The sequence below is a fragment of the Anolis carolinensis genome, chromosome 3, assembly GCF_035594765.1.
Source record: "Anolis carolinensis isolate JA03-04 chromosome 3, rAnoCar3.1.pri, whole genome shotgun sequence".
Classification (NCBI taxonomy): Eukaryota; Metazoa; Chordata; class Lepidosauria; order Squamata; family Dactyloidae; genus Anolis; species Anolis carolinensis.
In genome coordinates, this window is record NC_085843.1 from 188,863,836 (window position 1) to 189,008,014 (window position 144,179).

General features: G+C 38.5%; 4 protein-coding genes across 13 annotated transcripts; 3 read left to right on the forward strand and 1 right to left on the reverse strand.

Moving 5' to 3' along the window:
- Positions 1-278: 278 nt before the first annotated feature.
- Positions 279-39,951, forward strand: washc2c (WASH complex subunit 2C). Its single transcript, XM_008117731.3, has 28 exons — positions 279-489; positions 4,462-4,626; positions 6,148-6,213; positions 7,578-7,748; positions 8,979-9,072; positions 9,507-9,565; positions 9,898-9,942; positions 11,093-11,191; positions 12,966-13,053; positions 14,674-14,727; positions 15,609-15,718; positions 17,392-17,464; positions 18,733-18,789; positions 19,569-19,721; positions 20,953-21,071; positions 21,754-21,846; positions 22,533-22,640; positions 24,419-24,505; positions 25,233-25,387; positions 27,270-27,390; positions 29,835-29,957; positions 31,915-32,031; positions 32,418-32,540; positions 32,845-32,949; positions 34,560-34,763; positions 35,980-36,537; positions 37,706-37,877; positions 39,356-39,951. The coding sequence occupies exons 1-28, from the start codon at positions 364-366 to the stop codon at positions 39,487-39,489; spliced, it is 3,579 nt and encodes a 1,192-aa protein (XP_008115938.2). The 5' UTR covers positions 279-363; the 3' UTR covers positions 39,490-39,951.
- Positions 39,952-45,006: 5,055 nt separating this feature from the next.
- On the forward strand, positions 45,007-74,388 carry zfand4 (zinc finger AN1-type containing 4). 8 transcript variants are annotated; one of them, XM_016996237.2, is made up of 11 exons: positions 45,009-45,312; positions 48,653-48,717; positions 51,870-52,062; positions 52,658-52,733; positions 52,821-52,888; positions 54,251-54,437; positions 57,749-57,896; positions 59,751-60,917; positions 64,616-64,667; positions 67,626-67,739; positions 71,780-74,388. In XM_016996237.2, the coding sequence occupies exons 3-11, from the start codon at positions 51,879-51,881 to the stop codon at positions 71,965-71,967; spliced, it is 2,184 nt and encodes a 727-aa protein (XP_016851726.1). In that variant the 5' UTR covers positions 45,009-45,312; positions 48,653-48,717; positions 51,870-51,878; the 3' UTR covers positions 71,968-74,388. The 8 variants fall into 8 exon arrangements, 7 of the variants coding, with proteins under 7 accessions (XP_062832041.1, XP_062832040.1, XP_016851726.1 ...); XM_008117729.3 differs by having other exon boundaries at positions 67,629-67,739; XM_003225405.4 differs by having other exon boundaries at positions 45,010-45,312; positions 67,626-67,743.
- A 4,231-nt stretch (positions 74,389-78,619) lies between these two features.
- On the reverse strand, positions 78,620-114,475 carry cfap99 (cilia and flagella associated protein 99). Of its 2 annotated transcripts, XM_008117726.3 has the most exons (16): positions 113,077-114,475; positions 111,543-111,670; positions 108,870-109,014; positions 107,988-108,082; positions 104,396-104,505; positions 102,723-102,891; positions 98,887-98,967; positions 95,524-95,592; positions 94,266-94,325; positions 91,439-91,527; positions 90,024-90,228; positions 88,873-89,014; positions 85,809-85,960; positions 84,762-84,967; positions 81,094-81,274; positions 78,620-78,992 (listed from the first exon to the last, which is right to left on the reverse strand). In XM_008117726.3, exons 2-16 carry the CDS (start codon positions 111,651-111,653, stop codon positions 78,765-78,767), a joined length of 2,043 nt encoding a protein of 680 aa, XP_008115933.1. In that variant the 5' UTR covers positions 111,654-111,670; positions 113,077-114,475; the 3' UTR covers positions 78,620-78,764. The 2 variants fall into 2 exon arrangements, with proteins under 2 accessions (XP_008115933.1, XP_062832042.1); XM_062975972.1 differs by lacking the exons at positions 107,988-108,082; positions 108,870-109,014 and having other exon boundaries at positions 113,077-114,472.
- A 2,970-nt stretch (positions 114,476-117,445) lies between these two features.
- On the forward strand, positions 117,446-138,811 carry mxd4 (MAX dimerization protein 4). Of its 2 annotated transcripts, XM_008117723.3 has the most exons (6): positions 117,450-117,721; positions 118,013-118,100; positions 120,886-120,915; positions 123,193-123,307; positions 131,584-131,743; positions 134,896-138,811. In XM_008117723.3, the coding sequence occupies exons 1-6, from the start codon at positions 117,658-117,660 to the stop codon at positions 135,036-135,038; spliced, it is 600 nt and encodes a 199-aa protein (XP_008115930.2). In that variant the 5' UTR covers positions 117,450-117,657; the 3' UTR covers positions 135,039-138,811. The 2 variants fall into 2 exon arrangements, with proteins under 2 accessions (XP_008115931.2, XP_008115930.2); XM_008117724.3 differs by lacking the exon at positions 120,886-120,915 and having other exon boundaries at positions 117,446-117,721.
- Positions 138,812-144,179: the final 5,368 nt, after the last annotated feature.

Genomic DNA, 144,179 nt, shown 5'->3' on the forward strand with positions numbered 1-144,179 from the left:
CAGCCCGGAAAAATCACAGCAACCCAACTGAGAACTGCTGAATGAAACAGATAGTGTGTGATGGAGGTAGGAAAAAGCATTCATTAAATTCAAAACGGAGTATGCCTGAGCTGTATGATAATCCACTCTTCCAAACACTTGACACGTTCAGTGGGATGAAGCCTTTAACTCGAACGGGGAAAACACAACGTGAATGACAGGGCGGCCTCCTTCCCGGAAGTCGCCCCCCAGTCTAAGCTGGTCCTCGGAGCCGGCGCCTTCAGAGCCGGTCACGTGTCATCAGAGCTCAGAGTCAGCTGACCGCTGGCTGCGCTGTTCTCAGCTGCTGCTGCTGCGGTGCCTCTTCCTCCTCCTCCTCTCGCCATGTCTTCTTCTGCCGCCTCGGTCTTGTCGGAAGCTGAGGCGGCGGCACTGCTATGGGAGCGGGCCTGGTCCCTCGAGGAGGTCCGCGCGGGAAGCCAGGGCTGGTCCTTGGCCGCGGATGCCGGGGTAAGGCCGGGGAGGGAGGCAGGTCCCGAAAGAGCGGAGCCTGGCGCAGCCGGACCACAATTCCCAGAAGCCCTCGCCCGCTCGTCTCATGGCCAGGAATTCTGGGGACTGGAGTCCAAAACACCAAGCTTCTCAGGCCTGGTCTCATTCGTCCCTAGCATTCTCTTTTACCGGAAGTTAGATTCCAAGAGCTTATTATTGGTTGTATTTGAAATCAGTGTTCCCACTGTGTTTGTGAAAATGACGCCACGAGCACTGGGTCCCACCTAGGACCTCATTATAACGATTTGCTTCTTCATTGATTATTATTACAGACAGTAGAGTCTCGCTTATCCAACGTAAACGGACCGGCAGAACGTTGGATAAGCGAATATGTTGGATAATAAGGAGAGATTAAGGAAAAGCCTATTAAACATTAAATTAGGTTATGATTTTACTAATTAAGCACCAAAACATCATGTTATACAACAAATTTGACAGAAAAGGTAGTTCAATACGCAGTAATCATAGAATAGTAGAGTTGGAAGAGACCTCCTGGGCCATCCAGTCCAACCCCCTGCCAAGAAGCAGGAAATCACATTCAAAGCACCCCCGACAGATGGCCATCCAGCCTCAGTTTAAAAGCCTCCAAAGAAGGAGCCTCCACCACATTCCCGGGGCAGAGAGTTCCACTGCTTAACAGTTCTCACAGTGAGGAAGTTCTTCCTGATGTTCAGGTGGAATCTCCTTTCCTGTAGTTTGAAGCCATTGTTCCGCGTCCTAGCCTGCAGGGCAGCAGAAAACAAGCTTGCTCCCTCCTCCCTATGACTTCCCCTCACATATTTGTACATGGCTATCATGTCTCCTATTAGCCTTCTCTTCTGCAGGCTAAACATGCCCAGCTCTTTAAGCCACTCCTCATAGGGCTTGTTCTCCAGACCTTTGATCATTTTAGTTGCCCTCCTCTGGACACATTCCAGCTTATCAACATCTCCCTTCAACTGCAGTGCCCAGAATTGGACACAGATGTTATGTTGTAATTGTTATGTTGTAATTACTGTATTTACGAATTTAGCACCAAAATATCACGATGTATTGAAAACATTGACTACAAAAATGTGTTGGATAAGTGAGTGTTGGATAAGTGAGACTCTACCGTATTTACAAAACCCCAAGATCCCCAAACAAGAGCTTAGGCATATATTTAAAATAAAAGGATGCTCGCCTAAACAAAACGATAATGTTTTCAGAATGTTATCAAGATATGGCTAAAAAGGGTACGAAACCTTAGGCCAGTGCTTCTCAAACTCTGCTCCTCCGGGTGTTTTGGACTTCAGCTCCCAGAAATCCCAGCCATTTTACCAGCTGTTAGGAATTGTGGGAGCTGAAGTCCAAAACACCTGGAGTAGCAGAGTTTAGAGTCCTTCCAGACAGGCCCTATATCCCAGGATCTGATCCCAGGTTTTCCGTTTGTCCCAGATTATCTGGCAGTGGGGACTCATATAATCCAGATTTAAGCAGAAAATCTGGGATATAGGGCCTGTCTGGAAGGACCCTGAGAAACACTGGCTTAAGCCATTGTTGACATCCTGCCATCCACCTTGAGAGGGAAATTTAGGCCCCTTTTGCACATTGCATTTCTATATTCCTCAGTAATGAGATTATACCATCCTCTGCTGGGTAATTCATTTATAAATGGCATTTTTCTTATGTACAGGCAGTCCCTGAGCTACAAACATCTGACTTACAAACAACTTACAGTTAAGAACAGAGTTAAGAAAACAGGAAGTGAGAGAAATCTGCCCCTAGGGAGGGAAATTCACTCCTAAAAGAGTTATCATGGGGAAAAGGTGTCTCCACTGAAGTTTTATCATCAATCCTTGTTTCCACACCAATCCAATTATCACAGGGACAGAGTGAGGTGAAATCTTCTGAACAGGGGCACAGACACCGAAACAACAGGGGTGTTAACCCTTCCCTATGCCATATATGTGTGTGTGGCTGGAGTTACACGTTAAAAATGTACTTGTTCTGACTTACATATCAATTTATCTTAAGAATAAACCTACAGAACCTATCTTGTTCATAACTTGGGGACTTCCTGTACTCCTTTTACATATATATGAGCTAATCTATATATATAAAAGGGTGATGGAATCACGGCACCGGAGAAAACAACTAAACTAAACGCCCCACAACCTTGAAAAGTGGCAGCACAACCTCTGATCCACGCCTCTAGGTTTATACAACAAAAAGAAAAGAAAAATTAAGTCCTAGCCACAGCAATGCATGGCCGGGCACAGCTAGTGAAATATAGTATGTAAAATGCTAATAAATTTTACATTGATATGAATACAATAGTACACTTCAGCATGTGCGACATTTCTACATTAACCAGTGAGGTATGCATAGCAACAACATATGTCAGAATAATAGAACAAAATGCAAAAAGCATAGAAGCATGGAAGGCCCTGAGCATACGATCCTGACAAGTACTTTTCAATTTCTACTCAGTAGTGGATTGCCTTGGGATAGGGACTGTCATTCACCTTAATTTATGCCACTGGCCTGTTATGAGCATAACATGAGTTGCGGAAGGGGGAGAGATGCCTTAAATTCCCTGCAGAAGGAGCAGAGCTTTAGAAAGTTCCTAATAAATTACTATTCCTGTAATGCTGCCATATTCTAATGACATATCAATGTGAGTGGTGTATAGATAAAAATCCAAGGCACTGCTGTTCCATCTATTACTCTAACCTCTCCTCCAATAATATAAAACCGTGAATGCTATATGGATAAAACCAAGGCTATTCTTTGCTTTAATCCTGTCTCTTCCAGTCCCTCCCTCCCTCTCCATAATAATAATAATAATAATAATAATAATAAAAACTTTATTTATATACCGCCCTATCTCCCGGATAGGACTCAGGGCGGTTTACAGTCATAAAAGCAACACAAACATTACATAATAACATAATACACATTATAAACAAAGTAAAATAATACAATTATAACAATAAATCACACTTACATGACCAGATCAAGGGGACGGGAACCATAAATCCAATATATTAAAATGCATCATTTTAGGCTAGGGAAATCTTATGCAATATATTCAGGCTCAGAAATCGGCGGTAGTCCAATATAATTACTCAAAAACCTGCTGACACCACCAGGTCTTCAGTTCCTTACGGAAATTGGATAATGTAGGGGATTGCCTGATCTCTTTTGGCAATGCATTCCAGAGCCGGGGGGGCCACTGCCGAGAAGGCTCGTTCCCTCGTCCCCACCAGCCGCACTTGAGACGGTGGTGGGAGCGCGAGAAGAACCTCCCCGGAAGATCTCAAGGTCCGCACTGGCTCATAGGAGGAAATGCGATCACGGAGATAGGTAGGGCCCGAGCCGTGTATGGCTTTATAGGTCAAAACCTGCACCTTGAATTGGGCCCGGCAGTTTATCGGCAGCCAGTGGAGCTGCTTTAATAGGGGCATTGTGTGCTCCCTATAGCCGGCTCCCGTTAGAAATCTGGCTGCCGATCTTTGAACCAGTTGGAGTTTCCGGGCCGTCTTCAGGGGCAGCCCCACGTAGAGAGCATTGCAGTAATCCAGTCTGGATGTAACTAAGGCATGGACCACCGTGGCCAAGTCAGACTTCTCGAGGTATGGTCGCAGCTGGCGCACAAGTTTTAAATGTGCAAAGGCCCTCCCGGCCACCGCCGACACCTGGGCATCAAGCGCCATAGATGAATCCAGGAGGACCCCCAGACTGCGGACCTGCGCCTTCAGGGGGAGTGCAACCCCGTCGAGCACAGGTTGCCACCCAATACCCCGATTGGTCCCACGACTGACCAGGAGGGCCTCTGTCTTGTCTGGATTAAGCTTCACTTGTTAGCCCTCATCCAGTTCGACACAGTTCGACACATGTGTCATTGAAGACGTTTGCTTTATCTCCTTTGTCTCATAGATGCTCATAGATATTCTTATTTTTCTATAGCTTTTGCATTTTCTGCAAGAATTTTCTCAGCAAACAATCTCTAGGACTCATGAAATCAAGAAGCAACTGGACAGACTGATTCATGAAACAAAAAGTACAGATTGTCGCCTGCACAATGTCTTCAATGGCTTCCTCATGCTTTCAAATACGCAGTTCATTGAAAATGTAAGTATGTTATAATTATGTGCTAGATCATGAAATGAAATAAACTTGTGGTGTGGTATGAACATATGGTATGGACGAAATTGCCCTTAATGAGCACCATCAGTCCAGTTGTCTTGGTCTTGCATCTCCAAAACAATGTTATCTAGGCATGTAACTGTTTGGTGCATTTTGAATTGTTTAATATGAGGTAGTTTTCTCATTTTTTGGTTGCATCAAACCAAATTGGTTGCAGAAGTCAAATGTAAATATGAAACTGAGTAATGGTAGATGCTTTGAGATATCATTTACTAAATTTTACTCTAGTATTTCTTCATTTATTTCACCTTTTATTATTTATCATTGACACCTGGCCCTCACTGTTACAATTCATTAATTTTGACTATAGCACATCTGATTTCAAACTTTTCAACTTTCTGTCACATTTTAATGTGATCAAGAAAAGAACCCAGGACTGGATTTTGGAGATGATACACTGTACCTATAGCAACTAGGATCAGTAGAAGACAGGCCAAGTTTGGCCCAGATCCATCATTGTTCGATTCAGAGTGCTCTCTGGATGTGAGTGAACTAAAATTCCCAAAAATGTGGGTCAGTCCCCCCCCCCCCCAACCCCTCCAGTACTTTCTATTGGTCATGGAGAGTCTGTGTGCCAAGTCTGGTCAAGATCTGTTGTTGGTTGAAGGCACAGAGCTCTCTGGATGTTGGGTGAACTGTAACTCCCAAAATTAGAGATCAACCCCCTTCTGTATTTTCTCTTGGTCATTTGTGCGCCAGGTTTGATCCAGATCTGTCATCAGTGGGAGTAACAGTGCTCTCTGGAAGTGGGAGCTGTCTCAGAAATCACCTATATACATACACTCACTTTTATTATAAACTAGTTTCAATATCCGGCAATGCCTGGTGTAGGACTTTTGTAATGATAAATACTAGAAGTACTCATTTGTTTTTGCATTTTATGAATGGTCACATTAGAAAATGTGTAAGGGTGAGTGAACTATAACTCCCATAATCCTGGGTCAATTCCCCCAAACCTCACCAGTATTCAAAGTCGGCCATGTTCAGTATGCATGCCAAATTTGGTCTTGATTCATGGCTGTTTGGGTTCACAGTTCTCTCTGGATGTAGGTGAAGTGCAATTCCCAAAATTCAAGGTCAATTTCCCACAAATCCCATCAGTATTCAAAGTCAGCCATGTTGGATATGCCCGGATTCATTGTTGGTTAAGTTTCAGTACTGTCTGAATGTGAGTGAACTATAAGTCCCAAATTCTTGGATCAACCCCTTCCAGCATTTTCTGTTGGTCGGGGTAGGTGGTATGTCTATGTGCCAAGCTTGGTCCAGATCCATCAGCGATGGAAGTCTGGATGCTAGAACCATTTTGGAAATCAGTCACCCACAAACCATACATACAAACTTTGACTTTTATTATGTAGATAGATATAAATATTGTGTTTGCTTTGCTTGTCAACAATAACTGCATGTGGTTTTAAAACAATTGAACCTTTGTGTTTATATTTATAGAGAGTGTATGATGATGAAGTGGAGGAACCCATACCTAGAAATGAACAAGGAGACAAACCAGAACAGGCAAGTGAATTGCCTTTAAAAAGTAGCTGTCTGTTGGTGAGATTCATTGTACATGCACTGTGGTGAAAGTGACAAATTAAAGATCCTGAGTTGACAAGACGTTAAGAGGACTATTACTTCTAATGTGTCTTTGAGTCCCTCCATTTTGCATTAAGTCAAAGACAGTTTGAGGACAATTAACATCAACTGTGCATACTTAGAAAGGGATGTTCAGAACTTACGTTTAAAATGTACTACTCTTGTGTTAGTAGTCATCTGCAATAAATCACTATGACCGAGAGGTCATGAGTTTGAAGCCCGGGTTGGGTTAAGCCCCCGACCATTAAATAGCCTGGCTTGCTGTTTACCTAAGCAGCCTGAAAGACAGTTGTATCTGTCAACTAGGAAATGTAGGTACGCTAATTTAACTAATTTACCACATCATAAAACTGCCAGAAGGACACGGAAAGGAATGAGGAAGTAGAGTACTTGGTGTCACTAGTGAACGGTGAAGCAACAGCTCCCCTTGTGGCTGGAATCGCGCATACTCTCATGAAGATAGAAATGTTAAAATGGAAATGTTAAAATTGCCTCTGTGTCTGTCTATACTGCATGTTGTTTCTCTGATGGGATTGAATGTTTGTCATATATATGTTCATTGTAATCTTCCCGGAGTCACCTTTGGAGTGAGAAGGGCGGAATATAAATACTGTAAATAAATAAATAAATAACTGCACGGTGGCAGATAGGAAGGTGCTCCAAATGGTCACCATTACTGCACAGAGAATCATTGGTCGTCCTCTCCCCTCTTCGGAAGAACTTTATAAGTACCGCAGCTTGAAGAAAGCTCAGAGCTTCTTGAAACTCCATCTCACTGAGCAAAAATTTTATTTGAATTATTATCTGGTAGACAATACAGGGTGACAAAGACAAACAGACTGAGAGATAGCTTTTATCCTAGAGCTGTAACTATATTGAACTACCGGTATATGGTTTCACATTGATGTGGCATTGGGGGCTGTGCGGTGGTGGTGGGAGTGCAAAGGGATGAGTGTGTTGTTTTGTGATGTGCACTAGGGAAAGCATTTAATTTTGTTCTACTTATTTATTTATTTAGAATATTTGTGCCCCGCCCTTCTCTACATGCGGACTCAGGGCAACTTACAACATAAAAACATACAAATCCCAACAGTTAAAATTTGTAAACAACAATAAAAACATGGTAAAAACATACATCAATTAAAACAATAAAATTATAATCTGTCACATTGTACAATGACAATAAAGTTATTCTATTGTTGCCCCAAAATCCCAGTTCTTCTATTGTACTTTAGAACAATATAATCAGAAATTAACTGTCGAATGTATCGATATTGCTTTTAAAGGAGAAGACCCGTGAGCAGAAGGAAATTGATTTGATTCCCAAAATCCAAGAAGCTGTGAATTATGGACTGCAGGTTCTTGATAGTGCCTTTGAACAGTTGGACATCAAAGCAGGAAATTCAGACTCCGAAGAAGAGGCAAATGAAAGGGTAGAATTAATACTGGAGCCTAAGGTAACGGTCCTTGTATCTCAGGTTTGAACCTTTCTCTGCACTAAAAAGAGAGCATAGTATAACAGATGATCTTAGATCAGGGATAATTTGTTTTGGAGCTAGTGAGTTAAAGATGAACCTGAATCAAGACAGTGAGCTCTATCCTCAGGCTTCTAAAGTATTCTTGATTTTTTCCCTATCTTCTTAATAACTAAAAGTCTTCTATAATTCACATTATCATTTTCCCATAACCTGGTGATGCCAAGTAATTAGAGTTACATTCTCACGTATAAATCTTGGGTCATTTCATTTCTTTTCATATTTAGTTAATTATTTTTAAAGTTTAGTGTTTATACATGTAATGTCAGAGAAAATCTTGATATCTATTTTAAAACATTTCAAAGCCATACATATGATAGATTGAAATCATTTGAATTTCGCTTTAGAGAAATATTGCTGGCTTGAAAAACTGATATCCTAGTTTCTTCTTGTGTGAGTGGGTGGAAAAAAGTTGATAGCTTGCATGTTGCATTTTGGTAATGTTGGTAAAGGAAGCTCATAAAGCAGCATTTGTTAAAAACACAAAAAGATCCAGTCCAAAGCTTTGTGTGATCCAGCCTTCCCTTGACATAGCGACCAAACAGATGTATACAAACAAACACCCTTATTTTCCTCAGCTGATATTAAGTGTACTGCATCTAAAACTGGAAGCATTACAAGCCATCCAAATACAAGCCATCCATTGTTAATTTTATTGTCTGTGGTTTTGTCTAATCCCTTCTTAAGGCTATCCAAGTTGACAGTCCAAAGCAGGAGTGATTCCTCCGTTCTCTTTCACCCAATGAATTGAAAGTATTTGTCATTTGTTAGCTAACATGTATCTTTTTGGAGGACCCCCTCATCACTTTCTAGTTACCTGAGCCCCCAGCTTGCGAGCAATGGTATACTTGATATAGGCAGATTTAAGATTAATACTCAAGTATTCTTAAATATGGGAATTTCTCAATGTTTAGTATGGGAGAAGTATGGCACAATATATCTCCTGATAACCTTTCATTTATATTTTTTAAAACATACGATATATTACTTATTTCACATAGTCTCGGGTTTTTCTTTAGATTTGCAAATTGTTCAATGCTTATCTCTGAAAAAGAAGTTTGATCTGTGTTGCAGATGTGGTATATGTAAGTTTTCAGGTTTTCAGTTTACCTGGTATACCATAAGGGAAAAAAAATCTCTTCCTTTTTCTAGGATCTTTACATTGAGAGGCCTTTGCCATATTTAATTGGCTCCCAGCTCTTCATGGAGCAAGATGATGTTGGGCTTGGTGATCTCTCCAGTGACGGTACGGCCTATTTTTTTATTACTTAAGTGGAACAAGAGCTTTATGACTGCATATTTAGAACAGATGTAGGCAATCTGGATGCCTTCCTAATACAATTTTACTGATGCTTGAAAATTACTCATGCTGGCTATGCTAGATCTTATAGTAGTTAAAGGTTCAAAACATATAATGGATCCTGGATTGTGTACATTTGTATTAAAAGTAGAAAAAGATAAGTTCGCCTGGTACTGTTTTTTTGCTGTTACTATATAGTCACTAGGTGGAATGTTGGGGGCATTCTATAAATTGTGGGAGCAGGGACTTCGAGTACCAAAGTATCTATTCTACCCATGTTGAACTCTTGATTTGCACAAAGGCACTAGGAATATGATCAGTTAAATAATACATGCATAAGTCTAATCTGAATGCATCTTTTTCTTTCCTGTGTGGAACAGAAGGTTCAGTAGATAGTGATCGTGGGAGCATGATTGACAGTGAAGGAAAAGATGAAGAGGTAAGAAGATAAATCTTTGTCTTGAGTATTTTTGTCTTAGCTTTGAAACAAAGGGGTGTAACACTTCAAGGAAATGGCAGGAATGTATGTGTTACCATGCTGGTGGTCTCCAGACTTTTGTCTTTAGTATAATTTATTTTTTATTTATTGTATCAGAAGTGAACCGACAGTACAGTTGTAATGTATTCAAAAACATGAACAAAGTTAAAATGTATGATTTAGTATGATATAAATGAAGTATTTTATATGTTATTATATAAATAAAGTATTTGGACATTCTTAATTCTGCTTGAATATACTTGAGGTGCTCTTAAGCTGCTTCTATGTTTCAGGAACTGGAAGAATTTGGTGATGCAAGTGAGGATGATCAGAGACTGGTAAGAAATGTACTCAGTCTCCTATTCATTGTACCTTTATTGTAAGCATAGATGACTGTGCAAAAAAAAGAAAGTACTACTACTCAGCTCTAGTACAATCCAATGGGGTCTCTGTACATTTGCAAAAACCCATTATTTTCCACAAGTGTGAAAAACTACAGTTACAGGTGAGCAACCTGTTCATTCATTTGTAAAGTGAGACTATCAAATTTAGGAAAGACAGGTCCCTTCCATACAGCTGAATAAAATCCCACATTTTTTGCTTTGAACTGGAATATATGGCAGTGTGGACTCAGATAACCCAGTTCAAAGCAGATATTGTGGGATTTTCTGCCATGATATTCTGGGTTATATGGCTGTGTGGAAGGGCCCACAGTTACAGCTCTCTCATTTTTCCCAACGTTTTGATGTGTTACAATCTGGAACTGAAATCAATTTAATTGGTATTGATGTACACAAGATAGTAATAAGTATAGGTACCTTTTTCTATTTTGGTGAAAATATTAAGTAAATAAAAACAAATTGTCATTTGTTGGTTGCCTCATTCATCTTATTTGCTGTGTCATGCTTAAATAAGCTCTGGTGGAATCCAGTACCTCCAAAAGTCACATAAATAGTTGAATGGAGTCCATTTGTCTGTAGAATGCCATATGATCTCCAAGGAAGGCCCTAGAGTTTTTTGTAGTGGACATCTAAATAAATAGCATAACAAAAAACAAAGTGCTACTAGAAAGGCCTACGGTAAAGTTGTGTAGAAATACCAGTCATGTTTGGGTTATTCAAAAAACTATCCCAAGCTATGAACATGCCCATAGTGCTATTAAATCCATTATTCCAAAATGGTACATAGCACAGTCATGACTTTGCCTAAAGGAAGGCCATTCCCCAAAACTGAGGCCCTTTCTACACTGCCATATAAAATCTAAGTGGTGGCAATACCAATTAAATCAATTTCAGTGGCAGATTATAATGCAACAAAATGTGAAAAAGTCTAAAGTGGTGGAGGGGAAGGATACTTCTGCAAGGTCACATATTGGGAAGCTACTGCCTGATAAATAATATATAGGAAGTTGGATAAATATCACTAGAGAGAACATTGTTTTCTCAGTGTGCTTGAATATGAGATAAAGAATTTACCATTTCCCCCCAGAAAGTAACATTGATAAGTGATGAAGAAGAAGATCTTTTTGGTGACTCTGAAAAGGGAGAAGAGGATGAAGAGTGTGACTTAGAACAAAATTTGAGGCCGGTAAGGAATTGTTTGAAAATTTATTCAGGAAAATTTTTCCATAGCAGGCATTTTTAATTTGGGGTCCACTGAAAGATTTCAGGGGGTTCATGAACTTGAAGTGAAAAATGTTTTTAATGCCTTTTGTATTGTATTGTTGACGTGATGGCACTGGGTTGCCAATTTGTAAGCCGCCCTGAGTCCCCCAGGGGAGAAGGGTGGGGTAGAAATACCGGACATAAATAATAAATTAAAAAATCATCTTATGGTATCTTGATTTTCTCTGACTTCTAACTGAAATCTAGCATTAGTTCACTGATGAATGTATTAAGTTACAGTAGTATTCATTTCATATCACATTACAGTTGTTTTGAAAAAAACACGTATGCTCACCCGCACTTTGAAATTATGGTAGTTGCTATTTATTTATTTATCATGTGAGAATTGGGGGTAGAGTTATCATATATTTAAAAACACAAAGTTAAAAACTTGGCAATTGTACTAAATGTCCTTTGACCTGAATCTGGCCACTTGAAGTGCCTCTGGTGTCTCTGTAAGAAGGTCCTCCATTGTTCATGTGGCAGGACTCAGACTGCATTGTAGAAAGTGGTCTGTGGTTTGCTCTTCTCCACACTCGCATGTCTTGAACTCCACTTTGTAGCCCCATTTCTTAAGGTTGGCTCTGCACCTCCTGGTGCCAGAGCGCAGTCTGTTCAGCGGCTTCCAAGTCACCCAATCTTCTATGTGCCCAAGGGGGAGTCTCTCATCTGGTATCAGCCATGGATTGAGGTTACGGGTTTTAGCCTGCCACTTTTGGACTCTAGCTTGCTGAGGTGTTCCTGCGAGTATCTCTGTAGATTTTAGAACGCTATTTCTTGATTTAAGGCTTTGGAGTGCTGGCTGATATCCGAACAGAGGATATCTCTCTTCTGAGTCCTGATTCATTCATAGCTTCTGATGAAAAGCACTGTTACCCTTTGAACAAGGAATAGGACCATAGAAGCAGCTACTGAGTAATTCAGTCCTACTTACTTTTGAGAGTTGTTGGGGTTTTTTTTTCAGCGTTTCCAGTCTCTCAAGATTTGCAGAGAGTCTGAGAACTCCATGTAAGACTTATAAATCATTGAGAAAGATGTAGTAGGTCAGCCTTAGAGGTTGCAGCAAATAATCCACAAATGATCAAATCTATGGAAGATAAAAGTGCACAGGACACTACAAAAAAACTGGAAATTAAAGCAAACACTATTTTTGTTACCTTGAGGAACATCTCTCTAGGAAACTCTAGTTCCTCCAGCACAACTCTGTAGTCCCGGGCTGTGGCGCAGGCTGGAAAGCAAGCCAGCTGCAACCAGCTGCAATGAATCACTCTGACCAGGTCATGAGTTCGAGGCCCGCTCGGAGCCTATGTTTGTCTTGTCTTTGTTCTATGTTAAAAGGCATTGAATGTTTGCCTATATGTGTGATGTGATCCGCCCTGAGTCCCCTTCGGGGTGAGAAGGGCGGAATATAAATGCTGTAAATAAATAAATAAATGAATAGTCACCTTCACCGGAAGTTACCAATAAAGTCAGACTGGAGGACCTAGCAATTCCTAGAGAGGTGTTCCAGTAGAATGTGCCCATAGTCAAAGTCATGCCCACAAATGTGGAGGGCTGGTTGTACTTTCAGAGCTCAAAATATGTGTGCTTTTCTGGAAAATAAAGATATTTTTCTAGTACCTTTTGAAAATTGGTTTACGTGAAATTGGAACTACGAACCTTTCTGTGTTTTCTTTCTCCTGTCTTTCTCACTTTAGAAAAACAAAAGGCCTGCATCATTTACAGATGAGCTTGCGGCTCGTATCAAGGGGGCCACACCAACTAAACCAGAGGAAGAGCAATTGTGTAAGTTGTGATTCAGTTTTTTTCATTTTGCAGTAATATTAAGGTCTATGTATATGTCAGAAATTTTTCTTGGTCTATAAATGACCTTTGTCATTTTTGGCATACATCCCGTATGTTAATCAGATGGAACTAAACTTTTCCATTGCACTACGATGAAAAAAACACTACCATAACCTCCTTAACCACAGTTCCAATTGTGGCCAAAGAGATTCTGTTGCAGATCCTTCAACAACAAACCAGGGATGAGCTTGCAGCACTGTCTAGTTTGGAGGAAGTGAGTAAAGCCTTCAAGCAATTAAAAAATAACAAAAACAACAGCAGGGTTAAGGCTAAGCAGTCACCTCTCCACAAAAGTTGACATCAACAACGAAATCATATAGTTGAGTTTCTGAATTTAGATTCTCTGCTTTAAACTTAATCAAATGAATCTACACTGCCATGTAATCCAGTTCAAATCAAATAATTTGGATTCATAAACCCAATTATATGGCAGTGTTGATGGGACCACTATTGGAGCTCAGCAAGTACAGAATTTTTTTAAATGAAAAAGTGTTTGAGAATCAGGGCATTCGTAGAGATGCCAAAATGCTTGTTTATAAAGCTGTTGTTCTCCCAACTCTGTTATACATGGAGCATCTACAAACGTCACTTTCGGCTTCTGGAACGATTCCATCAAATTGCCTCAAAAAATCCTGCAAATCTCTTGGGAAGACAGGAAGACAGATGTCAGCGTTCTGGAAGAAGAAAAAAGACTACCAGCATTGAAGCAATGATCTTCCACTATTAACTTTGCTGGAGCAGCCATGTTGTCCGAATGCCTGATCACCATCTCCCAAAGCAGTTGCTTTATTCTCAGCTCAAGAATGGAAAATAGAATGTTTGTGGACAATAAAAGAGATTTAAAATGAGCTTAAAACTAACCTATTAAAAAGCAGCATAAACTGAGAACTGGGAATCTCTGGCCCTCAAGCACTGTAACTGGAGGTCAGCTGTTGCCAACAGTGCTGTGGATTTTGAAGAGGGTGAAAGGGAGGAATGTGTCAAGAGGAAGGCGTGTCAGGCAAACCCTTGTATAGGCCGCCCTCTATCTAAAAATTGATGCCCTCATTGTGATACTGTGTGTATCCAGATTAGATGTCTTCAGTCACGTATGGACCCACCACCAAGGGCTGTTTGTGCGCTGGAGAGGCATCTAGTAGCAGTGATCTGAAACTGTGTCCCACGCTTTCAAGTGGCAACAATTTCATTCATGGATAGTTCATGGTTGCAGAGATACAGTGATTTCAAATCCAATCCAACTTTATGAAACACATGATATATACCTGTTGTTGATCAAATGTACTTTTCTGAATGTAAATATATATTTAGGTAATACACACAAACACACATATACAAATGTGTGCATGCACATACACATATATATAGGCGATTACATTGTTGCAAATTGATCTCCTAATTATATGTGTGTATCTGTGTCTGTATGCATGTGGGTATGTGTATACATATATTTAGTATGGATGATCAAATGGAGTTTTTTGTTGTTACAAATTGAATGTTTACTCATAGAGTAAAAAAGAGGAAAATTGATTATGTATTATACTTTTCTCCTTAAACTATTAGCATATCCGAAAAGTAAGAAAAATGTGACTGAAAAGGAAGAAGTTCCATCAGATGGTATGTTCTGCATCTTCTTTATGTGTTAAGTTTTTTTTTTTGAGATGATGGAGCAGGAAATTATGGGGACGTTCTTGGTTCCTTTTTAAGTCTGTTTTACATGTTTTAACCTTGGGGAATTGAGCTATAGCTTAAAAGTACCTTTCTCCTTTTATTTATTTCTTTTTAAAGAAAGCATGTGAATAAATTTATTAAGTATTTTTGTAAGTATGCTTAGAAATTATTGTGGAGTGTAAAATCCCAGTTGTCATATCTGAACATCTTATGTTAAACATTTTCATAGATTCATAGAGTTGGGCCCAGGACAGAGCCCTGTGGCACCCCAATGGTCACTTCTCTCCAGGATGAAAAGGAGCCATTGATAAGCACCTTTTGGGTTCGACCAGTCAACCAATTCCCAATCCACCTAACAATAGTATTGTCTAGGCCACATTTTACTACCTTCTTTGTGAAAATGTCAAGGGAAATCTTGTCAAAGGCCTTACTGAAATCAATATATGCTACATCCATAGCATTCCCTTCATCTATCACACTTGTGACTCTCATTCTTTAAAAAAGAGATAAGGTTAGTCTTCCATGACTTGCTTTTGAGCCATTTTGGATTAACCTTCTCTCCTTTTTTGATTCTTTATTCTTATATAAAATACTTTGTCATCCTGTTGTTTTTTCATTTGTGGGGAGAAACGGAGGAGGGGGATGTCTCAATTTTTCCCCAAGATGTTTTCAGGTCTTTCTTATTCTTAATGGAGTGGTTGAGTCTACAGTGCCCTCAGAGCTAGGTTTGCAATATAATTATATAGAGTAGGTGAGGAAGATATGTTGATACAGCTGTATATTTATATCTACGCTTATATAAACATATATATCTATTATATTCATAGATGATGATGATATATTTAAGCCCCCCAAGTTGACTGATGAAGATTTCCTGCCATTTCCATCTAAAGAAGGCCTCTTCGGCAGTGGGCTAGGACTTTTTGACAATGACGAGGTATGTATCTGATGAAGATTCCTGTACAAAAACCCGCCATATCCATCGTCCCCCTGCTTGCTGGTTTGTTGGGCGGCCAGTTCCCAAACAATGCTGCAAAATAGACCCTATACAGAATTAGCAGATACCTCTTAGAACCCCCACTATGCCCTGGAGAAGTTTTCCAAGAATTCTGCCTCCATTGCTGCCCTGTACAAGGTTTCAGTGAATGCATTTGCCATATCTCTGCTAGCCTGGCAGACTCAATGCATCCACTTGCGAGACTTGCAGAGAGTCTGTTAACTGAAATCTGGTCCTAACCAAAGCTATTCAAATATTGTCTAAACGTTAATATTCAGTGTTTCGTTGTTTTCCTGGTCAGAATTCACTGATATTCCAAAATATTATCAAGCTCTGCTGTTGTTTTCACATCAGCCATTTCGAATGCATCTGTAATTTAAATTACTCAACAATGTTTGGCTCCTGCTGGTAACTGGAGACTATCAAATTTAAGACAATCACAATTTAAATACAAAATACGTATTATGTTTTCTCTTACATTCTTCAGAAGGAGTACATAACAGAATATGCAAAGTGGTACAGCTTTAGATCTTTTTTATACAGATTTTAATAACTCATTGATGTTATGCTTGATTATATTGTGGTAGAGAAACATCACCAATACAAACATTTTAATAATAATAACAACAACAACAACAACAACAACTTTATTTTTGTACCCCGCCTCCATCTCCCCGAAGGGACTCAGGGCGGCTTACATGTGGCACAAAGTGCCTAAAACAATACATAAAATAAACACACAGTACAATACAAAATCAAACCACTAGTATATAAAACAACAATTTGAACTCAGAACAGCATTGAGAACATTTTCTCAATGATTAGGTTAAAAAAGAGGCAAGAATAAGATATTCGGAAATTCCTGGTTGTCCTGAGCAACACTACAATGCTCACAAACCTTAGTGATCTAGAATTATGGGAGTTGAATTTCGGAATGTGGTTGATCCTCTCAAAAGGAGGAACTTGACCTAAAGGCAACAATTTAGCTAGTGTCTCCTTTTAGTTAATGCTTGCAAATTTCACACTTAGCATGAAGAAAACTATGTAGGATAAGTGGGGAAATTCATAATTCCTTTCAAAGTTCCAGCGCTATGCCTTTTATTATTTTATTATTTTGGATAGAAATGCCACTTCCTCCTCTGGGATCTCATTACTGTGTTAACCTAATCCTGAAACTAATTCGATGTTCTCTTATTTGGAATTACATGCCAGGAGCAAGGGAAAATTTTCACGTTGTAAGCTGTAGTCAGTTAGAACAACCATATGAAAATGTATTCAGAGGTATGTTGGTTTACACCAAATCCACAAAACATTTGGGTGGAAAGCGCAAAATACATCATGCAAGCTTTCAAGGCTCAGTTGGCTTCTTCATCAGGCAAGAGTTATTTTCAAAATCATATAGGAGAATAGTGGCAATGTTAGAATCTCATCTGATTTTGTATCAAATTTTTTCTATGGTAGTTAAGTTGGCATGGGAGATTTTAAAAAGGCATTGCTACATGAAATCAAATACTGTTCTAATGAATTTGAAAATGTAATTGTAGGCAAATAGAAAAGTGGCTACTTTGTATATCTCACCATTAATATAACTGTTAATCTGTGTTTTCAACCAGAGTGATCTTTTTGCCGAATTGCCAAAGGGGAAAGCCACAGTAGAGAAGGAAACCCGATCCCCTATAAATGATGGTAAGAACTGACTGAATTGTGAATATTTCTAATATCCAATGGGCAGGTATTAACAGGAAGTTCTGGGAATACTGCATACATCATATATCTTCATATTTTGCATACTAGTCACTATGTTTCACACAAATGGGTCTCATCTGCACCTACGCAGAATAGCTTGGAGAACTCCTATAGCTAAGCAGAGTGTTTTGGTGATAATTCCACCTCCCTCTGACCAGACGTTGTTGACATTCCTCTTGTTTGCCTCAGTTTCTTTTCATCATCAAAACATTAACAGTGTGAAGGAACCTCTCTGTGCAAATTCAGAATATTTTTTTCTGTCATTTCCTTCAATTTTTTTCTGTAGCTTCCTTTATTTTTTCTTTATATTTTTCTAGTTTCCTCCTTCTCTTGGTAGTTTTTATTTTATTCTCATTCATGGGTCATGATAACACTCATAGTTTATGGCTTCAGAGTCATAGACTCCTAACATTCTAGAGTTAGAAGAGACTGCAAGGGCCATTAAGTCCAGATGCCTGCAGAAACACACAACCAAAGTACTCCCATCAGATTGCTATCCAACCTCTGTTTAAGTTGGATCTTTAAAAAGTGATTCCGATGTGACAGTAAAATTCCACAGACTGACAGGCATTCTCGTTGCCTGTTCATTCTTTTTATAGTAAATCCAGATGTCCTTGGAAGAAATCTCAATCCAGATCTTCAAAGTACAAATCAGTTTGCATCCTCTGTGATAGAGAGACCGGGATAGATCTCAGAGTCACCCTCCACCTAAATATCTGTCCTTACTTGTCCTCTGGAATTTCAAGTATTAGACACAGAGGAGTCCGATTGCCATGGGTTTATGGCTCAGATAACGGTAGCTTTTCTGAATCTGAGGAGCTTAAGACTGAAACATTTGAGTGGCCCATGCCCCAGCAGGATGTAGTAGAGACCAAGGGGGCATGTCCTTCTTTTGAAGAGTGCAGAAAAGATAAGAGGCTTTATAAGTCCCAGTGTCTGTTGAATAGGAAACATTGACTCATGAAGCAATTGGGACAGAATGTGATTCTATAGTTACAGGTAAACAACATCTTCTTCATGGGTCTCTATGATGCAGACAAATGGGTGACTGACAAGCTAACTCACCTGAAGAATGTTGAGTCAGAGACCCAAGAGAACAAGGCATGGCCAAAGCGTGTCTTGGCCTAGGCTCTTACATTCAAATATTGACTTCATGAGGGGTGGGTGAACATCGTGGCATTCACTTTGCAATTTATGTTCTTTATTAGAGCCATCATCTAAAGCTGTAAGGAAAGTTCCTGCTGGAGCAGTTTCTCTCTTTCCAGGTAATCTCCAACTGACCTAAAACAATTGATATTTTCTCTGTTCAAGTAAAATTATGTCCCCAAAATGCTGTTATGGTTTGCAAAGGATTCCTGGCTTACTCTAGGCAGGGTATCTCTAGTTCAGTAAATCTCTTAAGAAGAGAAGCTTAATATTGCTTTTATTTGAACCAGTGATATTCAAACATAAATATTTCTGTACATGACTAAACCTACATATCCTGAAGGTACCAGATTCTATCTGATCTTGGAAGCAAAGCAGGGTCACAGTTGGTTAGTATTGTTGGAAATGAAGAAGAATCAACATTTGTATATAGGGCATTTAGCGAAAGGGAATCCTGAAGTGCATACCTGCTGTCTGGTTTTTCACCTCTGTTCCCTAGATCAATGTAAACCAATGTGTTTTGCTTTCTGTCTGCATGTAAAAGTCAAATTCCCTTCTTCTCAAAAGTCTTTAGTGCATTATTACCCTTTGTTTGAGAAGGGGATATATGAGGCCTCTTTGCCTAAAGATGCCTTTCATAAACACATTTTAAGTAGCTCACAAGACCTTATGTACCATATAACTTTTTAAAACTGCTTTCAAGTGGACTGGGAGCAAAAAGTGACTCCAAGATCCACCTGAGTTGCCTAACTATGCTTTGGCTTATCCATATTTGTATCTAATGATTACAAAGGTAATTTATAAGTGAAATGGTAATTTGTTGGCTGCAGCAACATCATGTTAAATACTCCAGCTTAATTAAAGAATACCGATAATGACATCTGCCAAATATTTTTAGGTGGAAATGATGTATTTAGCCCCTCATTTCTATTGGGGAAAGAAGATAAGAAATTGATAGAACCAAGTACAGATAAAGCTCAGAAATTTAATGGAAGTGTTGGCCTGTTTGATGATGAAGACTTTGAGTCAACTAATGCAAATTCAATTTCAGGTGAGTTTCTCAATACAATTGCTTTAATTCTTTCTCTGATTTCTCCTATCAGATGGTCTCCGTTTTCTTTAGAATATTGTCTTGCCTTTTCTTAGGTTGTTTGTTTATGCAAAACATGCTGAGGAAATTTTAACAAAAATAATTTCAGTAACCAGATTTATTTTGCAATTCTAATCATATATCTAACATCTCCATATCATTTACTGCTTTACTTCTGTGTCATTAAAGGTGGTTTGACATACAGGCATCTAGCAAGTTAAGATTTTCATAGTACAGAGGTAAACTGATGAGTAAATTTTGTTTACCCTGTTACATATTTGGAAGTAGCTCCTGAGAAGGTTCTTTCCCTTGTCCTCACCAAATGTTCCTGTTACGATAGTGGGATGGAGAGAAAATCTTCCTTTGCTGCTCCAACACAAACTAATAATAATAAAATAATAATAATAAGTTTATTTATACCCCACCTCCATCTCTCCCAAAGGGGACTCGGGGTGGCTCACAGAAATTTCAAATAAATACAATAACAGTATACAATACATCAGTAGACAAAAACATGCACCAATTATAAAATCTAAACATTAACCTATGAAATAAAAACACGCTTAATAAAACATAAAATTAAAACCAGCGGGGTTACAGTAATAGACAAGTTAAAGTGCGCATTATAAGTTGTTAACTCAAGATAACAGATAAAGTGCAGCAGATTTGTTTGAAGTCAGTTTAGGATGGGAGGAGCCCTGAGCTAATTTCAAGTTGACCAGGAGAAGTGCGACCTGTGCAAAAAGGGTCAAGGAGCATAATTATTATGGGGATGGACAGTCTAACCAAAGGCCTGTGTGAAGAGCCAGGTTTTTAGGCTCTTCCGAAACGCAATCAGGGCTGAATTTTGAATAATTTGAATAATTGAATTTTTTGAATAATGGATTGAAGTTATAAGAAAAGAGATTCTTCTTAAATATTAGGAAGACTTTTTTACTGTAAGAGTTGTTTAACATGGAATAAGTTTCCTTGAAGGGTGATGCATTGTGCTTCTTTGGAGGTCTTTAACCAGAGGTTAAATTGACATCTTTCAGATGTGCTTTAGTTGTAGAAATGCAGGGCAGAGAGTTGGACTAGAATGGCCCATCTAGTCTCTTCCGCTTCAAAGATTTTATGATTCTAACTATTTTTTAAAACCCTTTGCTGTAGTTTTGTTCCCGAAATAAATGTTTGTGTTCTGTTTTTTAAACAGCCAAACCCACAACTGGTCTATTTGATGCTGAGCAGGATCTTTTCAAAGAAAAGACTGTCCCCACCAACATTGTAAAGAATGCTAATACAGACAATAAAGAACTTACAGCAGGACACAAGGTAATCAGACTAAAGTTCACTGAAGTTTATTTTTGCAATAAAATTTTGAAATCATTGTGTCATTGAGAATGTCTCCTTTTGAGCATCCAAGTTATCTTGGACGTAAGAGAAGTTAATGTCTAAGAGATGGTTTAATTATGGTTATTAGAAGCGACTCCTTTGGCCTTGGATAAAGATAGAATATACTGCTTAGTTGGAGAATACAAAGTAGCAGTTCAAACGAGATATTTTTTTTATCTTATTTTGGGACTGCCACTACATTCAAGCTGCGCAATTTATCAAACAAACTTCTGATGTTCACTTGGATTCAGCTACAATTTTTGCTCCTTTATCAGCTTCAACTCTGCTAATATTCAAGGTGCATTGCTTTACAAATCAGAATCCAGATGCTTAGAAGGCTAGACCATCCTAGAGGCCCATCACATTGTCCCTGATTATACCCAAGGACTCTGGAAATACACAGTTCATATATTGAATTAGTTTCCACTATTGTAAAAGTTCTAAGGCCTATAAAACAGGAAAATGTCATACTGGAGAGGTGCACCAACTCATTTTCCTTCTCAAAACTTGGCTTTTAATTTCAATGTTTTTTTTACATAATGATCATAATTCTAAATGAATAGCTGATAGCAGCTTTTTCAGAACAAACCTCTTTTCAAATTAACATGTTTATGTTTTTAAGAGTTTGCCATCATCTGCTGAGAACAATAAGCCTTTTACCCAGACACCTTCCAAAGACCAGAAAAGCCTTTTCTCTGATGAGGAAGATTCTGAAGTAAGTTCTTAACTCAACTGCATAGCAAATTCTGAGCGAACATGCCCTAAACATTCCAAATGTTGTGGATTTTACTATGTATTTTTGCCTGTCTTGAGTTTGTAGTTATGATTGACTCAGCATTTAATTATCTGAATAATTTTTGTCCTTAAAGGCAGAATGTATTTTTGAGAAACAGTAAAGATTAGTTTTGTATACCAGGCTCATGAATTTGTTTATGGGTTGAAAGACATGAGAACTTTTCTTTCTAACTAATAAGAACAAAAAGGGATGTTTGGGAAAGTTTTGCTGCATATGTCAAAAACACATTTGGCTTGTTGGAGTCACAAAGGATATCTTCCAGCTTAAATGTCTGCTGCTCTCAGATTCCAGCTATGAACTAAGCACCATGCTGTTCTAAGCAAGGAATGAAAGCAACACAGCCCATCCTCAGATTAGGACTGGTCAGTAGAATGTAATAACTAGCAGTCTCGGCAGAGGAGGTGAAATGACTGCATGACCTTTCTCCTAAGTGTGTCAGGGCTCAATTAAGCCATTAGACAGAAATGATCTGTTGGGCCTTGTGTTCGCTTTTACCTAACATAATCCTTCTCCCCTAACAGATAAGGCAAATTCATGCACTCAGCATTTGAGTCAGAGTATGTAAAGCCTGAATTGGTGAATGCAACTTTTTTTGTATTCAACAGGATTTGTTTTCTTCTCATCAGTCCATAAAAACAAACAACTCACCTTTATCATCAAGCAAAGTGACAGCAAAAACATCTCTGTCCTTATTTGATGAAGAGGATGAAGAGGTAGGTGATTTCTGATAATAACTAGCGCTCTCTGAATAATATATGCAAGCAACAAACAAATATTTATTACGGTTATAGACCAGCATAAGAATGGGGTACAGTCTGACAAAAGCATTATACATTAAAATCATTATAGTTTATGCTAAAAGCTAAAATACAGAGGTATATTAAAGGTTGAAACACATAATACTATTTAAAAGGGGGGAAAGACTAGAGGAAATGAAAAGGGAAGAGAGTCTGGAGGGAAGGGTAAGAGCATTCAGGGAGTATAATGGAGCATAAGGAGGAAGGGGTACAGTCAAGCACAGGTCTAGGGGACTCAGGGGTGGGAACATTAAGTATTTATAATTTCAATTTACCAATAAGTTAGAGTGCTAACTTGTAGAACCAGTCATTACCTGGCAAATTTTAAGCGCTGCCACGCAAAATTTGACAACATTATAGGTTATAACAGAGTTGGTATCTGAAAGCAGCAGGGTGGTGTGAAATGGTCCTGAGCGGCCCGGATGTTTACATAGCAATGGCGAGATGAGTCTAGTTCGAATATCTCTATAAAACAGATACTGGAGGAGCACATATTCAGTTGTTTCTGTATTTCCAGAATCACAAGGGTAGGGGGTCTTCCGATATTGACCCTCGAGTACAGCTGATGGAAGGGCATGACATTGTGCCTGGGTACCTCTAGATTTGTTAAATATGTCTTAGGTGAGGCAAAGTAACTAATGGCTTCCTTGGCGAGGAAGGTTGGGGCATTGGCTAGATACAATTGGTGCTTTGTCTGATATGTTTAATGAGTGCTTTGGCTTGATCATATTCCATACTGAGTAGCAACCCTGGAGGAAAGCCCAGAGATGAGATTTTAGTTGCTACTGTCTGTTTCCATGTTTGTGAACTTGACATACTTAACTGCTGATAGAAGCTTTCCTTCCACTCCTCTCTAGGGGGAATGTCAAGTGTCTCTTGTTAATTTGTCATTCCTACCTCTTTTTGGGAACAATAGCTGCCTTTGAAAGCTTGGATAAACAATTAAAGTTAACATTGAAATCTGGATTAAGCTGGGGCAAAGGCTGCTGAATCAGAGGCACCTGGTGAAATTGCCAACCGTCATAGTGCATGCATCTGAGTCTTTTTCAGTGATATTCATTGCTAATTATTATTATTACTTTATTATTATTATTATTATTATTATTATTATTATTATTATTACTATAAAGAGCCCTGAAGGGACTCAAGGCAGCTTACATGGGGACCAAGCCCATCATAAACAAAGTTTACAAGCTAAGACACATAATAACATATAAGCAATCTAAAACAATTAAAACCATCAGATCTTTGACTTACTACAATGACTACAGACAACAATGGGGAGCCAAATACACTATGTAGTATGCCACTGCTTCCTGATCGTCATGCAGGCCATCCAATGGCTTCTGTGCCTGTGTACAGCAATAAGTGTACATGCGCTCCCCAAAGCAGGATAAACTTTGCTGGAGTGGTGCACCTTTGCTGAGAAGACCTCTTTTGAGAAGACCTTCATACTGAAAATAGAGCGTTTCTGGAAGAATATTTGGTTTCATGAGTTTTTGGCACATTCTCTATGTGCCATTCACCAAAGCAAGTTGATACCACTGAAAAACAGTAAAGCAAAAGCTCAAGAATTTTGCAGTTTTTATACAAAGTATTTCATTGTTGTTTTTTGGAATTTGCATGCTTAAGAGAGGTTTTCTGCTTCAAACTGTGCTTCAAGCAGTGGCTGAGCTTCTTTTTATATCTTTTAGGATCTCTTTGGTTCTGCACCTAAGATGCAAAAATCAAAACCACACCAACAGAAAGCAACCAGTTTACTCTTCAGCAGTGATGAGGAGGTACTATCTACAGAAGTTGGCAAAACAGACTTTATCTATCTCTAGCTATTTGAAACCAACGCCATTTGGTACAAGGTGTTTCAAAATGATGGACTCAATTTCAAAACAATATAGTTCATGACAATGTGTTACAATTACACAGAAAGTTACAAATATGGTAGTTTAATGAGTTATCAAGTTTTGCTAACCATTTTGATCCAGACCCAAATCTAAAAAAACAACTCTGCAAATGGAGAATATCTCAGTAGACCTTATATTATTGGGCCATAATCTTGTGGATTCCTGAGGCTAGGGGCTGTTTGTGTACAGGGAGATATATTTAACAGTAATCATTTGAAACTTCTATGTCTCACACTTTCAAGTGATAAGTGCTTCTTTCATGAGTTATTTGTGATTGCAGGAATATAGTGATTTCAAATCAGGTTCATCTTTTTAAAACTCTTTGAATCTCTATTTTTGTATCTGTCACTTTGAAACACCCTGCAATATCTATATGGGATGTCATTGTGTACACTGAAATGTACGTGCTGTTGGCTTTGAAAATTTGCTGTCTCTTCATAATCAGCTGCCTCCTGGCTCACAGCAACTTTAGCAAAGTCTTCTATAAAATATATACAAATGAATGGCAACTCTTCTAAATTTTGTCTTGTGGTTTGCTTGCTCAAAAGCTTGCACGCTACCTGGATAAAGACAATGCAAAACAACAGCAATACGTTGTTTATTTTAGGACCAATGGAACAATGCTCAAGAGGTCAACCCTGCCTCTGAACTCAGCCAAAAGAAGAAAGCTACACAACCTGCCTATTCAGTCAGTCAAACAACTAAGAAGTGCCTCTTTGAGGAGGAAGGAGAGGAGGATATATTTGCAATAACTGAAGAGAGGTAAAATGTTTGGATGTATCTAGAACTTTCCCTTTCATTCGATTTATCATTTTACTGAAAAGAGCTTGATGCAAAGAGGGCCAATGATTCCATTAGCCCATTTTTATCACAGTACACCAGAATGGAGACAGCAGTTCCTACTTTGCAAGCCTATCAATTACCATTACCCTAAGGACAGAATAATCTTGGGCAGTAATTCTGGATATTAATTCCTATCACCTCCAGGCTAAAGGGGGAAACAGGTAGCACCAGAGTTATTGTGCTTTGTTTAATCCCTGCTGACAGTGATTTGAGGCATGATCCCCTTTATAGCAGGTAACAAGAGTATTTGTGTCTGTCCATCCCATAGAAAGTGACAGAAAATGCAGAAGATAAAATCCTCATTACACAAGACTACAGAAACAGATACAGGAATAATTTAAGATTGCAGATGATGGCTCTGTCTCTCCAAGTATATCATTCTCTCCACAACTCATACTCTAACCAATATGGAGATTTAATCCATATTATTGTTAAGACTGTTGTCTAAGCAGAGACCGAGTACAGGACTAGACCACTATTTTCAAGAGAATGTCTCTGATTCTGTCAGTGCAAGTCTTTATTAGGAAGCTATGGAGGCTGTTATTTGTGGCCTGAACATACTTCAATGTAAAAATGGCAACCCTTAAGTGAGAAAAAAAAATTAAAAACCTGTCCGGTAAATTCCATGAGACAGGAATGGAAAGAGCCTGGAAACATCTGGATAAGAAATGAGTTGAATGAAATTTACTTAAATTAACAAAGTCACATTTGGGATGTATTTCAGCCTGAATCCTATAAATTTCATGGTAAAGAATCAAGATTATTGGCCATCTGATTAATTTTTTCAAATTAAAATCCTGACTGTCACTATGCTCCCAGAGGCCAAATTATTTCATTTTTTAGAACCTTATAGAAAAATCCCATTTAGTCTGCATTTGTTGCATAAACTGGAGCAAATGTAATCAGGATGTCATGTAAATTATGGAGTGAGTTTATTTTCTGCTGCTCCAGAGACTAGAACACAAATCAATGGGTTCAAATTGTATGCAAAGTGATTTAAGGTAAACGTTAGGAAGAATGTTTGCATAAGAGTTGTTTGGGAACGGAATAAATTGTTTCAGAGGTTGGCGGACTCTCCTTTGAAGGTTTTTCAACAGAAGTTGGGTGGCCATATCTCACAAGTGCTGTAGTTCTAAGACTCTAGACTTCTAACTCATGTTGTAATCTGTGTGCAATTTGCTGTGAGTTTTCCGGGTTGTATGACCATGTTCCAGAAACATTCTCTCCTGACATTTCATCTACATCTATGGCAGGCATCCTCAGAGGTTGTAAGGTATATTGGAAACTAAGCAAGGAGAGGTTTATATATATCTGTGGAATGTCCAGAGTGGGAAAAAGAGCTCTTGTCTATTGGAGACAAGTGTGAATGTTGCAATTGGCCACCTTGATTAGCATTGAATGGCCTTGCAACTTCAAAGCCTGGTTGCTTCCTGCCTGGGGGGAATCCTTTTTTGGGAGGTTTCAGCTGGCCCTGATTGTTTAATGTTTGGAATTCCCCTGTATTCTGAGTGTTTTTCTTTATTCACTATCCTGTTTTTAGAGTTTTTTTTAAACTGGTAGCCAGATTTTGTTCATTTTCATGGTTTCCTCCTTTCTGTTGAAATTGTCCACATGCTTGTGGATTTCAGTGGCTTCTTTGTGTAGTCTGACATGATGGTTGTTAGATTGGTCCAGCATTTCTATGTTCTCAAATAATATGCTATGTCCAGATTGCATGCAGTTTAATTTTGTGTCTTCAACAAAACATTCTAATGTGTGATGCAATTACGCTTTTTCTTTCGATTTTCCCTCATTACTACAGTAAAAAAAAATCTCAAAAAGCTGCTCTTCTGTTTGAAGATGGTGATGGTGATAGAGATGGAGATTCTCTCTTCAAGTTTCAGTCCTCACCTCAGTCCTCAGTAATGGAACATGCAGCTCAGGTACACAGTCTCATAAACTGGAAATTCTCCAAACACTTTTTGATAACTTGTAGAGATTTACATGTTTTTCTAATCACATCCTATTGCCATTCAAGTGATGGAGACTTCCTTTGGATTTGCTTTGCCTAATCAGTAAATGTTTCCTCTATACAATATTTGTACCATTCATATAAATACAGTGGCTCAGAGGAGGAGCACTTCACTTATTCCCCTGTAGAAAGCTCTAGGGTTAAATATAAAAAGTGTATCTTTCTTAAAGAAGGAATAAAGTTACTGTAGTTAAATCTTTTTGAGTATTGAATTGCACTAATCAACAAAAAAGTATACCATAGTAAACATTGCTGGCCTTTAAGATGTTATCAGATTCTTAACAGTATATTCAGATAGGTTGCTCCTCACACTAAGAGTTAGAAGACACAACTATTGTATCTTTTTCTCATTAAGAGAATTCCCATAGCAGTGGGGTGGGGGGAACCAGGAAAAGTGGTGGACAAACCAGAGGGTTCTGAATGGAGGTTTTGTTTTGTTTTGTTTTGTGCAAGGAGTGACTTGAGAAACTACAAGTCACTTCTGGTGTGAGAGAATTGGCCGTCTGCAAGGACGTTGCCCAGGGGGTGCCCAGATATTTGATGCTTTACTATCCTGTGGGAGGCTTTTCTCATGTCCCCCAAAGGGGAGCTAGAGCTGACAGATGGGAGCTCACCCCACTTCCGGGATTCAGACCAACCTTTTGGTCAGCAGTCCTGCCAGCACAAAGTTTTAACCCATTGCACCACTTGGGCCTCCATCCTCTGAATGGAGATCAGTAACTATCTGAAACCTGATGGGACGAGTCTCATGATTAGAATCTACATAAGAGTCTCGCTTACCCAATCGTTGCTTATCCAACGTTCTGTATTATCCAACTCAGTCTGCCTCTTGCCCAAATCCACAGCTGTTTCTTTAGGCAGCAATGCGCAGCAGGCCAACACGCCCAACAACAACAAAAGTGCAGCTACACTCCCAAACAAGTGGCAGACCTGCTGTAAAACATGATGTTTTGGTGCTTAATTTGTAAAATCATAATGTAATTTGACATTTAATAGGCTTTTCCTTAATCACTCCTTGTTATCCAACATTTTTGCTTATCCCAACATTCTGCCAGCTCGTTTATGTTGGATAAGTGAGACTCCACTGTAGTAGTAGAGGGATATAAACTGTTTTTGAGGAATAAACCAAACAGGAGAAGTGGAGGAGCAGCATTGTATATCAAGCATATTTGCTCCTGTGTGGAGGTCCATGATCTAAATCCTGGAAAGTATCTGGATAAAAATTAAAGTGGAGAGAAATAACAGAGATGTCATTGTTGGGATCTACTGCAGACCTCCAAGCCAGGCCGAGGACTTAGATGATTCTTTCCTGGGAACAGGTGACAAAGGAGGGATATAATAGTAATGGGAAGTTTTAACTATCCTGATATCTGTTGGAAGACAAACCCTGCCAAGAATATCAGATCAAGCAAATTCCTCACTTTCTTTGCAGACAGTTTCATGGACTGTATAAACATCTGTAGAAACGTTGAATTCCTGTCCACTTTAGATTGCTTGCTTCAGTTTCATTAACTGTCATTATTGCTCTTTGTCCATATTCCTCATTAGGCAAAGTGTGTGGGTGACCTCTGCCTGCATTTAAAATCCTTCAATGCAACACCTCAGACAAAATGTAGGCTTTTGACATACATGATTTTTTTTTTACTTCTTTGCTTACTGAGAAAGCCTGTGAAGCTTTGAATGTCTGCATAATGTCTTTTATCCTTTAGTGTTCTCCAAAAATGGTATAGCTACTGCCATATTTTGGATTTTACCGTATTTTTACTGTACCATCAATATGGCTACTCCTGAATGTACATGCCTATTGTCACATTCCACATTTCAGTTGGAGCCTTACCACCAAGAGTTCTGATTTGGATTTTAATCTGATCAGGGGGTGAGGGATCAATAGATTTGTTTTTAAAAGTCAAACTTTTTTTAAAAAAATACTCGTTTTTTGTTTTCATTTAAAAAGCTAAATATTGCATCTTTTACCTTTTAAGTCCAAAATTCATAACTATTCTCAAGCTTGTGCTAAGACACAAACTATTAGGAGTTCCTGATTTTATCTAGGATTCCAGAGTAATATGTGAACTTAGAAAACTTTCTCTCTTCAAGTCAGATAGGCTCTTTTAGATGCTCTTCCAAGTCTTCTATGTAGCTCATGGCTTGACTCCTATGTTTAAAACATTTTACATTGTGGGATGATCCTTCTGTCCCCGACACCTGTTTAGCCAATCTCTTCTCTCATGTGTGTGCACACACAAAAACTGTGACTTCTCCAGATGTTAAAATCTTCTCTTTTCATTATTGATATTAGGAGGATTTCTAATTTTAAAGTGGAAGACTTCTTATCCTTTATTTCTTGGTCCACAGGAAGATTTTCTGGAAGTACCTCAGAAGAAACTGGCAGAAGAGAAGGCAGAAACTTTGGATGAGCCTGATACATTTCATGATCTTGAACAAAGAGATGTAATAGAAAAGGAACGGAAGGAACAAGTGAGGCAAATTTACTTATTTTACTTTTCATAAAGTTTATTAAAATGCTATTATAATGTTAGGGAGTAAGTTTTGGGGAGTTGGGCCAAGTAGGCTTTGGTTCACATTCTAATTAAACTTGTTTGATGTGTGCAAGGTAAGTGAGTCTCTTATATGAGATGCCACATGCCATTTTCAAGCATTAGTGTGCTGAGGATTATTTTATACCAGTCCAATAATGTTTAAAATATAAAGAACCCATAAATATACTGTTGATAGCATCGGGATAAGAAATTGAAAGATTGAAAATAATAACATTACAAAAAGTCTCCGTCTGTTCTACCATTTGTGCAATGAGATTAATCACATCTAACAAAACCTTTTCAGGTCCTTGGGAAGAAATGAAGTAGTGATGTGCATTTTAAGCAAGATAATTCGAAATGGCCACTGCAGTGTCTGCAGAGAATCTTAGGCACTTAATCCATTGCTTAAAATGAACTTCACCCCTTTGTGTTATCTTAGTCACCCAAAATGGCTCCCCTACTTTGCTACTGAACCCTTTTCAGGCCAAAAAGGAAGATAAGGAAGAAGGGATAGTGGCCTTTCTTTTTTCAGCTTGAGCAAAGGGTGGCAGAGAATGAGTTTCTTGTTGTTGCCTTTGTACTGGGTCCCTACTCCAGCACTGACCTGCATATAACTCGACTCAGATTTTAAAGGGTGATTTTTTGGCATACATGCTTTGGCTTCTACATGAGCATGTATAATATTCCTCTCTTCTGCTTTAGTCAGAACTTACCTAGAATCTGTGTCCAGTTCTGGGCTTCACAATTCAAGAAGGATATTGACAATCTGAATGGTGTCCAGGATAGAGTAACCAAAATGGTACAGGATCTGGAAACTATTACCTATCAGTAACAGGAGCCTGGAGAAGAGAAAGTTAAAGGTTTCACATGATAGCCACGTTTAAATATTGGAAAGGATATGTGATTGAAAATAGAGTAATCTTATTTTCTGCTAATCCAGAGACTTACAATTCATAGAATTAATGTGTTCTGACACTATTTTTTCTGCCATGGCTCAGTTTTATGAATCTGGGATTTGTAGCTTGGTGAGGCACCAGCACTCTTTGGCATACAGAGCTAAACACCTTATTAAACGTCAGCTCCCCTGATTCTAGAGACTAGGACAAAGAAGGATGGATTAAGACTTACAAGAAAAGAGATTCCACTTAAACATTAGGAAGAACTTCATGACAGTAAGAGCTGTTGAATGGAGGAATAAGCTGCCTCTTAAGTGTCATGAAGTCTCCTTCTTTGGAGGTTTTTAAACAGAGGCTGGATGTTCATCTGTTGGGATTCCTTTTGTATTCCCGCATGACGGGAGCTTGGACTGGCCTTTGTGATTTCTAACTCTCTGATTCTATAAGTGTCATGAAAATGTTCATCCTCCAAAAAAGCTAGACAGCAGAGCGGGCCTAAGAGTGTTGAAGTAGCATAGAAGATGCTGAAATTTGTGTGGAGCAGTTTGTTTTTATAGTATTGCTGAACAGGGATTGTTGGAAATTCTGAACAGTTTTTAACAGATAATCAAGATAGTGGTAACACTGGCAGATGCTCATAGATTATAATATTTAATGATAGGGCATGTAGAGGTTGGTCCTTGAAATGCCATATGAAGTGTCAAAGGACAAATCAAAAGGATTTGTCTGGGTGTATGTATGCTTGAGAAATGTGTCATTTTTTGCACCCGTAATCTATTTTTGATGCCCTAGTTGTGTTTTTTCACAAAATAGGTAGGGTTTAAGATTGATGATCGCTTTTGTGATAGCTGAAAGAGAGCCACCTATCATCATTTCCCCCCAATCATTAGGTTATGTGGTTCAAAAATCAGGTGAACTAGTCTTAAATAAATCTTAAATAAAGCACAAATATTTTGTTTTAGATGAGCTGATAACTCATATTTGTTTGTTAACCCTCAGCCCCTTTTGGAGAAAGATACGAGGAGAAAAAATAAAAGTGTATTTAGTTTGCTTGAAGAAGATGAAAGAAGTGAAGATATAAATTCTAATAAGAACACTCAGAAAGAAATAGGAAAGGTGAGTAATAGAAAGTATCCCCAGAGAAACTAACCTCCTTTGTGCTTTCTGTGAATACACACTAATGGGTTATTTAATATTGCAGGAATTCAAGACCTAAGTCTTAAATCATGGGTGGGCAGCTTCTGAAGGTACATAGCCTGTCTTTGCTTTCAGTTTTGAGAAGAGATTTCCATAGGCCTAAAACAGGTTGGGAAATGAAAAAGAAGCCAAGATTCCACCCCCTAAAGTGTGCAATTTTACCAGGAAAACATGATATAATATTTGAGGGATATGCTAGGTGTTCTAGCTGAATACATGCAAAAGGGAAGTTTAACAGAGTTATACCTGTTAAACCTAAAAACGTAAGAATTCTTGTCATGACATGTTGTGTGTTTGTTTTCCAGTCTCCAGAGAATATACTTTGTTCCAAGAGCACTGGTGTTTTCCAGGATGAAGAACTTCTTTTCAGTCATAAACTACAAAAAGACAATGATCCTGACGTTGATCTTTTTGCCAGCAACAAAAGGGTTGGTCATTCCAAAGTAACTTTACCATTTTTGCTTTAAAATTGGTCTTTTGTTGAGCTTTAATTTTTAAGGTAATTAAAAATGTTTGCTAAATCGGGTCAGTATGGGAGGTACCAAACAGAATTTATTGGCAAAAATAATTATTGCAATTTTATTGGTAATGGTTGTGGGGCTTGCTTTTTCTTCGTGGTCTCTGGGAATCACACAAATAGGTATTCTGCACCTGCACAAAGCACCCACAAAACATTTTTTTAAAAAACTGTCCATCAAATAACTGCCTTTGTTCTCCATTTCAAAACTCCAGGTTTCAAAGCCCAGGGTAAAGCTGCCATCTGCAGGAGATATATTTGCGACTGACAGTAATGATGGTGATGATGGTCTTTTCAACTCTTCTGAAGCAAAGCCTTTGGTATTTAACATTTCATTTTAATAAACTTGAGGCAGTGGAGTAGCAATTTAAATAACAGAATACATATCTCTTGCTTTATACAACAACACTAGATATTATCACATAGAGATTATTTAAGAAACCTCAACCCAAAACCACATAACCTTCATTCAATAATTGGAATGAATTATGTAGACTGGGTAGATATACTATTTATACTTTATAGAATAAATAGTGCCACTATTGTGCAAATAGTTCAGCTGTTAAGTTTTGCAGGATTTTGAAATGTTGGTGTCCTTTTTGAAGGAAAAGTTTTAGATCTTAAGATGCAATAATGTCATAACAATTAATAATATTATAATGTAATACTAAATAATAATAATAATAATAATACACTATTATAATGGTATATTTATATTACATGTAATATTACTAATAATATTACAATATAGTGTTATAGTACAATATAGTAATATATAATGCTTATATTGTGCTATATGAATAATATAATATATTGTATGTACATATGACTGTAAGCTGCTTTTAAGTGGTACCTATTTATCTACTCACATTTTGCTTTTGAACTGCTAGGTAGGCAGAAGCTGGACTAAAGGCCAGGAACTCACCCTGATTCAGGCTTCAAACTGTCAACCTTTCAATTGATAAGATTTAACCTGCTGTTTTAGAAGAAAAAAGTTTTTTGTTAGAGAAATTAACATCTTGAATGCCATACTCGTATTGAGAATTAAATCTAAAATATATTACCCAAGTGCAGAAAATTTTGGATTCATCACATCAAGAAATCTAAGCTTAAAGAATTTTCCATAAATAGCTTCAGAATTTGAGAAATCTCCCTGATAATCTACAAGGTTGTACTGATTTCTTAAAATGGGTCCAATAGATTAGCAGAGTGTAGAAGATATTCACTTAGACCTTTTACTTTTATTTTATTTTTTTGCAAGGTAGCAGAAAAGAAAATATTAATAAAGATTGTATCTTCTTTAGAGGAACATAGTAAGGTTTCAGATAATTATCAAAATATCGAACAAGATGAAGCAGGCTTACAGACTACTGATGTTTGTAGATTCTAGCTTTGGAGGACAGGTTATAATATATGGAGCTACACATCCTAACAGAAGAAAAGCATCTCCATTTGTATTAACTATGCATATACATTTTATAATGCAAGCATCAAGAGACCACTGCTTCCATTTACTGTTTATCAAGCTCTTCATAACATTATTTATAACACTGTTTCATGTATCTACATTGATACCTTATCCAGTGAATACTAACTTTTGACTTTCCTTTCCAGCATTGTGACCTAGTCAGGGCCAGTTCAGTGATAGGACTGTCTTTTCTGGGCTGTCATTATTCTTCTGAAATTGTCCTATAAATATGATGTATGTTGATCTGGTTCAGTTGCATTTACTCTAATGAAACTGTATTAAAAATCTATTCCTGCTGAAAGTTAATGTTAAAAATCCTCTTTGATTAGAAAATTAAAACTTACCAGATTTCAAAATATTCTTGCTGACTTAGTTTGGTGTTGTTGTTTTTCATGGACTTTATATTTGTGCTTGCTTGATCTACTGCTGCCGTTGACAGTAATCTCTCATTCCCTTTCCAAGGCAAATTTGGACATCAACCCAACAGTTTTCTTGCCCTCTGGGACTTCGGGCATGAAGCGATTTGCATCCTATCCCAAGACTCCATGTTATGAACCTCATGGCATACAGCATGCCAAAATAGCCTCTGTTGTAAAAGGCAATAATGAAACAGGAGTCAGCTTTGACAGCCCTATGCAAGCAGATACCTTGCAAAATACCAATAAGGTAATTTTTATTATGTAAAATGTTAATACAAATCACCATTACTTAACACATGTCAAATGATGCATAAAGATTGAAGTCATTTTAGTACAATTTAAAATTTTGATCTGGCCTACAAGGGGTCAAAGGTATATGTAAATTCAGAAGAGATAATTTTCTTGCAAAACTAAAGAAGAAACTTAAGAAAACATGGAGAGGTATAAGCTATGAGACCCACACAGTTGTTTCTTTTCCAGTGTTCTAGCAATAAAGGCAAGAAATAATGTGTCTAGATGCCAGCACAGGAACACATAATGAGTTGAATAGCAAGAATTACTAGGTATCTAAACAAGTTACCTAGAAAGATTAATCCACCCATTCTAATTCCATTAGAATGACCATTCAATTACATTATGCAACAAAATTTTTAAAAATAGTTCCTGGTTTGAACGTGTTATTCCCCATTTAATTGTGCGGTATTTACTTTGAAAGTAGTTGTTATACTGTCACAAACTGTTGAATTGGTTAAGACTCTGTGAGACATTTATTGAAAAACTATAGCAAAATGTTCTGCAGGATGTCCCACAAAAACCAAGTTTTTGCAGTTTAATACACTTTTTCCATGTTTCTTATTATAGAATCAATTAGGAAATGACATTTATAACCCAGGAACAAAAATCATGTTACATAATGTTATCTGGGAATGCACAATCTTCCCTCATCCTGTTGCAGCAGTTGTAGCACTAAAGTCAAAGGGGTGGGGGAACTTATCAAACAAAACACATGTTCTAGCTATTTCTGAGGCTCTCCACATAGGTGAAAAGTGACCTACATGTGTCACGGATGACCAACTGAAAAAAACCTCAGTTATCCATAAGCCCTCTGTTCTTTTTGAGACCAAAACATTATATATTGATATGTTTTGACTGTGTTGTGCTCCTGCTTGAGCCATGAGGAGATGCGGGTTACAAATAAAAATTATTATTATTACTACTACTACTACTATTATTATTATTATTATTATTATTATTATTATTATTATTCCTACTACTACTATCAAGAAGAAGATGATGATGACCTTATTTTATAATGTTTTCATTTATCAGAACTATGAAGACAGACACTAATTTTAACATACTGTATTTACTTCATTTCAAAAAATATAATATTGTCATCGTTATGGCTAAATCAAATGCAATGGTGCTTGTTTTTCATCTTGCAACTTAATGTACAATCACAGGGCAGAGTCAAGATGAGTGGGAAACGAAGACCACCTTCCAGAATGGCTAGGAGAATAGCTGCTCAAGAGTCCATCGATAATGAAACGACTGGTGCTGAGTATCCATCTCCACCTCTCTTAAAGGAGAACTCTGTGCCATCAGCTTTAAAGTATCCCTCAGCCAGATTGCTTCCACCAGCCAGAAGCAGCAACCATCTTCATGAGACATATAATACCATAAAATCAACAGGCCACTCTGATGTCTCTGATTTCTTTGATTCAAGTGATGTTTTGGAGCACAATGTAAGTTCTAAAGCAGCCTCCAGACCAAAAGCCACAGTGGAAACAGAAAGCCACATGAGTCATGCTTCAAAAGATGGTGGACAGCTCTCTGTTCCAGTGTCCCTGGATGATGAAGACCTGTTCCAGTCTAAAAAGCCTGTAAAGGAGCTCAGTCCTTCCTCTTTCTTAGAAAATGAAGAAGATCTCTTCACCACTAATAAAAAAACAGTGAAGAGAAAAGATCTAAAACCCACGTCTCAGTCTGGACAGGATCCTCAAGTCCAAGATATTTTTGAGGTAATTTGGAAAGCATTTTTGTCCAGACCTTTCTGCTTATTGTTCTGTATTTTGCTTTTTCTTACAAACTTTTGGGCACATGTGCAGTGGTGGGAAATGATTCAGCTGTGAGCTTTTTAGGCAGAGAGACTATAAAGTATAAAATGAGAAGGTTCTATTAAAATACTTATTTCTTTCTGCTAGTTGAAGCATTTAGTTTTTCTTGCTAATAAGTGTCCAATGTAGATAGCGGGAACTTTCCTAAAATGGATTCATCTTGATACTTTTTATAAATCTGGGTCTGATTCAACAAGTTCATACACATGTCTTCTGTTATCCTTTTTATAAAAAAAATATTTTTTTGTATCTTCATCAAGACACCTGTTTAATTTTAGTGGCCTTCAGCATCAGATGTTTGTTGAGTCATGTTATATGCATTAGATTATTCACCGCATGGTTAGACTACTGTGACCCTCCAGGGCTGTATTTCCTGTTAACCAGCATAGTTAATGTCAACAGATTATGGGAGCTGCATTCAACCAACATCTGGAAGACTAAAATTACCTACTCCTGCTTTATAAAATAATGTAGTGAGCATTAATTACCCACAAAAATTGAAGTACCAGTCTACAGAATCGTTTCTCGTTGAATGGTAGAGTAGACATCACATTTCTTTTCCTCTGAGGTCATAAGGATAGTGCTCCTTGGCGAGATTGTATTCTATGTAAAGGCATTTATTTATACTGCCTGTTATTTTTTTTCCTGTGGTTTTTTATGGTGTGTAGAGTATTTTAAAGTCTTTTTGCACTCTCCAAAATTAAAAATGCATACTTTAAATGCTACTGAAGTAGCAAGGAAATGAATTTCATTTGGTTGGTGTCTACACTGCTGTGTGGACATCTATAAACAAATCGTCCATATCTATTTACACATGCCATTGTTTCCTACTCTGCAGTGAACTTTTACAGAGAAATGTGTGGAGATATTGTGACTCAAAACTACATAATTATGTAGCATAAATGTGTTTTCCATCTGTGTCTTCATATGCAAATTTAAAACTTTAGACATGGAATGCTATTAATTTTAAAATTCAAAATGTTATTCTCAATTATAAGAAATTGAGAGTAGCCAGAATATGGATTACCAAGAACCAGCTAAACTGTCCTAAACTGAATGTCTCTTGTTTAAGGGTGATATATTTGCATCAGAAGCTGTCAAACTACCAGTCAAAACAAAAACATTGCTGGAAGCAAATCTCTTTGATGATGATGTTGACATCTTTGCTGATCTTGCTGTAAAACCAAAAGAAAAGAGTGCCAAAAAGAAGGTGGAAGCTAAATCGATATTTGATGAGGACACAGGTAAGTAGCTAGACTTCCAGTATAGCTGCAAATGCTGCAAGTGGTTGTTTTACATGAGAAAATATGCCATGGTAGGACAAACATATTCATGTTGAGGAGTATCAAAATAGTTTGAAATTTCGTGAGAAAATGAGGAGGCAGGATGTGGATTTTATAAAGATCACAAGTGGTTCTGGAATAGTATTTCTTCATTTTGGCCTCGGTGCATCATACATTGAGTTTTGCGCAAGCAGAGATCCTGTTCAGGACATTCTAGAGCAGTGGTTCTCAACCTGTGGGTCCCCAGATGTTTTGGCCTTCAACTCCCAGAAATCCTAACAGCTGGTAAACTGGTAGGAATTTCTGGGAATTGTAGGCCAAATCACCTGGGGACCCATAGGTTAAGAATTACTGTTCTAGAGCTCTCCAGCTTGGCGGACCCCTTCTTCTCTATCGCACATGCCTCAACCGCCAAGCAGCCTTTTCCTTGGTTTTACTTCATCAACCAACAGAGAAACTTGCTTTTTGTTGTTCTCTAGCAATTCCACATTCATACTTCCATTAGATGCTCTATACATTTCATTTCTTTTTTCTCAGTTCTCTATTCATATCTTATTATCCCTATTGTAAAAAAAACTTTGTTTTATTTTGTTTTCCTTCGCCCTTCAACCACCATCTTATGCCCCTTCTCCCTTTTCAAACTCAGAGTAAATGCAACTCATTGTAATACCAGAAGTCAATGTCCCCCCACTTCTGGTTCAGACCAAGGAACCTCCTCTCAAGAATGGCATTTCGGTTACTAGTTACTTCCTATGTGATGATCACAGATGCCTCCATTAGCCCTGGAATGAACCCAGTCTCCAGATAAATGCCCTAGAACTTCTGCCTTTTAACAAATTAAGTTATTTTAGTTTTATTGATTATTCAATTAAATAACCAATTGAAATTTACATTTTAAAATAATTATTTCTTCATCACAATTTTGGCAGTGCCAGTACACCTGGCAGGTTTGGTTGAAAGGTCTTTTATGAAGTATTAGGAGCAGGGTTAAACAGAGGTCATGCCCAGGTATGACAGGCAGGTCCACCCCAATCCCAGGTGGCAAGGGTTAGGCTTCACTTACCAAATATACTCAAGTAGAAGACAGGTATTTCAGCCCCTTTTAAGGGCTGAAGAAGCTCCACTTGGCTTATATTCGTGTTGGCTTATACTCGAGTATATACGTAATTTATTATTTTACTCTAATTATTATTGTTCTGTTACATTTGTTATTTTACTGTGATATTATTGTTGGTATTACATTCATTATTTTTATTTATTATTATTACATTTATTATTACTTTTTTCTATTTATTATTATTATTGAATAATAAAGTTGTGGCCATTTCCCATCCCAATAAATGCAGTTGTGTTATTGCTTAAGTGGATCTCACTGCTGACTCTGTAAATCAATTTCACACCATTGTCAAATACATGATCTTCATTTTTTCTCTGCTCAGATGATATCTTCTCACCTAGTCAATTCAAGACGACCCAGAAGACACAGTCACTTCAGAAAACTTCAGGAACTAAAAGTGAATTTAAAGCATCAAATACTTTTGATGATCCACTGAATGCATTTGAAGGCCAATGAAGATATGCATTGTATCAGTCTTATCCTCCCCAGTAACTATTCCCTTGCTTTGCAGTAAAACGACCAATATGATAAACTGTGAATATTCCATAATTATTTCCTTACTCACATAGCAAAATATTTTCCTGCATGGCATTTAACCAAGCAAAATATTGTAAAAAGAGTTGTAGCACCTTTTAGTACTCATGTTCTTATTGTGTCATTTATTGTATACAATATATATTTTATTAACAAGAACTAAAAATAAGAAGAAACCAGTGATATTGGCAAACGTATTTGTGAAATCAGTGTCATAATGCCCTCTTTCTTTACTTCCTGCTCTGTGATTTTGTAGTTCTAAAGAAAAAAGAAAACCAAAGAGCAATCCTTTTGCAGCTGAATTTGTCATTGGATAATTAGTGTTTGTTTCTGATTGCCTATCTTCCTTCTGATTACTAATAAACAGGATCAGAATAACAATTATTTACTGGATTGCTGTGAATCTTTTGGGCTGTATGGCTATGTTCCAGAAGCTTTCTCTCCTGCTGTTTCACCCACATCTATGGCAGGCATCCTCAGAGGTTGTGAGGTAACTATATTTAGTTTGTGCGACTGGTCAAAGTCCAAGTGTGCTCAGGTACCACTGTGTTCTGTCCCCTCAACCAGAAAGCTGGCCTCTTAGGCATGCTGAGTTGATAGTGGCTGCTGCTCCTCTCTCAAGGCAAAATAAAAAGGCTTCATGAGGATCCAAATGATCCACTAAACCTGTGAACTCACATGGTGATCTACACCTGTGCCACTATGCATCATTGCCTTCCTGTTCCAGAAAACTATAAACAAATCTCCATTTCTCTTCCCTACTTCCCTTGCTTTTCTTCACACACCTTTTCCCCATTTCATTCCATTCTCTGCCTTCCTTCCCTTTTTTTCTACTCACTTCCTTCTCTTTTTATTTTCCCCATGCTTTTTCGCATACACTTTCCACTTCTTTTTTTCCATTCTGTCTTCCTGTCTTCTTTCTTTTTCTTTCTTCCCTTTTTTGTCCCCATTTGTCTTTCTTTCCTTCCTTCCTCTCATACCTTTCCACCATACATCTTGCCTGCTTTTCTTCCTTTCCTTCCCTTTCTTTCTTTCCTCCTTTTTATCTCAGCTGCCCAACTGCTTTCTCCCTTTTCCATCTCTCTTCCATGTTTGCCCAGCCCTTTGAAAAGGCCTCCTTCACAGTCTCTCCATGGCAATGCTCTGACTCTGAGGGGCTCATACTGTCTCATAAGTACTTTTTTAAACACTTAAAAAGTTGCATTAGGCACTTTCAGAGAAAGAAGTAGACACAAACTCCTGTACTGGGTTTTACAATAACTATTGGTTACATAGATAAAAGGGGATATTGCATCAACATTTACACATATACTCTAACATTCATTCATCAAGCATTCTTTCCATCCTTCTTGTTGAAGCTGATCAGATTCATAATGGTATTCAGAAATGGTCCTTTTATATAATATTTTTTGTTGGTGTGATTCTGAAAATTGTAAATTACTGACAGACAGCTAAAATATGTTGATTCCATCAGTTCCTGGACAGATGTTGACTTTGTTTAATTGGTTTTCCTTATCAATGAGCCTTGTTTGCTTCCTGTAATGTAAGGAACCTTCTAATCATTTCCTTAAGTGATGTTGGTAAATGCAAGGACTTCCCTATTTAAAAAGAGCCATTATCATTGGAAATATAAACCTGTTGTTTTTCCACCAAGAGTTAATCAAGTCAGCAATGTCAACAATTAAAAATTTGTCTCTGGTCATCAACGTCAGCAGTTCAGCAACTTTTAATTACAGTCCATGAATTCTTCACCTCCTGTAATGTAGTTTTCTGGGCTTCAATATTTTAGAATGGTATCTTCAGCCCAATTAGGCCCCATTCATGCACCTTTCATTCAATTGCAAACCATACATCATATAAAATCCACATTTATCAAATCTGTATATTATATTAATATGACACTACAGTGGTTCCCTGGTGATACTCTAGCACATTTTCATGTATTACTGCCCCCTCTGAGATAGCCTATCTATATACTTAGTTTTTGGGGCCTTGCTCCCCCCAAAGGGGCCCATTTTCCATTTGAAACCCCAGGAGTAAATTGGGTAAGGAAGGATATGTGTTCTAAGTTTGGTCCAGATCTATTAAGCCATGTGGAAGCCTTTGTGGTACAAGCCAACCATCATACATACAGTAGAGTCTCGCTTATCCAACATTCTGGATTGTCCAATGCAGTCTGCCTTTTAGCATTCAATGTTTTGTAGTCAATGTTGTCAATACATTGTGATGTTTTGGTGCTAAATTCATAAATACAGTAATTGCTACATAATGTTACAGCGTATTTAACTTTTTTTCTGTCGACTTGTTGTAAAACATGATGTTTTGGTGCTTAATTTGTAAAATCATAATGTAATTTGATGTTTAATAAGTTTTTCCTTAATGCATCCATATTATCCAACATTTTGGCTTATCCAACTTTCTACCAGCCTGTTTATGTTGGATAAGCGAGACTCTACTGTACATACTTTTGACTCATTCACAGGGTTCACAAGGGTCTGGATGTGGGAGACATCCAGGAAAATAGATAGATATTTTAACTGTTATTATATACATACATAAATATAGATTAAAACGTCTCTCATGTCCCCGCATGGAGCTGGAGCTGATAGAGGGAGCTCATCCATGCTCTCCCCGGGTGGGTACCTTGCATTATGACATGGCATATGGTGTATATGGGGCCTGGGCCTCAGAACAAATCTTAACCCAAAGTGTGCTCCTCTGAAATGCAGCCTACAGAACTTGGCATTCCTTAGTAGTCTCCCATCCACTCACTAACCAGGGCAGACCCTCCTTAGGTTTCAAAAGTAGATGGGATCCCCTTGAGGCACTGGTTGGACTTTGCCAGTCAGCCTGGTTAGAGCTTTGAACTATGATTCTGGCTTCGAGTCTCTCACTGGAGCCCTTTCCACACAGCTGCATAAAATCCACATTGAACTGGATTATATGTCAGTGTGGACTCAGATAATCCAAGGCAAATATTGTGGATTATCTGCCTTGATATTCTGGGTTATATGGCTGTGTGGGGGCCCTGGGAGACCTTGGGCAAGTATGGACCCTTCCACATAGCCATATAACCCAGAATATCAAGGCAGATAATTCACAATAATATCTGCTTTGAACTGGATTAGCAGAGTGCACACTAACAGATAATCCAGTTCAATGTGGATTTTATACAGCTATGTGGAAGGGGTCTCTCTCTCTCTCTCAGGCCTCTTCCACACTGCCATATAAAATCCAAATTATCTGCTCTGAACTGGATTATCCGACAGTATAGATTTAGGGCCCTTCCAGACAGGCCCTATATCCCAGTAGCTGATCCTAGGTTTTCTGCTTTAAACTGGATTATATGAATCTGCACTGCCAGATAATATGGAATAAACAGAAAACCTGGGATCAGATCCTGGAGTATAGGGCCTGTCTGGATTGACCGACAGATAATCCAAAGCAGATAATGTGGATTAGGTAACGGTAAAGGTTTCCCCTGACATTAAGTCCAGTCATGTCTGACTCTGGGAGTTGGTGCTCATCTCCATTTCTAAGCCGAAGAGCCGGCGTTGTCCGTAGACACCTCCAAGGTCATGTGGCCGGCATGACTGCATGGAGCGCCGTTATCTTCCCGCCGGAGCGGTACCTATTGATCTACTCACATTGGCATGTTTTCGAACTGCTAGGTTGGCAGGAGCTGGAGCTAACAGCGGCCACTCACGCTGCTCCTGGGGATTGAACCTGGGACCTTTCGGTCTCCAGCTCAGTGCTTTAACGCACTTCGCCACCGGGGCTCCTGATAATCTACATTAGAAGGGGCCCCAGCTTGAGTGGAAGGTAGAGCCCCTCTGAACAAGCCTTGCCAAGAAAGCCCTTGATGGGCTTGTCTCCAAGGTACAAAGCAAGTAACTGGTAGAGGAGTGGAAAAGTCAACAAGTTGTCAAAGGCATTCATGGCCAGAATCACTGGGTTGCTGCGAGTTTTCCAGGCTGTATGGCCATTCTAGGGGGGCCCTGGTGGCACAGTGTGTTAAAGCTGAGCTGCTGAACTTGAGGACCAAAAGGTCGCAAGTTCGAATCCGAGGAGTGGAATGAGCACCCACTGTTAGCCTCAGCTTCTGCCAACCTAGCAGTTTGAAAATAAGAAAATGTGAGTAGATCAATAGGCGGGAAGGAAACGCCGCTCCATGCAGTCATGCCGGCCACATGACCTTGGATGTGTCTACGGACAATGCTGACTCGGACAATGCCGGCTGTTAGCCTCAGCTTCTGCCAACCTAGCAGTTCGAAAATAAGAAAATGTGAGTAGATCAATAGGCGGGAAGGAAACGGTGCTCCATGCAGTCATGCCGGCCACATGACCTTGGATGTGTCTACGGACAATGCCGGCTCTTCAGCTTAGAAATGGAGAGGAACACCAAAACCCAGAGTTGGACATGTCTGGACTTAACATCAGAGGAAACCCATACCTATGGCCATTCTCTCCTGACGTTTCGACCACATCTACAGCAGGCATCCTCTGAGGTTGTGAGGTCTGTTGGAAACTAGGCAAGTGGGGTTTATATATCTGTGGAAGGTCCAGAGTGGGAGAAAGAGCTCATGTCTGCCTGAGGCAAGTGTGAATGTTGCAATTGGCCACCTTGATTAGCATTGAATGGCCTTGCAACCTCAAAGCCTGGCTGATTCCTGCCTGGGGGTCTGGATTAGACAAGAGTTCTTTCTCCCACCCTGGGGATTCCACAGATACAGTAGAGTCTCACTTATCCAACATTCGCTTATCCAATGTTCTGGATTATCCAACGCATTTTCGTAATCAATGTTGTCAATACATCGTGATATTTTGGTGCTAAATTCGTAAATACAGTAATTACTACATAGCATTACTGTGTATTGAACTACATTTTCTGTCAAATTTGTTGTATAACATGATGTTTTGGTGCTTAATTTGTAAAATCATAACCTAATTTGATGTTTAATAGGCTTTTCCTTAATCTCTCCTTATTATCCAACATATGCGCTTATCCAACGTTCTTCCGGCCCGTTTATGTTGGATAAGCGAGACTACTGTATATAAATCCCACTTGCCCAGTTTCCAACAGACCTCGCAACCTCTGAGGATGCCTGCCATAGATGCAGGTGAAACGTCAGGAGAGAATGCTTCTGGAACATGGCCATACAGCAGGGAAAACTCACAGGAAGCCCATGGAAAAGTCATTCGGGGAGAAACACCGCCCCCTCCCCCTGGTCATTCCTGTATCTCCCAGCAGCCCCCGCGGGGTCCAAGCAGGCTTCCGTGGTTGCCATGGGCGACGGCGACACACAACATCCGCCCTTCTCTTTTCTGACCAGCGCAGGTGAGCTTCCCCAAGCCCCGCCCTCCCTCCGTAGGCGCCCGTTGATTGGAGGCCAGCTGGGGAGAGCGAACGGCTCAGTGGCCAGGCAGCTCCGCTTTCGTGACGTCACAAAGGCAGGGGGCGGGTGCGGAGGGAGGAAGCCGTGCTGCGGTTCTGAAGCGGCGGTGGCGGTAGCTTCCTGAGGGCGAAGCTCAACGGCGGGCGCCTCCTTCCTCCTTTCCTTGCCCCGGGCCTTTCCCCCGCAATGAGTGCGGACGCAGCTGCGGCTCTGTGAAGCGAAGGCCGAGGCCTGGAGGCAGCGCTCTGGCGAAGGGCCGCTGAAGAGGAGGAGGAGGAGGCCCCTCCCCCGCCTCTCTCTCTCGCTCTCTTGCGCCCTCTGCCGGCGTCTTTATAGTGCCACTTATGCGGTAACTATGCGCCCAGTTAGAACAAAAATGAAACGGGGGCCTTTGGAGTGACCCAGGCCCCTTCCACCCAGCTGAATAAAATCCCACATTTTCTGCTTTGAACTGAATTACAGTAGAGTCTCACTTATCCAAGCTAAACGGGCTGGCAGAAGCTTGGATAAGTGAATATCTTGGATAATAAGGAGGGATTAAGGAAAAGCCTATTAAACATCAAATTAGGTTATGATTTTACAAATCAAGCACCAAAACATGTTTCACAACAAATTTGACAGAAAAAGCAGTTCAATACGCAGTAGTGTTATGTTGTAATTACTGTATTTACGAATTTAGCACCAAAATATCACGATATATTGAAAACATTGACTACAAAAATGGCTTGGATAATCCAGAAACTTGGATAAGCGATGCTTGGATAAGTGAGACTCTACTGTATATGGCAGTGTGGACTCAGATAACCTAGTTCAAAGCAGGTATGTGGGATTTTCTGCCTTCATATTCTGGGTTATATGGCTGTGTGGAAGGGTGTGCTCACGCCCCATCTACACCGACCATTTAATGTTTTTCCAAGTTATTTTCAAGCCACAGCAACCAAAAATGTCATCACCCCCCTCCAAGGTCCCAAAAGTCGTCCGGTGTAAACATCAGCACAACCAAACCACTTTCTTCCATACTGGTTTGAAACTGACTTAATTCATCTGTGTAGATGGGCCTCAGGGCCCTGCCACACAGCCATATAACCCGGAATATCAAGGCAGAAAATCCCACAATACAGTAGAGTCTCACTTATCCAACACTCGCTTATCCAACGTTCTGGATTATCCAACGCATTTTTGTAGTCAATGTTTTCAATATATCATGATATTTTGGAGCTAAATTCATAAATACAGTAATTACTACATAGCATTACTGCGTATTGAACTACTTTCTCTGACAAATTTGTTGTCTAACATGATGTTTTGGTGCTTCATTTGTAAATTCATAACCTAATTTGATAATTAATAGGCTTTTCCTTAATGCCTCCTTATTATCCAACATATTCGCTTATCCAACATTCTGCCGGCCCGTTTATGTTGGATAAGTGAGACTCTACTGTATCTGTTTTGAATTGGAATACCTGAGTCTTCACTGTCATATATCCCAGTTCAAAGCAGATAATGTGGGATATTTTTTTCAGCTGTGTACCAGGGGCCTTAGTGGGGCTTTAGCTGCCAAATCAGCGAACTCTTGGTTGCAATATTTACAATGTTCTGTCATGTAATTCCTGTAGTGGCCTTATAGTTTCCTTGTTTTCTCCAAAAGTGTGTTTATACAAACACACGACCTAAGGAGTAAGAACCATAGTGGTAGGCTTATAGAGAAATTTACTGTGAACACATTAGCAGATTTCAAATTCAGCAGCTGGCAACGTTAATCAGAGGCTATTTCCAGACAGACCCTAGATCTCAGGATCTGATCCCAGGTTTTTTGCTCATTATATGAGTCCACACTGCCAGAAACTGAAAGGGCCCAGAGTTCTCCTGTTTGAAGTTCGAATATATACTTACTTACTTGACTTACTTTGGCGAGCCCTCATTGTTCAAGTATGATAGCCCTCCAAGTGTAATGTTTTGACAGATACGTAGATAACTGTGGAGTCCTATTCTTGATCCACATGTTCTTCCACAGTGAGGGCATCAGTTTCCAGGTGGAAGACGGTCCCGTTCAGGGTTGGCTGCCTTCTTGTCATGTTTCTCCCTTTTGCCCTCCATTTGTGCCTCTTCAAATTCCACAGCACTGCTGCACACAGCTGATCTCCAGTTAGAATGCTCAAGGGCCAGGTTTCTCAGTTCTTGGTGTCTATGCCACAGTGTTAAGGTTAGCTTTAAACCCATCTTTAAATCTCTTTTCCTGTCCACCAACATTCAGTTTTCCATTCTTGAGTTGGGAGTATAGTAACTGCTTAGGGAGATGGTGATCGGGCATTCGGGCAAGGCGGCCAGTCCAGCGGAGTTGTTGGCATTCATTGCTGGTGGTATTTGCTTTTTCCAGCATGCTGACATTTGTCCACCTGTCTTCCCAAGAGATTTGCAGGATTTTTTGGAGGCAGCGCTGATGGAATCATTCCAGGAGTTGGGTCCACATTTTTCAGGCATATAACAGCGTTTATAAACAATAGCTTTCTAAACAAGCACCTTGGTATCCCTACGGATGTCCCGATCCTCAAACACTCGCTGCTTCATTCGGAAAAAATGCTGCACTGGCAGAGCTCAGGCAGTGTTGTATTTCAGTATCAATGTTGATTTTTGTGGAGAAGTGGCTGCCAAGTTAGTGGAAATGGTCAACATTTTCTAACGTTACACCATTAAGCTGTATTTCTGGTCTTGCAGAGGGATTGGCTGGTGCCTGTTGGAAGAGCACTTTGGTTTTCCCAATGTTCAATGAGAGGCCGAGCTTCTCGTATGCTTCTGCAAAGGTGTTTAGAGTGACTTGTACATCTCAGTATGGACTCAGATAATCCAGTTCAAAGAAGATACTGTGGGATTTTCTGCCTTGATATTTTGGGTTATATGGCTCTTTGGAAGGGTCCTAAGAACCATAGTGGTAGGCATATAGAAAAGTTTACTTTGAACACATTAGCAGATTTCAAGTTCTGCAACTGGCAATGTTAATCAGAGTTTTCCTGTTTGAATGCCTTATACATAAGGGGGCTAGTGTTAACCATGCATTGCTAGGAAAGGAGTTACTTTGTTGATGGTGCAACATAAAGTTGTGTGTCTGGTTGGGGCCAACATAAATAAGGTCCATATTTTTCTATTAAATCCCTATAAATCAAGAGAGTTCAACTTAAGATGCATATAGGCCCTTTCCATGCCACTGTTATATCCCAGGATCTGATACCAGATGAACTGTTTATCCCAGGTTATCTGGCAGTTTTTTGTTTTTGTTTTTTTCGTGTCAGGAGCAACTTGAGTCACTTCTGGAGTGAGAGAATTGGCCGTCTGCAAGGACGTTGCCCAGGGGATGCCCGGATGTTTTGATGTTTTTACCATCCTTGTGGGAGGCTTCTCTCATGTCCCCGCATGGAGCTGGAGCTGATAGAGGGATCTCATCCACACTCTCCCCGGGTGGGATTCGAACCTGGCAGCTTTCAGGTCAGCAACCCAACCTTCAAGTCACTTAGTCCACTATGCCATCTGGGGGCTCCAAGATGGGGACTCATAAAATCCAGTTTAAAGCAGAAAATCTGGGATGGGATCCCGGGATATAGGGTAGTGTGGAAGGGGCCTTAGTTGCTGAAGTTTATTAGTAAATTCTTGGTTCCTACCTGATAGTTAAAGGAGTATTTCTTTTTTATTTATAGGCAACCCAGATCTTTTCCTGAGGTACAATGATCACAATCTGAGATTTCATTCTTGGAGATCAGAGGTGAGCTGGGACACTTTGGGGGCTTTTAGCTTATAGAGTACTGAACATTGATTTTATGAGCCCTGAAATAGTCTTTGTAAAATGAAAGTGAATGGGCAAGTGCCTCCTAAATCCCTTTCACATGTACTGTTTTCAAGCCGGGTGTCACCCATCCTGTATCTCTGCATTTTATTTTTATTGCCTAAATGTAGCACCATACATTTCTCCCCATTGAAATACATTTTGTTAATTTTTGGCCCAGCTCCCTAATCTATTAAGGTCGTTTTGGATTCTGATCCTGTCCTCTGATGTATTAGCTATCCATCCTAATTTGGTGTCACTTGCAAATCTGAGAAGCATGCCTTCTATTCTACCAGTTGAATCATGTATAATAATGTGGAATAGCACTTGTCCCAGGACAGAACACTGTAACACCCCTCTGGTCATTTCTAGCCAGGATGAAGTTGGGAAGTGCTCTTTGAGGTCAACCAGTTAACCAATTCCTAATCTATCTACCTAATTTTGGGTCCCAACCCCAAATGGGAACCCTTAGCTCAGTACTGGTATCACAAATAATTTAGCAACAGTTAAAGGTTTTCAGATCATCACCCATTTACACCAATCTTTTAGCAAAAACATGCAGTGTTTACAGTGGACTGTGCAGAAAATCCTTCAGCTATACTCCATAAAAAGGTAAATCAGCCTGTTTAGCAAAGCTTTGCAAATGCTGATGTATTAATAAACATTTGATTTTTATAACTATTTTAATAAGTACTTATCTGGGGCCATCAAAGGCCTTACTGAAATTGAGATAGGCTATATCCATGGCATTCCCTTCATATAACAAGCTTGTAACTGTATCCCTTTATTGAAAATAGAGGTAACATTTGCTTTCTTTCAGTCAGCTAAATTTTCTCCTGTTGTCCAGGAATTCTCAAAGATGATTGTCAGTGGTTCTGGAATGACTCCTGTCAGTTCTTTTAATACCCTTAAATGTAGTTCATCTGGCCCTGGAGACTTGAATTCATTTAGGTTAGCCAGATATCCCTATATGGTCTCTTTACCTATTCTGTGCTTTATTTCTCCTAGTGCAGCCTCTGCTCCAACCTCGCCAAGTTGAGCTCTCCTTTAGGGAGAAATATGAGGCAAAAAAGGTGTTGAGTAGTTTCATCTTTTTTCTGTTCCCCCATTAGCATTTTGCAATCACCTGCACACAGCGGCCCTACCATTTTCTTGTTATTGCTTTTGTTACAAACATAACTGAAAAAGCCCTTTAACTTCTCTAACAAGTCTGAGCTCATTCCGCCTTTGACTTTTCTAACTTAATCCCTACACATGCTGGCTGTTTTTTTTGTTTTTTTTTAATTCCTCTTTGGTTATATATCAATTTTTCCATTTCTTGAACATGTCCTCTTAAAACTTTACCTCAAATGAAAGTTCCTTAGGTATCCATTCTGGTTTCTTATAGATGCCTGTTTTTTTTCCTCTTCCTTTGAGCTGTTTGAAATTGTGCTTTTAATATTCTCATTGTTCAAAAGCTTGCATCCATCATGAGCTTCTTTCTCTTTTAGTATTCCTGACCATATACTCAACTTTTCCCTAAACATACTTCAGTCAGCTTTCCAAAAATTTAGAATGAGTGTCCAATTATGTTTGACTTCCCCTTTGAGGTTTCTAACAAGCTCTAGAAGAACAAGGTCACTTCTACCTAAGGAACCTGTCACTTCCACCTCAATCACTGTTGGGATTAGATCTAAAATCGCCGATCCCGTTATTCCCTCTTTCATTTTCTGGACAAGGAGCTTGTCTGCAAGGCAAGGGAGGGATTTATTGGACCTAATATTCTTTGGTAGAGTCTGTCTTACAGCAAATTCCAGGATCATAGAAATCTCCCATTACTACTACACCTCTCCTGTGTGAATGTGTGGTCATCTGTTCTAGGAAGACATCATCCAGGTCCTAAGTCTGGTCTGGAAGTCTGTAGTAGACCCCCACAATGGTCTCCATGCTCTTTCCCTCTTAATTTTTACCCTGATGCTCTCAACCTGGCTTCCAAGATTTACATCACAGTGTAAACAATCTTGACATACAATGCTCCTCCTCCTCCTATTTGTATCATTACCTCATTTTGTATGGTCATTATGTGTTTTACTGCATGTTGTGTTTTAACTGCTTATTTTATTTGATTGTTATCATTGTTTCTCAGTTATAGATATTGGTTTTAATTTGTTATATTTTGTTTCTGTTTTGGGCTTGGCCCCATGTTAGCTGCCCCTAGTCCCTTCGGGGATATAGTGGCGGGATAGAAAAATAAATTGTTGTTGTTGTTGTTGTTGTTATTGTTATTATGTTTGTTCTCTTTCTCAAGGCCCTTTCAAACAAGCCATAAACCTTAGAGAAACTGGCCCACAGAGGTCCCAAACCCCAAGATTTGGGGGGGGGGGGCACATTCCCTTTCATGCCGAACCACTGGCCCCCTGACCTCCCTCACCCCCTTTTCTACCTTTAAACAGCATAAAATTAAGTAGTTATCAAGGCTGGAGACTTCAAAACACACCTAGATATGACCCAATTGATTTTTTGATGGTGGATTCCCCCCTCCTGGATCTTAGCAAGTGTTATTTTAACCCAGAGTAAACCTGAAAATCCAGGTTAAACTCCAGGTTAAACCGGATTAGTTTGAGACATCGTTTGGATGTCTATGGCTAATCTGAAAAAAAATGGCTTATGCCCATCTATTACAACATTACAATCATGCAACTAATTCTACCATATTTTATCATATGAAACAGCAAATCAGACTTTTAACACTGTGGTGCTTAATGTAGTTTTAATTATATGTTATTTTTGGGCAAAACCATAAACCAGCAAGAAAATTTTATGAGGTATGATTATGCAGACTGTCCATAAGAAATCTCTTGTCTGAATATGGCCAATTCTGATGTCTGTTTTGTTGTTGGTGTGTGTCTAGTGCTACAACTGAAATTCAGAGACAGATGTTTTAAATGTTTTTGTCTTAAGGTTCTTCATTATTGCCTCCTTAAACAGCATGGCTAGGTATAGACTTTGAATCATGAACAGCCCTGCAGAGTTCCTATATTTAAACATGCAGTGGCTTGAAGTGGTTATCATTAGTGGCCAATTTTCCCACCTGACTTTTTCCTATTTTAAAGTTATCTAGAATGGCCAGCAAGAAAGAACCTCCTTTCTTCAATGAAGATACTATTGGAACATGCCATTGTGAACTTGCTTTCTATGACATTATGGAAATTATAATTGAAACTCTCACAGGAACATGCTTTGAACTGCGAGTATCTCCTTTTGAAACAGTTATTTCTGTGAAATCTAAAATTCAGAGACTGGAAGGTATATATCCCTTTTATGTTATAAAAATAGTAGACAGTTTAAAAAAAAATCCATTTCTGTTTTGGAAATAATCTTCCCGAGAACAAAAGGGGTGGGGGCACACAAAATCAGAACAGATTCAATGCTAACATAAAACATGATAAGCAATAAACAAATTTATAATGCATCGAAATCACAGCTATTGAAGTGCTTGACCACAGCGTCTTGTACAACCAAGATTGATGTTTTTTTAATGACTTTAGCCAATACAAGGTCTAGGGAACTGCTAGAAAATTATATTATTGATCAAATCTGTTTAATGCAGGATTACAGTTCTGGGTAAAGATTAATCTTGCTGATGTTTTATTCATTGAACACATCATTGAAGTATCACATTTCATCACTTAATCTCATGGTAGAAATACAACAATTCATAACTCTAGCCAGTTTTCTTTTGTTCAAAAATATTATTTTTAATGTGAATGGTGATTATATATTTTTGCTTTAACCTTATTTGCTTATGTTTTGTTGATTTCTAAAGAAATAATTTCTTTGTAAATGTACTTAAAATGATTATGTTAATAAAGCAATTACATTTTTAAAAAATTGTGTTTAGGTATTCCTGTATCCCAGCAACACTTAATATGGAATGATGAAGAGCTGGAAGATGATTATGGTTTGAATGATTATGAGTAAGTATTTAAAAGACGTTATCTATAACATTTCTTAATATTTCACAGTTGAGGAAAGAATTGTAACTTTTCTTTGTTTGTTTGCAGAATTTCAGAAGGTTGTACTTTGAAACTGATATTGGCAATGCGAGGTGGACCTATTAATACTAGAAGGGGTAAGTGCCAATTAATTTTTCTCTGAAGTATTCTAAATTGTTAGGATGAACTGAGAATTACATTGTTATAGATCCTTCTGAGACCTGAGAAGAAAACTGAACATATGATTCAGTGCATGGAAAACCACATTCACATTTCTTTCCTACTTTAGTCTGGCCTTCATATCATGTACTCATATGATGTGAGGAAAGCATTGACAATGCACACTTTTCAGTCTCGTGTGTAGTTACAGTGACTTGTAACACCTGGCAATAGGCTCCCACTTTTGGCTTTTTAAGGAATACATTTTTATTAAAATATACATAGTGTTTTATACATGTGCACACAGAGGGTACCAAAAGTGTGTACACATTTTAAGAAAGGAAAAAACCTATTAATATATACCAATAACAAAAGATGAATCCAAGTCACATATGATTTCTACAATTGCAAGAGGTGTCAAAGTGGTTACTATCAGCATCCAGACAGTTCTGATTTCAGCAAACTGGTTCTAATGATTCTTTAAAAAATTAAAAACTTAAGTCTTACAATTGCTTGTGATATACGTTTGGTGTAACTATAGCAGTGATGCTCTTTTGCATTCAGCTAGACATCAAGGAGGCGTCCTACTAGTTATGGGTGTCCCTAAGTGCACCTTAGGTAAAGGTTTCCCCTGACGTTAAGTCCAGTCGTGTCCAACTCTGGGGATTGGTGGTCATCTCCATTTCTAAGCTGAAGAGCCGGCGTTGTCTGTAGACGCCTCCAACGTCATGTGGCCGGCATGACTGCGTGGAACGCCATTAACTTCCCGCCGGAGCCGTACATATTGATCTTCTTACATTTGCATGTTTTCGAACTGCTAGGTTGGCAGGAGCTGGAGCTAACAGCGGGCGCTCACTCTGCTCCCTGGATTCGAACCTGTGACCTTTCGGTCTGCAAGTTCAGCAGCTCAGCACTTTAACACACTTTGCCACTGGGAGCTCCTATATACATATGCATATATCCCCTTTCTTAGTTGCCATACTTCTAGACAATGGTGCCATGAGATGGAAGTCACTCATATCAGTAATCTCTATCAGCATTACATCTTTTACACAGAGGTCCCCTGTCACTGATGATTTGTCCAGTAAATAGAAAAAGTCTAGCTGAGTTTGTAAATACTTAAATTGAAACTGATTGTTGTTTCTCCTTGACAAAAACCTGATTATAGTCTGTTTTATGTATTTAATTGCTACCATCTTAAAGCCAGTCCCTCAGTTTGATCTATTAGAGCAGGAGTGGACAACCTTTTGGAAGACTAAAGGACTTCATTAACTCTCCAGGAGATGATGGAGGGCCATATCAGCAACAACAACATTTCTTGCCGTTTCTCTTCTCTGTAGTTCCTGTGGCAGATCCCATTAGGGAAATAACAGAATACATGGATCCCAGCCAAGATGACCTCTGGGAGAAGATCCCATCCAACAATCATGCTACCTTCTTGGTGTATCGGGAAGGAGATCAGCTGAACTTCTTCCGTATTGTAGACAGAGGAGATGGAACTTTAACACCAATTTCTGAATCTTTGAGGTTTATTGAATTTTAATTCATTTCAGAGGATTTAAAATATTATTGTCTTAATTAAAGAGTCTGTATATTGCAATAGTGTCCTTGAGCTTAAAAAAGCCCACAAGATTCCAACCTTTTTTTAAAAAATCTTCAGTTGGTTTAACTTTTAAGACTCACTTTACTTTTACAGTTTGAGCTAACTCAGCATCATTATAAAACCATGTTTTATCTGCAGTAGTGCTTTATTCTGTTTCCAGGTTGAAAAAATGTTCTTGTTATTGAATAAATAGTCAAGGTTTACTATTTGATTTGTTATCCATAATGCCCAGCAAAAGCATTTCTGGTGACTTTCCTTTAAACCTCTATATTAACAATATAAATCTTAGACCAATAAATACCATTTCACTTTGCTACATGTCCACTACCTATGGAAGAAGGTTCCCTTCTTGTTTTGACAACCCCAACATTAATTTCATAGAATCATAGAGTTGGAAGAGACCTCGAGGGCCATTCAGTCCAACCCCCTGTCAAGAAGCAGGAAAATTGCATTCAAAGCTCTCCTGACAGATGGCCACCCACCCTCTGTGCAAAAGCTTCCAAAGAAGGAGTCTCCCATCACAGTCCGGGGGAGAGAGTTCCACCATTGAACAGCCTTCACAATTAGGAAGTTTTTCCTAATGTTCAGATGGAATCTCCTTTCCTGTAGTTTGAAGCCATTGTTCTGCCTCCTAGTCTCCAGGGCAGCAGAAAAAAAGCTTGCTCCCTCCTCCCTATGACTTCCCCTGACATACATGGCCCTAATCATGTCTCCTCTCAGCCTTCTCTTCTGCAGGCTAAACATGCCCAGTTCTTTAAGTCACTCCTCATCTAGACTTGTTCTCCAGACCCTTGATCATTTTAGTCACCCTCCTCTGGACACATTTCAGCTTGTCAACATCTCCCTTAAATTGCAGTGCCCAGAAGCATGACTTTCCTGGATCTAGACACTATATTCCTATTTATGCAAGCCAAAATCCCATTGGCTTTTTTTAGCTGCTGCATGACATTGTTGGCCCATGTTCACTTTCCTATCCATGAGGACTCCCAAGATCTTTTTTACATGTATTGCTGTTAAGTCAGGCGTCTCCCATTCGGTATCTTTGCATTTCATTTTTTCTACCTAAGTGAAGTATCTTGCATTTGTCCCTGTTGAAGTTCATTTTGTTAGTTTTGGCCCATCTCTCTAATCTGTTAAGATCGTTTTGAATTCTGCTCCTGTTTTCTGGAGTATTAGCTATCCCTCCTAGTTTGGTGTTGTCTGCAAACTTGATTATCATCCCTTCTAACCCTTCATCTAAGTAAATAATAAAATTGTTGAACAGGACTAGACTCAGTTTTCTCAAATTTCAGTGGTTGGATCTCTCTTATCAAATTGCATCTATAATTCAGTTGCGTATTAAGCTTCATTGAGAAGAATTTCTTTTGATTTAAACTTTCCCCTGTTTGGTTCAAAGGTCATCATAAAACAACTAACTTCAATTCTGAATTTATTCTTTCCTAGAAAAGGCTTTCTTCTGTGAGGTGGCTAATATTATCTTAGGAAAAAGTATATTTTTTATTTATCTTTAAAGATCCTTTAAAATACAATTCTTTTTAAATGTAGAATGTGACTTAACTTTATTTACCACACAAAACCAAACTTCTAAAATCTTAAGTCATAACCTTCAAGTTCTAAGAAATCATCATCTAAGCAATATTCCATTCCTTTCACCATAGAAACAACAGACTTCATAGTACAATCAGGAATTCCCGCACCATCTTTTTCCTTAGCATCATACAGAGTTCTTAAATTTCATTGTGTTTCTTTGCCTCCCAACTAACTCTGGAAATTTCTTTCTGCCATTACACAAAAGATATTCCAAATCTCATGATAAAGATTATTTGGAAGTAGAATAAAAATCTTGGCAAAAACACTTGGTTTTATTTTTATAATTCCCTCTAAAAAAGAATTCAGCTTTACCTCTTTTTCTACATTTCTTTTAATTTCTTTACAGATTCTTTCACAATTGTTTTGAAATAAATTGTTATACAGTGGAATCTTGACTTAAGAGCATCCCAATTTAAGGGAGTTTTAAGCTAAGAGCCATCGCTCAGCCTGGTTTCGCTTTAGCATGAGAATACAGGGCTTTAGAGCTTTTAGGCATTTTAGGAGCAGCCTCTGTGCCTCATGCCTTCATGCTTCGTGCTCTTGTCTGCTTTGGGGGATTGCTGTCTGCTTTGGGGGATTGCTGTCTGCTTTGCTTTTGTCCTCCTTGAAGAACTTTGGTTTGTTGATTTTGTGTGGTTTTTATTCCTGGTATGTTGGCTTCATGAGGAGTGGGGAGAGAAAGCAAGAGAAAAGGAGGCTGGAATGAATTCAGTACGATGAAAATGATGCTCCTGCCTCTTCGCTTTGTGCTTTCTTGCCACAACTTTGTGCTTCTACCATTTTAAAGTTAATCTTTCTTTTTTATTGTTCCATGTGAATGTGCATTTATACATTATGTGTTATTTATAAAGTACATTTTCTTATTTGAAAACATGTAACAAAAAATATGGGGTGTTTTTAGGGGGGGTGGAACAAATTAATAGCATTTCAATGGGAAATTTGGTTTGAGATAAGAGTGATTAGAGTTAAGAGTTAGGTCATGGAACGAATTAAATCCTTAACTCAAATATCACTATACCTTGTTATTTCCAAACATGTAATCAATTTTTCCACATTAAAATTGGAAAGAGCACCAAATACAAGTGACATCCTTTTACTCAGGCTGGCCCCGCAGTTCCAACCTTAGGAATCCTGACACTCACTCTTCCTGGATTGGGATTCTGTGCTCAAAATGACCCCTTAAATGCGGGCTTGTGGCTGTGTTGTGTGTGTTCTGTGCTGGTTTGTGACCCCGGCTCCAGTGCAAGCTTGCTAGAAGCAGCCAGAGACAGTTTTAAAACTCTACTTTTCTGTATTTCTGTGCATAGGGAAGAGGGTGAGAGGAAGACTTTAAAAAGTTCCGTATTAACTGTTTGCAATTACTAGCTGATAAAAGAGCAAATCCAGGACATTTGAAAGGGGGGGGGGGGGGGGGAACAATCACATTCCTAGGAATCAATCTGGATTTATGTCGCAAATATTGGTGTAGTGAAATTGAATTTCTCTGAATGCATTCTAGCTTTAAATATAAATATTTGTGATCTTGGCACATCATTAATGTTTACATAATGTTTTAATAATCTTTCACATGTTCTTACGATATGAACCCTTTCTGAAGTATCTAAGAGTAGAATGTCAAAGCCAGTTTGTTCTCTCTCCTTGCCAGTGCTGGTTCGGTTTATAATTTGTGTACTGAAAACAACGAAGATAAAGAGCCATGTCCTTCTAGTCAGCAGATGATTGAGAACTCCATCACAATGAATAAAATGAAGCTGCTCAAGATGAAGATGGAGAACATAAATCTCAGCAAAAAAGTGAGCCTATACTCTTACAGCCCTTGCAGAATTATTTGTGCTTTTGCATTACAGATCCTCTTGAAAATGATTGCTGTTCTGTTAAATGAAGGGGCCTATGAAATGAAGGCTATGTTAGTTTGTCTTTGTTCTATGTTAAAAGGCATTGAATGTTTGCCTATATGTGTAATGTGATCCGCCCTGAGTCCCCTTCGGGGTGAGAAGGGCGGAATATAAATGCTGTAAATAAATAAATAAATAAATAAATAAATAAATAAATAAATAAATGTCAAATGCCCTTAAAGGAGATACATTTACCCACACTGATCCATTTTAGATAGTTAAACAAAACAACCGTCTTGATCAGTCTGTGATCATTTGTTCTCTTTATTTACAGTGGCAAACTTTCGTCTATCAAAGATTGTTTGATGCATTTGTCAGACCCACATAAGGCAAGAAAAAGCTTTTTCATTAACAGAAACCATTCTGTTAATGGAACCAAGAGTGGCAATTCTCCATCTCTCTGAAAGATACTCAGAGGGCTGAGGCCCCTTCCACACAGCTGAATAATATCCCACATTTTCTGCTTTGAACTGGAATATATGGCAGTGTGGACTCAGATAACCCAGTTCAAAGCAGGTATTGTGGGATTTTCTGCCTTGATATTCTGGGTTATATGGCTGTTTGGAAGGGCCTGAGGAATTGTAGATAAAAAGTCTCATTTGAGGAAGAGTGGAATAGTAAGTGATATTTCTAGTAAGTGATATTTCATTCCTCTCAGCCAAAATACACATTTAGATCCTTGTCAGTATACCATATTTCACTGTGTAATAGTTGCCACTGCATAATCTTGCATTCCTCTTTTCTGGTCCAAAAATTGATTTCTTGCCTTTTTTTTTCTTAATTGTCACATTTTTTTAAAAAAAATTAGAAACAGAGCCACCTAGTGCCATCTTTCTTTTCTCCTTTCTCAAAGGAAAGAATGTTTAAAAGCACACAGAAATAGAGCCAGTTGGGGCCCTCCCTCCTTCATTCTCTCTTTTCCTTATTTCTCTGAGGTAAGACATTTTTTAAATAAAAAAAACAACAATGCTAAAGAAAGTTTTTTTCCTCACAGTATGGTCACAGCACTTTTTTTGTGTGCAAAAAAAGGCATTGAAATGCGACGATTATGCAGTAAAATATGGCATGACTCTCTCATCATTTTCCACTTCAGTGTTTTCATTACTTTTATGCATGTGCATACATATTTTACCGATTTCCTGTCTTTTCCTCAAATTGAACTTAAAAATATCCAAAGCATTATCAATTTTTTAAAAGTCTTTTAGTTAATAGAATTACTGTCAATGCTAGACTACTGCTTAAAACTATTTGTATCCATTATTATTATTCCTAAAAGTATTATATTATTATCATGTTTGTTTATACCCCGCTTTTCTCTCCACAAGGAGACTCAAAGCCACAAGACATTGCTAAAAAAGTTGGCACTTAATGTTCAATTGGATTCAAAGGGAAAATAGAATGTGTTTATAGTGAGAAATGTTTTTAGCATTTGTTTTCTTTTGCCCATAGCATTGTCTAGGTCAGTGGTTCTCAAACTGTGGGTCCCCCGGTGATTTGGCCTACAACTCCCAGAAATTCCAGCCAGTTTACCACCACAGGTTGAGAACCACTGGTCTAGGTCAAGGGTTTCCAGTCTGTAGACGCTGGATATTGGGAAACTTCCACTCCCAGAAACTTTGGTCAGCTTGACAAATGGTGAAGGATTCTGGTAGTTGTAGCCCAGCAGTTATTTGGGATGCATGATTAGAAGCCACTCCTATACATGCTGCTGCCCTGCAATTCAAATAACATCTTTTTTTCTCATTTTCACAGCCCAATAGAATTTTTAAAGTGAATCCTCATCCTCCAAATGCTCCACGTTCATCTAATGGCTCTGTGACAAGTACGCATCGTAAATCATTCCGAACACTTCCCCACATACCTTCTGATAATTTACTTTCTTCAGAAACATCTCAAAAGACACTTTCAGTTTTGCCGGCTGCTGGTAGGAGAATGCCTTCCATTTCTAGCAACTTTATTACAGAAAACAACAGAATGGAAAGTATTCCACAGTCTCAGTCAATTAGCAACATTGCAACACCACAGAAAGTAACATGTGTACAAAAAGAAGATACAACAATATTTACAGACACAGTTCTTCCAATTCTAGCGCCACTTAAAAGTACAGAAAAAAATACAGAAACTGGTGTATCAACAAATGAGAAAGGTTCTTTTTTATATCCAGATATCTCAAATGTAAACCTATATGCTACAGAAGAAAAGGTTCTAGCAAACACGGATGTTTTAACCTTGCTAGGAGAACCAAACTTTACTGAAGCATGCAGTGAATTGTATGGAACAGGAAAAGTGAATACAGAACACAGATTATCTGAGGAAGATGTAGGCTCTTCCATTGCAGAGCATTCTAACGAGTCCATTACAAAACGTCTAACCATTACAGCAGCAGATAACACTATTCTTAGTTCTCATGACATCAGTTGTCAGAGAAATGCACAACGATCACCTCTTCACTGCACAAATTATTCAGCACCAATTGTACGTTACAGCCCTCAGAAACCTCAAATTCAGTCCAAATGTTTAGAAGTTGGTAACTTGAAGCCTGTTGCCTCTCCAAATATCCTACAGCCATTGGAGGTGCAGAACTCAGTAGATTCCTCTTATCCAAGGACTTCTAGATTTCATTGTGATGCACAATCAAAGCACTCTGTTAGCAAAAGACCTGAAACCCATTCTAAAAAGAAGACAAGGGAAATCACAGGAGTGCCAGTGAAAGCATCCAAAGATCCTGTTTTTTCTGTAAATAATGGGGGATTTCTTAGTTCGATGACTCAAAGCACAAACAGAAATGGGTTGAAGAATTCCTGTGGTACAGGCAGGTTTTGGACTTCTGGTACTCCATTAACCACAGATCTCCAGCATTTTCAAGAAGAAAGATTTAGCTTGGTCCCTTCCTACGATGACATGTCTGGATACCTTTTGGTAATTAGTTTTATAATAGCACTTTATTTCTCCTTATATTTCCTTGGAAGATTCAGTCCCATTTTTATTTTAGCCAGGATACTAAATTCTCTATAGCTGCAATTGAGAAATTGATCTATTTTGTACGCACCTTGCACCAAGATTGCTCAGATAATCTTGACACAGATTTGCCTAGTTCAAGGACCTTATTCAGGGTCTAAGTGAGTCCATTGAGGCTATAAATCTTCCAGTAAATTATAAACAAATTGCCAATTTGTGTATGTATCTTGAACGTAAAATCGTTGCTAATATTCTCAACCAAACAGACAGCCTTGGTGAGATACAAACACTCTTGTGGTAATACTATACTTAGCATACATCAATTTGTCTTGACAACCAAAAAAATATCCATCATGTAGACCAGTGGTTCTCAACCTGTAGGTCCCCAGGTATTTTGGCCTACAACTCCCAGAAATCCCAGCTAGTTTACCACCTCTTAGGATTTCTAGGAGTTGAAGACCAAAACATCTGGAGACCTACAGGTTGGGAACCACTGATGTAGATGAAATCTTAGAAGTCAGGTTAGGTTGTGCAACTAAGTAGATATTTATGCATGTATAAGTATGCTGTGTTGTCCTATTGCAATGATCTGTGTATAGGATGAATTACGTAAATGTGACTCACAGGCTGGACCATTTTTTGACTATAAAACTCCTAGTGTCCAAACTTTTGCCCACAGAGGGCCTGAAATTTTGTTTGGCCCAGGAGACACATTTTTCTCTCTGGAAATTATCTGGTAAACACTAACCTCCATGTTCATTAAGAAGCAAAAATAAAATTAGCTTGGAGTAAGGGTGGTAAGGAGTGTGACACTCCAAGATCTCCCAAGGGGTCAATGCAATTTTTGAACTACTAGCAGTTGCCCATCCCTGGTGCATATTGTAGTGGTTTGTGTTTTTCAGCAGTAAAGTTGTTTGATGAGTTATGTTACAGTGTGAAAGACTGAGGGCAACCTGGAGTGTACAATGATCTGTATTTTCATATGTGAGTCGTCTTTGAGAATCATAAAATCATGGAGTGGGAAGGGACCACAAGAGCCTTCCAGCCTAACCTGGTTCCCCAGTTTCCTAAGCTGCTTCTAATAGGGCTTGGCTTCCAGACCTTTGACCATTTTGCTTCTGCAGATGCATTCCAGCTTATCAATATCCTTCTTGAATTGTAGTCTTCCAGGTGAGATTTGACCAAAGTAGAAAAGAATGGTGTTACTACTTTCAATGATCCAGGCACCATGCCCCTATTGATTCAGTCTATAACTATTTAAGATCAGCAGATAATAATAAAGACTTGGCACAGTTACCAAAGAACGTAAAGGAAGTGCAAAGTGCAATTTTCCCAAATAAATTTCCCAAATAAATAAGTTTACTTGCTGAACATTAAAGAAAATGAAAAGTAATGATTTACGTAGCTTGTAAGGATACAGTAACGCATTGAAATAGTTTTTCATACTTTGCTCACTCATTAATCAGGATGGAGATTGCAGTCAAAAATTAGAAGGCTACTATGACTTGGAAGGGCAACTGTGAGGAAACTAGACAAATTCCTGAAGTGTGAAGATAAATAATTGAATACTAAAGTTAGCAATACTGTTATATGCATAGATAAGGAAGATTTGCTGTTTAAACTGATGAATTTAGCTGAGATCAATAAATTAACCTGTTTGAATATAGGGAATGAATTGAATGGATTTGAAAATTTGTAGGATTTGAATTTCAGGAGAAGTATGAGTTTATAGCTGCCGAGAAAAAGTTGGATGTTGTATTCTTTGTAGTTTTTAAAATGTATTTCCTGTTGTATGTGTCTGTCTTAGTTTAGTATCATCCTTTTAAAAAATTAAACCTAGAAAAAAGGGTTTTCCATGCCATCATATTCCCCACTTCTATGTGTGGGTGTTAAAACTGGGCAGTGAAGAAAACTGATAGAAAGAAAATAAAATCTCGTAGAAATGTGGTGCTGGAGAAGAGTTCTACAGATATCATGGGCTGCTAAAAAAAAAGACAAATTGTATCAAAACAAATCAACCCTGAACTCTCTCTAGAAGCCAAGATAACTAAACTGAGACTACTGTACTTTGGACATATCATGAGAAAAAAAAATTCATTCGAAAAGACAATGCTTGGTAAGGTAGAAAGCAGGATAAACATAAAAAGGCTACATTACAGATGGATAGACTCAATCAAGTTAACCATAGTGCTGAGTCTGAAGAACCTAAGCAGATCTGTTGATGATAGGATGACTTGGTGGTCTATTATTCATACAGTCACCATAAATTTAAAATGACAGCATGTAGCAACAAAAGAAATTAAAACAATTGTGGTTTTTTTTTTCTTTTTTCTGGAGTTTAATGACATCTAAGCAGGAAAATCGAAAGGCTAGTGATACTATGATGCAGGAGAAGTGGATACAGACTGCTGTGCATTCAACAATTTTTTAGCCAAGCATTCAAAAATATTTGGCTAAGACATTGTGTAATATATAGTATAAATTATACGTCAAGGGTGTGGCTTCCTTGATTGACTCTATCCATCTGTAATGTGGTTTTCTCTTGAGTTGTAGATTTGGTCTGCTTGCAATCCAGTTAGAGTAGACCCACTGAACCAACTGATAAATGGTGAGATGATTCTTACATAAATCCCATTGTTTCAATAGGTCTGTTGTAGTTGAAACTGTCAGATGGTTACTCTGTCACTTGGTTCATGGGAGCTCTGATTCCCTTACTTACTGTTTTTAAATTGGCATTAACACTGAAATGAGCAAGTTGATTTTGATTTTTCTAATTTCTGCTTTTATTGTCATTGTTATTTTCAAAAATATGCCGCAGTTTTAGTTAACTGTATTCTGCATTGCCTTATAACTTTTTGACATAAACTACCTTGAGAAGATTTCATTCAAAAAATAGTATGAAAGTATAAAAAAAATGGACCCAGTTATTGCTATTCTTTCATGTACTAGTCTAGCATGGATAAATTCAAAAGTATACTACATGTCTATGAATTTAGTATGCAGCTAATACTAGATGTAGTTGGGTGAAAGAGCAGGTGTATCTTTCAAGTACCATAGATACCCAACCATAAGTCAGTAAACGTTAGTCTAAAAACGTAGTCTAAAAACCCAGGCCGACTTAACCCATGGAATCAATTCTAGAAACAGATGATGGCAGTGATGCAATGAACTCTGTGTTCCCCTGAAAGCAGATGGAATCATATTGCAAGGAGTTAAACAAATTGCCTGTTTGATTCTATAGCAAATTCAGGGAGTTGATTTTCTTACCCATCATTCTCAAAATGACTTGGGATCTAAATACCTGAAGGACTGCTTCCTATGTCATCTGCCTATATTTTAAGATCTTCAGAGGGAACTTTTCTCAAGATGCCATGTATTTTATGTGGCACCCTGTTTGTAGAACATACGGAACTGGCACTGAAATAGTAATTACGTTTCAAATAGGTAACTGATGTGGACATTATTTGTATTTGTTTGCTCCTGTCTGGAGGATTCAGAAGAGTTTGCAATTACTAAAAAAAAAATACAGTATGGTGGGATGTTGCTGGATTTATTCTATATTGGTGTCCAATAGTTTATCCCATGGGACAGAATTCTAAATTAATGCCAGATGTTTTTTCTTCTTCCTGCTCATGTGCCTCATTATGTTCTTTTCTTAGTCATCTGGAGTTGGATTGAATGGAAATATTGTGAATACTGGGAAAAGAGCAAGTGAGTAATAAATCCAAATTCATAAATTGCTGTTAATGCTTTTCAGTGTAATCAAATATAGCTAAGAGAGTGGTGTAATTGCGTGTTTATGCAACAGTATTGGAGCCTGAGAGTCACACTTTCCTCATCTAAATAGTTCTTAATTATGAGCTGTTTGTGAGTCAGATGTTTGTAACTCAAGGACTGTCTGCATAATGTACAGTACATGAAGATGCTTAAAATCTAGATACATAATGTATATTACATTATACATAATGTATACTATATGATCCCAAGACTTTGGTGAAAAGGCAGACATCAGCTTGGCACTAAAATGAGCCTAGCATCAGCACTTATTAAAATACATGTCACAACTTGTACATAAATGGGACACAGAAAAGGTGCTCCCCAGCAAATCTCATTGGTCAGGCAGGCATGTGCTGAGAAAGGTGCTCCTTCAATATGACAGCCCCAAGCTGTTTAGAGCTTAAAATGCCATTGCCAACACCTTGAATTCACATCTGAAGTGTATTGGCAGCGAGCCTTTGACTTGTACATTGCCAGTAATACAGTTGTTGCATATTGCAGTAGCTGCAGTGTCTATTTCATCTTCAGAGACAGTCCAATATTGAGTACAATTATCTTTTTAAAAACTTAGTTGTTAGTTCAGCCCAAGCATTTCAAATTCTAATAACTAAAGGATAAAATTAATCTTTAGTTTATTATTAGTTTTTAAAACATATGTTGTCTTCCTGGTATCAAAAGCAGTTAACATGAAGTCAAAAGTACATATGGGGAATTTAAAATCCAGTAGAACCTTGACTTAAGAGCATCCCAACTTGAGTGTTTCAAGTTAAGAGCTGTCCACCAACTTGAATTTTGCTTTGACATACAAGCAGCATTTGAATTAAGAGCTAGTGCCAGAGGGAGTACTAGCATAAGAGTTTAGGGCTTCAAGGGAGCAGCCTTCATGTCTCATTCTCCTGTCCACTTTGGGAGGTTGCCGTCTGCTTTGCTCTTGTCTGCTTTGGGAGATTACTGTCATCTTTGCTGTTGTCCGGTTTGAGGAACTTTGGGTTAGTTGATTTTGTATTATTTTTATTCCTAGTATGTTTTAAAACCTGCAATAAATGAGAGCCTGTCACTGCTCCACTGTTGAATAGCTGCTTACCTTCAGGAAGATATTCCTGCTATTAAGTTAGAAACTCAGATATTTTTCAATTGCCAATATATCACTTCTCAGTCCCTTCTCTTTAAGCCAAACATGCTCACTTCCCTCAATTGTTTCTCAGATGGATTGGTTTCCAGGCTCTTCAGCATCATTGGGTGCATCCACAGTATAGAATTAATGCAATTGAACACCACTAATTACCATGTCTCTATACTACAAAATCATGGGAGTTGTAGTGCACAGCACTATTTGGCAGAGAAGGCTAGAGAATGTAAAACAGCATCTCCCATGATTATATAGCATGAGTCACTGCAGTTAAGGGGTGTCAAACTACATTAATGCCACAGATGCACCCTTAGTCACCCTCCTCTGAACGTACCCTGGCTTGTCAATCTTATTTCTAAACTGTGGTGCCCAGATCTTAACACATTGTTCGTGGTAAGATATGAACAGTGATGCTACTATTTTGCTTGATCTGGACATTGTAGTTTTTTGATGCAATTTAGAATTACATTGGCATTTGGGAGCCACCATATCAACATTCTTGATTCTTGTAACTTACTAAAACCCTTAGATTATTTTCACGCTACCCACATGTTTCCCATCCAATATTTGTGCACTTGATGTGTTTTGCCTAAAAGCAGTATCTTTCATTTATCCCTGTTGAAATTAATTTGGTTTTGGCCCAGGTTTCCAACATGTTAAGAGTCATCTTGAGTCCTGATTATGTCAATAGTTTTATATGCAAGTGCAGGATTTTTCAGCTTTTTAATTCACCTTTCTTAATAGTATTGAATTTTTTTTGTTTGTTTGTTTTAAAGTATTTTTTTATTCAAAAGGAAAAAACATAGTAAAAAGTACCGTAATCATAACTCAAAATAGCAGTTTTTCCAATATATGATAAAACTACGCAGCTACATTTTAGCTACTTCAGCAAACTACAAAGCTAAATCAGAACAACACACCAAGAAAACACATATATAGATCTATATGCAAAAACTACACAGACAAGGAGACAATTCTATAAACCTCACACTCACTGTCTGATGGTTTTTATCCCTTATTATTTGATTCCCGTCAACAGCATCTTATCATCACACTTCTGCTTTTGGTAACAGTCTTCTAATTCATAAGCCCTCTAGTTGACATTTACCCCCATTTTCATTGTTGTAAAAGGTAATCAAGTCCCAAGTTTTCTTGAATTCAATCAAAGATTTCTCCTTAATCACCATGGACCGCTTATCAATCTTGGATAATTTGCAAAACTTTATTTGTATTCCGCCCTATCTCCCCGAGTGGACTCAGGGCAGATTCCAACATATAATGGCAAACATTCAGTGCCTCATAAAACAAACAAATACTGATATAAAATCCCAGAAAAACCCTACATATGCAAATAACATTAAGGCCTAACATCAGTAAATTAAACCTAACACCAATAAATTAAATTACATGTAGACAGACAAAATTATATAATGACACATAAAATCTAATCAAACATCCAAATTAATTTTCAACGGCCAAAAACAATTCACAAAACAGTGTGGGTTGGTTGTGTAGTACGGAGTGTTAAACTGTTTCAGTTCCATTTGTATTGTTAATTTGTATTTTAATATCATGTGTTTTATGTTGCGGGAATTTTTAAAAAATATGCTAGAAGCCACTTTGCATCCCCGTCCTAGGAAGGAAAATTTTGTGAGTCAAAAAGTGTTTATTGTACTCATGAAAAGAATTTTCTGTAAGCTGCTGTTTTTTTAATCCATTTTTGTGATAACAAATGTAATTACTCATATTTTACTATTTCAAAGTAGGTGATCCAACTCATTTTCCACCAGTGAATGGTTCAGCTCAGTCTAAAAAGAAGATTACAAATCATTGTTTCTTTTGTGGAAAGAAAACTGGATTGTCTACTAGCTATGAATGTAGGTAAGTTGTGTTTACATTTCAAACTGTGTTTATCCTAAAGCAAAAGCATAACAAAGCACTGAACAGTTTGAAGGTGACAGAAAAACACTGTTTTTCAGAAAGAAAATAGTGTCAAATCGGATGCCTACATTCAAAAGATTCAAATTATTGAAAGAGACCACTAAGGACATCCAGTTCAATGCCCTGCCACATGGAAACACAGAGTCAAAGCACTCCCGACAGATGGCCATCCAGCCTCTGCTTTAAAACCTCTGGAGAAGGAGAGCACATCACACTCCAGGGCAGCATATTCCTTCAGCAAACAGCTCTTACCATCAGAATGATCTTCCTAATGTTTAGGTGGAATCTGTTTCCTGCAATTTGAATCCTTTGCTCTGTGTCCTAGTCTCCAGAGCAGCAAAAAACAATCTTGCCACCTCTTCAATGTCACATCCTTTCAAGTACTTATGTGTGGCTATCATGTCCGTCTCAGCCTTCTTTTCTCCACACTAAACATCCCCAACTCTTTAAGTTGCTCCTCATAGGGCTTGGTTTCTGGACCTTTCATTATTTTAGTTGCTGTCCTCTGGACATCTTCAACTTTGTCAATATCCGTCTTCAATTGTGGGGCCCAGAAATTGACACAGTATTCCAGGTGAGGTCTGACCAAAGCAGAATAAAGCATGACTTCCCTAGATCTAGACACTGTACTCCTTTTTATGCAGTCTAGAATCACATTGGATTTTTTAGCTGCTGCATCACACTATTGGCTCATGTTCAACTTCTTGTCTAAGACTCCACGATCTTTTTCACATGTATTGTTTTCAAGCCAGAGGTGACCCATCCTATATCTCTGCATTTCATCTTTTTTCTTTGCCTAAGTGTGAGACCTTACATTTCTGATTTTATTAGATTTGGCCCAGCTCTACAATCTGTTCAAATCATATTGAATTCTGATCCTGTTCTCTGGGATATTAGCTATCCTTCCCAATTTGGTGTCAGCTGCAAATGTGATAAGTATGTTCTCTATTCCATGATCAATGCCATGGAGAAAGATGTTGAATGTCATTGGGTAATAACAACAGTTTGTTTGTTTATTTATTTATTGCCATCTCTCCTTGTGGCTTAGGGCAGGGTACAACATGGTTGAAAATATTGTTATTGCTCACACATTCCTTTTAAGATGCAGCAGTGAGGGAAACCTGCCCCGCCCCCAATGCAATCAGGGAAAAGTTTCTGATATGAAAAACCTTTATATCCCATCTTCTGAGAGACAATTGATTTTTGTAGACTGGCCTTAGCATCTCTTGCTCCTTTTTTTTTTTTTTTTTTGACATCTCAAGGCCCATGTTCATATCTATACACATAATAAAAGTAAAAATATGTATGTGTGTGTGGTTGGGGTGTCCACTTACATAGACAAGCTCCTGCCTCCACAAACAGCTATAGCTCCCGCTACTCAGGAGACACCAATGGCCCTCCCTCCAATGACATTGCAGGTTATAGTGAGCATCATGGACATGTCCAAGAGCCCTGACAATGTCCTCCACAAACAACAAATAGCCCATCACCCAAGTGAAAGCTTTCATACAGGGATAATTTCATCTTAGATTTTCTGTGTTTTTTCCAACACAGACATCCCAGTGTTTCTGACTCTCTCCATTGGTATAGAATTTGCATAACCCCACCCACTGCCTCTCACATAACCCTTTCTTGTTCTTTTCTATGGCACACAGCAAACAGAGGAATTGATCAGAAACTGAATATACTGGAAAGGTTTGGGGCGAATTCACCATAATTTATAGGAGTTGTAGGTACTAGGATTTATAGTTCATCTACAATCTAAGAGCACTCTGAACTCCACCAAAGATGGAATTGTACCAAACTGGGCACACAGAGCCACCATGACCAGCAAAAAATACTGGAGGTCTTTGGGGAAAATTCACCTTGCTTTGGGAGAGTGGCTGTTCACCTACAGCCAGAGAGCACTGTGTACCTGATATGCCAAAATTTGATTACTGGAGTGGTTTGGAGGGAACCGACCTTTCTTTTTGGGAGTTGTAGTTCCCCCACAACCAGAGAAACTGACCTCCACCAATGATGGATGTGGACAAAACTTGGCACACAAAACACACATGACTAACTCAACCTACTGGAGGGATTTGAGGGGACTGACTCACCATAGTGGGAGCTGTAGTTCACTCTACAGCCAGAGAGCACACTGAACCCCACCTATGATGCATCTAGAGCAAACTTACCCAACATAACAAACTTTAAGTATTGATTGAGTTTTTCAGGGTTAACCTGGCATGATGTGAGTTGCAATTCACCCACAAGCATATGCATTTTCTACAATTTAAAAAATGACTTTTTCAAATAACCCAGGCAATGCCGGGTACCCAAACTACTAGTGTTCCCCTGCTACTTCGCAGTTTGCTTATCACAGACTCGCTGTTTTGCGGAAAAAATATTTATTTGCCCATCCCTCTTCCAAGTCCTCCACGTTTCCTGCCGTGGCCCAGCTGGAGTGGCAGCAGAAGGAGCCTGGCCGCCTCTTCCAGGCTCTTGCTGCGGCTGCCGCCCGCCCTCACTCTCTCACCCACCCTCCCTTGCTCACTCATTCACTGGGCCGGAGCGGCATTCCTTCTTCCCTGGCTACAGGAGCAGAGGCAGCCAGAGCAACATGGCAGGCCCCAAGCAAGCGATAGGGAAGGCTTCACTGGCTCCCCAGGACTTGCAAGGGGGAGAAAGGCCACCTAACTATTTTTAAAAATGCATAAATATTAAAATAAAAGTAGTGCCCCTACTTCATGGATTTTCACTTATTGTGGGTGATCCTGGAACGTAACCCCCGCGATAAGTGAGGGAACACTGTATATAATATAATGACAGAGCTGGGAAAAAGCTGTGATTTTTAAAAAAGAGATTTATTTATTTATCATGTCAGAAGCAAACCGAGAGTACTTGTTATAATGTATTTGAAAACACAAATGTTAAAAAAAACACAACAACTACTTGCCATTATACTAAATGTCCTTTGACCATTAGCTGGCCACTTGGAGTGCCTCTGGTGTCGCTGTGAGGTCCTCCGTTATGCATGTGGCAGGGCTCAGGCTGCATTGTAGTAAGTGATCTGTGGTTTGCTCTTCTCACACTTGCATGTCATGGACTCCACTTTGTAGCCCCATTTCTTTTGTAGCTCTGCATCTCATGGTGCCAGAGTGCAGTCCGTTCAGCGCCTTCCAAGTCGCCCAGTTTTCTGTGTGCCCATGAGGGAGTCCCTCATCCGGTATCAGCCACTGATTAAAATTCTGGGTTTTAGCCTGCCACTTTTGGACTCTCGCTTGCTGAGGTGTTCCTGCAAGTACCTCTGTAGATCTTAGAAAACTATTTCTTGATTTAAGGCATTGGCGTGCTCGCTAATATCCAAACAGGTGATGCGCCAGAGATGTCAATGCCTTGGTCCTTTCATTGCTAGCTGCTACTTCCTGGCAGATGTCAGGTGGTGCAATGCTGGCTAAACAATATAATTTCTCCAGATGTGTGGGGCGTAAACATCCTGTGATAATGCAGCATGTCTCATTAAGAGCCACATCCACTGTTTTAACATGGTGAGATGTATTCCACACTGGGTATGCATATTCAGCAGCAGAGTAGCAAAGCGCAAGGGCAGATGTCTTCACTGTGTCTGGTTGTGATCCCCAGGTTGTGCCAGTCAGCTTTTGTACGATATTATTTTTAGTGTCCACTTTTTACTTGATAGTCAAGCAGTGCTTCTTGTAAGTCAGGGCACGGTCCAGGATTACTCCCAAGTATTTTGGTGTGCTTCAATGCTCCAGTGGGATTCCTTCCCAGGTAATCCTCAGAGCTCAAGATGCTTATCTTTTCTTAAGGTGAAAAGCACACGTCTGCATTTTAGATGGATTAGGGATCAGCTGGTTTTCCCTTTAATAGGTACTAAGAGCAGCTAAAGCTTCAGAGAGCTTTTAAGAGATGATTTCCAAGATTGCCCAGCAATATTTTAGGGCATCTCTAACATTTCCCTTTCTGCCTCCAGATGTGGAAACAATTTCTGTGCCACTCACCGCTATGCAGAGACTCACACATGTACCTATGACTACAAGAATGCAGGGCGGAGGTATTTGCAGGAGACCAATCCCGTCGTCACAGCACCAAAGCTCCCTAAAATCTAAGCCCAGTTTTGTAGCACGCATATGTTTCCTGGAGGAACTCTTATCATATTGAGACTTGTTTGAGCTGCTTTTCTTTTGCTGTGTTCCCCACCTAAAGATGAACTAGTAACAATATCATATGATGCTGCATAATATTGAAGAATAATGTGAACCCTTTTGCTGCTGACATATTTTATTCTTTAGCGAATCAAAATTTAAAGACTGTTTTTTGAAAATGTATATTCTGATCTAACTAATATTATTATATCTCTTGTGTTAATTGTTTTATATTTGAACCCCTTCCTTTTGTTAGATAAGTCTTTTACAGGTTATATTTTACTAAGTTGTAAGATATATATTTTCTGATGAAATTTGGGACGGTGTTGTTATATTTTGCATTTTTTCACTCCAAAATACCTAAAATTGTTTTAGTAAGAAGTTCCTCATTATATTGAACCAGCTATTTGAAAATGTAGGGAGTGCTGAATTCCACTCAGATTGTCCGTCATATACTGTGTATCCACTATGAAAGGAACATCTATTTATCCCAGTATTTCTTACCTGATGTTTTGGGGTTTTTTTTTTTTTTAGAAAAGACAAAAATTCTCCTGTCATTAAATAGAAAAAAATATTTCTTTTAACATTTGTAACTATTTTTAAAAGACTTTGAGCTTGATGTGTTCAAAACTTTGATTATATTACCATAAAAATAATAAATATTAACTATTCACATAAAGAAACTCACCTACTCTTTTCCATTATCCTTGGAAATAAGGTCAGTCATTAAGGAATTCTATTCCCAGTGCTTTGTTTTAAAATTTACCAAAGATGGCAAATCACTGGTAAATGCTGTACTGGCTCCCAAAGCATTGCAAGTCATTTCAATCAGTCTTGAAATGAGTAGCCAATTAATGACCAAAACAAGCATTCAGCTCTGAAAAGAAAGAACAAAAATCAAGCAATACAATAGTCTAAATGTTTAAATAGCCATAAAACACAAAAGCAATGTTCATTTAAAGGTCATATAGAGAAAAAAGAGAAGGAAAATAAGAGAGAAAAAAACAATTCAAACATACCAGCTTCTCAAATTCCACATCATTCCACCAGGAAGTGTTTCTATCTAGTTTTAAGAACAATAGTTATGCTCACATTCAGCAGCTCAATCTGGTTTCAGCCACCCAGGTAAAACAAAGTGTTTTGTTTTCATAAAGGTATGTACACTATTTTTATTCTTCTCGCCTTAATTAATTTCTTTAGTAAATAATGCTTTATTTAAAAAATAAAAAATACTCTATTGGGAAAATGGTTTACATGTACACTTGCATCTTTGCCCCTCTGCACTTTTCCCAAATTGCCTTCAATTCAAGGTAAATTCAATGCAGTTGCAACTCTGCAAACACAGGCTTACCCATATATTCCACAAGGCAAAAAGAATTCTCCAGAGAAGTTAGATCTTATGTTTGAAAATGTAAGAGGGGAGGATGGATTTCTTTAAATTTGCTCTGTTCATAGTATTTTTCTTTAGAAAGTCACTCACTTTGGTCCTTCTACACCAGGAGGGAATTCTCTGCTGGTAGTCACCATGATCTGCATCCCCTTCGTGGCAGATTCACAATTAATGGGGAGAATACATCAATCCAGCAACCCAGACATCTCAGAAATGACTAATAATAGGGCTTGATACTTGTTCACTAATCCCAATTGATCTGTGGCTACTTTTTCCTTGAAATTGTAAAAACGTGTAGGATATCAGAACAGCATGGAGACTCCATTATTCTTTCACTGCACTTCAAACATGGCAGAGCTTTAATGCAATCTATCCTGGTCAGCAGACTGAAGCAGAAGACACTCCATACATTCATGAGAGGCATTTTCCATCATATGTTACTCAAGTCTGTGTTGGCTTTTCTCCAAACCAAGCCTCCTCACTGTCATAAAAATTGAACACACATTACCCACTTTTTTAAAAGCAAGTGACAAAGAACAAGAAACAGAGTAAGCCATATTCAGTACCTCTTTTTCTTCCTTGCCCTCTCTTTAGCTATAAGTTTTAAGCAGCTTTGACAATGAGAGACTGGTGAAGGAGAGCAAGATGGCATCTATGCTGGTTGCAGCAATGTGTCTGCGATACACAAAACAATAAAGTCTCAGCTAGGAAATAGCATAGCTATGTGTGCTTGCGCTTAACAGGTCAGATAAGTAACTGCCTCCAGAATCTCTTACTGAGTATGTGTGAGCATGAAAACAAATTGAGAAAATAGATGAGCATACTTATAGCTCTGTGTTCACGAGTAGGCTTAACAAAATAAAAAAATCATAAGAAACATGGAGGCTGTTGAAAAAATCCTCCTTGGATGTATTTTGGAGAAAGCTTTCTGATAATCTCTAGAAACTTTTTGAAGAAAAGGTTTACTTATGCAAGGCATACCCAGCCTGTTTGTTTCATTTCACAAAGTGCATATTATTCATTTTAAATAAAGGATTTTCTCAAACATGTTGAGCTGCTCTTTTTTTGTTGTGTAGAAACATCTCTCCACTCTTTCTAACCTAAATTAGTTGAAATCTATGGGGCAAGATAAACTGCAGCCAAAGGCCCGAAGTAACTTAAATGTCATCATTTTTGAGAAATCTTAAGAATTGATGTGATGCCCAAGGATTGATTAGATAAGAGCAAACTCTGGCCCTCAATTTAACAAAAAGGAGGAATATCCAGGAAACTACATACGAGTCAGCCTAATATCAATATCAGAAAAAAATATGTAATTTATAATATAATTATAACAAGTATCTGTCTGACAATGCCGTGATCAGTAGGAGACAACTATAAATTACTTATGTTGAATTACATGGCCCTTCCAACTATGATTCTATTAAATCCTGCCTGACTAATTTGATTCTTTTTTGGTTGAGCCACTAGTTTGGTAGATAGTGGGAATGCTGTGGATATCATTTACCTGGATTTCAGGAAAATATTTGGTAAGGTCACTCATCACATTTTGATTAGCAAACTGTTGAACTGGCATTGATGGAAACACTGCCAGAAGAATCCATAACTGGTTGGAAAACTGCTCAAAGAGCTGTCATCGGTGGCTGTACTTCAGACTGGAAGGAGGTCTCAGGTCCTGCCCTAGGACCATTATTCTTCAACATTTTCACCCAATACTTAGATGACAGGATAGAGGGAATCCTTATCAGGATTGGGAGAGAAGAGCATAATTCAAAATGGCCTTTACTAGAAAATTGGTTGAAAATTCATAAATTTTAATTCAATTCAATAGAAATACAAAATTTGAAATGCTGAGCCACAAAACCAAACAACATATGGGAATAGGAGGGGGGGGCTATATGGCTCAGCAGCACTACATACATGTATCCTTTTATTATTTACAGTATATTTCCCCCCTTCTCACCCCAAAGGTGACTCAGAGCAGATCACAATGCACACATATATGGCAAACATTCAATGTTATTTTAGACATACAAGACAGATAGACAGGCAGAGGTATTTCAGCATTTCCAACATTGGGGCCTGGAGGTTATGCTCGATTCTGGCCACAGGGAGGTGCTGTCGCTCCACTATGACGACGAGCGCTTTTTGAAGAGTTTCCCTCCTTCTTGTAAAAAACCTCCTGGCTTTTCAGCAGTGTCTAATTTCTCTACTCACAGCTCAGCTGTTTTCGAACTGCTTAGGTGGACAGTGGAGCCTCCGGTGGCGCAGTGTGTTAAAGCGCTGAGCTGCTGAACTTGCAGACCGAAAGGTCCCAGGTTCAAATCCAGGGAGAGGAGTGAGCTCCCGCTGTTAGCTCCAGCTTCTGCCAACCTAGCAGTTCAAAAACATGCAAATGTGAGTAGATCAATAGGTACCGCGCCAGCGGGAAGGTAACGGCATTCCATGCAATCATGCCGGCCACATGACCTTGGAGGTGTCTACGGACAACGCCGGCTCTTCGGCTTAGAAATGGAGATGAGCACCAACCCCCAGAGTTGGACACAACTGTTCTTAACATCAGGGGAAACCTTTACCTTTACCTAGGTAGATAGTAAGCTAGGCTAACTGTCGGGAGCTCAATCTGACTCGGGCTTCAAACTTGCCAACCTTCCAATTAGCATTGATTTATTGCTGCTGGCAATTAACCAGCTGTGCTACAGCCTGGGCTTATATGCAGAACATAGGAAAGACTTAGAGCAACTACTAAGAGAAATTAAGGAGGAATGTGCAAAGACAGTGTTACAGTAAAATAGAGAAAAAAATATGATTATAGATAACCTAAGTAACTTTATAGACAGTAACAAAAACATTGAAATAAAGTGTTCCTGTACCTTGCCTTACTGATTAACAAAAATAGGGACTCTAGTCAAGAAATCATAAAACTTTTTAGACTTGGAAAGGCAGCAGTGAAGGAAATAGAGAAGATCATGTATAAAAACATCATTAAATACAAAAGTCAGAATCAGCCAGGCCATAGTCTTTTCAATTTCTATGTATGGCTGTTAAAGCTGGACAGTGCAGAAAGCTACAGAAAGAAACCTAATTTGTTGGAAATTGGGAGCTGCAGAGATCTACAGATACCATGGGCTACTAAACAACAAATGAATGGAGCTTAGCAGAAATCAAACCTGAACTCTCACTAGAAGCAAAGATGGCTAAACTAAGCCTGTTATATTTGTCAGAACATGAGACAACATGACTTGTTGGAAATGATGATAGTTCTCATTAAGGTTGAAGTAGGAAAAGGGCGAGACTGCATTACAAGTGCATTAACTGAATCAAGGAAGCCACAAACTTTCATTTCTAAGACCTGAGCAGGACAATTCATGATTGGATATGTGAGGTTTGCTCATTGATAGGGCCATCATAAACAAACTTGATGGCAAATAACAACAAATGAAGGCAAGAGAATGAGCATCAGAGGAAGAAAGAAAAGCAGAACATATGAGTAAAGCAGAGAGAGCAATGCACACAAGTAAGGTAATAAAACCCTGTATTTGCTGGTCCTTAATTGCTGTGTGTTGTGCTGCTGAGGGCCGGGTGAAGGAGAGCATCAAGGAGTTAGAAGGCTACAAACACTGGACAAAGGGTACTGAAGCCACAAAAGGAAACTAAAAGAGGGAAATCTTTAAAATAAATAAACTGATGTTTATTTAATTTGGGGGAGTACCAGGTAGAGCAGGCACTGAAGTCAAAAACACCTAGGGAGCCACAAGTTGTGCAGGACTGAGGTAGTGAGAAAAGCATTCCTGATTTATTTATCGCGTCAGAAGTGAACTGAAGATACGGTTATAATGTATTTTAAAAAACCCACAAACAACATTAAAAATTTGACATTATACTACATTTCTTTTGACCAGAAGCTGGCCTCTGGTGTCACTGTGAGAAAGTCCTCCATTGTGCATGTGGCAGGGGTCATACTGCATTGTAATAGATGATGGTTTGCTCTTCTCCACTCTCGCATGTCGTGGACTCCTTTGTAGCCACATTTCATATGATTACCTCTGCATCCTGTGGTGCCAGAGCCCAGTCTGTTCGGCACCTTCCAAGTCGCCCAGTTTTGTGTGTGCCCAGGAGAGAGTCTCTCATCAGGCGTCAGCCACTGATTAAGGTTCCGGGTTTTGGCCTGCCACTTTTGGACTCTCGCTTGTTGAGGTGTTCCCACAAGTACCTCTATAGATCTCAGAAAGCTGTTTCTTAATTTAAGGTGTTTGCATGCTGGCTGATATCCGAACAGAGGATTAGCCAGAGATGTCAATGCCTTGGTCCTTGCATTAAGGTAAAGGTAAAATCCAGTCGTGTCTGACTCTGGGGGTTGGTGCTCATCTCCATTTCTAAGCCGAAGAGCCGGTGTTGTCCGTAGACACCTCCAAGGTCATGTGGCTGGCATGACTGCATGGAGCTCCGTTACCTTCCCGCCGGAGCGGTAACTGTTGATATACTCACATTGGCATGTTTTCGAACTGCTAGGTTGGCAGGAGCTGGAGCTAACAGCGGCCATTCATGCTGCTCCCAGGGTTTGAACCTGGGACCTTTCGGTCTGCAAGTTCAGCAGCTCAGCGCTTTAATGCACTTTGCAACCGGGGCTCCGGTCCTTGCATTACAGGCTGCTAATTCCCAACGGATGTCAGGTGGTGCAATACCGGCTAAACAGTATAATTTCTCCAGTGGTTTGGGGCGTAGACATCCTGTGATAATGTGGTATGTCTCATTAAGAGCCACATCCACTGTTTTAATGTGGTGAGATGCATTCCATACTGGACATGTGTATTCAGCAGCAGAGTAGCAAAAGGCAAGGGCAGATGTCTTCACCGTGTCTGGTTGTGATCCCCAGGTTGTGCCAGTCAGCTTTCGTACAATATTATTTCTAGCGTCCACTTTTTACTTGATATTCAAACAGTGCTTCTTATAAGTCAGAATAACTTCGAGGTATTTTGGTGTGCTGCAATGCTCCAGTGGTATTCCTTCCCAGGTGATCCTCAAATCCCGAGAGGGATTCCTGATGGAATGATAAGAATGACAGTGGGCTGCCGGATTGCTTAATGTGAATATGAATATGATAACGGAGGACCTGTTGCAATAGGGCTGCATGCGGTTGCATCCTTGGTGTCTGAAAGAGTTGAGCATGTGAGTGCATGTCAAAGTATAACAACATTTTTTCACGAAGCGGAATATTAATAAATTGTTTTCTTTTGTGTTTTTGGCATTCATGTTCATAAGAATTACTTGACTCAAATTCTTTTTCATTTTTATTGGAAAATATCTTTAAGGTTTTTCTATAGCATTCAGTCTTTTTATTAAAGCATTTGAAGCCACGTTGGGGGGTGGTGATGATGGAGAGAGAGAAAGGCATTTGCTCCGGGAGGAAGAGATGCAATTTTTCAAACCCCCTCTGTCAGCCTGTGGAAGTGTCCATAGCTAGGGTTTCCATGATGCTTGGTCACTAAATGTGGAGGTTGCACTATACAAGAGCTAGTTCCAGTTATCATGGCCTCATTTTCGGCCATTTTTCGAGCCAGTTCTCTTGACATAAAGCCATGCTGAAGCATTTTAAAGTGTTCCTTTTGACTTTCTTCCAGCTTCCTCCAATGCTCCTCTTGCTTACATCTCTGTAGAAGCAAATTATACATTTCAAATAAGATAAAAAATTGTATGGTCCCATCTGTCAATCCAACACTAGTTAATTTATGAAGGCTAGTTATTTCCTTGAGCACCTTTTTTGTCCCATGACATATGGACATCAGATGTCATTCTTTTTAAGGGCCCTTCCACACAGCCATATAACCCAGAATATCAAGGCAGAAAATCCCCCTATATGTGCTTTGAACTGGATTATATGAGTCTACACTGCCTTATATTCCAATTCAAAGCAGAATTTTATTCAGCTGTGTGGAAGGGGTCTTAGTTTGTATTCCATATGAGGCATGTGACCCATGCAGTCCTTTTCCACATCACAAATGACTCCCTGACCCCTGCATAACATTCTCACTGTACTACAGGGGCTACTATGGGAAGAAGGGGCAGGGAAATCTGATTCTAGCAACCCTGGTGCAACACCTTAATCCAAATCTAACACATTGTCTTATTGATTGTGCGAACTTAAGTAAATAATACTTTCTACTTTAAAAATGGCACTTTTGGGCCGGGGATATAAACAAGGTTTAAAACATGCATATCCTGTTCTAGAATGCAACTACACCCTTTATTGAACACTTGTATAAAAGTAACTGGTGGCTTATGGCTCCAATGTCAATGGAGCAATGAATCTATTTTGGGTTATAGTTCAAAATTTAAAGCAACTATCAACGGTGCTGAACTGCTAATTTAAAGTCTGGATTGTAACTCAGAGGAGTTCACCACTGTACCAGCAATGCAGGAATCCTACACAATGAGATCAATTTCCTTCTAATAGGAATCACAATGTGCTTCCAGATAGCTCCAAGTGCTATCAATCAAAAAGTTTTCTGCAACAATTCTATTTTTTAGCACAAATGAAAAAAGAACACAAAAAAGTCAAACTCCTGTTCTATGGTTCTTTGCAACCTCCTTAAAGCATTATTGTGTAAAAACAAAATCAAACAAGGCATTCAGTTGAAAAGCAAAGAGATGTATATATTTTCAGATTCAAAAACTGACAAATGAGTATCAAAGAAAGAGAATAAAAATGCTGCTTGAACCTGGAAGGATAAACTAGAGGTACTTCAGTTAACTGATAAAAACCTTGTGATTTTGGTGACAAAAATTCCAAGTTATTGTCACATACATCTAATTGTTATCATTATTGTATGACACAGCAAACAAGATATATATGCTGCATTTCGTATCACAAAATCACAAGTCGAACACTTCCCAAGTGTCTAGGACTGTGTGACGTATTTTTGGATGATGCGTGCAGATCCTAGTAGGGTGGCCTTTTGCAGTTGACAGATCGTAATTTTGTCAATGTCAATTGTTTCCAAATGCCGGCTGAGATCTTTTGGCATGGCATCCAGTGTGCCCATCACCACCAGGACCACCTAAACTGGTTTCTACCAGAGTCTTTGAAGTTCAATCTTGAGGTCCTGATAGTGGCTGAATTTTTCCTGTTGTTTTCGTCAATGCAACTGTCACCTGGGATGGCAACATCAATGATCCGAGCTTCAAAGACTGGCAGAAACCAGTGCAGGTGGTCCCGGTGGTGATGGGTACATTGGGTGCCGTGCCAAAAGATCTCAGCCGGCATTTGGAAACAATAGGCATTGACAAAATTACGATCTGCCAACTGCAAAAGGCCACCCTCCTGGGATCTGCGCGCATCATCCGAAAATACATCACACAGTCCTAGACACTTGGGAAGTGTTCGACTTTTGATTTTGTGATACGAAATCCAGCATATCTACCTTGTTTGCTGTGTCATAAAATAAAATAATAAATCTTTATTTGTATCCCACTTTTCTCTCTAAAACGGGACCCAAAGCAGCTCACTACATTGTGTAAAGGACAATATAAAACAATGTACATATATAAAACACAACCGATAAAACAATTTTACAATCAGAGATAAGTATACATATTTAAAAACATTAATCTAATACAATTATTGCAAGCTACTCAATAAGACAGATGGTAAGGTTAACACAAAAGAAGCTAAATATTTAGTGAACATGATTGAATTAACAAATGAAATATTATATGAAATTGGTATCACCTGATAACATTCTGTCTTCTTACCTTCTGTGATATCCAAGATCTCTTTGCATCCTTATTGAATGTTTCAGATTTATTTTGTGAAGATCCAGGTGGTATTTTACGCTGCATTGACTTTTCCTCTATTTTTTCTTGTAGATCTAAAATCCGTTTATCTTTCCGAATGGTTTCACGTAAAGGTTTTTTTATTTTATTTTCCTCCTGTCTGCAAAGCAAGTTAGAAAACTATGTAAGTAGGCAATATTGTATATAAAATATTGTAACAATGTTCATTTCAAAGTATGAGCTGGCCAAGATTAGGCAATTCAAGTTCTACTGTATCTTTTAGGTATCTTACTGTATCTTTTACTGTATCTAATATGTATCTTTTATAAAATAAATTCTAATATGTGTATTTGTTGTACTTTTACAATGTGTATGTGTTTTCATTATTCTGTAACCAGCCTCAAGTCACGAAGAGAGGCCGTTAAGAAATAAACTTATTATTATTATTATTGACATCAACATAGTAAAACTTCAAATAACAGTACTCACCTCAAGCTGAGAGGTGTAATATAGCTTTTAAAATAAAAATCACATTGGCAACTTATTTGCATCAGCTTCCAGTTACTCCAGTAAATATGTATAAGAAACTGATACAAGTATTGCATTAATTAAAATCACTGAGAAGAAATTCAGCAGATCTAATGGGGGGGGGGGTGTGACCTTTCTCTAACTTCTGTTCTCCTGGCCCTCTGGCTCCCTGGAGCTAGAAAGGAAAGTAAACACACCTTAAAAAATTATTGGTTTTTCCTTAGCTATCTTATGAAAAGGAGGGACAGAAGTGGGAGAGACGTAGGGTGTCACAAACACAAACACATTATTAAGAGTTTAGATTTCAACAACCAACAGGAGAGTCCGCCAAAGTCAAGAGTCCAATATCAGAAAAGTCCAAATTCTGGATTCCCTGGAAGATAAGTCATAATAACGAAAGTACAAACCACAAACAGATAAGGGTGAACCAATGCTGAGTTCCAAATTCAAGTTGGTGAAGCAACAGAGTCAAGTCAAGAACAAACAACAGCCAAGGCCGCAGTCCAGGGTCAGAAATCCCATAGTTCGAAAAGCAACAGAGTCAGAATTCAAGATAAGAAAGAACAAAGCCAAGTTCAGAAGCCGGAAATACTATAACAGAAGGTATGTTCAGCCCTTCATTAACTTGCTCCAAACACTGGGGAATGTCTGTTTCTGCTGATGGCTTGCCTGCCGGGGACTGTTCGCCATGACATGAGGTAACAAGATCTCCAGACATACAAGCCAATTGTCTTAATGAATCAATAAAATCATAGTTATTAAGGGGAAATGAACTATTCTCACTTGTCTCCAATGTTAAGCTAAATTAACAATAGGGCTGTATCCCAGCTCCGCTGGATAGTATCTTTGCCTTGATTTCACCCCTTTACTGCCACACATGGGACCTCCTGTCCTGTTTTGCTCCAGAAACAGCCTTACAACATGAGCAAAAGTAGCCAAAAAAGCTTGACTTCAGCAAAATAATAATAAAAATGCAAACAGCAATAAAGGAAACAGTAGGTAAAGTTCAAAAGCAATGCAAGGTCTTGCAGCAGACGCGAAACAAACGTCTTTGGCAACAAGTCTCGGCAGACAGGAACAAGAGTCTTTGGCAAAAGAGGCTTACATTATACAGGAACAAGAGTCTGTGGCAAGAAGTTTTTCGCAAAGCCAAAACTGTAGCTGTAGCGCAGAGACCAAAACACAAACACACCAAGTAGGTCGGTTGCTGCCAGCGCTGACTATTGGTTTTGCTGCTAATTTTTAGCCCTTATCTCCCAGCACAGATGTTCCTAAGGTGAGGTTTGATTGCTCAGCATTTTTGCTGTGATTCTAGCTGACCTTCTCCTTTCGTCTTTTTCCCGTCGCCGTTCTACAAATGTAGGGACTTGTAGTATGTCTTCCTCGCCTTCTCCTTCCTCCTCAACACTTGGCCCCAAATCCCCAAGTGCTACCTCTTCAGCCTCTTCTTCTACCTCCTCCTCAGAAAAAAAGAGTAGACCACAACACCTCCCATTGCACAATCACATTTTTGCAAAAGGCTTTCTCCACTGTATATACATGTTCACCATATCAGTTAAATGTCTGGTCATATAACCGCCGCTACTGCAGTTCTTATTATTGCCACAATACACATGCATATTTACATACTCACTTAATCAAATTACCTTTGTTTTCCCTTTACTTGACTGTCCACCTGTGCTTCTATTAAGTGAATTTGATAGAGAATTGGGAAAAGAAATGCTAACCTGTGAATAGAGTCTCATTTATCCAACACTCACTTATCTAACATTCTGGATTATCCAATGCATTTTTGTAGTCAATGTTTTCAATACATTGTGATATTTTGGTGCTAAATTCGTAAATACAGTAATTACTACATAGCATTACTGTGTATTCAACTACTTTATCTGCCAAATTTGTTGTATAACATGATGTTTTGGTGCTTAATTTGTAAAATCATAACCTAATTTGATGTTTAATAGGCTTTTCCTTAATCTCTCCTTATTATCCAACATATTCGCTTATCCAACGTTCTGCCAGCCCGTTTATGTTGGATAAGCGAGACTCTACTGTACTCTCAAAAAGACAGCACTGACTTTTTCAGATACCAATATAAACAAGGGGGGTTACCTTTCATAGGAACCATCAGATGACCTAGGTAACCACCTACCAAGTAAGCCTCACCCTTCCACCTCTAATTCCACTGCAATCCCAATTTGGAGGTTAAATCACATGCTTTAAAAATACAGTTCTTCCCCCAGATAGCAGAGAAAACTGAATTTTTTTAAAAAAATTGCCTTAAAGTCCTCAGGCATCAAAATGAATGTTTTCAGATGGAAAAGAGAAGAATATTAGACTGGGTTAGAGATAGGAACATCTTATTTAACATTTGTAGTTTATTACTTACTTACATCATTTATACCCCGCACTTCTCACCCGAGGGGACTCAGGGCGGCTTACAGAAATTGGCAAATTTAATGTGATGTACTGTATATACTCGAGTATAAGCCAATCCGAATATAAGCCGAGGCACCTAATTTTACCACAAAACTGGGAAAACTTATTGACTCAAGTATAAGTCAAGGGTTGGAAATGCAGGAGCTACAGGTCAATTTCAAACATAAAAATAGATATTAATAAAATTACATTATTTGAGTCATCAGTAGGTTAAATATAAAACTGTAATTTAAGATAATAATACTTTAATAAGATAAGAATGTCCAACTCTGATTACCTATATATGCGAGCATAAGCTAACCTGAATATAATCTGGCCAGGACCTTCACTCGAGTATAAGCCAAGGGGAGCTTTTCAGCCCTCAAAAATGGCTGAAAAACTAGGCTTATACTCGAGTATATACAGTAAATTGGTAAAGAAAACATTGCTTTTGATATTTGCTCCACATCCACGATCAACATGATTTACCAATAACTGGAGTATTTGCGGAGAGTACATAGCTAAGTGGCAGAATTGACTGATATTTCCTATAGAACTCCTGCAATCTGTAAGCAATAATAATTAAACATGAATATTCACCAAAATTCTAACTTTTGTCATAATATTAAAATATTACCCACATATTGATAAATAATTATTTGCAGACATGTAATACAAATATTACTGCATATCGAACTAACTTCAAGGTAGCTGCTCTTCCCATTTGTTCTCTGAACACGGAGATCTGTTCCAGTGTGCCCAAAAGAAGCTGTTCCTTCAAGTATTTTTCATGGGTTATCTGATCCCTCTTCTCCTCTTCGGCCTTTTTCTGAGCTTCCTTCAATAAGGCTAATCGTTCTTGAAGTTCCACTATTGACATCTCACCAAGAACACCATGATTAGGGGTCTACAAAAAATAGTAACAGTGATGAAAAATCCTGTACTTTTGGTATGTCTTAATTGATGCACAAGCTATGATTTCATTAGAAATGAGATGGGAACAACTGTGCCTCTCTAGTTATTTTTGACCTATAATAATAATAATAACATTATTATTATTATTATTATTATTATTATTATTATTATTATTATTATTATTTCTATCCTGTTTACCTCTCTTGAAAAGAAACCCGTATTTACTACCAGCACAGCCTTAAAAAAAGAAAGCATCAAGGGACCCTTTTTCTCTCAGTTCATGCCTGCCCATTTCTAATCAGATAAAAGCCTTTAATGATTTTAAGTATCTCTATTATCTTCACCTTATATATAGCTATCTTTTTTCTAAGTAGAATAACCTGAGAAACAGATTCAGCCTAACTTTCTGGACTTCTAAAAGAGGTGTTGGAATAATAATACATATTTAATGTAACATAAATGTGCTCATGAATGCCCCTGGGAGTTCCATCTCACAGAAATTTTAGATCGAAAACACAAGCTTATTCTTAAACAAGGAGCATGGATGACAATCATGACAATTCCCTCACATATATGATACTTTCTAAAATTATGAATCAGAGAAACAGAAATCAATTTTATTTCTAAGGGAAAGTGAAAAATCAAAGGACCCTCCATACTGCCATTGGCTTTCAATTAAACTTCAGCTATAAAACTGACCTCAATCACTTTAACTATTTAATGTTACTGCATCTCATTCTAAATCATTACAGAGAATTGTCTCACTTGACAACGATTCAAGTATAACCAATAAATATATACTATTTTTTATTTGATTATAAACTATGAAATACCTGTGTTAGGTCAACAAATTTACTCTTTATGGATGGCACATATTCAATTGCCCTTATTTGTTGAATGAGTTCACATCTTTTTCTAACTTTTTCTTCTTCTTCTTTAAAAGCCCGAGCAAGGATTTCTTGGCTTTCTTCGGACACTTCCTGAGCTGCAAAAGGAAGGATGGAGGGTTCCCTAAGTAGAAGGTTTTTCACATATCATCTATCTAGATTAATCTTTTACCTTCCTCTTTGCAGACTGATGTATCATTTTCATATGACCCTCATTGTTCCAGAAGCATTGAAGGATTTTACAGAAAAATATATTTTGAATACTCTGAATAAGCTAAAGCTTGTCTAGTCTGAACCAGCATCTTGTTAGTGACATATGCAGATGTAGGGTAATTAAGACTTATGCATGTATTTTGGACATGGTGCAAAGAAATGGAAAGGTCTCTTAATTGTAACTACAATTCTTTGACTGATCATCTTTAAACTAACAAAGATAGGGTTTACAGTGCTTGCACAGTTCATCATTTGGAACTTTCTAGAGCTGTTGTGTAAATTTTTTGGCAGTAGCCCCTCCTCCCTCGGTTCATGTGGCCAGCCTTATTCCTGCTGAAGTCTCAATTCCCTGGATGCTGTAGCAGCACCCGAGAAACTAGGGAGATCTGGACATAATATAGAGAGGGAGGGTGGTTGTTTTGCAAGTTCACAGATGACTTGCAAAGGGTGGCAGTGTTGTCAACATAGAAGGTGAGTATCCATTCAATATAAAGACGATGAAGGTACAAGGCAGGATTCTGCATGAATGCAGGCAAGAAAGTGTCCTGGTTTAGATGAAAACCAATAACCACTTCTGGGGGGCGGGGCGGGATAATTAGTCTCAGTATCACTTTGTCCTTGTGGAACCTTAGGTATGGAGCATCCACCCAAAAGACACAGAGCTCTCCTGCCCTTCTGGTAGATGTTATTGCTATCAAGAAGGCAGTCTTCAAGATGAGAAGATGGATCTTGAGCTTCACGTCACTTGCGTGGGAGATCAGAGCAATAGCCAACAGTTATTAAGCATTTCCAATATGTGAACCATTATTTTGTTTTCCATTGTTTGTTGGCAGATTTTGTTAAAATATTGATGAATTACACCTCTACGGCATGAGTATCCTATCTTTTGGTATCATATATTTTTAGCTATGTTCAGGATTCTGAATGTATTTCTGTCACTTTCGCTCTTGTTTCTTGTCTGCTCTTAACCATTTGAAGACTTTCGTCAGTCATCCAGTCAAGCTTTTATTTCTTTTGTCTGCATATACTGTCTTTTGGAGCCCCCAGTGATGCAGCAGGTTAAACTGCTGAGCTGCTGAACTTGATGACCAAAAGTTATCAAGGTCAGTGGTTTAAATCTGCAGAGCAGGGTAAGCTCCTGCTGTTAGCCCTAGCTTCTGCCAAACTAGCAGTTCAAAAACATGCAAAGGTGTGTAGATAAATAGGTACTACTCTAGCGGGAATGTAACAGCACTCCATGCAATCATGTCAGTTCATGCCTGCCCATTTCTAATCAGATAAAAGCCTTTAATGATTTTAAGTATCTCTATTATCTTCACCCTCCTGCCAACCTAGCAGTTCGAAAACAGGGCAATGTGAGTAGATCAATAGGTACCGCTCCGGCGGGAAGGTAACGGCGCTCCATGCAGTCATGCTGGCCACACTACCTTGGAGGAGCCTATGGACAATGCCAGCTTTTTGGCTTAGAAATGGAGATGAGCACCAACCCCAAGAATCAGACATGACTAGACCTTTACTTTTACCTATACTGTCATTGTGCATTCTTCCCCGATAATGTGCCTTGTCTCAATCTAGATTTTTTTTTGTTCCTTTTCAGTTAGGTTTAGTAGTGCATATCTATTTCTCTATATAGCCTTTAAATCCTAACATCATGAATAGCCCAACAAAACCAAAAAGGATACACATCCTTGGTATAGGTCAGTGGTTCTCAATTTATGGGTCCCCAGATGTTTTGGCCTTCAACTCCTAGAAATCCTAACAGCTGGTAAACTGGCTGGGAGTTCTGGGAGTAGTAGGCCAAAACACCTGGGGACCCACAGATTGAGAACAACTGGTTTAGGTTGTGGCATAGGTCAACTAACAAGATGAACAAAGCTGTCTTTGTCCTATAAGTAGGCCCAAACACAGACTGAAATGGATCCAGATAATCCATTTCATCCAGAAATCCCTGAATCTTGGAGGTCACATTATCCTCCAGAATGCTGCCCAAGAACAGGATATTCTGGACTGACTAATACATGTCCAGTATGGTGGATATGGAGAGATTTTTTTTCCAGTTATGGTCTCATTTAGTCAGGATGGAAACTTGCCTTGTTCCAGTGAGTTATTAACCATTCTATTTGCACATTCAGTCATTCTTCCTCTAGCTACTTTAAAGAGCCAGAAAGCACGTGGATTACTGAATAGTTCCTTCCTCTTCAAGAATTCTGTCCACATCCTCAGACTTAACAGATTGAGATGTATCTAATAACATAGGACATCCACTGGTTTTGTATCAAAATCTTCACAGCAAGTAGTGAATTGTCTGTATGTTGTACTTGTGGGAAGCGTGTAAAAAGCCTCTAACCACACTCAGAACAACTCCATTGATTGACACTGTGCAGTACACTGTACTATGTACATCATAATCTTTCCAGTGAATTCTAGCCAGACTTGCCAGCTTAAGTTCAGGACTCAAGGCTACTCAGAAAAATAAAATATATATGCAACTGTTTTTCTTCCTTTTTCTACTATTCACTTATGCACAGGAGGGAAAAATCTGCTTTCCAGAGTTCAATCTTGGTCTTGGTTTGAAAGAATTCCCCCTTCCTCATAAATCATTCGCTGGTAGCCCTCCTAATCACCAGAGGAGATCCTTCACAAATAACTGTGTCAAGACAGACTCTCGACACATGGACATTTGCAATACCTTTAAATACTTAGTTACTCTTTCACTCCTTAGTAATGTTCCAATGAGTGAACAAGAAGAATAGCTGCTTTTCAGAAAATGTGGAAAAGATATTATTCTACTAATTACCTATCTGCCGTTTACATTTTTGGAGCTTCATTCGTGCTTGCTTCACATTTTTGCGTGCTTCTGTCACCTGCTGCACATTTTTTTGTCTTGCCTTCAGTTCTTTAAGCTGTCTTTGTTCACAATGGTGATTCATTACTTCTTCCTAAACTCCAAAGAAAATTTCAAACTGTAATTCTGTCTAAGCTGCAGAATGTTTCATTTGTCCAAAAGCTGTCTTGTTATTCCCATCCCTCATCACAGCTTGAATTTGGTGCTTGTCAATGTTGGGTTACTCCATGGATTGATTTCATCAATGATTTGTGTTAGGATGAGAAGGCCAACTCAAAATGCTTTTTATATCACTTACAGGATTCTACTGTTATATTATATTGGCTGTGATCCCATAATCTATCAGGGTCATGATAAAAAAGAGAGATAAGGTTGATCTGACATAGCTTAGTATAGATTAATTTGTGATATTGCTGTCCCCAGACCGACTGCTTAACCACTTATTTTTTTAAATTTTGTTCATTATCAAGCTTGCATCATTCAACTCTTCCCATTGCTCAACTCTTTCCAACTCTTTTTTACTCATCCTTCACACCCCCAGTGTTTTGGCGATCCCTACCTTGATGGAACTGCTCGGTAGGCTTAGGAAGGTTTTGAGAAACCCTTTTGATTGTTGCAATTGTCCAAAATGTATGATATAAACCAGCTTATAACATCGTAAATATTGAAGAAAATGCCAGTGGATCTCATTGCCCTACTATAAGGAAAGCCATCTTAATCCTTTTAGCTCAGTGGTTCTCAACCTAGAGTGGTTCTCAGCTCTAGATTATTAAATATGTTCTGTTTCAGAAACTAGAGCTGATATGGTCTAGCCAATACAATTTTCTTAATTAGCCCCAAATAACCAAACCGAATCTAAAGCTGACCAAAAACTGATTTGTAACCCTTTTGGCACTAATGTTGGAGAGTGGTCCCTAGTCAAAGTGGTCCCTGGTCAAGTGGGCCCTGGTCTAAGTAGGCCGTGGTCAAAGTGGGCACTGGTCAAATGACCCTGGTCAAAAAAAGATTGGGAACCACTGTTTTAGCTTCTATGCTGCTATCCAAGTTGTCCACCCATAGAAGTCACAACCTGACAAAATCTGAACAATAGTCTAATACAGTACCATTTCCCTCTCCTGCTCAGCTTTTTTCTGATTTTCTCGAACACAATTCTGACGTGCTACAATAGCTTCCTCATAGCTAAGTTTTCCTTGCAGCCGCCTACATTCTTCTTCTGTTAGCTGCTGGTCCAAATCTTTCTCACGCATTTGCTTTTGCCATTCCAGAAATTCAGATGGATCTCGGGCTCCTCGTAAAAGATGTTCAATTCTATATGGAAAAGAAAATGAGATACTGCTATGTTACCGGATTGGGGTGGGGGCAAGAGAGAAGATACCACAGACTTCCAAAAAGACAAATAAATGGGTGCAAAAGCAGAACAAGCCTGAATTCTCACTAAAAGCTAAATCTAATAAACTTGTTGTATTCCAGCCTGCATCTGTGATGTCAGCTGAGCCTGGGGTTGGGCCTGTTCAGCCTGTGATTGTACCTGTACCTGTCCTGTCAGATGAATCTGGGTTGGGGCCTAGGATTCCCATGCAGCCAGAAGTAAATTATTCTGTACAGCCAGAGTTAGATGAGGCTGCTGTTCCTGAGGATTCTGGGAGCAGGCAAATAATGGTTCCAAGTAGGTAGCTTGAACTGCATTCCTTCCCTTGGCAGATGGGCTTTCCAGTCTTTATAAGAGTAATGAGACTGACAGAAAGAAAGCAATCTGTCAACAGAGAAAGGGGAGGTTTTGAGAAGAAGCAAACGGTTACTAATGAGAAAGGGTTTTGATGAAACTTCCCATGGAAAGAGGCCTTGATTCTAGCTTTAAGATGAACCGCTTCTGAGAGAGAATTCAGAGGTGGTAACTTTGCTCATTGAGAGGATTGATCCAGCTTCATGGACTCTTGTTTCATGTTTCCTATGGACTTTCATGCCAAGTTCATGTAGATCTTGAGTCTTGTTCCAGTTCTTGTCCTGTTCCTGGGTATTTTGGATTACCAAGTCATGTTCCTGAAAGCCTTGCATCTTGAATCTTTTGTTCCAGTTCATGATCTTGTTCTTTGTTCCATTTTTTTACCCTGTTCCTAACATTGACTACCTTGATTGAAGTTTACTCTTGTGTTTGGATTTCTATGGACCCTTTGCTTCAAGATTTTTAAGTGCCTCATACCTTGTGGTTTATAACCTTGTTTTAATGACTCTGAAACTTTGATTTGCTAATGCTTACATATTATCTTCAATAAACAGCTTGCATTGCTTATAGCCTAGGGCTCCAGCATGGTTTCAAGGTGTCTCTGCAGCCTAGGGGTACAACAAAACGGAGCCTTGAGATGATACAGCTCTTTAGAAAAGATGATATTGTTTGAGAACAGAGCGTATGAGTCAAAGAGACCATGGTGAAGAAAATTACATTATGAAAAAGGATCGTTATTTAATTCCTCTAGAAATCTTGACATCATGAGGTTAACAAAAAAAACAAGTGATGTACCTGTTAAGCTCTTGTTCCACTTTCCGCTGATAAAGGACGCCTTCCCTTAAGATGGTAGTTGCATTTAGTTTAACTGGTATACTATCAATCTGTCAAGACATTGAATGCATAAATATTTAACAAAGACAGAATTTTAAAAGGCAGTAAAAATTAAATATATCAAAACATTTGATAGAGTTTTGAGAGTTTGCATAAAATGTTTGGGGGGGAAATCTGCACAAAATGTGCAAGCACATTCTTTAATCCTTAAGTAACCCTCACTGCCAATTGAAAGGATATTTGGTGATGGAGGCTGCTTCTTTGGAGGCTTTTAAACAGAAGCTGGATGGCCATCTGTTGGGGGTGATTTGAATGCGATTTTCCTGCTTCATGGCAGGGGGTTGGACTGGATGGCCCATGAAGTATCTTCCAATTCTAGGATTCTAGGATTCTATTATTTCATTTGTCCCCAGGGTCCCTTTTACACCCAAAAATAGCCTATAAAATGGGAAGTTACCCCCAAAATTTTTCAAGTCTAGCACAAAGCAGATCAAGAGGTACTAAAATAGCCTTTAAATAGGCAACTGTACCACCCTAAGACATCATGTAACTGAGTCTGAATCGACACTACCATACAATCCATATAATCTGGATTCAGAAACTGGATTATATGGTAGATGGGGACTGATTGTTTTTGTGATAACAATCCCTGGATATTTTTTTTTCCAGCTTGGATGTGTGAAGTCAGAAAGTAGGAAATGTGATGAGACTTGTGGGGAGGAAAAAACATGACTACCCGTGAAGTAGATGTACAGTAGTATTTCAAAAGCAAAAGGTTCTCAAGCAGCATGATCTAAGAGTTACTTCTTAACTAAGGGTGCATCTACATTGTCAAATTAATGCAGTTTAAACCACTTTAGCTGCCATGACTCAATGCTATGGAATCATGGGAGTTGTAGTTATTGCCAACTCTATCAATGAGTCCTGGTGCATCACCAAATCACTATTCCTGGGAATTTACTGCAATGAGTTATGGCAGTTAGTGCTGTCGAAAACTGCATTAATTGTATTGTATCGGTTTTACTAAAAACTGTTTTGAGTCTCAATTTTGTAAGGAAAAACTGGGCAATAAATAATAATAATAATAATAATAATAATAATAATAATAATAATACATTCTTTAGTGTAGATGCAACCCAAGTTATCTTTCTACATGCAGGAAATAAGCAAACTGATACAACAATAAAGTTAAAATATTGATTCACATATCCTCCACAAACATATCAATTCGCGTTGAGTATAGTAATGGGGGATGTGAATGATAAGAGTATATTGATGCACTTCCAAAAAAAAAATCAAAATTCTCTTGTTATCTTGAAAGAAGAAACCTTGTTGAGACAAACAATCCCAGTAGAGGAAGCCAATTAAAACAATGCAAAGTCACGATAATTAGGTTGCTCAAGATAGATAAGGTGACTAAACAGAAATAATATTAGCAAAACCAGTTTCTACCCTTAAGATTGGAACTTTCTCTTTAGGAGGATGACATGTTTCCTTACCGGCAGTGTCCTAAGAATTGGCTTCTGGGGTATCATTTTGCCCTCAAACCAAGAAAAGGGGCCAAATGTATCATTGAACTTTTTGCCCATTCTCACAATAAGATGAACTGTGAACTGTACAAGCTAATCCCAGTATTACATTGTACAAACAGGTGGGGTAATGTTCAATAGTAAAAGGTAAAGTTTTCCCCTGACGTTAAGTCTAGTTGTGTCTGACTGGCGGTTGGTGCTCATCTCCATTTCTAAGCCAAAGAGCTGGCGTTGTCCATAGATACCTCCAAGGCCATGTGGCCGGCATAACTGCATAGAGCACCATTACCTTCCTGCTGGAGCGGTACCTATTGATCTACTCACATTTGCATGTTTTCAAACTGCTAGGTTGGCAGAAGCTGGGGCTAACAGAGGGAGCACACCCCGCTCCCCAGATTCAAACTGGCCAACCTTTCAGTCACAAAGTTCAGCAGCTCAGCAGTTTAACCCACTGTGCCACCATTGCACAAACAGGTGGGGTAATGTTCAATAGTGAAATAATAACATTAAGAAGGATGAAACCTTCTTTTGCATAAAATGAACACAACAATCACAGTCAAAGTTAAGGAAATTCTAGACATTTCACTGCTCTACATGTTACCTGTGTCTGAAATTATTTTTCAAATGTCAAAATGTTTCCTTGCAATATGAATTATTCCACTTGCGATGCATCATAATGCACCATATGAACAGAATAGAAACACGCAATGTGCCTTTTTCCAGAAGAGTCTAAAACCTATTTCTAGGGATTCTTCAGATAAAATGTCATAAGAATTCTACTCATCCTTAGACCCCTTCTACACTGCCATATAATCCATATTATAAAAGCAGATAATCCACATTATCTGATTTGAACTGAATTATACGAATCTACACTGCCATATAATCCAGTTCAAAGCAGATATTCTGGATTTTATACGGCAGTGTAGATGGGGCCTTAAAGAGTTCTATTCCTTTCAAATTCAGCTACTGATAACTACCAAATATGAATCCTCAACTCTTTCAGCTTGCCATCCATCCTAAAAATCAACTGCTTGCTGTAAGTTTTTAACTGTTTTATATAATATGTTAAATTGGGTTTTTATATTGGTTTATCATGTTTTACTTGATTATGTATTGTATGTGGATGTATTTGTAATGGTTTTGTATTTTGTAAGCTGCTTTGAGTCCCACCTACAGGAGAAAAGCGGAATAGAAATTAATAATAATAATAATAATAATAATAATAATAATAATAATAATAAGGTAAGGAAACTCACCTTTCCTTTGATTTTCTGAGCTTGAAATTTTTTTTCAGGTTTTAGAATTTCCATTGCAATCTAAACATCATAAAATAATTATTTCACTCTTTTTTCTACGAATTATTTTATTAAAAATTAATAGGCAACCAAGATAGACAAGGTACACACAAAAAACATTGTATGATGTTACATCTGTACTTTGGAATTAAAGATATACAGTCAAAACTAAAGTAATAATAGATGATAATAACTGCAATAAATGTAATGCAGTTGAGGAATAATGAAAGCAAGAGAAGGATGGTCTTTCGTTTAAGTTATTATCTTTTAACTCCATATACCCACCTATAGTACTGTAATAACAAAACTAAAGCAAAAGTCTCACAAAGATTGTCATTTACATATTGTGTCTGCAGGCCGATCTGAATTTCCAGATGAATTCTCAACCAGCTAGGTCACGTTTCAGGTTTTGTTTTTGTTAGTTTCAGATTTTTGAGTGGGAATAGGTAGGAAAAGAAAATCTACCTTCTGAAATTTAAACAAGATTGCTAACGGCAACACAATTGTGTTGTCAAAGGCTTTAATGGTCAGAATTACTGGGTTGCTGTAAGTTTTCTGGGCCGTACGGCTATGTTCCAGAACCATTATCTCCTGACATTTCGCCCACATCTATGGCAGGCATCCTCAGATGTTATGAGGTCTGTTGGAAATTAGTCAAGTGAGGTTTACAACTTTTGAGGATGTGTGCCATAGATGTGGGTGAAACGTCAGGAGAGAATGCTTCTGAAATATGGCCATACAACCCGGAAAACTCACATCAACCCATGAATGGTACTGTTACTTCCCTCCATCTAGTCATTATACTCCTATTTATGAATCCTAGAATCGCATTGGTTTTTCTAGCCAATGTGATATGTCAATACTGCTTACGATTGACATTAACATGATTCTCCTATGATGCCTAATTTATTTGTAATTGAAATATGAACTAAGAATTTCTAGGATCAAAAATCACATACACATATTCTTGAGATTCAGCCTACTAAATACAAGAGTATTCATGAGTACCTTGTACAGTAATATCCTATATTCTATATTGTCTGTATTTTTAGAAACAAATACAAAAACACTTCCACTTGGAATTATACTCTCAACAACGGCATACAATTACAATTACTAATCCAGAAGTTCTAAATCAATATATATTTGCTTTCCACCCACATTACACATGATAACAAGATGCACTGGATTTTTTTCTTGTTTTTTTTTTTTTACTTACGTGATTTTTATGATCAAACTTTGGGGCTGCACATCTGAACTGGTGCATATTTGCTTCCAATAGCAGTTCCTAAAGTTAACACAGTGATTTTAATAACATGACACATTTTCCGTAAATGTCAAACTTTTTTCTGAATATATAAAATAAACTAGTATTCAAATACACTTGCAGTACAACTGGAAACTGATATACAATGTTGCAATGTACAGTTCTCCTCTTAGGATTTCAGGTACTTATTTCACTCCTTGAGCCTCTTCCCAATTTTTTAATATTGATTAAAATCGACATAAAATAACCAAATAAATCATAAAAACAAATTACAAAAACACACAAACTGTCAAATTGATACATATAAAGAAAAAAGAAAAAAACGTACCCCATAAATATAGAACAAAACAAGGATGCAGTCACACTTCAAAATTATAGTCATTTGACACTGCTTTAATTGTCATGGTTTAATGCTACAGAATTCGGGAATTTATAGTTTGTAGTGACACAAGAGCTCTCTGACTGAGAAGGGTAAATACTGTATCTCACAAAACTAAAAATCCTAGAATATAGAATTGAGCCATGACATCTAAAGTGTTAAGCTGCTATCATTGTGCAGTGTGGTTACACCCTAAGACTCACAACAACAAAGTAGAAAGGTTTTTTTCCATGTCAGGAGTGACTTGAGAAACTGCAAATCGCTTCTTGTGTGAGATAATTGGCGGTCTGCAAGGACGTTGCCCAGGGGACGGCCAGATGTTTGATGTTTTTCCATCCTTGTGGGAGACTTCTCTCATGTCCCTGCATGGGGAGCTGGAGTTGACAGAGGGAGCTCACCCATTCTCCCCAGATTCGAACTGCCGACTTGTCGGTCAGCGGTCCTGCCAGCACAAGGGTGTAACCCATTGCACACACGAGGTATTTTGGCTCATTATATTTTAAATCTTACAGCCCCATTGCTCTCCAATTAACCTAAAATTTACACTTTGTGTATTAATACTAATTTTCAAAACCAATGGTCATCAAATCAGCCTTGCTTCCATTAATCTTTCATCAAAACAGACAATTGATCAATTTCCGCTAAATTGTTCAATTTCAATAACCAATCTTTTTGAGTAGGCTACATGACATTCTTCCATTTTTGAAAATGCAGCCGAAGCTCTGCTTGAAGTTATAGCAGAAGAGTCAGGAAACGGGCATCCTGAGCTTTGATGGGATGTTTTTGTGCCCCTCCCCACCCAATCCAGGAATGAAATAAAAGAGGAGTATCACACCAAATTGGGAGAATTGATGGCAAGATAGATGGATGGATGGTATTCTTGAAGTGACTGGCTTAACCTTTAAGGAGTTGGGGCTGGCCACAGGGAGCTCTAGCATGAGCTGGTCCATGAGGTCACAAAAGAGTTGGAAGCGACTAAACAAATAAACAACAACAATGCTTTGGATAACAGAGGGAAGGGTTAACGCCCCTGTGGTGTTTGTTTTACTACGTGTGCCCCTGTTCAGAAGGTTTCACTTCACTTTCTGTTCCTGTGATAATTGGATTTTGAAAAAATTGGCTTGTTGTGGAAGCAAAGATTAGTGAGAAAGCTTCAGTGGAGACAGCTTTTCCCCGTGATACTTCTCTCATGAAAGAATTTATCTTCAGTAGGGATAGATTTCTCTCACTTTCTGATGTTTGTAACTTTCTGATGTTTGTAACTTTGTACTGCATCTTTTCAGAAACAACTCTCATTGAAGAGCAGATAGCTTAGGCCATCAAAGCAGCCAGGAAACATAATGTTTTAATGCCCCAATCCCCAGCAACTCTGCTTTATCTTTTGTAGGAATGCATGCTTACTACACTTTATCCTACTCCGAGCAAAAGGACATGGAGAGGAAGAGAAGATGGCAAGGAGGAGGCCAACAGTACTGTTGGAGATTTTTATAGCAGTGTCATCATCCTATGAGGCAGAAGTGGCAGGGGTGTGACAGAGATGGCCTCTGAGTAGGACAGAGACTTTTGCAGCAGTAGAGTCTGTTAAAATATTTAGGGGCTTCCACTTTAGCAGGGTTTTTGTCCTCCTAACCCTCACAAATGTTGAGGATTAACTGTATTAAAGTACAAATTCACTTTAATCATGAAAAACACTCATAACTCAGAGTGTTGGGGGGGTTGCATAAGAGACTATTAAGAGAAAATATATAAGATATATTATAAATATTGTGGAATACCTGGATAGGCATAACGAGAAGCAAGCACCTCTCATATTTTTGGACACTGAAAAAGCATTTTGTAATGTGAGTTGAGCTTTCATGATGGAATTTCATGAAAAAGGCTTTGGGGAAAAGTTTGACTACATGGAATTTATAGTTTGCAGAATAACCCAGATGCTGATCGGCAGAGATGCTACAAAGTCTTGGAATATTCAGAGAAGAACAAGACCAAGATTGCCATTATCTCCACTGCTTTTCATACTGACTCTGAAAATTGTGAATAGAGCTCTAAGGATCAACAAGAAGATAAAGGGTGTACAGGTGAAAGGGCATGCATTCCAGCAAAGGACCTATGTGGACATTCTAGGTTTTATTGACGGTGTTGGCGCGACCGCGCGGGGCTTCAACCAGGAAATAAGGGCCAAATGGCCTATCTGTGCTGTGCGCATGCGCACAGCACAGATAGGCCATTTTGCCCGTAGTCGACAAACTAAGGGCAAAATGGCCTATCTGGCTGTGCGCATGCGCACTGCCAGATAGCCCATTTTGCCCTTAGTTTGTAGACTAAGGGCAAAATGGCCTATCTGTGCTGTGCGCATGCGCACAGCCAGATAGGCCTTTTTGCCCTTAGTTTGTAGACTAAGGGCCAAATGGCCTATCTGTGCTGTGCGCATACGCACAGCACAGATAGGCCATTTGGGCCTTACTTCCTGGTCGCGGCCGCGACCAGGAAGTAAGGGCAAAAAGGCCTATCTGGCTGTGCGCATGCGCACAGCACAGATAGGCCTTTTTGCCCTTACTTCCTGGTCGCGGCCAGGGCACGCTGGACGGGGGGCGGGGCCAACTCTGGCCCTGCCCCCAGCACTATTCGCCCTGGCCCCGCCTTCCACGCAGCGTGGGAGGCGGGGCCAGGGCATGCTGGGCGGGGCCAGGGCGTGGGAGGCAGGGCCGGTGGCGGGGGCGCTTTTTAGCATCCCCGCTTAACATTTAAAAATATCTCCGGCCGGCCCTGGCCATGGTTTAACTGTAAATAAAAGAGAATGTTCAACTTCTCTCTATGAATATTCGACAGATTATTTGGTAACCACTATTATATTTCAAAATCCAGCAAATATAGTTAATATACTCCAGCAATTATGTCATACAACATAGATAACAATGAAATCATAATAAATTCACCTCTGCTTTGCGACGATTCTTTGACTTTATTTGTTCTAGTTTCTGACCCAGTTTAGGAATCTTATAAGTTAGTGCAGGAATCTTAAACACAACCAAGAAAAAAAATAAAGTTAGAAAGTATTTGATAAATGGGGTTCTGAGAGGAAGGACCTGCATAGTATATATTTCAATCATTTCCCATGAATGCAACTCTGTGGGCTTAAGCAAAATAAGTGCAAACAGTTTTTAAATTAACTTTTGGGTTTCTTTTACAGAAACAAATATAATCAACAACCAATTATTGTAATCTTAAATCAAGTGCAGTGAAGTCTATTGAGTTTGTGTTTCCAACTAAAAACTCTCCAGCTAACCTGGCAATAGAATATGTTTTCAAAAATAAATTCGTGACGAGGGAGGAGAGAAAAGACTGCTATTTTTGCTTACAGAAGTAATAAATTTGGACCAAGTTACACAGAATTTAGAGTGGTCTTGTGTATCTCTGACTCTTACTAAGAGTAGTCACATTAGCCATGCAGTAAAATACAACAAACTCCACAATTCATGTAACAGTAATTCCTTTATAAGGCCAAGTAAAAAACACAAAATATAATATACAAGCTTTTGAAACTTCACTGGTTTCTTCATCAGGCAAAGATAAGTAACAATCACAGGTCTACATTTTGTCTCAAATGTTACTACTGCTGCCTCTTTTAATGTAGGATAATGTGCATTATCTGCCTTGATAATCCGGATTGTATGGCAGTGTAGAAAGGCCTAAGACATCGAGCAGGTCACTGAATAACTCATTTAAAGGTAGCATCAGCTCTGGATCTGCAGTCCATTCTATAACGCTAAATAAAAGTAAATGGTTTCAACCATGTGGCAGCTCTGTAGACATCTGACAGGGATGTCTATAGACATATGTCTATATGACAGAGTTCAGCAGAGGTAGCTTTAACTCTTATGGAATGTGCTTTCAAAGTCTCATTAACTAATTTCTATGTCAACTGTGTTGTCTGAAAACCCACTTCAAAAGTTTTTGAAAAAATACCTGGTGAAATATTCCAAGAGCATCATAACAAACAAACAATCTATTAGAAGGGTGCACACATCGTCTGGGAGAGTATCAATGAAAGTGAGCCAGGTATAACAGGTGATGGCACAGGAGGGTATGTATGATGAAAATCTTTAAACTTCTTCATAATGAAATATGCAAGCAAAGAGGTCAGATTTGGAGACTGATGTAAAACAACTGCCTTATTGTAAGCCGCCCTGGGTTATTGTAAGCCGCCCTGAGTTATTGTAAGCCGCCCTGAGTCCCCTGTTGGGTGAGAAGGGCGGGATATAAATGTTGTAATAAATAATTAAATACTTTAATAGACAAGGCCAGTCCTAATTCTTATAGCATAATAGAAAGTACAGGACTTTAGACATCTCTGGTGATAAAAACCAAGTCCAGATCATGATGCTGCACAATTTGTAGTCACATGATTTCCTCATAGCATCTATACAGAAGGCTAGAAGGACTTCTTTAAGGAGAAATCATGAAACGAATCACTTCCAGGTCTAATTAAAATCTGTCAACAAATATGGAAAACAAAACAATGACACAAATTGGAAACACTAAATATATAGATTGCAGTAACACCCAGACCACTGCATTAATATCCCATGCAAGTAAAATGAGGTTCAAAATTCTGCAATGACAAATTTTACCATATATGAAGTGAGAAATGCCAGGTGTCCAGGTTGGGTTCAGAAAAGGAAGAGATAGTAGGGATCATATTGCAAATATAAAGTAATCTAGAACACTTCCCCGTCTTGCTGAGTGGTAAGTGTATAGACCAGATGACTCCTCTAAATAGCTACCATTCATAATTAATAAAAAATGCTTATAGGCTAGTAAGAATAATTCCAGCCCATTCTTATTAATTTTCACGTCTCTTGAGTTTCTGCCAAGCGAGAACTGGTTCTCTAGATAAAGCCCAAAATGCTGCGCTAGATCCTCATTTGATTTTCCCATCCTCGCGTTAAAATCCCCTCCTAAGACTATGTTCGTGTTTTCCAAGTCCGCAGTAATGTCCCCTAAGGCTGCGTCTAGTAGCCTCCATACCTCTTTGGTCGAAGACATTACATAATGGAGAACACTAAATAATTTCAGAAGAAAATTAGCCCATGTTTACACATAATATAAGAATCTTTGATTGTGTAGACCATGAAAACTATGGATTTATTATTTTAAAGAAATGGGCATACCAAAACATTTCATTATCCTGCTATGTCATTTGTACTCAAAACAAAAAGCTTCTGTTAGGAGTACAGAATACAGAGAAACTGAACATTTCCAATTGGCAAGGGGGTCAAAACAAGGCTGCATCTTATCACCCTATTTAACTTGTAAATCGAAGATATCCTGCATAAAACTGGATTAGATTTAGGGGAAGGAGATGTGAAAATTGGATGAAGGCGCATCAACCATTTAAGAAATCCAGCTGACTGCTAGCAGAAATATCAAAGACATTGAATCATTTCTTAAGGTTAAAAAAAAATTCAAATAAAGCTTTACAGATCAACATTAAGAAAAAAAATGACCACAGATGATTTTCATATCTTTAAAGTACAGAATGAAAAAACTAAAATAATTTAAGCTTTTTCATACATTGTCTTAATAAAGAATCAAAATGGAGCCTGCCATCAAGAAATCAGAAGACCAAGGACCCTTTTACATGGGCTTATTTTCAGTGGCAGCAATTAAGTTTTTTTTTAAGTTTGGCCACGGAGTCGTCACATCCAGTACAACTTCTGGGACAACTCTGTGGCCGAACTGGGAAAAAAAAAACCCTGCCTCCGTCAAAAATAAGCCAGCTGCAGACGACAGGAGGCTCCCCATCTTTCCATTAGGAAAGATAGATCAAGTCGGATTTATGCTTCTCCCTAAATGATGAGACAGTGGGGAAGCTGTGATAGTGTGGGGTCAAGGAAACAGGTCCTCACACACTCTCCCTGTGTGGATGCCGCTGGGATGCAGCAAGGCTGCCCAATTCCAGCAGCGCATGTGGCAAGGTGGTACGACTTAAAAACACTGCTTTGAAGGAACCAGGTTCAATCCTGACTCTGTTATTCTATATAGTATTTCACACATAAACGCTCAAATTTCAGAAGAAGAATTCCTATGAAAGAATTCCTATCTTACATTTCATAAATCATTTATTTATTTATTTATTTATTTATCGGATGTGTTACCTGCCTTTTTCCTGGGATGATATCCATGGTAACTTCCAAAAGTTTAAAACAGAACTGAAAAAATCTCATTTTACAAAAGTTAAAAAAAAAAAATTAAATACATTCAAAAACTTTCAAAAGCCAAGCATTGGGCCGGGCTGTGGCGCAGCTGTTGAGCAGCTGCCTTAAATCACTCTGACCATGAGGTCATGAGTTCGAGGCCAGCCCGTGGCGGGGTGAGCACCCGTCAATTAAAAATAAAAAATAGCCCCTGCTCGTTGCTGACCTAGCAACCCGAAAGATAGTTGCATCTATCAAGTAGGAGATAAGGTACCACTAAAGTGGGGAGGCAAGATTAACTAATTTACGACCTGGAATGAGGAAGTGCCGTCAGTGTGGATGATGAAGCAGCTGCTCCCCCCTGTGGCCAGAATCGAACATCCCCTCAGAAGAACGTTAACTTGCCTCTGTGTGTGTCTCTCAGTCTCTGTTTGATGTGTTTATGGGCATTGAATGTTTGCCCTTTGTGTGTTATAATGTGATCCGCCCTGAGTCCCCTTCGGGGTGAGAAGGGCGGAATATAAATACTGTAAATAAATAAATAAATAAATTTTCTAAAACAAACAAATACTTACAGGTTTTGTTTTCTCTTGATGTGGAATTAACTCAGGAATCAGTATAGCTCGTGGATTAGGTATTGTCAAGTTAAATTCCTTTGGTTTAGTTATCTTTGAAGTCGCAACAGAGAATCTATGGAGTTTATCATCGAATTCAACAACCAGTTGTTGCACTTTTGGCTGCCACCTTTAAGTAAAAATAAGATACATTTTAATTTTAATTTCTGTGCTGTGTCTGTTAATGTATTCCTGCTCATGTCACACTGATAAAGACATCCCCTGAAAATAAGACCTAGCGCATCTTTGGGAGCAAAAATTAATATAAGACACTGTCTTATTTTTGGGGAAACACGGTATGTAAAGTCATAGGTGAGCACTCAAAGAACTGGTTACAAGTAAGCAACTCTTCTAAAACTATAATGTGGTGAATCACAGAAACCACAAAGAAGAACGAACTCATATTAAACAATAGTCTCAATGGTCCAACGAGTAGTGCTTTCACAGTAGTGCTTTTAAAAAGCTCAGAACTACAGGTTCTAAATTGCGAATATACATAATTTTTCATGAATATAAATTTCCTTACTAGAAGATGGGAATCACAGCACAATTAAGACAAAAATACATTGTCAGATATTGCACAGTCATTGGTATGAAATATAGCTTTATCTATTGACTTTTAAGGATCTGCTTTAATATTCCACTTCGTTTCATTAATTCCTGTCACTTTGATATCACATTTAGAGATTTGTTTTGAGTGTTCTCAGTTAAGTGACAACATTCCCCAAGATCCTGGATTTATTCCAACAGTCAAAGACTTGATAGTATCAGCACAGCCAAGTTGTCATTTCATTGCATTATAAATAAATATAAGAATATACTGAGAACAAGTTAAATCTTAAGAAGCTAGCAACTAGTAAACTGAAAGCAGGATCTCATCCATGCACAACCAAGGATGGAAGTCATGTTCATTTCCCCTCATGTTTTTTACCAGCAAGTGCTTTTGTCTCCAGTTATATCCTTCTAGCTAGGCTAATAAATTGTCAAGAAATATAATTTAAAACAATTTAATATCTGATTTCTGCAATATAGTTGAGGTGTATTTTAGCAAAGCAGTCCAATCACTGAAGTGCTAGATTAAAATCTATTAACATGTGTTCTCATAAAATAAGTCTCAAATGGAGTCCAGCATAGAGCAGATATTTTAATCCACAAGAGACACGCCCCTGACATGCTGGACTATACAATCAAAGCAATCTTAATAGATGGGAATGTATTCCACTGTTGAACAGTTCTTACCATCAACAAGTTCTTCCTAATGATTAAGTGGAATCTCTTTTCCTGGAATTTGAATCCATTGTTTTGTGTCCTAGCCTCTGGAGCAGCAAGAAACAAGCTTACTCCACTTTCAGTATGACATTCTTTCACATATTTAAATATTGCCATTATATCCACTCTTAACCTTATCTTCTCCAAGCTAAATATACCCAGCTCCCTAATGTCAAAATAGAATCAACATGGGAGATGCTATAGTACCAGACTCTGCACCATGAGTAAAAGCAATTTTTCAGTACAGCCAACAATTACCATGTTCCAGCTGTCATGATTTCTATCGATTCATATTGGAATCTAATGCAAATCTTTCTCAGAAATACTGCATTTACTTAAGATGCATAAAACTGCACTGAACTTACCTTAGCAATGGTTTGATCCAATTATTTACATAATCCGAAGCATATATTTGGTTCCATTCGTCTTTTATCCATGTACTCAAATTCATTCTATTGAAAAAGAATCTAAGGAACTGAAAGCAAATTATGCAGTAATGAACGTTGGGTAAATACAGAGAAAATGTAGTACATGCCATTATTTTAAATATATAACATGTAATCAACTGTTGAATAAACAATCACATTTTATATTTTTATAATTCTAATGAACATACTGATCCCTATTTTTATTTGCATATAAAGAAAACAAATTTATGGACCCAGATCCAAACTAACTAGGATTTTTCATCAGAAGATTGCAGACAACGTAATTTTCAACTATTACCAAGCAAAAACTGTTGCAATTGTTAAAGCAAAGTTGCCCAGGGAAACCAGAATGGCCCTCTCCCTGCTGTCCTTCCAGCAGAAGGTTAGAACTTTTTTTTATTCAGGCAGGCTTTTAAAGAAGAGTTTTTAAAGAACAAGACAGATGGTGCTGTATTTTATGTAATCTAATAGATTTTTTAATTGTTTTATCGCTTTTAACTATGTATTTTCAATAATATAATGCTTATATGTGTTAGGTTTTAATTCACACGTTGTTTTCACTGTTGGCCACTTTGAGTCTCCTTTGGTAAAGGAGAAAGGAGAAAGTGGGGCATTAATATAATCATAATCATGGAATGTTGCTAACATTTCTTTGCGTGTTTCATTAGCAAATAACCGAAAAATGCACCTATTGGAAATTGTGATTGAGTGAATTTGGATTAAAGGCTAAGGAGAAATCCAGATAAGATGAAAATGATTTGGTGGATCTTGGAAATGTGACTGTATCACTGTGATATAAATAATTCATTTGACCTTGATCATTCTCCCAAAATAACATGTCTTTTTATTTCAATCACATCTCATTTTCTTTCTGTCAACACTGAAATGTTTCTTGCACGGAAATCTTAGGGCATAACCTGAGTTTGCATGTATTCCAAATGGCACATTGCATAAAGTGATTAAATAACATTTACTTTCAACTTATCGTACAAGTAAGCATGCCATTCAAATTGCAGACTATGTCCTTCCAATTATAATAATCTACAGCATGTTTCAAAAAGATAGACATGATTTGAAATTGCTATATCTCTGCAACCACCCAGTAATATTATTTAACATTAACCCTTCTTTGACCCAAACTAAAGAGTGGGCTGAAAAATATTACTTTAGATCAGGTAAGACAAGACCACCCCTTTCTTCTCATTCTGTAGAACTTTACATTTTATCCAAGGCCCCTTCCACACAGCTGAATAAAATCCCATATTTTCTGCTTTGAACTGGAATATATGGCAGTGTGGACTCAAGTATCCTAGTTCAAAGCAAACATTGTGGGATTTTCTGCCTTGATATTCTGGGTTATATGACTGTGTGGAAGGGCCCCTAGTCTCTTGCCCTGCCAGATAAATATTGAAAGGTTTTATCAGTTTTTTAAATGATGTATCATTTGACAAAACTGGCAGTTTGAAAAAGAAATAACATCTTTGACAAAACATTAATTTGATTGAAGACATTATTTCAATTTATTCCATTGTTCCAAATCTTGTTTTATATCCTTCTATTTTTCATAGATATCTTGAAATAACATGACATTTTATTAGTTAATATAAATCCCAGATATTTTACCTTCTTTTCCACTTAAAGCTATGTTTTCTCTAGTTTTATCTTACATTCGTTGTTTTTTGTTAAGTCTAAAATTTGCAATTTATCCATATTAATCCAGTATTTTTGAAAAGAGGGTCCTTTGCTTCTAATGGACCTTAAAGCACTGTCATCATGTCATCTTCAAAAGCTCTTAAATTTAATAAAATCCTTCTTTATTTTCAAGTCGTCTTTTTTTCTTCACCTCTAACTGCCCACAGTAGAATCTCCATAAATAATAATGGAGAAAGTAAACATCCTTGTGTAGTCCCTTTCTGTTATCTTACACCAGTTTTTCAGTAAGCCATTTGCTAAATCCTTGCTGATTCTCAGTTCTATATCATCTTAATCCAAATAATAAATTTATGTCAAAAATTCAATTTCTCCACATCATTTCCATTTTATCATAGTATCAACACCCAGGGGATTTCATACTTTGAGACCTGATTTTGGGCAACCAACTACCACGTTTCCCCGAAAATAAGACAGTGTCTTATATTTTTTTTTACTCCCAAAGATGCGCTAGGTCTTATTTTCAGGGGATGTCTTATTTTTCCATGAAGAAGAATTCACATTTATTGTTGAACAAAAAAATGAACATTTATTCTATACTGTACAGTAGTTGTCATCACAAACTAACATAACCAAACCAGACAAATGTGACTCCTGTCAAGAATTTCTTGTTACTACCATTATTTCCATATACAACTGGTATGTACATTTACCAATCCTGCATGCTATGGTGTTTTGTTTGGCGGGCGCCGGGCATGCTTCCAAACAAAAACTTTGCTAGGTCTTACTTTCGGGGGAGGCCTTATATTTAGCAATTCAGCAAAATCTCTACTAGGTCTTATTTTTTGGGGATGTCTTATTTTCGGGGAAACAGGGTAGTACCATGTTGTTTTTGTTTATCTAGCTTTTGAGCCACAATCAGTTGCATCTTAACAATATTCCATATCCTGTGTGTATCAAGTGGTGACAAAAAATTAACCATTTCATTTACATCCTATATAACACAACAAAACGTGGAAAAGTCAAAGTATGATGGCTTTGCTTGTTTTGTGACTATCTCTGAACAGCACAACAGAGAAAGTAATATGATGAGATAATGCTTTAAAGGAAAAGGAGAGTGAGATGGAAAAAGAAAAACTGTTTTGCTACAAATCATGGAAAATCAGCTCATGACATAAGTAACCTGTAGCATGATTGATAGTCTACTTAATTACAGCATTCAAGAGACAATCCTGCCCATCATTCCTCAGCCTACATCAAGTACACTATTTGATGGGACATTATATTTAGAATATTCTGCACACATTTTTTAGACTCTGGAGTTCATGTAATCTTCCAGTTCTACAACATTATGCTATGACATGGTTAAACCAAACCAATATTGCTCCTTCGTATTCTAGCCAGCTAGCATGCTTTCTACATTTGAGATTATATTAATTCTGGGATATTTTACAAGAAGATTGAGATGATATTCTCTCTCCTCCTCCTCATTTATTTTATTTATTTATTTCAATTATTTATACCCCGCCCTTCTCACCCGAGGGGACTCACGGCGACTTACAAGTGGCAATTGATGCCGTTACACCGTTATACATTGAGCTAAAACGTTAAAACAGTTAAAACAGTCATAAAATACAATATACAAAGTTTAAAACAATGCAAAGTGTTTATGCCATTCATCCACCAGACCTTATACAAGACCCTAAATTCAGACCGCGTCGAAGCCAACACATACTTATTCTTCAAACACCTGCGTACATAGCCAGGTCATCAGTTTTTTTCCTTCTTAGTCTCCTATGCATCCTTCTTACTTCCACATATTAAATAACAGCAATGATAATTTTTTGCTTCATTTCCCAAAAACACAATTTTGAATTACCTTACATATCTTAGGAGCATTCATTGATTTGATAATTCTGCCAAACTCCTGAAGTCCAAGTTCCTCCAGTTGAAAAATGGCCAAATAACAAACAACTATCAGAAGACACATAGCACATAAAGACAAATGTTATTCGAAATAATAGATCAATTGTATTTTGAGTTCCTACTGTTAAAGGTTTTAAAATACCATGTCATCACTCTGTGTGACACTTTGGTGTATGTTACAGTCAGCCTAATTGGACAGAATAGCTTTCTACAATTAATATTTTATTGAATATTACTATAATAATTCATTCCTAAGTCTTCACCCAAATTTATAAATAAAAGCAATTATTCTTAGTAAGTCTCTGTATTTGCAATTGCTTTCAAATATGTAAAAAAAAATATACACATTGTGTTTGCTTTGAAATATAAACATAGAGGAGTATGTTTCAAGTGTATTCCTTTTGAAACCTTACACAAGGAAATACGTTTCAAAGCTTTTTTGGAGGAGATAGCTGTTTTTGCATAAAAAAACATAAAAGCTCATTGAATTTTAATGATGCCTTATTTTAATTTATAAACATTTTTACAGACTGCAGGCTCAGGCCCCATTTACACTGCCATATAAAATCCGGATTATCTGCTTTGAACTGGATTATATGGCAGTGCAGACTCATATAAACCAGTTCAAAACATATAATGTGGATTATCTGATTTTATAATCTGGATTGTATGGCAGTGTAGAAGTGGTCTCAGATACCCTGAGTGTTTTCTTTGTCTTTGGCAGACTGTGTTTCTAGTGTTCCTGCAGCTAACATTTTATTAGGCACAAATATTAACAAAACCTTAGATGTTTTTAATGTTCCATTACATCCCAACTATGTAATTAAATGCCTACCTATATACAGATTGCGTTCAGACAACAGGCAATTTTTCCCATCTCGACTATAGAATGCGCTGACCACCACATCCAGAAGAGGCTTAAATTCTATACAGCCAGCCAATATATCCATCAAAAAAGTTTCATTCTTTACTTTAGAAGTCTGAAAAGATATCATTGATTTCAATTTTAGGAACAAAAGTTTCATAGAGGGGGGACTGGAATCACTCCCATATTGCATTAAATGACAACTTATGTACCCAATAAGAATGTCTGGCTTAAATGCACTACAGGCTCTCTGGCAGTGATGGAAGACTTTTGAGAAGGATTGTGAGGTTGATACTTAACGTGAATTGTCATTCAAGGGGGGCTGATGGAGCCATCCTCTACATATGGGTTAATCCTTCATGCCAACCTGATCCGAACTGACAATTCTATAGCCACTGCCCTCAACTGTCTCCCCCTCATTTTATAGGCTTGCTGACTGCCAACAAACTGAGTAGTGACAGATCAGACAAATTTGTAAAACTCTTTTTATTACTACTCTTCTAGGCGGAGATTAATTGCTCCTTCAGCCTCTCTGGAATGGCTACATATTGTAATTAATTTCATTTTTATAATGATTTTTGCTAAAAGGAAAAATATCACAACACAACAATAATAAAACAGGCAAACAAATTTTATAGCTACAGTAGAGTCTCACTTATCCAACACTCTCTTATCCAACATTCTGGATTATCCAATGCATTTTTGTAGTCAATGTTTTCAATACATCATGATATTTTGGTGCTAAATTTGTAAATACAGTAATTACTACATAGCATTACTGCGTATTGAACTACTTTTTCTGTCAAATTTGTTGTATAACATGATGTTTTGGTGCTTAATTTGTAAAATCATAACCTAATTTGATGTTTAATAGGCTTTTCCTTAATCCCTCCTTATTATCCAACATATTCGCTTATCCAACGTTCTGCCGGCCCGTTTATGTTGGATAAGTGAGACTCTACTGTATATACTTTTGACGGGAAAAAAACTACTCATCTACCTAACTAATATTAATACAGTATAATTAAATATCTACTACAAATAACAAAACAAAAAGCATATAAAAACATACAAAACATAAACACAAAAACTAACTAACAAACGTAAAACTATTCAACAGAGCTCTCACTATCTATCTGATAGTTTTTATATTCTAACTACAGTAGTTTGTGCCCTTTATGTAATATTATATCATCACACTTCAACACTTAGTACATACTACTAGTTCATAAATCCCACAGTTGATGAATCCCCCATCATCGTTATAACATATTAGTCAATAAATCCCAATCTCTCTTGAAGTTGGACCAATATTTCCCCTCTAACGGCCATCACAATTCGTTCACAAATCTTTGTCAGCCATTATCAAAACTTTCAACTTCTGTTTTCCATTCTGTTTTTCATCCTCCATACCTATCTTTCAGTTTTCATCTGATGTGTACTGGTCTTTCTGTGGCACATGTGACACAGAAGTAATGGTCAGATTTCTAGACAAGAACTATGGGGATATGATATAAATAGATATCCCAGAAATGACAGCTCCTCTATAGTCATATAGAATGAGGATCACTCACTTTGAAGGAAGAGAAAAATGCTCAAAATAGCAGGTGGGGTGGGGGGTGGAATGGGGCAAAATGATATTCTTGCATATGGATAGTTTGCCTTTGAGAGGGTGGAGTAGTAGATTATTTTTTTAGAAGCAAAGCCAGTTGAGCTGTAACATGATAAATTCTCTAGCTAAAACAAAGGTTATAGATATCATTTGTTGTCTAGAAAGCTTAGAGGGAGGAACTATGTTTTGATGTTAATGCTAGGAGTCTCATAAACAAGATGGAGTAATTAGATTGATCACGTAAAGCAGTGGTTTGCAACCTTTTTGAACCAGGTGCCACTTTGATCAGGGACCACTGCTCTAATATCATTATCAAAAGGGTTACGAATCAGTTTTTAGTCAACGTTAAATACAGTTTGATAGACCACTTCAGCTCTAGTTTCTGATGCAGAATATATGCCATCCAGTAGTCGCCATCTACTCACCGACAGAAAACCATATTGAATAAGCCTCGGCACTACAAGAGGGTTTCATGAGACCAGTCGCTCTCCTTGCAACAGTGTAGTAATGGTGAAGCCGCAGACCATATTTTAGTTCTTGTGGACCACTGGTGGTCCACAGACCACAGATTGGGAACTACTGATGTATCACTATGTGCAACAAGTATTTTTGTTTACCTGACCCTGTGATATTCCAAAAATGAATCTGCTCTCCTTGAAATAACGACACATATTGTGGCTTCGTCAAATGGGAAGGTCTATCTGTCATTACTACACTTACCTTCATACTTGGCAAGCACACGTTCTATGTTCATATTCTGAATAGATGGGGATTAGACTGACAACAACTGGAGCGATGTATTATATATTGTCAAATCAAATGCTTTCCCATCCTCCACTTTTATTAATGGGTTTCTTCCTCTTAACTTATATGTTTAAAGCATTCTGCTGTTTAATAAAACTAAAATTAACTTCATTTAAAAAATAAGTATACAATGTGCATACACATTTTGATATGATAATATTTTATGCTGATCAGAATTCCAATTTAAAATATTAAAATCAAATTGAATAAAGAGACAACCGACATACCTGTAATATATGAGCCGATTCACCCAAGAAATTCCCAATATTCCCATTTTCAGGATTAAACTGGTTGAGCCTCTGGATTACTAATTCAATGTGTCTCGTCTGAGTATCCATTTTTGCTCTGAAGAGTCCTGTTAAAAATGAAATATATTCCCAGTCTGACCAATGCAGAATGGAGAGGCACCATGACTTCCCTTGATCTAGACACTATACTCCTTTTGGTGCAGTCCCATTGGCTTTTCTAGCTGCTGCATCACACTGTTGGCTCATGTTCAACATGTCCATGAAGACTCCAAGATCTCTTTCACATGGACTGTTGTCGAGCCAGGCATCACCCATCCTGTATTTGTGCATTTCATTTTTTTCTGCCTTAGAGTAGTATCCTACATTTCTCCTTGTTGTCATTCATTTCTTAGTTTTGGCCAATCTGCTCTCTAATCTGTTGAGGCCCTTTTGAATTTTGATCCTGTCTTCTGGAGGATTAGGCAGGTAAGGTAAAGGGTTTCTCCTGACATTAAGTCCAGTCATGTCCAACTCTGTGGATTGGTGCTCATCTCCATTTCTAAGCCAAAGAGCCGGCGTTGCCCGTAGACACCTCCAAGGTCATGTGGCCAGCATGACTGCATGGAGTGCTGTTACTTTCCCGCCGGAGCAGTATCTACTCACATTTGCATGTTTTCGAACTGCTGGATTGACAGAAGCTAGGGCTAACAGGGGGTGCTCACTCCGTATTTGAACCTGTGACCTTTCGGTCTGCAAGTTCAGCAGCTCAGTGCTTTAACACACTGCACCACCGGGGGATTAGCTAACCCTTCCAAAACAAAACAGTCTGGAACACCAACTTTCAAAACACCCACAGTCACCCAAGCTACCAGCTGAATCGATTGAAACAATTCAACCAACAGCAAATCTTCCACATTACCAGAACATGTTTCCTTTTTTGAATAAACATGAGGCTCCTTCCACACAGGTGTATAACATCCATATTTAACTGGCTTATACAGCAGTGCAGAATCAGATAATCCAATTCAAAGCAGATATTGTGGATCATCTGCCTTTATATTCTGTGTTATATGGCTGTACGGAAGGGCCCTACAGTAGAGTTTCGATCCAAAGGCTGCCTTTTATTTAAAAAATATGATGCAAATGGCAAGCATGGTTTTCATTTGATCTCCACAGGACTGTATTGCCAAAGGCTTTCATGACCGGAATCACTGGGTTGGTGTGAGTTTTCCGGGCTGTATGTCCATGTTCCGGAAGCATTCTCTCCTGACGTTTCCCCGTCTATGGCAGGCACACTCAGAGGTTGTGAGGTCTGTTGGCAACTAGGCAAGTGGGGTTTATATATTTGTGGAATAAGGTCCTGGGTGAGAGAAAGAACTCTTGTCTGAGGCAAGTGTGAATGTTGTAATTGGCCACTTTGATTAGTACTGAATAGCTTCAAGGCCTGGCTGCTTCCTGGCTGCCGGGGGAATCCTTTGTTGAGAGGTGCCTTTTCGGACCTGCTAAGAACAAGGAGGAGGCAGGATGTTCTTACCAATGAGGAAAAACAGCTCACGGGATCCGCTCCAGAGCGAGGTAACGGGGCAGTCACCAGGAAGGCAGTCCTAAGGGAAACAAAACGGCGGTGTCTGTTGCTACTAGTTGCTTAGCAACTGGAGAAAAGCAACGCGAGTGTGACTTCCGCCGTTTGTGGCGTTTTGGAAAGCTTCTAAAATAGCGCGTGGCTTTTTAAGTCCTGTGCGGCCACCTTAGACAGACAATGTTTACACCGACGGGGTCTCGATTTGCGGGTCTCCATGGTAACGGCGCACAAATGTCGCGCGCGGCTGACTTGATCTGCCAATGGGGAAAGAGATGCCCGTTTCCGGAAATCTTTGTGCTCCAAGGATGCCTGCCTTTCTGCTTTCCTTCCAGATCTTCCTCCTTCTTTTCTTCGCCTTCCTTGCCTCCAGAGACCCAACACCACTCTACTTTCTTAAAGACACATATCTACAAAGGGATTAACAATGATCTTATACAAAAGAGTTTTTTTTTAAAGAACTGCATCGAACAAATGTGAAATAAGTCTAAATATGTGTTGTCGAAGGCTTTCATGGCCGGAATCACTGGGTTGCTGTGAGTTTTCCGGGCTGTATGGCCCTATTACAGAAGCATTCTCTCCTGACGTTTCGCCCACATCTATGACAGGCATCCTCAGAGCTTTGCGAGGTCTGTTGGAAACTAGGCAAGTTGGGTTTATTTATCTGTGGAAAGTTCAGGTTGGAAGAAAGGACTCTTGAATGGCCCCAGGCAGGAGTCAGACAGGCTTTGAAGTTGCAAGGCTAATCAATGCCAATCAATGTGGCCAGTTCCAACATTCACACTTGCCCCAAACAAAGAATTTTTTTCTCCAACCCTGGACATTCCACAGATATATAAATCCCACTTGCCTAGTTTCCAACAGACCGCACAATCTCTGAGGATGCCTGCCATAGATGTAGGCAAAATGTCTGGAGAAATGCTTCTGGAACATGGCCATACAAGCCCGGAAAACTCAAAGCAACCCACTCAATTTAAATACTGTACATACCTATGCTATATACACATACACACACACACACACACCATGCTTTTTATTTGAGGGAAATAACACTATGGCAGATCATCCACATTATCTGCTTTGAACTGGATTATGAGAGTCAATACGGCTATATAATTCAGTTCAAAGCAGGTAATATGGATTTTATATGGCAGTGTAGAAGGGGCTCATATAACACGTTTTTTCTTCCTGGATTACAAATGTCATTTCCTAATTGGTACTATCATAAAAACATAGGAAAAGTTTATCACAGTGCCAGAATTTTGTGTTTGTGGGAGATCCTGCAACACATTTTGCTGTAGTTTTCCAATTAATATCATAACACCTCAACCAATTCAACATATATGTTGTTAACGGCTTTCATGGCTGGAATCACTGGGTTGCTGTGAACTTTCTGGGCTGCGTGGCCCTGTTCCAGAAGCATTCTCTCCTGATGTTTTGCCCACATCTATGGCAGGCATCCTCAGAAGTTGTGAGGAAACTAGGCAAGGGAGGTTTATATATCTGTTGAAAATCCAGTTTGGGAGAAAGAACTCTTGTCTGTTTGAGGCAAGTGTGAACATTGCAAATTGCCATCTTGATTAGCATTGAATGGCCTTGCTGATTCAAAGCCTGTCTGCTTCCTGCCTGAGGGAATCCTTTGTTGGGAGCTGTTAGCTTGTCCTGATTGTTTGTTTGGAATTCATGTTTTTTTTAATGTTGTTCTTTATTTACTGTCCTGATTTTAACTTAAACACTAACACGCTAAAGAACTCTGATTCCCCGAATCACAAATTAAAATGATATAAGAGTAAATAAAAAGTACATACCTATCTAGCATTATAGAATTACTAAAAAACCATCACCACAATTTATTATGTAATTATTTGTAGATTTGGGAGAAACATTCAAGTAGTCTCTAGTCTAGATGATTACCTGACTTTGGTTAATTTTTCATGTGCATAAGGTTAACTTTTTTCATTAGTATCCCAGAAACTAATTAAAATGTGATGGGGGAAACTATCTGTGGCATGCATTTAAAACCCACCTTTTTTCTTGGAACAGCTTACTGGAGTAAGTGAAGCAAATGGTTCATGCTAAACATATGTGCTTTATGTGGAACTTTAGATTTGAACATTTTAGTTCCACCCTCTGAATCTATAGAAAAGTGTGTCTAACCACAAGTAAATTCAAATACAGTATGTACTTAGACTGGAAATTTGGATAAATTTCTACTTATTCACTCCCTATTCAGAGGCCCATGGAGTCTTGTTACAGATAACAATGAAATCCTAATTAGGTCTGTTCAGAAACAGGCCTTTTGTTCCACAGCCTTTTTTGGATTGCCCTACATACCTCCAGGAACAAAAGTGGAAATATAGGCAAAGTGGAGTAGGGATTAGGAAAGAAAAAGTAACTAGGATTTCTTGTCTAGCCCTAAATGGAAAGTATTGTCATTATTTTCTTATCTTGCAGAGTGGGGGAGTTAATGCTTCATACACACATTCTCAGAAAGCTACAGATGCCACCTAGTGACTTAACACACAATGCAACTATAGCTAGACATCCATATTTGCAAGTTAGACTTTTGCTAATTTGATTATTTGTGGATTTGATTGAAAATGTTATCTTTAGGAATCTCTAGGTCCTCCAGTGCAAATCTACTTTCAGTAGCAACTTCATGCCTAAAGATAACTAGGGAAGTGTCATTTCAGGTAAAAAAATAAAGTGTTTTATTTATTTTTTACACTATTGCAACAGCCCCCGGTTCCAAAATATTTAGAGGACTGACTTTATGTAATTTGAGCAAATCTTATCTGGGATTTCCCCAATTCTGATTATTTGAAACATCTCACTATCCATAAAAAAGCAAGAGTAATGAATTATTTACTGTCCTGATTTTAGAGTTTTTTAATACTTGTGGCCAGATTTTGCTCATGTTCATGGTTTCCTCCTTTCTGCTGAATTTGTCCACATGCTTGTGGATTTCAATGGCTTCTCTGTGTAGTCTGACATGGTGGTTGTTAGAGTGGTCTAGCAGTTTTGTGTTCTCAAATAATATGGTCTGTCCAGGTAGATTCATCAAGTGCTCTGCTATGGCTGACTTCTCTGGTTGAGTCTGCAGTGCCTTTCATGTTCCTAGATTTATGTTTCAGCAATGCTGCGTTTGGGGGTCCCGATCTAGACTTGTCCACAGTTGCATGGTATATGGTAGACTCCTGCAGAGGTGAGAGGATCCCTCTTGTTCTTTGCTAAACGGAGCATTTGTTGGATTTTCTTAGTGGAAAATGAACAAAATCTGGCTAAAAAAGGTAAAGGTTTCCCCTGACGTTAAGTCCAGACATGTCTGACTGGGGGTTGGTGCTCATCTCAATTTCTAAGCCGAAGAGCCAGCATTGTCCATAGACACCTCCAAGGTCATGTGGCCTGCATGACTGCATGGAGCGCCGTTACCTTCCCGCCGGAGCAGTACCTATTGATCTACTCACATCAGCATGTTTTCAAACTGCTAGGTTGGCAGAAGCTGGAGCTAACAGCGGCCGCTCATAGGGTTTGAACCTGGGACCTTTGGTCTGCAAGTTCAGCAACTCAGTGCTTTAACACACTTTGCCACCGGGGCTCCTAAAATCTGGCTACCAGTATTTTTTAAAAAACTCTAAAATCGGGGCAGTAAATAAAGAACATCACTCAGAAAACAGAGGAATTCCAGACATGAATCAATCATGGCCAGTTAATAGCTCCCAACGAAGGATTCCCCCAGGCAAGAAGCTAAAAGGCTATTTAATGCTAATCAAGGTAGCCAATTGAAACATTCACACTTGCCTCAGACAGACAATAGTTCTTTCTCCCACCCTGGACATTCCACAGATATATAAACCTCACTTGCCTAGTTTCCAACAGACCTCACAACCTCTGAGGATGCCTGCCATAGATGAAGGCGAAACTTCGGGAGAGAATGCTTCTGGAACGTGGCCATACAGCCCGGAAAACATAGCAACCCAGTGATTTCGACCACGAAAGCCATTAACAACACAACTCTACTACGTGCTGATATGAAGCATTTTGGCCTATTCTCCAGGAAGGCCCACTGCCTGCACTGTGTATCCAAATTCAGGAGTGGCTTTTCCTCCACTGTGAATCTCGCTTCCTTCCCTCAGAGCATCCCTTTAAAGCGAGCGAGCCTAATTTGCATAGACCCGGCGCGTCCAATCAGGCGCCACTACCTCCTTTGCATTCAGCCAACCAGCCACTCAGGGAGCCCGGGGCTGGCCTCTCACGTGCTGTTGCTAAGCCTTCGCGTCTAAGTTGTTGCCTTCGTGGCCAGCCAATCAGAGGGTGGGACCCCAGAACTGTCAACATCCTCTCAGCCTCAGTACCCTGGGCTTGTATCTGATTGGTTCCGTCAGGCTCAGGATCCCCGCACGGGATGTGATTAACTGGCTGGGGCAGCTGTCCATCAGTCAGCCATGGCACCGAGGACTTGATTTGTTGGGAGAGACTTTGCAAGGCCCGCTCCTCGCGAACTCCCTCAAGTTTCCCCAGTGAAATTCCGTGAAGATGGAGTGGAATTCCTTGCTGATGCTGCTGGAAGCTGCCGAATACTTGGAAAGGAGGGAGAGAGGTGAATGCGCCCCGGGGTTGAAGGGTCCAAAGCAGGCATGGGCAAACTTCGGTCCTCCAGGTGTTTTGGACTTCAAGTCCCACCATTCCTCACAGCCTCAGGCCCCTTCCTTTTCCAGCGGCTGAGGGGGAAAAGGAAGGGGCCTGAGGCTGTGAGGAATGGTGGGACTTGAAGTCCAAAACACCTGGAGGGCTTTCCTCCTTTCCCGGAACGTTTTGTGTTGTGTTGTGTGAATAACAGCACAGACAAGGCTTGAGTTTATGTGGTGTTTGGTTCTTCCTTCCCTCACAGAAGCGGAGCACGGCTACGCCTCGGTGTTGCCTTTCGAAAGCGACCACTCCGGCAGGAAAACCAAGTTCGGAAAATCCCCAAACAACCGGTAAGGGTCGGCCGCGGCGCCCCGCTCCCTCTGTGTCTGTGGGGAAGGAGGAGGCGCCATCTTGACACCCCCTCCCCCCGCGAGCGAGCCTGGGGGCGGGGCTTCCGGGGAGCGGTGCCACGCGCGCAGCAGCCGCTTCTGAGCAACTCAGACCTGGGCGGAGCCTCCTGCCCTCCCTTCCCAAGCCCGTCCGGTGTTTCAATGTGTTGTCAAAGGCTTTCATGGCCGAGATCACTGGGTTGCTGTGAGTTTTCCGGGCTGTATAGCCATGTTCCAGAAGCATTCTCTCCTGATGTTTCTCCCTACATCTATGGCAGGCATCCTCAGGGGTTGTGGCAGCTGGTAAAGCAGCCTTAGGTGCTTTGCCTTCTCTCTCTCCCTCCCTCTCTCTCTTTCTCTCTCTCTCTCTCTCTCGCTCTTCAGGCATGCTTGGGAAGAGACTCTGGAAGGAGGTGCTGCTTACTTTGTCTGTTCTGGGCAGGCGTATAAGTAGAAAAAGCTAAAGACAACATTTAAAATAGTTGCTTTTTAAGCAGAAAGCCAGTCCACAATCCTTCAGACTGTTGAGGGGCTGAATTATCATTTGAAAAAAAAAATGAACAAATTCCTATACACACTAAGGTAAAGGTTTCCCCTGACGTTAAGTCCAGTCATGTCTGACTCTGGGGGTTGGTGCTCATCTCCATTTCTAAGCTGAAGAGCCAGCGTTGTCCGTAGATACCTCCAAGGTCATGTGGCCGGCATGACTGCATGGAGCGTTGTTACCTTCCCACTGGAGTGGTACCTATTGATCTACTCACATTGGCATGTTTTCGAACTGCTAGGTTGGCAGAAGCTGGAGCTAACAGCGGGCGCTCACTCCGCTCCCGGGATTTGAACCTGGGACCTTTCAGTCTGTAAGTTCAGCAGCTCAGTGCTTTAACACACTTCGCCACCAGGGCTCCTATACACACTGCACATGTCTTATTTGTAGTGCAAAAAAATATATAGGGAAGAACAGTACAATATTTAAAAATAAAAACAATTTTAAGCAACATAAACCTGTCAGGATTTCAATGGGGAGTGTGGGCCTGCTTCTGGCCAATGAGATAGTCAAGTTAATTAGGATTGTTGTTGTGTATCTTCAAGACATTTCAGACTTTGGGTGAACCTAACTCTAAAACTGAGGGTGAGGGGCAGGAAAATACCTTGGAGGGCCACATCCGGCCCACAGGTCTTAGTTTGGTGACCCCTGATTTCAAACTACATTTCCCATGAAATAAATAAATATAGATATATGCTAGTATATATGATCTGAAATGCTGTGATCCTCTTTGTGTTTGAAGGAGAAGTAGGTGCATAGCAAGGTCACTACTTCAGATTTTGTTGGAAAAGGGGTTACAGTTCCATGTTAAATTTGTTTTTTCGCGTCAGGAGCAACTTGATAAACCGCAAGTCACTTCTGGTGTTAGAGAATTGGCCGTCTGCAGGGACGTTGCCCAGGGGACGCCCGGATTTTTAAATGTTTTTACTATCCTTGTGGGAGGCTTCTCTCGTGTCCCCGCGTGGACCTGGAGCTGATAGAGGCTATTTGTTTGAATTCCTCTTTGGGAATTTCTTCCTTTTTTCAAGTCTTGTGCATGTCCATTTTAAATCATAGCTCAGTTGAAAGTTCCTTAGACACCCATTCTGGTTTCTTTGGACACCTACTGTTTTGAAATGGTGCCTTCAATATCTTGGTTTTCAGAAACTTCCATCTATCATGAACTGCTTTCTTTTACTGTACAGGATCATGCTCAGTTTTACCCTAAGTTTACTGAAGTATAGAATGTGTGTCTGACTGTGCTTGACTTCACATTTCTGCTATATATAAAACTTTAGAAAAATGTGTTCACTGTAGCCTCAGGAGCCCACTAACCTGAGGAGGGCAGCATAAATATTGTAATCAGGGAGCAGTGACAAAGCAAACATGCTGGGCGGAGTAGGAAAGTGCCTGAAAGAAGTGGGATAGAAGAAGTAGGAAGGAAGTCCAGGGTATTTGGTTCCTGTCTACTCCCTGTCATTTGGGGCAAGTCTCTGAGGCCTCTGATCACTTAAATGCTCAGCAGAAATGGAACAGGTGCAGTTTTTTTACATTCATACTGAAGAATACTACATCTGTGGTGTCTATGTTGAGTTAAAAAAACCCACAAGGGTTTATAAGCTGGATGCTTTACAAAACTGTTATGTAAAGATCAGTGGTGCATCTGCACTATAGAATTAATACAGTTTGACATCACTGTAAGTTACATGGCTCAATGCTATGCAGTCATGGAAGATGCAGTTTTACAGATCTTTATCTTTCTCTGTCAAATAATGTTTGTGGTTCACCAAACTATAACTCCCAGAATTAGGTGGTTAAAGTGTGGCGTCAAACTGCATTAATTCTATAATGGGGATGCACTCAAGGCCACATCTAGAACATTCCAGAGTCATTGCAGTGAGACTATAACACAAGTCTATATTGTGTTGCAGTCTCACTGCAGTGACTTTGCTAGCACATGAGACATTTAGTTTCAATACAATACAATATATACTTCAGACAGAATTTACTGCATATAGATTCACAAAATGCATTCAGGACACTGATCTGAAGCTCAGTACGGCATGTTCTAATACATATTCAAGGCTAATTCTAAGGTTTTATTAAATCTCTTCAATAAGCAATGTCTTCATAGGAATTGAATTTGAAAATACATTATTCCACTTGGAGCTTAAATTTTCTTACAGCAAATAGTCTGAAATATTACGGTTTCTGTTTTTCTAGGTCTTCACATAATGAGCTAGAAAAACATAGGTAAGTAACCATCTAATAAAACCATGTGGTCATTAAAAATACACATATTGGTCTTCTGACATGGTCGTGGCTTACCATATAACTCATTTGTACTTTGAATAATTCACACTAGGTGCCATCAAGACAGTTTTAAATTGGACCCATTAAAACTCTGTATGAATTGGGTTCACTTAAATTTACAGTTCACATGCCTTAGCCAAACACTTTTTCTCAAAAGACTGCATTGCCATATTGGATTACATACTGCAGAGTATGCTAAATATGAGTGTGTTATTAAATCCCTTGGGCTAAAAAAATGCACTCAGATCTTATTCCTGTGTTCCATGATCTCTAGACGAAGGAAGAGGAACAAGAACATGTGGCACACAGGAACAGGAGGGGAAAGCTTATGCTACCAGCATCTTTCTGATAGTCTTGAAGGTGCTACAAGATCCTTTTGCATACTATCTTCACTAGTATTTGTCTTAGCAAAAAAAGAATTACACATTTAAAATTTTCAAGCACTTTTTAAACACTGCTCTGTAAATATCTGACCCTTTCTTGATGACTAATGTCATATTGGTTATTTTCCAGTTACTGCGTGCGCCTCTCCCAGAATTTGCTAAGTTTGAATCTCTATTTACTTCTATTTTTCTCTTTTTATCCAGCTCATTTTTAAATGTTCTAATAGGGTTTTTTTAAGTAGTTATCTTGAAGTGCGAGAATAATAGAATGAAATAAAAGCAAATGTGTAAGAAGCAATAATACTACACCAAAATGAATAAGAAACACACTATGGATCTTATCACACTAGAGCATGGATCCACTTTAAATTCAGTTGCTGCCCCCTGCAGAATTCTGGAGCTTGTAATTTAGGGAGCAACCTTTAACCTGATCAGCTAGACAGGTCCTGGGCCTCACTAAACTTACAAACCCCAGAATTCTGCAGGAGCTAGAAACCAGATTTAAAGTAGATCCATGCTCTAGTGATGAGGCACTAATACACAAAGAATGCTCTATCCTACACTTCAAGCCAAACGAATGTGATGAAAACAGTGGCTCCCCAGATTTTACATGTAGTGCTAAGTGGAATTTAGTAAATGTGATGAAGTGGATGGTGTCAGCAGTTGGTGCAGTGGCCAAAAACTCAGTGCAGCCCTAGGCTGCTTCAATAGGATTAGATAATCCAGATCAAGGAAAGCAGTAGTGTCCCTTGGTCAGACCTCACCTTGAATATGTGTCCAGTTTAAGAAAATCTGATAAGTGGCATAGAAGCCACATTTAAGCATATTAAGAGATAGCATCTAGAAGAAAATTGGTAAAGTATGAGGTATAGTATTAGACCTATTTTAATAGTAACTTTCAGGCAATCCCCATAAGTGCCAGTTAATTGAGAGCCTACTGTATTAATATTGTGATACAATCTACAGTACACCTATAGATACTTATTTTACCCTTTTAGTTATTTTGTATCTTTATATTTGTACTTCTTTGTTTATGTTTCTGATGTTATTTTTTAAAATTTGAGTTGTGCTGCCCAGAACTGGAGATGGTATACTAGATGAAGACTGACCAATGTGAATAGAATAGGTCAGTACTTCCCTTGACCTGGACTCTATGTGCATGTTGATGTAGGCAAGAATTGTGTTAGCCTTTTTGGCTACTTCATCACATTGTTGACTCATGTTTCGCTTGTGGTCTACTAAGATCTGTAGATCCTTTACACTGCTCTCAAGCCAGGTGTCACTCATCCTATATTTGTGCCTTTTATTTTTCTTGCCTAGATGTAGTACCTTATATTTCTCTTGGTTGAAATTCATTTTGTTATTTTTTTAAAAAATTATAAGAACTATGTGACAATGGAATTAACTGCCTTAAAGGTGGTGGACTCTCCTTCTTTGGAGATATTTCAGTGGAAGTTGGATGAACATCTTTTAGGAGTGATGCAGTTGTATATTCCTGTGGGGCAGGGGATTAAACTAGATCAGTGGTTCTCAACTTGTGGGTCCCTATATGTTTTGCTTTCAACTCCCAGAAATTTTAACAGCTCATAAACTGGCTGGGATTTCTGGGAGTTGTAGGCCAAAACACCTGGGGACCCACAGGTTGAAAACCACTGGACTAGATGAATCTGTAGTCCTCTCCAACTCTTAAGGTTTTATGATTCTATGATATTTTCATTTTTATACCAGTACAGGGTGCATATTATCTATTTAAAATGAACATTTTGCAAAAATCCGGAAAGCAGGACTGATTTTGTATGCTATTGACCTGTAGCAATATTTTTAATAATTTCAGACGAGCTAAACTCCGGCTATATCTAGAAGAGTTAAAACAACTTGTCCCTTTGGGAGCAGATAGCACTAGACACACTACACTCAGCCTGCTGAAAAGAGCCAAGATGCATATTAAGGTAAGAGAGAGCATGGCTTTTTTTTTTAAGAGAATTGAAATTGTTTTGGTTTTTTAAATAGTTGTTTTTGTGTGCCTTCAGGTCGTTTATGACTTACAGCAACCCTAAACTGCATGGATTTTTTTTACAAGATATATTCAAAGTAGGTCTGCCATTGCAAACCTGTAGCTGAGAGAATGTAACTTGGCCAAGTTCGATTTTTAGGGGTGTGTGAATTTGTTCTGTTTTCGTTTTGAATTTTTGGTGCCCCAATTCTGTTTTCAGGAAGATTCCAGGAGATTAGGGGGGCTGTTTGGATTTATAATTTGGAATCCTGAGTTCTGTTTCTGTTTCGGGAAGAAATCCTCCTGAAAACAGGAGAGGGAGCATTTTGGCTGGCTAATAAAAATATTGTCATTTTGTAGATTTTGGATCTTGTTGTATTTTGCTGCATGGCCAAAATGGCTACCCTTGAATATCTTTCCCAGATTTGAAGGTACTGACAGGGGGAGCTTTAACAAGAGGAAGCAATGGACTGAACTTAATTATTTGAGGATTTTCCTCCAAGAAAGGTAGAACTCTTTCATTTGGACTATGTGGGTGAATTTTATCAATTCAGCATTTGGAACTTTTTTCTGCAGCTAATAGAATTGAAATTTTTACTGTCTTTTATTGCACTTTGTTGTGATTGTTTAACCCTCACACAGCCAATAAGGAAAGTGGCCTTTGTCTGCATTGAGATCCCTCTCAACCATGTTAACTGACAATAGAAATAACATTTGAGACAGAATGTTGGCTTGTGACTCAATTTTTTTTCTCCTATATGATTTTTTAACATATTTGCCTGTTGAAGAAGCCCGTGAAGCTTTGAAAGCTTGCAAAATATGTGTTCTTCATTTTGGTTGCCCAATGAATATATTGATTTTTTTGTGGATTTTGGATGTTGCTGTGTCTTACTGTTTGGCTAACTTTTCTGCTACTTGAACGTATTTTCTTTCAACATGAAGACTGCTAATGGGAAAACCAAAGTCTTTTTGTCCCTCTTCATCATTCTTCAAGCAGATGGGCCCATGCTAAGGCTATTTTGTAACAAACAAGTATTGCTCTAGTTTAAGTGTGTAGTTTAATTTGGGTAAAAGCTTGCAGCTTGCCTAAACTTTAAATGACAAATTATTTCGTTATTTAGTAGGTGAATTATCTTCACTTAGGCAATCCCTTGTTGTCTGAGCATAATTGTCTTCTAGGTGTAGTGTCCTGGTGGTGGATATGTAGTTGTCTGTGGAACCCTATTCTTGACCCACATGTTCTTTCACAGTGAGAACATCGGTTTCCTGGTGGAAGACAGTCCCAGTTAGGGTTAGCTTGATGCACTTTCCTCTTGGCATGTTTCTCCCTTTCACCCTCCATTTGTGTCCCTTCAAATTCCGCAGATCTGCTGGTCACAGCTGACCTCCAACTAGAGCATTCAAGGGCCAGGACTTCCCAGTTCCTGGTTTCTATACTACAGTTTTTAAGGTTATTTCTAAGCCCATCTTTAAATCTCTTTTCCAGTCCACCAACATTCCGTTTTCCGCTCTTGAGTTGGGTGTATAGTAACCGCTTTGGGAGACGGTGATCGGGCGTTCGGACAATGTGGCCAGTCTAGCGGAGTTGATACTGTAGGAACATTGCTTCAATTCTAGTGGTCTTACTTTTCCAGCACACTGACATTCGTCTGCCCGTCTTCCCAAGAGATTTGTAGGATTTTTCAAAGGCGCAATGCTGATGGAATCGTTCCAGGAGTTGAGTGTGACGTCTGTAGACAGTCCACGTTTCGCAGGCATATAACAGGGTTAGGAGGACAATAGCTTTATAAACAAGCACCTTGGTTATCCCAATCCTCAAACACTCTCTGCTTCATTCAGAAAAATGTTGCACTCGCAGAACTCAGGTGGTATTGTATTTCAGTGTCAATGTGGAGAGATGGCTGCCAAGGTAGAGGAAATTGTCAACATTTTCTAACGTTACACCATTAAGCTCTATTTCTGGCATTGCAGAGGGATTGGCTGGTAAATGCTGCCTCAGGGATAGTTAAGAAATCCATGTTCTCTTAATACTGTCCCATATGCTGTATTTCCTGTCTACATTAAAGCAGAATTGTCATATCCTCTCTTGTGCTTCCTTTTTCTAACTAAACAACAAGAGATTTTATTAATTTTTGCTCCTTCCATAAATTCTTTGTAGTTTTTCCTCTTTGCCCTTGTTCCAGCATTGAATTGAGTCTTAAACATGGCTGAGAAAATATGGATATATTATTCTGGGCTCACCTGTGCATTTAAAATGTACTACTGATTCATTACCTATGTGAAAAATTCCAATGCATCCAGGACTGAACTTACCCTTCCCACAATGGCATATTCATATTAAAACTTTGTCTTATAGTTATTTCTTTTCTTGCCATCATTTCCAGAAGATAAGCCTGATAACTAACATATTCCCAAGTTCATAACTGTGCAGCACTGCCTTTCTAATTCTGGTTCATGAAGTCATTCTCTGTCTCTACCAACATTCATTCCATCTGGCTACATCTCTGGGGGAGATGACACAAGAAGGACTCCTCCATCGACTTGGCTAAGACTAATTTTTTCATCCTTCTTACTGAACTGTTTCCTGTAGTGACTGTTGCACCTGGTCATTGTGTAACTTCATTATAAGAACCCAAATTCACTTTCCCATTCGTTTTTCACATCTGTGTTGCTTAGATTGGAATCCATTATTTTTAAAAGTAAGTTACTTCCACTGCTTTAGAAGTGCTGTGCCAGTAGAACATTTTGATTTTGAATTGATAGATTAGTCTAGGAACCTAAGAACACCTAAGTCTAACTAACCTGGCATCCTTTTCCCCACTATGGCCCATCAAATGATTGTTGGAAGCAGCTCTCTCCTGTTTGTTTATTTTTTCCAGCAACTGATATTCACAGCTAAATTTCATCTGATAATGGAGGATGCATGTTGCCATTATGGCTGGTTAGCCATTGATAGCATTGTCATCTATGCCTTTGGCCCATGTGAGGTTGAAGATGAATATATGTAGACCCAACCCTTAAGCACATAGGTCATATATTCAGTTATTTGCATCCTCGGATAAAAATGAAAACATTTCTATGTAGAATGCAGAAATCCTGTCAATTGATGTAAACAGTGCTGCCAGTGGAATAAAACAAAGTTTCCATTTGGTAAAGAGAAAGTACAGAGATAAATGAACTTGTGGTCTGAGTTATACTTGGAATCTAGTAATTCTTTCTGTAGCCTTCTCAAGTAATGCCCCCACACTCTTTAGTTAGTTGTCTATTTCCTACTGTTCTTCTGGAAACTGTTTTATATTTAGATGCACTTCCTGAAACTACATATTTTTTACTTGATATGCAAATTGCTGATAATGTTAAACCTGCAGGTTTCATAATAATGCACTCAGTAAATTTTAATTTAAAAATGAACATCCTTGTTCTAGTTTCATATGTTGTTGTTTTCTTGTAAAAGAAAGTTTACAATCTTTTGATCTCTACATTATTGCTTTTGCATGTGTCATATACCTGCTTTTTAGGAAGCTTTTCTTACATATTTTCTAAAGGAAGAATTAAATATATAGCTGAAATCATTTTTAGTTTTAGGAAATATTAACAGTTTCTTTCTATCTATAGTTCTGCACTAAAAAATTGAAATAATTGAGGCATCATAAAATACAATCATTGTGTTACTTATTTATATATCCCATTTATTAGGCAAGCTTTACATAACTGCTGTGGATTTTTGTGCTTCCAAAAATTGCTGTTGTTGGAAATTTCCTCTGAAAATAGGCCAGTGATATTTAGATGACTATCTAAGTAAGTAAATACTTCAAAGGCTTTTGACTGAGGGGGTAGCTACCGAGGGGGGGGGGCGGGGGGACGAGGGCATTGGTCTTGCTAATAAGAAACCTACTCCCCCGCCAATAAAACCTTTCTTCAATTTCCAATTTCTAGGATAGAAATTCCTTAAAATTCAGTTGAGCATTTAGATTAGCCAATTTTGGCATCTAAAGAAGAAAATACAGACATAGTTAACATCGCATAGCAAACACAGAAAAAGTAAGAGTTCTATGTATGAATCGTTTTTAGTGATCCCATCTACACTTAATATTTAATGCAGTTTAAAGCTAGCTTCAAACTGAGGCAGCAAGACAGCAAACGTCTGTAAAAGCATGCAAAAGAAAGCCATTAATGCACATCAGTGCTCTGTGGTTGTGTAATCACCATCAGGGCCTCAAGCTGGTTCCAGCATTTCCTATGTAAATCCAAAACAAAACGATGAAACTGCATTAAATGATCAGTATAACTGAGGCAAGGAGCCCCTGGTGGCACACTGCGTTAAAGCGCTGAGCTGCTGAACTTGCGGACCAAAAGGTGCCAGGTTCAAATCCCGGGAGCAGAATGAGCGCCCGCTGTTAGCCCCAGCTCCTGCCAACCTAGCAGTTTGAAAACATGCAAATGTGAGTAGATCAATAGGTACCGTTCCGGCGGGAAGGTAACAACGCTCCATGCAGTCATGCCAGCCACATGACCTTGGAGGTGTCTACGGACAACGCCGGCTCTTCGGCTTAGAAATGGAGATGAGCACCAACCCCCAGAGTCGGTCACGACTGGACTTAACGTCAGGGGAAAACCTTTACCTTTAATAACTGAGGCCACTGTCTTACTTTCTGCAATGCTTGAAATTAGAGGACTGAATTAAAAATCATTTAGGCAGCAGAATTTTTATTTGGGGGCAGTGCCCTCATCTGATAAATATAACCCTGTTTTGAGGAAGATTTATAACTTGTATCAATTAATTTTGTAGCTCTCTGTGAAGAACTTATTTATGGATATGATACTGAAGTTCTTCCTTGGTAGTATATATATACCTTCTGCAGGAGAAAAGTAATGTAGCATTAAACATAATCCTGGATTCATTAGTTAAAACTAGTTGTTAGTCTGTACTAAAGGAAGCACACGGAGTTAATGGCAGCTTAAATAAGTGTAGATGTTCTATTGGTATTGCATATATCTTGCTTCTTTTTAATACTCAGATAAATATCGGATAACAAAATCTGGTCTCACACTAAAGGAAATATGAATTCAATGACTTGATTTTAGCATTGCAGGACTGGAAAGATCCATAATATCAGTGGAAATCATATGGTCCTCCTATTTTTTTTTACTGCAAATCCCAATATTCTTCTCTCTTAGTTATGCTGTCCAGATTGCTGGGACCTGTAGTGTAACAAACTTGAGGATGTCTTTGAATCCCATTCCACCTCTAAGACGCATTCTGTTCCCTCATTCTTAAGTTGAACTACATAATTTTGTGCATTGTGTTATATAAAGAAATAACCAGCGTAAATAAAACGTCTCTAGCCAGGTCTTATGGATGAGTCAAGCAAGTTAGCTGTATAATAAACTCAATAAATCAAAAGTGCAGGAATTATATGGTAGAATGAACCTAATTTTAATTTCAAGCAAAATTGTGTGTATGGCAGTGTCTGTAAAATACACTTTCGGTTATTTTGATAAATTTCCTGAAGGTTAATTTTCTAATTCAGTAAGTATGAATATGCTGATTAGCTGTTTTGACTGTTACGTTCCTTAACATTATAGAATTTAAAACACATTGTTCCTTACTTTATGTTAGAATTATAGAATTGGAATGGTCCCCATGTATCATTGAATCCAACCTCATGTTTGGTTTAGGAGCTGTAGCTAAAGCATTCCCACCATGTAGTTGTCCAGATCTTTATGAAGAAGTTCAACAATCAATTCTACTGTTGAAACATTCTTACAGTCAAGAAATTCTTTCTAATGTGCAATCAAAATCTACTCTTTGTAACTTCAGACCTTTAAACCTGGTCCTATTCTTTGGGGCAGCAGAAAACAGGCCTGCCCTGTTCACCAAATTGAACAAGCCCAGATCTTTAAACTTACCTTCATTTGTTTTGTTCTTCACACACCTTGTCCTTTTCTGAACTTGTTCTGATATATCCTTCTTAAAATGAGGCATCTCAGAACTAAATGCAGTACTCCAGATGAGGCCTGACCAGCACAGAATAGAAGAGGCTATTACTTCCCTTGACTTAAAAATTGGTTGTATTCAGACCGACTAAATTAGTATTACCATCAACTCCAAGGTCCTTTCTACATGCGCTGCAGAGCCCTCTATCCCTTGTCTTATACCTGTCTATTTGGTTTTTGTGGGATAAGTCTAGAATTTTGCATTTGTTTCAATTACATTTCCTTTTATTAATGTCTGCCCGATTTTCTAGTTTCTCTACGTTGTGTCATCTACCAGCTTGATAAGGATTCTCTCCATCCATTGATAAAAATGTTGAAGAGTAATAATAACCCTGGGACAGAACTGACATAAGGCCTCTTTTTAATTTGCAGCACAGCCATTGATGATAACTATTTGAACACAGTTTTGCAACCAATTCTGGATTTGTCTAGCCATGTTCCCATCTATTCCACATTTAATTCATTTTGTAATTAGAATATTAAGGGAAACCATATCTATGCGTTCCTAAATTCCAGGATAAATTACATCTCCAGAATCTATTAAATTAGTGACCTGACCTGATCAGAAAAGAAATACAAAACTAGTTTGGCAGGATTTCATTTTGACCAAACTCCTCACTGTATTGTCATCAAGCCGCTTGCTGACTCTTGTCACTGGTCAACAAACATCTTGGTGTGTCAAATATTAGACCTTTTTCTAAATATATTTAACCTGCTGATTCCAAAGTGGCATAAATTTTCCCTGTCAATTCTAGTTTTTAATATACAGAACATATGCCATATGCCAATCTTCATCTGCTCTACTTGCCCATATAAAACTATGATAATCTATATATATAAAAGGATTTTAAAAAATCGGCCTAGGACAAAACAACAAAACTACACATCCCAGAAACACTAAACTTGGCAATACAACCCCTCATCCATGCCTCTACATTCATACAACAAAAAGAAAAGAAAAAGTCTTAATTAGAGAGAGAGGAATAATTGTTTTTTATCCAATTGCTGCCACTTAGAAGACTAAACTCTGCCCACTTGGTCTCCTAGCAACCTACTCAGCCCAGGGGACAGGCACAGTTCGGCCTCAGGCCTCTTCCCCACTGCCTATAAAATACAGATGTTTATGTGATTAAAAAGCTACCCAACAGGACTCCCAGGTCTGTCCTGGATTCCAGAAGGATGGACATATTTAACCAATTAATAAATAGAACTAGAAAATAAAACATGAGGAAAGCTTTATAGCTTCATTATTCTTCAGTAGCTTTTTTTTAGAACACTTTGTTTCCCTCATTCTGTAATGGATGATGGTATTATACTGGAAACTGAGGCCATGTGGTGTATGGGTTATAAGTCTACAGATCAATTTTCCTTCCTTTCTGCCCAAAATGTCTGAAAGAGATGACACCCTAATGCCAAAAAAACAACAGGTCAGAGGGGCTGTTATGTTCAAAACTAAGATACTTGACCATGGCTTGCTCTATGTCCCAAGTCAGGATTGCAAATTTATGTTACCTGAAATGTATAGACAGATCTGTGGTAATTTTGCCCACATACTGCAGAGAAAATCCTATATGTCAGCATAGAGTCACATAAATAAGATTGCAGGATGAGCAGGTGCTTTGGATTGCCAACAGTTAGGTGAGAGATGCTGGGTGGAAAATCTACGAAAAAGGAATTGATTGTTGCTTGTTGCTTGACTTACAGATTTAGTGTAGAAGATTTCCTCTCATAATAATGTTTGCCCTCCTGATGTTATCAAATATATAAGGAGGTATCTCTTTTAAAGTACCGTAGATGTTGCTGAAGTTGTTAGTTCTTTTACAATAGCCATCTTTAGCTTTACAGATGTGTCTTAGAGCCAAACTAGATATTTCTTTTAATGTGCTTCGAGTGCCCTAATCTCCCATCCAGGTAAGCATGAGCATCAGTGGGTTTATTGTGGACATCCGTGACAGTTCTGTGATATTCAGTGGTGAAAGGGTCATTAGAGAAACGGATATGTTCAAGTGTGTTGCTAGATGTAAACTTGATTGTAGGATGGATAAAGTTGGTATTTGATACAGAATTTTTTAACAATTATTTTCTTAGTGTAAACCATAAAGGTGCCATCAATGTAGCCCCACCATATGAAAGGTTTGACACTTATTGCATGTTTATGATGCATGGGAAAATCCCTGCACGTAGAAGCTTCTTTTCATTATTGAATAGATGGGTTTTATTAATCTAATTCTTTAGAAATTGGAAGAACAGGACCGAAAAGCACTAAATATTAAAGAACAATTACAACGAGAACATAGGTATCTCAAGCGTAGATTGGAACAGCTCTCCATGCAGGGCCTGGAACGAATTCGCACAGACAGCCTGGGATCAACATTATCAACAGATTCCGAGCAAGGTAGTATCTAAATTCTGCTATCTATTACAATAAATGTACATTTTGATCTCTTGGTCTAGAAATATTATATTTGGAGACCTAAAACATATCAGAATGTTATTGTCACATTGTTATAGGAATGCAAGTATTTCTGGGTTAGTAATGCAAATTATAGCAATTTAACAAGGTTTTATGAAACAGTAGAAAAGAAATTTGAGAAGAGATTGGCTGATTACATCGGGAAAACTGCAATAAATATAGCAAAAGGTACAAGATACTGAAACTAAAAGCATCTAAAGGTATTATAACTGAATTGCTGCTGAATCTTTGATTGGTAAAAAAAATATGTCTAGACTGGAATTGGCTGGATGGAATATATCTTGTCAGGGTTAAAAAGTATCCCACCAAAATATTGTTTTAGAATTTTCAATGTTGGAAATGCTGTGTTAAATGCTTTAAGATAACAATTTTAAAAAGCACATGTTGACTGTCTTTAAATCTTCAAAATAAATGGTAATAAGTATGCAGTTACAATTCTTATATGCTGTTAATATGCCTTCTTGTTTGCTTTGTGAATGATGTGAAAGAAACTGATTCATACAAAACCAAGAAACAAGAATGTAAGAGTAGGAACATTTAATGTATCTCAAACTGTTTTCTGAAAGCCATTGAAATCCACAAGTATGTGGACAATTTCAACAGAAAGGAGGAAACCATGAAAATGAACAAAATCTGGCTTCCAGTATTAAAAAAAACCCCTCTAAAATGAGGACAGTAAATGTAAAGAGCAACACACAGAAAACAGGAATTCCAGACTGGAAACAATCAGGACCAGCTAACACCTCCCAAGAAAGGATTCCCCCAGGCAGGAAGCAGCCAGACTTTGAAGCTGCAAGGCTGTTTGATGCTAATCAAGCTGGCCAATTGCAACATTCACGCTTTCCTCAAACAGACAAGAGTTCTTTCTCCCATCCTGGACATTCCACAGAGAGAAGGAGGGGAGAGGAAGGGAGGGAGGTCTCTCTCTCTCTCTCTCTCTCTCTCTCTCTCTCTCTCTCTCTCTCTCTCTCTCCCACTTGCCCACTTTCCAACAGACCTCACAACCTGTGAGGATGCCTGCCATAGATGTGGGCGAAACGCCAGGAGATAATGCTTCTGGAACATGGCCATACAGCCCAGAAAACTCAGAGCAACCCACTGTTTTCTGAAATTTATGGAAATAAAATAAAATTTCAGAATTGGAATTTACCCATTTTGTAGAAACCAGTTCTGAATGAAAAAAGAAGCATGACACAGTAACACTCTCAAGGATACATTTCTCTCCCGGTAGAGTTTCATCGTTCTGAGATACAGTGAAGCATGCCTGATATACTAATTGCTAAAGCCCACCATTATAGGGTTGCAAATGATCTGGGTGGTGCACTCTAACATGTGAACCAGCATCTACAGCACGATAACAGAGTTACTTCAGTACTAGACTAGTGTGTAAGAAACTAATAATGTTATTTTAAAAATATATTTTTTTATTACTAACATTTAAATCTAACAGTTAAGTGTAACAAAGTCATAACACATAAGGTAAGAATACACAGCAAAAAAAAGGGGGGGGGTGAAAAGGGGAAAGGAAAGAGGTAAAGTTTGTGACTTCCGTTCTTCTTCCCTCTGTTCAACTTCTAGTAAAGTTCCAGTTTAAGAAAAATATAAAGTATAAGTAGAATGAAGATAAGAATTTTTTTTGAAAAAATTGTTTCTTTCCCTCTCAATAAACTAAAATGTTATATGGATCAAATTTGCTTGTAAGAACTACTGCAACCAGTAAATGGTGCATTTTGGTTGTCCGTAAATGGCCTCTAGGTGGAATAACTTTCCTTTAGATGCTATTTTTATTACTGGAAAAGTGCCCTCATGACATGATTAACTGAGTTCAGTGGGGTGGCAGACCAATTTGTAAATTCTGTTACTGCTGAATTTCTAATGAATGGCTAAAAATATCTGAGAGTCCTTGGACTAGTATAAACAGAAAACACTGGGCGCTTTGTTGTTGTTTTTTCAGTACCAGGTCCATCCTGAAGTAATTATATAAACTAGCGGGGATGGACAGAGAGGGTTCATTTTATCAACTGATATTTGCCATGAGTTGAAGCTAAACTTTAGGAAACCCTATTAAAGCATATGATAACTATATTAACTGGCTTATATTCATTAATTTCACATTTTCAGGTTCCAAGGATGCAAAATTCAAATAATATGGTTTTTAGTCTTCTGTTAGCTCCCACCCCCATTCTGAAATGAGAATAACGTTTTGAATAATAAGCTATTGACAATTTTATGCCTCTTAGTTTTATTCTGAATTTGAAGGATGTCAATCACAATGAGAGAATGTTCGCATTAGTCAAAGTATATAGTGTTTATCTTTAGGTTCTAACATTGTACTGTACCATTATGTTGGTAATAAAAGGCTCAAAAAGAGTTGTTCACCTCGGATATTCAGGTATGAATACTGCTAGTACTCACAACTAGATGAGACCCGGTGAACCAATACAATTTGTATATTTGTTAACTTTACATTCTACAATAGATTTAATGGGTCAGCTCTGTTTAGATATTTGATGTAGGATTCTGGATGCAAAAAGCAAGGATTTGAACCTCTGCTAACAGAATCTGCTAGCAGATTTTTTATGTTGGCAAGACACAAAATAATCCACTTTTTTCTACCTTTTTTGCATACTAATTTTTAAGAATATCTTTCCAAACTTACAGTTTTTCGTGATGCACATAAGAAAATATTTACAGAATTTTAATTGGAATCTATTGAAGGAACTGTCTTGCATTTGTCTCTGTTTCTGTCCCCACTGAATTAGTGTTTGAACAAATGTAAAATATGTTTTGCTTTTTTAATAGCCTTTTGAAATACTACACAAGCATAAGGTACTGTAGTGTTACCAAGAGATTGAACTGTGAATCAGGAGTTACCTGATTTGAATCTCACTCTAGCCATGAACTCACAAAGGTTTTTCAGGCAAGCATTCTATCTGAAAAGGTTGGAAAGATGCAAGGTAGTATGTTATGACTGACTTAGCACATGCAGAGTACTGTATGTATTTTACTTAAGATTATGGTTTGATGCTTTTCCTCACTGTTCTGAAATGTCTGTCTCCTGTGTTTCAATTTAGAGGTAGACATTGAAGGAATTGAATTCACAGCAGCTGGAATGGACAATAGTGGAAGTACCAGCGATGCTGAAGACAGTTTTCAAGGCAGCTCCAGTGATGGTGGCTATACATATTCCCTCAGAGTAAATACCAGACTTCTGTAGCATTTGACTGAACTTCTCACCTCTGGACCTTTTTGATGGAAGCACTTACAATGAACAAGTAATATAATTCCAGAGTTGTTGAGTGCCACTTTCCCAGAAAGCCGCTACCTATCACAATACTCCAAATTATATATTGTCCAGAATTCGCCGAATTATGATGTATATTAAATTGCAAATCATGGATTTTGCAAAGTAAGATTTTGTTTTCAACTATTTTCATGTAGCCGTTGTTCAAACTCTTTTAACTGTTGTGATAGAGCGCTTTTTAAAGTCTCCCCAATGCAATAAGAACAAAGCTTATTTGGTTCCTTCAGCATTTATAGTTTATTAAAGTTCAAATTCTCAGGTTTAGTGAACACTCAGCCCTCATGAACCACTTTCCCAAAGCCTATTAATGAACGAGATAGAGATGTCCTTGTGTCACAAAAAGGAGAAAGACCTTAAGGCATCACAATCCAACAAAGGAAAATTACAGATATAGTTGAACATACACTGTTCTGTTCATCTGTCTGCTCATGATTTCATTGAATTGGGCATCTTGGGGCACATCTATAATGACCACTTAGGTTGGTATGAAATCAGCCAAGAAAGAAGTAGTTTCAGTCTGCGGATGATTACGTAGAAAGTCCTTAACCAATTTCAAGGTCTGGATGATGCTTATACAACACAGAGGCTTCCAGGATCTGCAGTATTATTATTATTATTAGTAGTAGTAGTAGTAGTAGTAGTAGTAGTATTTGATACACCACAAAATTAGTACACAGCAAACAAGATCACTATGCTGGCTGTTGAATTGGATCACGTCAGACACTTCCGAAGTGTCTAGGACTATGTGATGTATCGTCGAATAATGCCTGCATATCTGAGTAGGGTGACCTTTTGCAGCTGTCAGATGGTAATTTTGTCAGCTTCGATTGTTTTTAAGTGCTGGCCAAGGTCTTTAGGCACTGCACCCAATGTGCTGATCACCACGGGACCACCTTGACTGGCTTGTGCCAGAGTCTTTGCAGTTCTATCTTTAAATCCTTAAATCATGTCAGCTTTTCCAGTTGCTTCTCATCAATTCTGCTGTCACCTGGGATTGCAACATTGACGATCCATACTTTGTATTTTTCCACGGTCATGAGGTCAGGAGTATTGTGCTCCAAAACTGTCAGTCTGAATTTGGAAGTCCCAGAGGAGTCGTCATCATCTTCGTCATCTTCTTATTCTTACTCTTATTCTTATTTAGTGTGGAGAAATCATGATGGGGTTTTTTCCACCATCCCCTACTGCCACAATGCGTATGTATGGATCACCAGAGCACCTGTCTCTTAATCAGTTTCTACATGCAATCTAGTTTCACTTTGGTGCATTGATGTGCATTATGGGCTCTATTTTGGTATACCCCCAATGTTGCTTATCCCGGTTTAAAGGTCTAATCCACATTGCTGCATGTGTTTGCACTGTGCATCATCTAAACATTGCACTGTCAAACTGTTTCAAACTACATTAAGTGGTCAGTGTAAATGTGCCTTTGGCCCAGAGTTTATGCTCAATTAGTAACATTTTCTGCCCCAATTCATTGGAATTGCCTAAACAACCACTCACTGCCTCCTTTCATTTTAACTAGAAACTATCAACAGAAATAAGTCTTGTTAAAATGGAGATTATACATTATTGAAAACACACGTAACCTACAGATTGATAACGAAAACTGTTTTATTCCTATCTACAGCTGCCAGTACACTGAAATGGAAGTGGTATCACATTTCAGTATGCACACTAAACATTTTTGTTTTATATGCTATAGTTGCAATTTGATTTCCATACCAGAAACAAAAAAAGCTGTAAAATAGTATCGTTTATTTAATATTGATTAAAATGTTTCAAATGTAATTATCCTGGTTTTAGCAATATTACAAAGGTATATTTGAATACACTTTTAGTAAAATCATTAGTGTTTGAACTCCTGAAATTTAAAAATGGACCATCTTTACATTACTACCATGATGGACTTTTTTAAAAATTGAAAAAAAATCTATGTACTGTTTAGACAAAGTATGTATTTCCTGTAAATATATTTTTAACTATTCTCATTTACTTACAGGGAACATATAAACTTAGACCAGAGTCTCAGGTACTCCTCACTTTACTCATATTGTGCCTTGGTAAATATTTTATATATTTCTCTTTTTGTCTTTGTTTAAAATATATGTTTTGCTATTTCAGAAGCCTCAGTTGGAATGGTTTAATGGTATCAGCTTGCCTTATATGAAGGACATACTGTAATTTTATTCTGTTCCTTTAATGAGAGGGGAACTAATAGTCCCCGTGTGCTGTTTTTTTGAAGTACAGTATTAATTCAGGGATGTTTTTTGCTCTTGAAATCCATGTTTTAAATCATAGAAGGAAATCATAGAATCATAGAGTTGGAAGAGACCACAAAGACCATCTAGATCACCCCCTGTTGTGTAGGAAAAGCACAATCAAAGCACTCCCTCTAGATGACCACCCAGTCTGCTTAAAAATCTCCAAAGACAGAGACCCTATCACACTCCAAAGTAACATATTCAAAACTGTCAAACGTTTCTTGCCATCAGATATTAATCCATATCTTTTCGGTGACCACTGAATTCCACTAGTGAAAACACACACTCATTCTTCTTCCCCAAACACACACATACACACATGTCTGCACCAGCTGTCCTCAGAAACAACCTATATGTTCCCCATGAACCTTATTTTACAGTAGAGTTAGTTTTTTCAGCAACCAAAAGTGATTTTCCCTCCCAGTTGTTACCATGCTGTCATTATCTTACAGTGCCAACCAGGGGGTTGGAACTGGCAATGACCTTGAAATTGCCTAAACTGATAAATAGTGGGATCCAATCCATGTATGCAGAAAATGAGTCTATTCAAATTAATATTTCAGGAAGAGGAGCTTGCAGAATCAGGACAGTGCCTTGTGAAATTCAAGATTCCAGTTTTTAGTATTGAACTAATTAATGAATTACAACATATCAACAAGATGGAGACAACTAACACTTCGTTGTTTCCTAAATACTTAGTGTACGTGTGTGTGTGTGTGTGTGTGTGTATGTATAATATATATATATATATATATATATATATATATATATATATATATATATAATTTTCCCTTGTGTTCAAAACACAAAAAATAAATGCTAGCTATATTTTTGGCAACTTATAACCCTTGGTGATTTGTTCCCCAGTAGCCTAGAACTTGCCATCAAGGATATGCTTTAAAATATAATTATTTTTGTAGCCATCCCTTCTTTAGCTGTGGGAAGAGTGGCAATGCTACAAACCCTGGCAGCATGATTTCAAATTTATAGCTCTCTTTTGCGCTGTTTTGACATGTTACACATGTATATTTCAAATGTTCTTGTTGGGAAAGGTACATTAGCAATATAAGTATTGTGTGTAACTGATAAGCAGTATTTTTATTTCATGTATTTTAATTTTAAAATCATTTTAGATGTTTTACTTCAGTAAAGTGGGTCAAACGGCCTACTTGTATCATTGCTTTACTTTAGAGTATAATGCATTTACTAATGGCTGTGAAATGTTTTCTTTCATAAAAGCAGCTCTTGCATAAAACATTTTTTTAAAAATCTAGGAAAAAATTAATGATTAACATTGTTGACCTTATGCCACTCTAACATTTGTGTTTGTAAAATGAATGTATATACTTCGACGAACCTTCCATACTGGCTCACGGTGGCTTTTGTAGATCTTTTATATTTTCAATAAAGATTATGCCAGTATCTTGATCTTCCAGTAATCTTATTTTCACTTGTTGAATAATTGTAGTAACTACTTCAGCGCACCTCCAGTATGAGGAATGATTTAAATGCTTTTAGTAAAAACTTGGTTCATAGAACATATTGGCACATTTCTTTCTACATAGAATTGTGTAAAATTAAGTGTGCATTGTTAATATTTATTGCGTGATTAGAACAAGGTATGGGGAGGTTTTGACTCATGAATGGTCCTACGTATGTTCCTGAGCACCCCATTCACATCATTAATCGTAGTGGCCCTTTAGCTAACTTTTATCAGTACAGCTCAAAATAAGGCACTATTAAACCACTTCTGAATATCTTTTAGCTCAAAAACCTTACAATAGACAATCCAAAATGATGTAAGAGATTGTGCTGGAGCATGAGACTCGTAGGTCCGAAGACATATAACAAGCAAAAGATAAGTATAAGTAGTGCTGTATCTAATGACGTAACTGGACCTTTTTTTTTTGTGTCAGGAGCAACTTGAGTTGCTTCTGGAGTTAGAGAATTGACCGTCAGCAAGAATGTTGCCCAGGGGACGCCCGGATGTTTTGATGTTTTTACCATCCTTATGGGAGGCTTCTCTCATGTCCCCGCATGGAGCTGGAGCTGATAGAGAGAGCTCATCCATGCTCTCCCCGGGTGGGATTCGAACCTGGCAGCCTTCAGGTCAGCAACCCAACCTTCAAGTCACAACTGGACCTAAACCGGTAACATATTCAAATATGAAAGGAACATCTGAAGATGTACAATGAACATAATAGGAACATGGAATGTAAGAAACATGACTCAATGAAAGTTAAAAAACCGTAAAACAAATAATGGAACATGTAAATGTTGCAGAACATGGTGTGTGCTACCTAAACTAGAGTGGAATGGGACATTTTCACCTAGATAATTTTTAGTGCATCAACACTGTAGAATTAATGCAATTTGACAACATTTTAATTTATTTAGTTCAGTGCTATGGAATTATGGGAGCTGTAGTTTTACAAGATCTTAAGCCTTCTCTGCCAAGGTGTTCTGATGCATCACCAAATCACAAATCACAGCATTTCATAGCATTGAGCCATGGTGGTTAAAGGGTGCATCTACACTTTAGAGTTAATGCAGTTTGTCACCACTTTATCCGCCATTGCTGAATATTTATAGAATTATGGGAGTTGAAATGTGGCGAGGCACCAGCACCTTTTTGCAGAAAAGGCACAAGACTTTTTAAAGCAGTTATCAGTGATAAGATGTGACCTAAAAACCTCAGTCAGCTAGCTTACCAACAAAGGATTTCTGAGGCACTGCAGATCAGGCACTGAGAAATTATCACATATTTCCCCAGTTGTGCAGCTCTTTGAGACAAGCAGTTAGAGCAGGATCTGCCTGTCTCAATGCTCCTTGTAAGTGGGAGGACAATACAGTCATCATTTCCCTGTGCCCTACTGCAGAGGAAAGTGATAGCCACAACATGCTCACAACAATGCATCCATGTCCTAAACATGCTGCAACTGGGCTTTTGATCTATTGCAACACCGTAACACACTTTAAAAATGCTTTCTGCTGCCTAAAACTTGGGAGTCTCCTGTTTATTTCGGGGAGGGGGGGGGACAGCCCAACAATAAGCTGAACACTGATTTGAGGTGGGTGAAAAACAATGCTGTGTGATCATGAGCATTTCCATTTGTGTCTAGGAAGCTTCTAAGCACACTACAGGTCTCATACGATAATCTGATGTAGAATGGACAACGCATTTCCAATAAACAACTGATGAAGGCAAAGGAGAATTGCCTCTCCCCCGTTTTAACTGCTGTTATGTTCTAATGTTATTTCAGAGTCTGCTCTCCTATAATTTGATCTCATTAGATCCAGGCCTCAGTACTATGGTGTAATCGCAACTAGATTAGATGCTTCAATTGAATTGTTGAATCTGGGCTGGTTATCATACTTCACTATTATAGTGATGTTATTCCATTATAACTGCTATGACAACATTATTTACCGTTCTCACCTTTGTGGTTTATTGAAACCGTAGAGCTTTCTGGCCAAAAAGTCTAAAAGCGTTTCTTCAAACTGCAAATCCCAGTATTCTCTATGATGTTGCCATGGCAATTAAAGCGGAACAAGAGTGCTATAACAATGTAGTGTGATAAGGCTCCTAGGTAAGTCTTGTTCTGGGGTAGTGGAGAACAAGTGTCTTGTAGGTGACAATCCAGCAACTAGAATATGTTCTTCTTCTGTTTTCTCTTTTCCAGATTGAATACAGTAGAGTCTCACTTATCCAACATTCGCTTATTCAATGTTCTGGATTATCCAATGCATTTTTGTAGTCAATGTTTTCAATACATCGTGATATTTTGGTGCTAAATTCAGTAATTGTTATGTAGTATTACTGCGCATTGAACTACTTTTCTGTCAAATCTGTTGTAAATCATGATGTTTTGGTGCTTAATTTGTAAAATCATAACCTAATTTGATGTTTAATAGGCTTCTCCTTAATCTCTCCTTATTATCCAACATATCCGCATATCCAATGTTCTGCCAGCCCGTTTATGTTGGATAAGTGAGACTCTACTGTATATCAAGTTTCTGGAACCATAATTAGCGGACAGTCTTATCTGGCAGTTTGGTGCTTTCATGTCACGTCTGAAAATAAAGTCTTATAATATACACAACCTCTTGCTAAAATTGTACCTTGCTTCAAAGATTGATGCTTGACTGCTGGGATACTTTCTTTAGGCCAAATCATGTCACTTGCATTCAACATTTTCAATATTTTCTTTTCAAAGGTGATTATATCACTGTCTTAAATATATACATAGCACTTATAACATGTGCTTCTTATAGTACATGACATACTATGCTGAGCAGGGTATTTATATAACTTTTTCTCAAATCGATCCTCTCTACTCATCACATGAGAGGAAATGGAGCTATAGTAGGAAACCTACTTTGGAACTCCGCAAGCCCATTCCACCTTAAAGAGGCCATATGCCTCTGTTATGATACTGTTCTGTAATGAAAATAGATGCAGAAGAGTGATGAGAGAGCTGTTGACATAAATTGAAATATGTGTGTCTTCTTCTAAAACTTGATGTTAGCTGAACCCCACACTTTTGCAGATTGAAAACAACCAGCTTAAAAATATCACTAAAATGTGTAAAACCAGACATTTAATAGGCTGATTAGTAAAGGTAAAGGTTTCCCCTGACGTTAAGTCCAGTCGTGACCGACTCTGGGGGTTGGTGCTCATCTCCCATTTCTAAGCCGAAGAGCCGGCATTGTCCACAGACATCTCCAGGTCATGTGGCCGGCATGACTGCATGGAGCGTCATTACCTTCCTACCGGAGCGGTACCTATTGATCTACTCACATTTGAATGTTTTTGAACTGCTAGGTTGGCAGGAGCTGGAGCTAACAGCGGGCGCTCATTCCGCTCCCGGGATTTGAACCTGGGACCTTTTGGTCTGCAAGTTCAGCAGCTCAGTGCTTTAACACAATGTGCCATCAGGGGTCTGGAATGTGTTGTCGAAGGCTTTCATGGTCAGGATCACAGGGTTGTTGAATGTTTTCCGGGCTGTATGGCCATGTTCTAGAAGTATTCTCTCTTGACGTTTCATCCACATCTAAGGCAGGCATCCTCAGAGGTTGTGAGGTATATGGAGAAACTAAGCAAGGAAGATTTATATATATCTGTGGAAAGTCCAGGGTGAGAGAAAAACTCTTTGTCAGTTGGAGGCCAGTGTGAGTGTTGTAGTTAATCACCTTAATTAGCATTGAATAGCTTCACCTCCTGGCTTTTTCCTGCCTGGGGGCATCCTTTGTTCAGAGTCGTTAGCTGCCCCTGGTTCCCATGTCTGGAATTCCTCTGTTTTCAGAGTGTTGCTTCTTATTTACTGTTCTCATTTTTGAGTTTTTTAATACTGGTAGCCAGATTTTGTTTATTTTCATGGTTTCCTCCTTTCTGTTGAAGTTGTCCACATGCTTGTTAATTCCAATGGCTTCTCTGTGTAGTCTGACATGATAGTTGTTGGAGTGGTCAAGCAAATAAAAAGCTATGAATGATGGATCTGGTACTGAATTAACAGATAAGAGCACAATTTTCCTATGTACATTTTCATATCAAACAGAGGACCACCTGCATTTGTTTGTTTGTTTGTTTCATCAAGAAAAGTTCACCAGATGATCCAGTTGGAGAACTGACTTGTAATGTCAGCAGCCCCATGCTTCGGGGTTAATGCGGACAGGTGGACTGGTTCTAATTTGAATTGGAAAAGATTATGGAACTTACCTTTGTTGTTGTTTGTCACCACAGCAGCCAGTAATGGAGCACCAGAAAGTTTGTGGTCTCTGCCATGTGCCTTTGCCGATGGCCAACTTCCATGACAACAAAGAATAGCAAAGAAAAGGATAGAGTTCACAACCTCTGAGAATGCCTGCCATAGATGTGGGCAAAACATCAGGAGAGAATGCTTCTGGAAGATGGCCATACAGCTCGGAAAACTCACAGCAACCCAAAAGGATAGTTATCCAGTGGAGTCAAACAGTCTGGACTGTTTTCCAGAATTTTGAAAATGTTCATCATTTTAACCACCTTGTGGTTGTACAAAATCAAATTAAGAGTTACCAGTAGTAGTTCCATGACAGTTTTGGACACCATGGTGGATGATGCATTCCTGTTGGTTCTGCTGGACCTTTTAGTGGTTTTCAGTATTGTTGACTGTGGCATCATTCTGAGTCACTTCCCTGGAATGCGGATTGTAAGTACTGTTCTTGAGTGGCTCCATCCTTTCCTAGAAGGCTAGGGTTGAGGTTATTTGAAAGACACATTCTTTCTCTTTCTCCATGAACCTATGAGAGCACTATTATCTGGAGAGGGCTCCTTTGTCCCAGTATTCTCTCAAGCTCATTGAGTGAGAGAACAAAGGAGAGTGCTCTTTCGATGGCTGGCCCTAAAATGAATTCCTCCCCAGGGAGACCGGGATGGCCCAGGCCTTGTTTACCTTTTGCAGATGACATAATAGTACTTCTGCCATCAGGCATTTAGGGACTAATAAGAGGTTAGTTGTGGGAGATAATGTGACTGGAATTTTGAGTTCTTTTATTGGAAGAAAGGCACAATACAAATTAAGTAAATAAAATAAATACTATATTTTGTGTTTGCTACCCTCAAACCTTCAATTAGGCCAGCCCATTAAAAATGTCGATATAGTGAACATGAGAAGAGTGGCATGAACTTTGCAATGGTATAAAGAATATATGCACTTCTCAAGTAATTCACAGAATCATGGAGTTAGGCGACACCACAAGGGCCATCAAGTCCAACCCCCTGCTATGCAAAAATACACAATCAAAGCACTTC

Coding starts and splice junctions, on each gene's coding strand:
- mxd4 (XM_008117723.3), top strand. CDS start 117,658: ATGGAGTGGAATTCCTTGCTGATGCTGCTGGAAGCTGCCGAATACTTG. Junction 118,101..120,885: donor GGAAAATCCCCAAACAACCG/GTAAGGGTCGGC, acceptor CTGTTTTTCTAG/GTCTTCACATAATGAGCTAG. Junction 123,308..131,583: donor GAGCCAAGATGCATATTAAG/GTAAGAGAGAGC, acceptor CTAATTCTTTAG/AAATTGGAAGAACAGGACCG.
- zfand4 (XM_016996237.2), top strand. CDS start 51,879: ATGGCCAGCAAGAAAGAACCTCCTTTCTTCAATGAAGATACTATTGGA. Junction 52,889..54,250: donor ACCTATTAATACTAGAAGGG/GTAAGTGCCAAT, acceptor TCTTCTCTGTAG/TTCCTGTGGCAGATCCCATT. Junction 67,740..71,779: donor ATTGTCTACTAGCTATGAAT/GTAGGTAAGTTG, acceptor TTCTGCCTCCAG/ATGTGGAAACAATTTCTGTG.
- washc2c (XM_008117731.3), top strand. CDS start 364: ATGTCTTCTTCTGCCGCCTCGGTCTTGTCGGAAGCTGAGGCGGCGGCA. Junction 13,054..14,673: donor ACCAGAGGAAGAGCAATTGT/GTAAGTTGTGAT, acceptor TTAAACTATTAG/CATATCCGAAAAGTAAGAAA. Junction 15,719..17,391: donor GACTTTTTGACAATGACGAG/GTATGTATCTGA, acceptor GTTTTCAACCAG/AGTGATCTTTTTGCCGAATT.
- cfap99 (XM_008117726.3), bottom strand. CDS start 111,653: ATGGATACTCAGACGAGACACATTGAATTAGTAATCCAGAGGCTCAAC. Junction 91,528..94,265: donor CTCAGAAAATCAAAGGAAAG/GTGAGTTTCCTT, acceptor ATGTCTTGACAG/ATTGATAGTATACCAGTTAA. Junction 81,275..84,761: donor GGAAGAGCAGCTACCTTGAA/GTTAGTTCGATA, acceptor CTTGCTTTGCAG/ACAGGAGGAAAATAAAATAA.